Source organism: Panthera leo, chromosome D4 (genome assembly GCF_018350215.1).
Source record: "Panthera leo isolate Ple1 chromosome D4, P.leo_Ple1_pat1.1, whole genome shotgun sequence".
Lineage (NCBI taxonomy): Eukaryota > Metazoa > Chordata > Mammalia > Carnivora > Felidae > Panthera > Panthera leo.
This window is the reverse complement of record NC_056691.1, coordinates 57,736,415-57,880,179: the sequence shown is the minus strand read 5'-3', so window position 1 is coordinate 57,880,179 and position 143,765 is coordinate 57,736,415. Positions and strand designations below refer to the sequence as shown.

At 42.4% G+C, this 143,765-nt stretch overlaps 3 protein-coding genes and 1 long non-coding RNA gene across 21 annotated transcripts in view; 3 read left to right on the top strand and 1 right to left on the bottom strand.

Moving 5' to 3' along the window:
* RNF38 (ring finger protein 38) overlaps positions 1–19,679 on the top strand; it is a 50,374-nt gene extending 30,695 nt beyond the window's left edge. For 6 of the 7 annotated variants that reach the window (XM_042913279.1, XM_042913281.1, XM_042913278.1 and 3 more), the window contains 8 exons: positions 2,941–3,108; positions 4,367–4,537; positions 7,426–7,608; positions 7,872–7,978; positions 9,483–9,567; positions 13,082–13,203; positions 14,474–14,573; positions 16,216–19,679. In XM_042913279.1, the coding sequence (XP_042769213.1) occupies positions 2,941–3,108; positions 4,367–4,537; positions 7,426–7,608; positions 7,872–7,978; positions 9,483–9,567; positions 13,082–13,203; positions 14,474–14,573; positions 16,216–16,278 (999 nt within the window). In that variant the 3' untranslated portion in view covers positions 16,279–19,679. The remainder of the gene's footprint in view (positions 1–2,940; positions 3,109–4,366; positions 4,538–7,425; positions 7,609–7,871; positions 7,979–9,482; positions 9,568–13,081; positions 13,204–14,473; positions 14,574–16,215) is intronic. The other variant, XM_042913275.1, reaches the window with a different exon arrangement.
* A 19,952-nt stretch (positions 19,680–39,631) lies between these two features.
* GNE (glucosamine (UDP-N-acetyl)-2-epimerase/N-acetylmannosamine kinase) lies at positions 39,632–110,565 on the top strand. Of its 11 annotated transcripts, XM_042914284.1 has the most exons (13): positions 39,632–39,773; positions 40,944–41,265; positions 76,005–76,210; positions 82,353–82,804; positions 84,145–84,297; positions 86,411–86,623; positions 91,108–91,195; positions 91,936–92,146; positions 95,016–95,145; positions 96,190–96,411; positions 98,303–98,485; positions 107,015–107,131; positions 108,368–110,565. In XM_042914284.1, the coding sequence occupies exons 3-13, from the start codon at positions 76,047–76,049 to the stop codon at positions 108,601–108,603; spliced, it is 2,169 nt and encodes a 722-aa protein (XP_042770218.1). In that variant the 5' UTR covers positions 39,632–39,773; positions 40,944–41,265; positions 76,005–76,046; the 3' UTR covers positions 108,604–110,565. The 11 variants fall into 11 exon arrangements, with proteins under 11 accessions (XP_042770218.1, XP_042770222.1, XP_042770215.1 ...); XM_042914288.1 differs by lacking the exon at positions 76,005–76,210; XM_042914281.1 differs by lacking the exons at positions 39,632–39,773; positions 40,944–41,265 and adding an exon at positions 56,823–56,957 and having other exon boundaries at positions 96,190–96,405.
* A 4,977-nt stretch (positions 110,566–115,542) lies between these two features.
* LOC122204512 lies at positions 115,543–118,772 on the top strand. Its single transcript, XR_006195706.1, has 3 exons — positions 115,543–116,400; positions 116,701–116,811; positions 118,686–118,772. It is a non-coding gene; the product is annotated as an uncharacterized LOC122204512 (long non-coding RNA).
* Positions 117,589–139,419, bottom strand: CLTA (clathrin light chain A). 2 transcript variants are annotated; one of them, XM_042912050.1, is made up of 5 exons: positions 139,065–139,418; positions 131,452–131,489; positions 129,304–129,421; positions 124,549–124,660; positions 117,589–118,023 (listed from the first exon to the last, which is right to left on the bottom strand). In XM_042912050.1, the coding sequence occupies exons 1-5, from the start codon at positions 139,279–139,281 to the stop codon at positions 117,852–117,854; spliced, it is 657 nt and encodes a 218-aa protein (XP_042767984.1). In that variant the 5' UTR covers positions 139,282–139,418; the 3' UTR covers positions 117,589–117,851. The 2 variants fall into 2 exon arrangements, with proteins under 2 accessions (XP_042767984.1, XP_042767985.1); XM_042912051.1 differs by lacking the exons at positions 129,304–129,421; positions 131,452–131,489 and having other exon boundaries at positions 139,065–139,419.
* Between the last annotated feature and the right edge of the window lie 4,346 nt (positions 139,420–143,765).

The following is a 143,765-nucleotide window of genomic DNA, read 5'->3' as shown; positions in this document are numbered from 1 at the left end:
TCTGGCTCTTTCTGAAATAGTTGGCCTACTGACACTCTGGTCTAGTGATTCTCAAAGTATGTCCTAGATAATCTGGTGGGCAGAACATCACCTACACGTTTGTTAGAAATGCAAATTTTCAGACTACCTTAGACGTTGTGATTCAGAAACTCTTGGTGTGGACCCAGCAACCTGTTTTAGGTGATTCTAATGCCAGAACACTAAATAGGCTAATGAAGTAGAACATAAAGCCCAGAAATAAACCCACACATTTGTGAATACTTGAATGATAAATGACTTCAACAAATGAGTTGGAAGAAGACAGAATTTTTAATAAATGATCCTGGGACAATTGGGTATCCAAATGAAAATATGAAACCGGATCCTTTATCACCTGCCATTCACAAAAGCAGTTCTGGGTAGATAAAGATGTAAATGTTAATGGCAAAACTATAAGCTTTTGAGAAAGTAATGTAGCAATAGCTTCATGATCTTAAAGTAGGGAAGGCTTTCTTAAGACATAGGAAGAGTACTAATCATACATAGAACTGTTGATATATGGTCAGAAATAAACTTAAACATTTATTTGTCACAGGTGCTAAAGGAATTCAGGGAAGGAAAGGGAGGTCGGTCTTAGTAATGGTGTGGTAACAACTGGGTACAGTGCAGATCAATTTGAACCTTGACTCCTACTTAGTATCATACACAAAAATAAAGTTGGGTTCTAGATCTAAATGTGAAAGGTAAAAAATTAAGTAGTTAAAGGAGATTGCCTTCATAAGGTAGGCAAAGATTTCCTAAACAGGATATATAAATAGCCACTTAATAAAACCCCAACATGGTATATTTCATTAAAATAAAAAATTACTGCGTATCCAAAGATAGTATTTAAAAAGTGAAAAAGCAAGTCACTGCTTGGAAGAAAGTATTTGCAGTATTTTCATGGAAAAGGCTATGAACCAGAACATAAAAAGAGATTCAGTAAACATTTCCATGAAAATCAGATATGAATGCCTTTGAACATCATTTTTGACGGTTCTTTATCACTAAAGCAAAAAGACAAGTAAATAATTAGGTTGAATCTTTGATTGAACAGGTAGAATTGTATACATAGGAAAGTGATTTTTTAAATTCTGGAATTAAGTTGGATCAGATTATTAGTTTCAAAATACATAAAAATCTAACTTTTCTCATAGTGCTAACCAATTTATATGGAAATAGAAAAAAACCATTGACAATATAATTAAAACCTATAAACTTTAAAGGAGCTTTGAGGAATAAATTTTGTAAGAGTAATACATCTTTATGAAGGAAAGTAATTTCTTGAAGGACAGTACTATAGTATTGAATATGTGGCATAATATTCCAATGAAAAGCCTTAAAATAAAATTATGTGTCCTTTATAAAATAACATAACCTTTAACACAGATTAATAGAAATTACATAAGAATAAATGTGTGAAAATGGCCAATAAAAAAAGTATGGTAATAAGAATTTGTCTTCCTAGGTACTAACTTTTCTAGTAAGGTACTATAACAGAAGCAGCACAAATTTGGCACAAAATATAAGTGGGAAGTTACTGAATGGAAAAAGATGGTATTTCCCTTTATAGAGAAAAAGGACATCTTAATAAATGAAACAAGTATTTCAAGAAAAAATTAGCGCTTACCTCACACTATAAACAAAAACCGGTTTTAGTTGGAGTATAAATTAAATGTAAAAAATAAAGGTATCAGAAAATTTAGGAACTTATATGTATAACCTCATCAATAAAGGGAACTACAAAAGCTACACTTTGTGTCCAAGAAATATAAATTCATGGAAGATACACTTTAACCATTAAAAGGTTTATCAAAAGATAAAACATATGCTGGGAAAACAGTTTTATTAGACATGACAAGTAGTAGTTGTGTCTCTAAAAACAAACTATAAATGAATGTGACAGAAAACCTAATAGACAATGGGCAGCAAGTAAAGGATACAGTTTACAGAGCAAGTGCTGTTTTTGTTTTTTCATTCTTCAGGTAGGTAAGAACACTTGCAATGAAAGTACATCTACTTTGAGTGGAGGTGCTGGGAAATGGGCCTTATATAGACTGTTAGGACTGTGGCTTACTCAGCCTTTTGCAAAAAATTTAAAATTCACCCTTTACCCAGTAATCCCTCCAAAATAAATGAAACTACTAGTATGTAGGGATATGTTCAGTGATATTTTTTTTACAATTGTGTTTGTGTTGGCGAAAGAGTGAAAACAACTTGAATATCCCATTAGTATATTAATGATAGGACTGTATTGAGTGAGTGTACTTGAAATATCTGGCTAGTATCAAAAACAATGAATTGACTTTAACTCCCTTGAAGAGATCTCTACAATACTAAATGAAAAAAGTAAGTTGCAGAGCAATATCTCATTTTTGTTAAGGAAAAGAAAATAAACATGACATCGATTTGTGGATAATCGTGTATATATATATTTGTGTGCTTATGGAGCTTCAGGTAGGATAGGAATAAGACTGGCCAAGAGAGAAGGAAATTATTTAACTTCTTTTATACTACTTTACATTGTTTTACTAGTTGGGTTTACATAAAAAATTTTTTTCGTATTGGATGTGGCTAGATATTAGAAGGTAGGAGCTTTCATGTTTCAAGTTTCCTCTAGAAAAGTTTATTCTGTAAAGGAGGCAAGAAGACTTAATACATCAAGTCATTATTTTCTTGGCCTTTTCAAGTCTTTTTGAGGGTAGAGTTGAATCCCAGTTCTCTGGTTTTCATATACTATTCTTGAAACAGCTTTCCTATATAATGACAAAGAATATTCTGGTTGAAGCTTTTGGAGAAGTATATTGTGGAAATCTATGTAACTGAGAAGGGAATCAATAAAGGCCCAGATTTAAATTTTTAGTAGTTGATGTTTTACCCAAATAGCTGAAGTTCTAAGGTTCTGTTTTTCTTTCCTGATAGCTCCATCAGGGCACTGTCCCTGTTTCTTACACGGTAACAACAGTGGCACCGCATGGGATTCCACTCTGCACAGGCCAGCACATCCCTGCTTGCAGTACCCAACAGGTCCCAGGATGCTCTGTGGTTTTCAGTGGACAGCACCTCCCTGTCTGTAGTGTGCCTCCTCCGGTAAGTCCGCAGCCCCTCTTTAGAATGGCTAAGTGTGTCGTGTAAGCAAACAGAATTGAAGAGACTGCCTTTTGTAAAAAGCTTTTCACTTCCAAGTAAAGGGCAATTTTATTGCAACAGAAGTCTCAAAGTATACTTACAATGACAGTTTAATACAATTAGCTTTAAAACGATGTATTTTTACATTAACTAAATTTATACATATTTGAATATCCTGAAGATCAAAGCATGGTCCTTCATATATCAACATTGTTTATAATTAAACCTTGATAAAGGTTGAGTTGAGGGTACTAACATAGGATATTGAACTAGTTAGTTATAAAGTCTCACAGGCTTTACTGATCAACAGTAATAGTCTCAGCACTTACGGGATTCTAACAGGCACTTCGAGTGCTTGGTGTTACTTATTTAACACGAGAGGAAGCCCGCTGTAGTAAAAATGGTATCCCCATTTTCTAGGTGATGAAATTGAAAAATGTCCCAGAGACAATTAGTATGAGAGAACAGGGATTCACACCCACTTCTTTCTGCCTTTTAAGCTTATGCTTTATCCTTTATTCTACCAACCTCCAGTCCAACCTCCTTATTTCACCTCCTTATTTCACTGTAATCCAGAGGATTTAAATGACTGTCTAAGGTCTTCAAAGGAAAGCACTTTGCTGAATCTAAATATAATCCTAATATCCTTATTTCAATTTGAGATTAAAAGGAACACATAAACACCAACACTAGTTTAACTTATTTATCCCAAGCTAGGTTTGGTTTCTCAGTAAGAGATTATGGAGTCAGTGTACTAAATTAGCAGACTAAAATTATGAGAGACATAACATAAAGCACTTAACTGTGAATCGGGCTCTTAATAAATATAAAAATTCTAGAAATAAAAACATTTCTCTAAGATTGTAAAGGAGAACTTCTTGGAAAGGAAAGCAGTAATACCTGCTACTTCTTCAGTCAAGTAGAGAGGGCTTCCTCTTCTGTGCAACACTTTTCACCCCATTTCATAGGACATTAGGTGTTTTGACTAATTTGTGAGAACTGTATAAAATACAGAATTAAGTACTAATTACCAGTATTTTATTAACAGATGAAAAAATACACTTGTTTCATTGTTAATATAGGTTACTAAAACATTTTGGTATTTTGAGGGGGGTATGGCAATGATATTTCAATCTCAATGTATAGACTTTTAAAAAATTGTTACCACTGGTTATACATTCTGATACTTTTTAACAACAAATAACACTATCTTTTACAGATGCTTCAAGCATGTTCAGTTCAGCACTTACCAGTACCATATGCTGCGTTCCCACCCCTTATTTCTAGTGACCCATTTCTTTTACATCCTCCTCACCTTTCTCCCCATCATCCGCCTCATTTGCCGCCACCGGGCCAGTTTGTCCCTTTCCAGACACAGCAATCACGATCGGTAGGTATCTGCTCTTGTGTCTTTAATTTTCACAGAATGTGTAGAGACCCTAAGAGGCAGATTAATTTAGTAGATGTAATTTGTTACCATTTAAAAACTATAATTTAGATTCTTAAAAGAATCAGGGAATTCACAGACCTACAAAAAAATAACAAGCATATTTACCTACAATTAACTTGCTTTCTTAAATTTTCCTAGTTGTTTTTTTTTTTTTTTTTTTTTCCTTAAAGGGTGGGGCTTGAATTCACCCTGAGATCAAGACCTGAGCTGAGTCAGACGCTTAACTGACTGAGCCATCTAGGAGCCCTTCTAGTTCTTTTATATGTGTTTTGTATAATTTAAATTTCTTCTCTCATATCGGCAGTCCTGCAGGAAGTAAATCTGAAGAAAAATTCAGTTCTGTTTTTTCCTTTTATGTATTTCTGAAATAGAAAGTGAAAATATAAAATTGTTTATACTTGCCACAATAATTTTATTCATTTAGGCAAGTAAAGTAACTTTCTGACCCTCAATCTTTTTTTTTCTTAAGTCCTGTTTTTCTGTATTCTGATGAAAAGAAGATGAGATCGTCTGTTAACATAATTCTGTCTTGGGACTGGAATATAGCTAAGAGGCATATTTTGGAGGGTAGGGGGTTGGAGGAGGGATAAGCACTGTAGAAGAGGAAGGGAGGGCACAGGAAGAAGGTCCAGATATCTTTTGGACTGGCCATATTGAGCATCTGAACCATCAGGCATGGGTAAAGATTTCAGCCCTGTGAAAGGAACTTGACAGTGTATTCTACAGAACCTAACCATCCTTTACCAAGGATTTATGCACCAGACTGGGTCTCAGGTAGAGGTGAACTTAATGGCTGCTCTCCTGAAAACTGTAGAAGCCAATTTTGACAGAAGTTTGGCTAATCCAAAAAGTTAGAACTACTTCTACAAGAAAAGCTTTTATTAGAATCAGGGCAGGATTGATGCCAAGATGTTTCTTAGTTTCCATTACCTGGGAATTCAAGGTTAAAACAAAATTTAGCCATCACTTATTCCTGGGTTTGGAATCCTTTAAAAGGTCCGGTCACATAATCAATTCAGAACTTAGGTTGTGTTATCACAGTGTCAGCCGTTGTAATTTCTCTCAACCATGCATAAGCTCCCACATTAAAGTGTAACCACTTATGTTTGAATAATGTATTGATACTGCCTAACTGCAAGGAGAAGTCAGAGTAACATTTAAGCATAAATGTTCATAGCAGCATTATTCCTAATAGCCAAAAAGTGGAAAGAGTTCAAATGTCTCATCAGCTGATGCAGTGGATTATTTTTTTAACTATAAACAGGAATGAAGTACTGTTGTACTAAGTACAAGATGGATGAGCCTTGAAAACATTATGCTAAGTGACAGAAGCCAGATACAAAGGACACACATGATTTCACACATGTGAAATGTCCAGAACAGGCAAACTTTGGAAACAGAAGGTAGATTGGCAGTTGTCCAGGGCTTGGGGAGGACTGGAGAAATTGGGTAGTGGACTGCTTGATGGGCACAGGTCGGGGGTGGAGGGATGAAAATGCTATGGAATTAGGTAGTGGTGATGGTTACACAACTCTTGTGCATCTACCAAAATCTATTGAATTGTACTCCTTAGAGGGTCATTTCTATAGTATGTGAATTATACCTTAGTAAAGCTACTGTCAAGAAAAAAACATGCTCTGTGCTTTGATTTTGTACATTGTCTCAGTGTTCATAATACACTTTTGAAGTAGGCTATGAACATGTCAGTTCTGTAGATAATAAATAATGAGGTTCATGTTACATTATTTATATAAAAGTTACATGGCTGTTTAGTGACAACAACAAGGATCTGTCTGATGTATTAGAAATACAGCATCATGCCTGCTGAATTTTATCCCTTTTAGCCCTGGTTTTGCTTTATAAATATATACCCTATGTGGGACGCCTGGGTGGCTCAGTCAATTGAGCAGCTGACTCTTGATTTCAGCTCAGGTCATTATCTCACAGTTGGTGAGATCAAGCCCCGTGTTGGGCTCTGTGCTGACAGCGTGGAGCCTGCTTGGGATTCTGTCCCTCCCTCCCCCACTCATGTGTGCATGCTCTTTCTCTCTCTCTCAAACTTTAAAAATAGATAAATATATACTATGCTCAATTTCATCTCTTAAAGATTAAGTGCCTGAAAATTTTGTGAGTAGGTAAGTGTGTATGACTAAAAAATAATTTTAACTTTCATATGATTGACTTACCCTTTTTGTCTCTTTTTAAAGAGAAGTTTCAGATAATAAAAGAACTGTATGGGGGAGCCTGACTGGCTCAGTTGCTAGAGCACTTGACTCTTAATCTCAGGGTCATGAGTTCAAGCCCCACGTTGAGCGTGGAGCCTACTTCAAAAAAAAAAAAGAAAGATACCTTTGTTTGTTTGGTTTTTTTAAATTTTTTTTTAATGTTTATTTATTTCTGAGACAGAGGGAGACAGAGGATGAGTGGGGAGGGGCACAGAGAGAGGGGGACACAGAATCCGAAGCAGGCTCCAGGCTCCGAGCTGTCAGCACAGAGCCCAACACAGGGCTCGAACTCACAGACCGTGAGGTCATGACCTGAGCCGAAGTCGGACGCTCAACCAACTGAGCCACCCAGGCGCCCCAAAGAAAGATATCTTTGAATGGATAGTGGAAATGTTTAATGACGTGTTTCAGAAAGTGTCTTATTGAAATCCAATTAAAGACAGGAAGATACTACAGTCTGTTCACATGTATGAATTTAGATTGATATAAACATGAAGAAATAAATGGCCTTAAAAGTGTTTTGTGGGTAGTTAATTTTTATTATTATAAAACACTCTCTAAACACTAGGTATCTAATATACTGGAAGTATGTTAATATATTAGTTTGCGTTTTTCCTCCCTCAGCCTCTGCAAAGGATAGAAAATGAAGTGGAACTCTTAGGAGAACATCTTCCAGTAGGAGGTTTTACTTACCCTCCATCGGCCCATCCCCCAACATTACCTCCATCAGCTCCCTTGCAGTTCCTAACCCATGATCCTTTGCATCAGGAGGTGTCCTTTGGAGTAGTAAGTTTTCATTCATTGTTATTAATTTATTACTTGCTTGGATAACTTACGCCTAACTTTTATGTTTTAAACTAGTTGTGTCTGTGTTAACATTTAAGACATAGGAAATGTGACTTAAAGAACTTTGTAGATATTTTGGTTTCTTTGGGTTTTTTTTTTTTTTTTTAACTTTGTTGGTTTTTTAAGAAGAGAGACTGTTTGACAGATTAAATAGTTGCAAAGGTGGAATGATCTTAAATTGTTTTAACATTTTCCCCTTACAGCCTTATCCTCCGTTTATGCCTCGGAGGCTCACAGGACGTAGTAGATATCGATCCCAGCAGCCAATACCACCTCCCCCTTATCATCCCAGCTTACTACCATATGTGTTGTAAGTTCTGTTTTTCTCATTTTAATGAATTCTGAATTTTTACACCCTTGAGAGTTTATTTTATGAAATGAATATCTTCTCTGTGATTTATAATTTAGGCTGTGTTAGATATTAGGTTTTTTTTTTTTTAACGTTTATTCATGTTTTTAGAGATAGAGACAGAGCGTGAGCAGGGGAGGGGCAGAGAGAGAGGGAGACACAGAATCTGAAGCAGGCTCCAGGATCTAAGCTGTCAGTGCAGAGCCTGACACGGGGCTCGAACTCATGAACTGCGAGATCATGACCTGAGCTGAACTCGGACGCTTAACCAACTGAGCCACCCAGGCACCCCCAGATATTAGTTTTTATTTAATGTTGAGTGGTTGGGGTGGGGGACCATTTAAAGGTGAACTAAAGAGAAGAGCCAAGGACAAGGGAGAAGTGGGAGAGGAAGAAATTTGTGAGCCAGAAAATAGGTTTAACAAATCAAAAGGTAGAAAAATTGACAGTTTTTGCCTCTTACGCAGCTGTCATCACTTGTCACCTTTGATTATCCAGCTTTCGATGCTGCTGCTTTTCTCAAGGGAAGAGAGAAAAGTTATCTGTGCCTTAGAAATATTGTTAGGATTACATTTGTAACATACACCCGTGGGTTAAACGTGATAGCTCTTTTTTTCTCTCTCATGGAATGAAGTTCAGAAGTAGACAATTCAGGGATTGTTTGTTACCCCATAACTGAGGAATGGTTCTACCATCTTCAAAATTTTATGGCTTTCTCTATGTGATTAAAGATGGTTCCTCAAGTTCTAGCCATTACATCTATACTCCAGCTAGTAAAAATGAAAATGGATCTCTCTGCCCATCTCTCAAGGCTACTTCCTAGAAGTTGCATGTCTTGTACTCCTGCCTACATCCCATTGGCTAGAATTTAGTCTTGTGCCTATAATTAATTTCTAAGAAGGGTAGGAAATGTTTTGTACAGAGGGCCATGTGCCAATGTCACACTATTTTGATAATTATAGCTTTATTATAAGTCTTAAAATCAGACAGTATCAGAACTTGGTTCTTAAAATGATTTAAAGTCTTGAATGATCCATACAAAGTTTAAAATCAGCTAGGTTTCTACTAAAGCATAGCTTGCTGGGATTTTGGTGTAGGGACTGCATGAAATCTGTAAATCAGTTTTGGAAGAGAATTGACATCTTCTAGTCCACTCAACAGTATATTTCTTTATTTGTTCATTTAAAAAAAATTTTTCCCAGCAGTGTTTTTAGTTTTTAATTGTATAGGTCTTGTACATGTTTTATTAAACTAATCCATAATATTTCATATTTTTTATGCTATTCTGAATGGTATTTTTAAAATGTCAGTTTTTGTTTATTGCTAGCAAAGTCCATTTCATTAAAATTGCCACTGAGTAACACTGACCGTTCTTTATCCCTGTAGCATTAGCCTTGTTCTTCCCACCTGTTCATTGAAGTGATGTACCAGTGTATCAATGCTAGTTTTGATTATTTCACTGCAGATCAATGCTTCCAGTGCCACCTGCAGTGGGCCCAACTTTCAGCTTTGAATTGGATGTGGAAGATGGAGAAGTAGAAAATTATGAGGTTAGTAGGTGAACTGTGAGTTTGTTTGCATAGTATTATACACAAAAGAAGTATTTTTTTACTCATTCACTCATTCATCTAATTAAACATGTATTAGATAAATCGTTGTACATTTCACAATACAAATATATCAAAAAGTGGTTAGCATCCTTAAGGATATTTCTACATGTACCACACAGCTGTGATAATGAGATAGACTTTGGTCCTGTATTAGAATTATATATAATTCCTTTGAGAGAATGTACATGAGAAAGCAGTGAATTATGATTGGATATTCTGAAAAGATTTTGTGGAAGCACAGTTGTTTAACCTGGCTCCTGAAGGATGGGAAGGCTGCTTTATGCGTGAGATTGAGGTAGGAAAGTGCTGGATATTCTTGAGGAACAACATTGGTGACTAAAGTGAATATTGCGGGAGGAAGGTGCCTCCCAGGTGCCTCATATTATTGGAGGTTAGGAAGAGGAGGTGCAGTTTAGGGGTTGGAAGGCAACTTTGTATTGTTGAATGTGAGCGACAGTGTCACTTTGTTTTGATACTGCTAGTTCTCTTTCTCACTCCATCCTCACTCAGTCTCTATTTGGACACTGTGAATAGAAGCTAGAGACAGGGAAGAGACACATACATACACACACATACACAATCTTAAAACACCTTTAGTTTGGTTTTTTTTTTTTGGTTTTTGTTTTGTTTTTAACACATGTGAAAGAGATCAGGCCAGATGGTATAATATTCTGTAGTTTTCAAAATGGTATTGTGTCATTTTCTTTCTATATATATAGTCACACTGCCCTGACCTTTGGATTTCATTTCCATTTAATTTTTTTAGTATTTTATTTACTTTTGAGAGAGAGAGGGAGGGAGTAGGGGGTATAGAGAATCCCAAGCAGGCTCCGCGTTGACAGCAGAGAGCCTGATGCAGGGGTCAAACCCAGGAACTGTGGGATCATGACCTGAGCCAAAGTCAGATGCTTAATTGACTGAGCCACCCAGGTACCCCTCCATTTCCAGATTTCTAGAGAGATAAAGGGGCTGTAAAGATTTTCTGGTTTTGTTTCTACACTGATGACTTTAGTTTTCTGCAAAGGAGTTAGTTGTCCTTTGGGCATTCTGTACTAAAAGGAAGTCATAAGTCATGTCGCCAAAAAAGACAGCTCTTGATTAAATGATCATGTACCCATTAATGAAAAAAACCGTGATATACTATCCCAGTGTAAGAAAAATATTTTTATTTGGCATTACCTTTCTAAACTATATTTTAGGTTAAATATGTTTGATCTTCTGCAGTCATACTTTAATCCAGTCAAGAATTTTTTGCTTTTCTTGTTTTGACCTAAAATCCAGTTTAGAAAGGTATTCCAGTGCCAAATAAAAAAATACTTTTGCATTCTTGCCTAAGTGCCTTTACTCCCTTTGTCCTTCTGCCTAAGAACTTTCCTCCTCCTCCACATTTAAAACTTAGCCATCTTTTAAGACCCAGCTAGAAATACTACGTCTATGAAAGGCATTTCTAGTCCATTTCCAGATCCAAATGAGTTTCTCCCTCCTTTTTGTTCTTAAAGTTCTTACGAAACCATGCGTACTGGGGCGCCTGGGTGGCTCAGTCAGTTAAGTGTCCAACTTCAGCTCAGTTCATGATCTCACGGTTCAAGAGTTTGAGTCCCGCCTTGGGCTCTGCACTGACAGTGTGGAACCTCCTTGGGATTCTCCCTCTCTGCCCTTCCCCCACTTATGTGTACATGCTCTCCCTCTCTCCTTTCCTCCCTCCCTTTGTCTCTCCCTGTCCGTCTCCCTCTCTCCTAAAAAAGTAAGTAAACCTAAAAACAAAAAGAAAGCCATGCAGACTTGTCATGTTCTGCCTTCAGGTGTCTTGCTTGCTAGATCATATAAATTCATTGAAGACTTGATTATCATAGCCTCCACCCAGTAAGGGCTTAATGATCATACTTTATTGAATATAGTTGTCTTAAGTTGTTTTCATTGACCCAAGTGTCCTGTAGTATAAAACAGTTAATACCAGCTATATTCTAAATTTTATGTGCTAATTGTAATCAGCATCAATTAAATTTAACAATTTGCTATCTAACATTTTAAAAGGACTTAGGGGCATGCATGGTGAAGGAGGAGCAATTTATTTAGATGACCCAATTCTCCAAATAAAGCTGTATCGAAAACAGCATTGTGGCTTCAAATATCACAGCATTAATTATTGAGATTTTGGGAAGTTGATTCTATTCCTCTCATTGTCCATCATCATTTCATTGTTATACATTCTCTGTGTATACCCTGTGGTAGCCTAAGAAAGAGGGGAAAGCAGCATACGAAAGACTGGAAAATTGTAGAATAAAGCAAAATGAGTAATTAGAACCAATGAAAACTGGGAGAAAGGAGGTACTGTTGTAAAATCAGTAAGTGTAATAGCAGCCATATATTGAAACATAACAACTGTCTTAAAATCCATGAGTTCTTAGTGATGACTTCAAAAAATAAAAGAAAAAAACTCATTGGCCTACCCTTTTCTATTTAAATTATGCTACTGAGTACAGTTTCATATGGGGCAGTTGCTCAATATTAGTAATATTTCATCTAATTAAGAAAATGATAGAATATTACCATTTTGCCATCTTTAATGGATTAATGGTCCTAGGCATGATGAGCCTAATGGGAATAGTTGAAGCCACCAATTTATAGGAAGTACAGGGGACAGGAAAACACAAATCTTGGGTAGGTAGGTTCAGTCAGCAAAAATCAGACTGTGAATTTGTACAAGCCATTGACCCGGTTTGTTCAACAGAACAAACAGTATCTAAAAAAAGATACTAGAGACCTGTCAAACAGTGGTAAGGTACGGATTGATTTGGATCCTGATTTGAACAACTATTTTTAAAAGTGTTTTCGGAAATAATTGAAACAATCAGAGATGCTTAACATTTAAGGAATTGTTAATTTTTTAGGTGTGATGTTACTGTGATTATATTCTTTTAAAACTTCTTTTACTTTTGAAAATGGTGAGTCTCAACTTGAGGACAGTTTTACTCCACCCTGGCCCCCAGGGTATTTAGCAACATCTGGAGACAGTATTGGTGTGCTGTTACTAGCATCCAGCAGCTGGAGGCTGGGGGCTGCTACTAAATATCCCACAATACACAAGGACAGCCTCCCTCCCCCCCCCACCACCAATGAAATTTTGTCCAGCTCAAAATGTCAGAAGGGCTGAAGTTGACAGACTGTTTTAAAGATATACACAGAACTATTTTATCAATGAAATACAATATTTTACTTTTGTTTCAAAATAATCTGGGATTTAGGAGTGGACAGTACTAGGTGAAATTAGCCATGAATTGTTGAGTCTGGGTAATTGGCATGTGGAAGTTCATTATGCTGTTTTCTACTAGTGTATGTATTAAAAATTTTCCATATTAATGATAGGGTTGCGGTTTTTTGTTGTAGGGGTTTTCGATTATTGAAATAGAAAACTTAGAGATTAAAATTTTTACTCCTTTTGCCCCCTTTCTAGGCCCTCTTAAACCTGGCAGAGCGACTGGGAGAGGCTAAGCCTCGAGGACTGACTAAAGCAGATATCGAACAGCTTCCTTCTTATCGGTTCAATCCTAATAACCACCAGTCAGAGCAGACTTTGTAAGTACATTTTGCCGACGTCACTCTATGTGAAATTTCCTTTTTTACCTTTATAAAATAAAAACTTGAAAGTCAAAGATAACTTGATAAATAGTCTCTATTGCATACCCTAGGCCTGTTCCGTATGGTAGCCACTAGTCATGTGTGGCTGTTTAAAATTTTAAAGTTAAGTTTATTGCACTAGCTAGTGATACTGTGTTGGAAGATGTTCAACATTTCTGTCTCAGAAAGTTTTGTTGGACAGTGCTGTTCTGTATTTTGAGGTTGCCTAGAAATTGTTTTTGATTATTTTATTATTAAAAAAATTTTTTTTAATGTTTATTTTTTTTCTTGAGAGAGAGAGTGCAAACAGGGGATGGGCAGAGAGAGAGGAAGATGCACAGAATCCAAAGCAGGCTCCAGGCTCTGAGCTGTCAGCACAAAGCCCGATGTGGGGCTTGAACTCATGAACCCCGAGATCATGACCTGAGCCAAAGTCGGATGCTTAACCAACTGAGCCACCAGGCACTCCACTTTTATTTTTTTAATGTTTATTTTTGAGACAGAGAGAGAGAGAGTGGGGGAGGGAGAGAGAGGAGGAGACACAGAATCTGAGCTGTCAGCACAGAGCCTGACGTGGGGCTCAAACCCACAAATCATGAGATCACGACCTGAGCTGAAGTCAGACGCTTAACCAACTGAGCCACACAGGCACCCCTAGAATAGTTTATGTAAGATTGAAGAGTCTCATACATGTAAAGATTGAGGTTTTTACCTAAACACTCTGCTTATTATTATCTTTAATAACAACTTTATGGAGATATAATTCACATTTAAAGTGTACAGTTTGGGAGTGCCTGGGTAGCTCAGTCAGTTAAGCGCCCAACTCTTCATTTCAGCTTGGGTCATGATCTCACGGTTCATGGGTTCGAGTCTTGCATTGGACTCCGTGCTAACATCGCGGAGCTTGCTTAGGATTCCCTCTCTACCCTTCCCCTGCTCGCTCTCTTATTCCTCTCTCAAAATAAGTAAATATTAAAAATATTTGTTTAATTAAATAAAATAAACTTTAAAAATAAAATTTTCGTGATGATCTCTCAGTAGAGCAAAGCACTCTTACTAAATGTCTTAAGGTTATGATTATTTCAGGGTATTGATAGATTACTTTGTCTTAAAATTTAAATGACATTTTGAAAAGTGAGATGGTAAATGGTGTTGTAGGCTTCAGTAGTCATAACAAAATAGGAAACCACTTGGTTTTATGGTTAAATGATCTTTTTGCTTTTTTTAGGTGTGTAGTATGCATGTGTGATTTTGAGTCAAGGCAGCTACTTAGAGTTTTACCCTGTAACCACGAGTTCCATGCCAAGTGTGTCGACAAATGGCTTAAGGTAAAGAGATGGTATCTGTGAAGAGAGTAACATTGAATTCTTTTTTACTGACTGTAGTTTTAAATCCATTGCTTGTGGAGGGTGGGTAAGGGGACAAAATTTTCAATGATTTCTGTGAATGAAGAGAAAACATCAGTAAAAATTAACTACAGTCATTAATGTGGGAGTAACTTGAAAATGAGTTATCTGTCCTTGGTCATCAGTGTTTCCTTTCTCATGGTGTGTGGGGACAAGGCCTGAACTTGACGGGCCATTTTTCTCTTAAGAGTTTACAGGTGGACCTCACTGGAGCTCCTTTGTCAGAGATTTACTTGGGAAATAAACCTCTAGTGCTTCTTACTTAATTCTGATCATTTTTTCTTTTGTAGATCTGAAAAACCCAAAGGACACAAGTTCTATATTTTATAATAGTAGAATGAAAATATGATGCAGTAAAATAATTTAAAGATGATCAACTGTTTTTTTGTTTGTTTTGGTTTTGGTTTGTTTTTTTTTGAGCATTCTGATTAGGAGATAATACCACTGGGGTAGAGAAGTTTACAGTTTGGTGAGTAAGACAGAGAAGTTAAAATAGAATCAGTCTTTTCTCTGTGAGCACAGATTAAGGGTGCCCAGTTTAGCCCAAACCGAACCCTGAAGGCAAAGGGTCTTAACTTTTCAGAAGAAGAAAGTATTTTATGTACTCACAACCCTGTCATGTGGGAACAGAGACTGACCCAAAAATGACAGATTCCGTATGGCTGATAGCGAGAGTGGCAAGAGAAGAGCCGTTCAAAGCTATGGCCAGTGAGTGACCGGCTTATGAGTGTGAGGGAGTGTGGACTTGATCCCAGAAACAGTGTGGAAGGCTGTGCTTGAGATTGTGTTTTAGAAAGACAACTGGCCACTGTTCGGGGACCAGAAAGGGAGAGATCTTTCTGAGAAATGGGGAGATGGAATAATGGGTCCTGGGCTAGCCAGAGAACAAGTTCTGGCAATTGGATGAAAAGAGGAGGACTGATTCGAGAACTGTCAAAATGTAGAAATGGGAATATTTGATGAATGATGGATGTGGAACGTAGAGCAGGTAATGCTTAGGTTTCTGCCTTTGGCAACTCGAAAAATGGTGGTGCCATTTGTTGAGATGGAGTTTTTTTTTTTTTGTTTTTTGTTTTTTTTTTTTTACATTTATTTATTTTTGAGAAACAGAGTGAGACAAAGCGTGAGCAGGGGAGGGGCAGAGAGAGGACACACAGAATCTGAAGCAGGCTCCAGGCTCTGAGCAAGCGGTCAGCACAGAGCCCGATGCGGGGCTCGAACCCACAGACTGTGAGATCATGACCTGAGCCGAAGTCGGACGCTCAACCGACTGAGCCACCCAGGCGCCCCTGAGATGGAGTTTTAAGCTAGTTATTAAATCTGAACTGGTGATAGGTAATCTTGTTGGTGTGATAAAACAGACCTATTAGGAAAATCCTCAGCTACTAAGTCTGAGTTGATGGTGTATTTTTTTTTTAAGAAAGATTAAATGATTACTTTGTACCTTTTTAAAGGAATAAAGAATGTAAAAACTATATGGGAGGTAAAAATAGTTTATTGCTTTTGACGTATTTCATTGTGTGACTCACAATTCGGACAAGTTTTTTTCTCTTTTATGTTTTAGGCAAATCGTACTTGCCCAATTTGCCGAGCTGATGCTTCAGAAGTGCATCGGGATTCAGAATGACCAACCTAAGAGCACAAGTTTAGTTTGGGTGTTCCTCATCACATGTATATACGGACTATCCATTGAACTTAATCTGTGTGGCTTCCAGCCCTCCCTTTACCAAAAGGGTCAATGGACCTTTCTTTGCACTGTGTGACTTAATCAACTATAAAAGCTTACAATTAGTCTTCACAATTATGGGATTGTTATACTAACCGTGTGATTGGAACTCCAAAGACTTTTTCTTTAGCTTAATTTTGTGTGTGCACTAACATTCCCTGGTTTTTGTGTGATCATTCCGAGTGTTGCTGCAAGATTACAGTGGACGTGATCTTTTAGCATGTGCTTTTATAAAAAGTGGTAGCTCCAGATGATATAGCAATCTACCTTATATAGAGCCTTCAGAAACTGTGAGTGGAAATGAATGCAGCGTGTGACTGTTGGTGATAAATGTATCTGTGTGAGAGAGAGAGTGTGTGCGCAACTACTTGTGTGAGGGCATGGTCGCTAACGTGTGTCTGAGATCCTATGTACCAGCATGTACCAAGAATGTGTGTGTAGTTTTAATTATGCTGCAATGTATAATCTGGTGTGTTATTTAAACAGCACTAGTACTGTACACTGGTTTTTTCCCTTGTGTTTGCTGTTGCACACTGATTGCTAAGGGTGCATCAATGATAAGCATTGAATACTCCATCCCCTTCCCTCCCAGTGAATGGAATGAGAAAAGCCTTCTTCCTTTGCTTCAGGCAGCTGTCACCTTCTCTTCGTCGGTGGTCCCGAGTGGGTCACTTAAGAAAAAAAGTGTAACAGATTCTCACTCCATGAACCTGATTTTTTGATTCTGTTGTGGGAAAAAATTTTGTACTCTCCAACTTGCTGTTTCCAAAAAGAAGGTGCAATATCATACATCATCAGTTAGCAATATTAGCATTTCAATCAGTGATTTGAATGTTGATGGTTTGTTTTTTTCCTTTACATTTCCAGTAAGCTTCTTACAGGAAGCACCTGTGATTTTTTTTTTTTTAATGTTTAGATTTGTAGTCTATTCTGAAGATATTTGAGTAATATATTTCTAAGACTACCGCTCGTCCCACGAAGTCTCACCTCCTTTACTTCCACCAGAACAAAATTTGTTAACTAATTCAGCTTGACTTCTGATATGTTCTTTGTTAAGCTCTCATAGGCAACTAAAATATTTTAAGAAAACTCTATTTCTGTTCGTATTGATTCACCTGCCAACCTCCAATTCTGAAAGTTGTCTAGTAGTGCTTCTCCTGGAAACCCTCATTTCCAGGATGGGTCAAGTGCTGTGACAGCTTGAATTCTTAGACCTGATGTGCTTTGATGTTTTATTGCTTTTAAAAATTTTTTTTTGTTTGAGAAAAATTTAATATAACAGGTCCAGAATACTTGCAGTATAAATGAAGATTTGATTTTTGTATAAAAAATAATGCTGTAAAACAGGAATTGACCTTCATTTAGTCGATCTGAAATACATAGCTGTGTGGGTTTTGTTTTGTTTTTTGTTTTTTTTTTATAGGTTCATTGAGCATCATTTAGATTGTTTAAAGTCATTTTTCCAGCCATGTTTCAATTCCTCTCCTTCTGTTGTATTCAGCATTGTCTGCCTCTTCCTGCAGTTGGTGTCATTGCTTTGTTCGCAGTAGCACAAGCTGCATAATCCCAGTCAGGACTGTGAGGACTCTCCGCCAGCCTCACTCAGCTCTCAGCTGGCTCTGTGTCAGTTTTCTCCTCAGACAGTGTTAACGACTTGTTACTGCCATGCTACTTGCCTTCCCTTGAAGTCTCCATAGACTCATCCCAGCTTAGAGTTCAGTAAAGTCAATTCACACAGAAGCACAATTTTGCCCTTTTCCAGACACTGTTGCCTCTATCTAGTCATACAAATAGGATTTTGCACACTTTGTTTGCCCCTGTATTTGTCAGTGCATCAGAAATACATCTCAACAGTAGTAAAGTGCACGTTACTTTTAACTCATTGGGACACTCCCCACCTGTTCCTGATGAATAAAAAGTGTGTTAAAGACCAAAATTATTGGCATAATAATCAGCTACATTACAAATCACGTATAGTTTAATCTTTTTTTTAATTAAAAAATCATGTTGAAAATGGCAAAAGCCCATCTTATACATAGACTCTTTTATATAGCTGCAAAAAATTTATATCTGTACAGATCTAACATAACACTACTACACTCAGTATTCATTTTATTGAAGCATGCAAGTAAAGCACTTTTTCTAATTTATATAGATACCTAATTAACAAGGCACATTGTACTAATGACTAGGAAAAGTAGCCTTTTCTCCCCTCCCTCTGACGATGAATTCTTGTCATACAATCCCTTGTCCAGCAAATTTTTGAGAGGCATTTGGCAACTTAGGAGGCAGCAGGGTCTATTTTGGTAAAATCCTGGATTGTCGCCCTCTTGTGACTGATCTCTCTTTGGGAATGTCTTTCTGTGCATGGGGCCCTTAGAGATGTGTACAGACTTGCTTATTAGGTGGGTAGTGCGGATTAGGAGCATATGTGCATGTGCTCTGAACCAGCTCACGCCAGCCACGGTGAGCGCCTGTGTGGCGACCAGAAGAGAAGGAACAGTTGATTCATGCCCGGCTGTTGCCACCTTGAGCGATGCGCCAGGTAGCAGGCAGATGTTGGTTTGTTGCCTTCTTCCTCTTTTCTCCTAAAACGATATTGGCTTTACCATCTTAACTCTGCTGTGGGGTTTCGTTTTGTTTTGCATGAATAATCATCTTGAAATTTTTTTTAACTCTCTCCCCGCCGCCCCCACCCGCCCCAAAAGAACAAAACAAAAAACAAGTCAAGGCCTCCAGGTATCAAGATCTCATTAGGATTTTCTGTCCTGAATTTTTCTTTTTTTTTTTTTTTTTGAGCAAAATCTGGAAAATGTGAACACATATTTAGATTTTATACACTCTCTGAAACGTGATTTATTAAGATTCTTAAATTTGGGCCTCTTACAGTATTTTGAATGAGATCTACCAACTCACTTAAAGAGAATATTTTTCACAGATATCTTTAGGCCTTCATTAGAAAGCTATTTTCCCCCCTGTTGGTACATTTGGTTACCTCATTTTGCTGTTTGTTTCAGATTATGAAAGCTTACAGGGGTGTTTTTTGGAATCATTTGCTGAGTCATTTCCTGAAATCATATTCCATTGTATCAGTTAACATAGTTTTAAATGTACGTATTATAAATATCTGTAACCAAATCATTTGAAGGCTTGATAAATTTTTAACAAAGTTTGTACATTTTTTATGAAAGTTACTAGTAATGCTTTACTAAGTAGTGCAATGAATTTTTATTTTTAATCCCTGTGCCCAATTTTGGAGTTGAGAGGGTTGTTGGTAATAAATGTATGATGTACACTTAAAACATTTTTTTGTGGTTCATGTTTGTGTTGTGGAAGGGGTAGGGTTGTGTGTGCCTGGAGGGAGGGTGGTAGCAGGATTCCAGCAGGAAGATAGAGCTGCTGAGCTACTAGCAGCCAGATCTCATTTTTAGACTATAATTCAGATTTTGTTTCTGCATTTGTGTAGACGTCTTAGAAACTCAAAAACAACTAGCATTACAACACGTAGAACATAATTCTATCTTCTAAAAAGCCAAGAAGATAGCTGAACGTAGCCACACATGTGGCCTAAACTCACCGAACAGTAGGGCTACATAAGTAGGTAACTAGATTTCTTTCTTTATATGTTGACCATAAGATGCAGGAAAGAAGATTACAGTAGGTAACCAGGCAAAGTTGTCCACATTAGCTACAGCTTACATCCAACTTCTTGTCAGCATGATAGGGAAAGAGGAGCCTCTTTCATTTTCCGTACATGTTTGTGTAATTCCTTTCCTTTCACTAAAAAGGAAGAAAATAAGAGTAATCTACTTCCGTGTACATGCTGACTGTGTTACTTGAGAAGGAAAGTAGACACAAGATACAAAAAATTGAGGCGAAATAATCCCACTTCCTTCCGTTCCCTCTTTCAGGAAGCATTCGTTCTTTGGCTTAATTAAGGAAGGATGATGCCCTCTGCCCGCTCCAGTAGTTAACTGGTAGAGGCATTCAGTAAAGTGACCAAGTCCTGATTGTTTCTCTCTTGTATCCAGCATATTTGAAAGAATGTTTGTGTTGGACTTTGAATGCCTCAAGAAACCCAAAGCTGGTGCTGTCTTACGGCAGAGGCATTTTCTACTCAGTAAATACCGGTGCGCTCTCTCGTGACTCCTTACCTGCAGTGAAGGCAGGAAAGCCCATGCAGCTATTTGAGCCTTTGTAATTTGGAGAGTCCAAGTTGAGATGTGCTGTAAATTTATACACTGGATTTCAAAGACTTGGTGTGAGAAAACATAAAGTGTCTCATTAATTTTTATACAAATCTGAAGGCCTTATAAGCATAGGTCCTGTGGGAGCATTTAAAAGCCAGCTCTCTTTTCCTCTGCCATGGTGATGGCAGCTCTGAGTTCTGAGTCACTACATGGGAAAGAGCTCTCCTAGAAGAAGCCTCGGGACTCAGCAGATTTTCTGTGAGCAATAGAGGCCCTTAAACAAGGTGTGAAATGTGGACTCTTATCAGGACTTCATCTTTGCCGATTTATTTCCCCCTTTTACAAATCTTTTACATCTTAAATTCTTAACTATGCTTGACACTACTAAACCACTATTAAACTGGTGTTTAAATGTGTCAGTTAAACATCACTGGATACAATTACTTCTTAACAAATCACAAGACCTGATTTGTACCAAAGGAAAAAATTCTTGTGAGAGTCTGGTCAGATCACTGCAAGTGTTTGGGGTCTCTTGGATATTTCACATAGACTGCTGTCCAATACAGATGTAATGAGCCATATGTAATTAAAGGTTTTTTAGTGGCCGCATTAAAAAGTCAAAGGAAACAGTTGAAATATTTTTAATATATTCTGCCTAACCTACCCCAAATATCTCAGCATGTGATTAGTATAAAGATTAATGAGACATTTTACGTTTTCTCATACCAAGTCTTTGAAATCCAGTGTATAAATTTACAGTACATCTCAATTTGGACTCTCCACATTTCAAATGCTCAGATAGTTATCTGTGGATGGTAGCCATTATGTTAGGATCTAGATAGCTGGCCTACATAACCTTCAAGAGCAAAGTTTTTCTTGTCAATACATTCCCTCATCAGACGTTTGCTTAGCCCTTTCAGGATTCACAGCATCTTGAAAGATTATTTGCCAGTCAGAGTTGGGCAGTCTGAAGGATTGGGAGCAGGAAACTTCCAACCCACCCTGAGATGATGGGGTAGATTCCTATCGCGGTTGCCCCATAGTGCATATGCTCTTAACCTCTTTCATGTGGCGCTCTCTACCTCCCAAGATGGCAAGCAGGAAATGCAGGAATAAGAAAGAAAAATAAACCAATGACAGCCGGGGATACTGAATGTCACCTTACAGTCTGAAGTCTGAAAATGTGCTGTAGAGTCAGTATGAATGTTTTCCTACTATAGAGGAAGTGAATGGAAGTGAATTGTTCGGTAAAAAGGAACCCATGTTCCCTTCAAGCCTCTGATTCTTGGTCTACACATGGAAGCAGTACAGTGGCTGGCTAATAAGACCTACAGCTAATACCCAATATCTTCCAGAACCCATCACCATGTACGGTAAACTTATTCAGAAGCTGCTTTCGTAGCCTCCCTTTCAAGTGTTAGTTAGAATCCCTTCCCCACAGACCCTCTGTAAACTTAAGAGATTTGCAATGTGGTAGCCTCTTTCTTCCCATTACCGCAACCCTTTCGTGTTTGTATTATCCAACCTTATTGGTAGTTAATACTTCTAATAAAGAAGGGTTCTATAAATGTGGTAAGATAACGCTTCTGACAGTGTAAACTTTATCCTAGTAAAGATAGGCACTTCTGTTGACGGTGCAAGTATATGATATCCATGTGTTCTAGTTGGTTCTTTTCCTCCCCTTCTGCTTTTGGACATGTTAATACTGGACTTAAGCTAAGTCAGAGGAAAATGACCTTGACCCTTGTACCAAAATAAGGCCAGCCTTCTAAAGAAAAAATTTAAACTATTTGGTGATTCAGGCTCAGACTGCCCTGGTTTTGATACCAGTATGGAGGAAAATAGATGCATTTATTCTAATTCCAGAATTTCTAAAAGAAGGTTGGACCATTCTTGTAATCCAGACTGCTAGACTTTAGTTGGGGAAACAAGTCAGGAAGAAAAAGTGATGGGGCTCCTTCTGGCTCAGCTGGTAGAGCATGTGACTCTTGATCTCAGGGTCATGAGTTGAAGCCCCACGTTGGGTGTAGAGCTTTCTTTAAAAACAACAAAAACAATGGAAAAAGTGAGTTCAAAGTCAATTTCTTTTCCTTACAAAATGAGAGATTCGTCTTTCCTAAAGTGTGTTCACAGCCCCAAGGATGTGCTGTAAAGCTTCAATAGAGTACCAGTTTATGCCAGGCAGTGTCAGAATTGGGAGTTCATGTATTTAAAGTTTTTTTTTTTAATGTTTGTTCATTTTTCAGAGACAGTGTGAGCGGGAGAGGAGCAGAGAGAGAGGGAGACACAGAATCCAAAGCAGGCTTCAGGCTCTAAGCTGTCAGCACAGAGCTTGATGCAGGGCTCGAACTCACAGACCATGAGATTTATGACCTGAGCCAAAGTGGGACGCTTAACCGACTGAGCCATCCAGTTACCCCAGGAGTTTTCAGGTATTTAGGGTTAGTTTCCTAGGACTACCGAAACAAATTACCACAAATTTGGTGGCTTAAAACAAATTCTCCCACCATTATGGAGGCCGGAAGTCTAAAGTCAGGGTGTTGGCAAGGTTGGTTTTCTCTGGACGCTGTGAGGGGCAATCTGTGTCTCCGTGGAGTTGTTTGGCCTGTAGATACATAGCTCCACAATCTCTGTCTCTGCACGTGAGTCTTCACATTTCCTCCCTTGTGTCTGTCTCTCTGTGTTCTCAACTGAATGGAAGGCTCTATGCCTCCACTTGGTCAGCTGTATGGGTACCTTAAGAAAAGCCAGATTTGTCTCATCTCAGGAAATTATTTGAATCTGCTCCAACAAATGAACTCAGAACTCCAGAATTGATTATCGAACATGGCCAAAATAATTTCGACCTGGAAAATGTCAAAGGCAAACTATTCCTTAACCTTCAACACTCAAAGATAAACCACAGTGGGTGTCACAAATTGATTCAGAGTAGTGTGGCTTCCTAGTATATCCATGAAAATGTGTAAACTATGAAAGTTAACTATAAATATATCGTCAGGTAAGGGAGCAATTAGCACTGTCTTTTAAAGGGGAATGTTTACACTTTGACCGTGATGGTTTCTCTGCTGAATCAAAATCTGATGAATCATGAAAACATGGTAAGTGAAAGAAGTCAGACAAAAGGCCACATATTGTGTGATTCCACTTATGTGAAATGTCAAAGGCAAATCTGTAGCAATAGATTATTTGTTGACCAGGGCTGAGGGGATGAAAGGGTCGGGGGTGACAGCTAAGGAGGCGTGGGGTTTCTTTTTGGAGTAATGAAAATATTCTGAAATTGTGATGGATGTGCAATTGTGGGAATATATTGAAACAAATGCATGCACCAAAATGCATGTATGAGAATATTCATAGCAAACTATAATAGCCTCAAACTGGCAACAACCCAAATTTTTATCAATTATTGAAATGACAAACTATGGTTGAGCTTTACAGTGGTATTGTTATATAGCAAAAACAATGAACTACAACTACACAGAGCAACGCGGATGGATCTTGTCAAATACACTGAATAAGACACAAAAGGATACATACTGATTATTCCAGTCATATCATACTCCGGTTATAGTACGTTCAAAAACAAGCAAAATGGATCTATGCTATGAAAAATTACACGAGTGGTCATCCTTGGCCCTAGAGGTTGTAGTGAATAAATAAAGGAGCTGAGGGCATAAGCAGGGGTCCATCCAGGCTGTCTGTAATTTTGTTTGTTGATCTATGTGCTTGATTACCCAAGTGCTTCAGTTTGAGAAATTTGCTGTGCTTTATGATTTGTTTAATTCTCTGTATATATAATTTTGTAAACTTTATTTTTTAAAAAAAAGGGTAGGTCCCCCTCTGTGACCCATTTAGTAGAAGCACAGCTACACAAAACACATGGGCAAGTGAGTTTTTAACCAATTTAAAGGAGCCCTACTAGCTACATCGATATCCCTCCCCAGTGTTGCATGTTGCATCCCACAAAACCTAAATAAGCTAAAACCTAAATCAGTCACTCCCACCCCATGTGTAAGAGCAGGAATAATGTTTTGAGAGGATTGCCTTCTTGCTAATAAAAGATAAGTTTTTATGCATGACATCCACACCAGGGGGCACTGTTGTACACAACCAAGTTCCAAATAAAAGCCTTTAAAATACAGATCAGGATCGATGTGGTTATAAACATCCAAAATGTACCTTAATGTTGCTTTCACCTAGAAAGCATACATGGAAAATCTTTTCTCAGAATAGTACAGGATCACAAGAATTCAGAGACTCATTCCTTTCTGAGTAACACTGTTCCATACGAAGTGGGGTTTCTCACAGTGTAAATTTTTTTTTTAAGTTTTTTTTTAATGTTTATTTTTGAGAGAGAGAAAGACGGCAGGGGAAGTGCAAAGACAAGGAGACACAGAATCCTAAGCAGGCTCCAGGCTCTGAGCTGTCAGCACAGAGCCCGATGCGGGGCTTGAACTCACGGATGGCGAGATCATGACCTGAGCCCAAGTCAGAGGCTTAACTGACTGAGACACCCAGGTGCCCCTAAATTTTTTTTTAACGTTCAGTCTACCACTGGTTGGTTGGTTGGTTTGGGCTGTATTCTAAAATGTTTAAAATCAGGCTCCCTTTATATTGATCCAGATCAATTCATAGGTATGAACTCCACTCCCATACTCCTTCCACATGCACACAGGTGAGACAGAGGCTACTGTATCTGCTAAGACCAGTCCCAAGTTTACCAGCAGCTTCTTAAATGTCAAGTCCAGTGAACACTGTCCAGTCTTAGTCTTGCTGGACTTCTCTCTGGTGTATGACACCGCTCATTTCTTAGAGCTGTGTGCCTTTGGCTTTTGTGATGCTCTTCCCACTCCGAACTTCTTACTTCTCTTGGTATCTCTTCTCTCCCGGCTCTCTTAGTTTCTTTTCTTTGGCCCACCCCTTTCCTTTCCAGGCTCCCTAGGATGGTCTTCACCCTCTGGTTTCCCTACTCTGCACACTCTCCCTGCACACATTCCTCCTGTTGATTCAACGGTTGTCTCTCGGTTCTCGTGACTCACAGATTCACATCTCTTATCCCAGCTTCTCCCCCGCAGAGCTTCTGCCTGTGTTCCAGCTTCCTGCTGACCTCCCCTCCCTAATATCCCTCAGGCACTCAAACTCAGTGCCTCCAAATATAAACTCATCACATTTCCCCCCCCAGGCTTGTTTCTCCTTCTGTGTTCTCTGTTTCCATTGCTGGCCCCACCAACCACCCAAACACCCCAGCCAGAACCGAGAAGTCATTTTAACTCACTCATCTCCCATCTCCCCCAAATTTAATCAGTTGTTCCTTTGTCTCCCCTTCCTCCTCCCCCGTCTCCCCTGGTTCAGTTTCCATCATCTGCCTTCTCAAGATCTTGCTTCCAGCTTTGCATCCCTCCCACCCACCCTCTTATTCAAACCTCTCCACAGCTTCCAGTGTGAGCCATTCAAAATGCAAATCGGATTTCCTTCACCACCCACCTCCCCCACGAAGTCCCAAACCCTCAAATGGCTCTCCATTGCCTGCAGAACTAAGTCCAGTCTTACTCTCCAACAAAAGCCCTCCTAAGTCGGCTCCTAATCATGGTTCCAGTCTCAACGCTCAAGACGCCTCCTCTCCTCCACTCTCTTCTCTCCTGACTCAATGCAGGCATCACCTCTTCCAGGAAACCTTTCCTGATCCCTGTGCGCTGGGTTAGACACTCCACTCCTCCTCCTGAACAACCCGATGTGTCACACTCGTTCTTGTGGGTTCCCCACTGGCCTCTGAGCATCCAGAGCCTGTTCTGATGCCTGTCTTTACCTTTAGGGCCTGGCACAGAGTCTGGCACTGGGTAGTGGTTCAAGAAAGGTTTCTTGAGAGGAGGAATGGAGAATGACTCCTCAGCTTGAATGGTTAGGCAGCTGGAGGGAACAATCGCCCAAGGAATGAATCTTGCAGGAGGAGCAGGTTTTGACAAAAATGAGTACAGGAGAGGAGAGTGTGTGTAAAAGATGAGGACCTGGCCTTTAGACACCCTCTGAGGTGAACACACAGGGGCGGATGGATACCCAGTACCCAGGTCTGGAGCACCAGAGAGAAGCTCCGGCCACTGAGTGTTAGAAACATTTAATCGTGTCAGCTAAGAAAAGGCGGACTTCAGGAGGCCTCATCAGGAAGTCTCCTCAGGGCTGGCTGCGGAGCCAACTGCACCTTCTCCCAGATCTGGGCCAGGTTCCACGTGGCTCTGGATGGTAGAAAATAAACACACTCTTTTGCTGACACGTGCCAGAGAGAGGCCGCCATGACTGTACCAGTTGCGGTACAGTGAACTGCCCTTCCTGGATTTGGGTAATGAATGACTTCAGGTCACCATTATCCCAGGCAGGGCGAGAGCCACACCCCACACGCCCAATACAGGTGGAGACCGCAATCAGGAGGAAGACCTGGCCTGTGCGGGGAACCCAAATGCCATCGGCTCCTTGCCTACCCAGGGTCCAGCATTTGTCTAGAAAGGGCCTTGCTTGTGCCCACCCGGGCTGGCTTTCATGACTCTTCTAGGAATCCACTGCCCACACCCAACCTGGAACCAAAGTCCACGCTGGAGGGAATGCCCCAGAATCGCATTGCACAGCGATGTGGCGGGAAACTCAGGTTCCAAGCAACCATTTCAATGAGGGTTCTCAATCCACTCTGAATTGCACGATAAACTGCTGTAGGGGTTTGGACAACAGGCCTGCGGAGAAAATGAAGTCGGCAACCGGCAGAAGTGGGCTCAAAACTCGTTTCACAGCAACTCACCTGCTGCTGTAAGCCCCTGACTGAGCACACAGAGGTTTGCTACCTGTTGCTGGTCCACAAAGAAAATACCGCTCCTGGGTTATGCACTCCACTCATCATGACCTTAGCTAGGGGGGCAGAGGAGCAGCCATTTTGTATAATTTCATTTATCCCCTGTGCCCATGCGTGTGCCACCTCCAGGATTTAGGAATTGAAGGAGAAAGAAGAGGATGGTGACATTAGTGGCATAGATGTCCCTGGCACAATTTGGAAGGGGAGATCCTCAAGGGTGTGGATGCCGGGAGGCCAGGATCACTGGGGGCTGTCTTGGAGGCTGGCTACCAGAGCGGTGCATGGAAAGATGCCCCTGGGTACAGAGGAGGATGGCTGTGCATCTCCTGGAGGTCTGGCACCAAAGTCCTAAACAGCTCACTACAAAGGAGAACTGTTCTTGACATCTCCTGACTTATCTCTCTTGTATTAAGTACTGAATCATTATGTTACATCCCTTTTTCGCCAGAACTTTGAAATGAATGTGACGCTGTCGTGGCCCCATGGCATACATTGGGTGTGTCCAGTGGTAAGCTTCTCCCAACTTGAGAAGCAGGGCAGGGGGTTAGATGGTGTGGGGAGGCCAAAATGACAAATGTTTATAAGAATCAGCAGCTAATGGGGCACCTGGGTGGCTCAGTCGGTTAAGCGGCCGACTTTGGCTCAGGTCATGATCTCACGGTTTGTGAGTTCGAGCCCCATGTCGGGCTCTGTGCTGACAGCTCGGAGCCTGGAGCCTGCTTCTGATTCTGTGTCTCCCCCTCCCCTGCCCATGCTGCATCTCTCTCTATCTCTCAAAAATAAATAAATAAATGTGAAAGAAAGAAAGAAAGAAAAGAAAGAAAGCAAGCAAGCATCAGCAGCTAATTTAAAAACCTGCCTGAGGTAGCTTGTCAGCACACACACAAAACAACCCAATGTCCATCATGAAATAAATAAACGATGGCATCTGTGACTGGATATTAAGGCGGGATTCTTTGTGTCTAAGTTTCAGCTGAGACCCCAAAGGCCAAGACTACATACACAATGGATGCTTAGTTCCCCTACATCCCAAGGGAAGGACTGCACCACATATGTGGATCATGCTAAGACATCATGAAACACTCTTTGCTGGCATCAGTGCTCACTCCCAGCCAGCCTGTTGGAGTGCCAAGGCCTCCCCTCCCCTCTCCATCACCCAGTGGGGAGGAGAGATGCTTTCCCCTCCCCTGAAGCTGTGCCCCTGGACTTCGGGGGACAGAAGGGATGACATCTGATGCCTACCGGAGAAGTGGGGAGGCAGAGGGTATGGGAGACTGAACAGGGCTGCACTGGCAACAGTGACTTCTCACTGGTCAGGGCTGGATAGCAGGTGTTGGGGTAGCAAGCTACCTGCACTTGAGTATCTAGAAGGATCAGAACCAGAATATTAACAGTGACTGTCTGCAGAGGGGAGTGGAATTCAGGGTTGAAAGGAGTGGAAGGGAAGGAAGGCTCTGATGTTTTAATCCAAACACTTTTACACTGCTCAAATAAAATGTGCTTGTATGCTACAAGGACCAAAAAAAGAGAGAGAGAGAGAAAAGAAAAGGAAGATAAAGGAATAAAAAAGTGCATACAATAAATACAAGACAGTAAATTGTTTCTCCTGGGAGGCAGTTCTGGGAAAACACTTGCAGCGATTTTAGATTTTCATTGTGTTTGAAATTTTTACAATGAACACGTTTTATTCTTAGAAACAGAAACATATCCAAAGACAGAACTTAATAAATGAGTGAGTGAGTGAATGCATGCATGCATGCATGCATGCATGAATGAATGGAATAAAAGCCACCACACTGGCCAGTTGCGTCCCTCTTCTCTTCATTTCAACACACACTCAGACCTGCTGGGTGGGGCTGCCGCTCCCCTGTCGTGGAGGCTGTTGGCACCTGTAGAACGTTCTCTCCTTTTCTCGGACTGCCCACACCCAGGGTGGGGGAGTCCAGCCAGGACTGCGGGTGGGTTTGTGTTTAAGAGCAGCAGTGGTTAACTTTCCGATATGGGGAAACCGAGGCCCACTGGGAAAAGGAAGTCAAGCAGGAGGTTAGAGAGAGGCAGGGCCAGGGCTGGGACCCAGCTGTCCTAGTAGCTAGTATCATGTTCTTTCCATGAGTGGTGTTTGTGTGGGTGGTGGTGAGCATGGCGACTTTTTTCCTCCTTCGCCCTCTCCCAACCAGCAGCGCAACAACTCACCTATTTGCTCTTTGGCAAGTAAATGAGATTGGCTAGGTTTTTTGTTTGTCATTGGTTTTTGATCTGTACAGCACTGGATTCCTAGGAAAAACAGCACGCTTTGCTTACCGTGCCCCTGCAGAAAGCTCGGCATTGCCGGATAAGAAACCTGGAGGCTCTGCGGCGACCGCAATTACCTTCCCACACTCCCACCTCTCCTTACCTACACCTTAGCTGGGGCTAACCAGGGACATATTTCCAGGCAGTCACTCTAATAACCCTCCACAGCCTAGAGCTTTGCTATCCCCAGAGGCTGCTGCTTAAGCCACCCATACCAGTTCCCACAGAGCCAGAGAGTTCTCCTCCCTGGTCAGAACCCCTTCCTGTTGGCTCCTGGCCATGCCCCTCCATCCCCGGGGACTGACTTGGAGAAATGGGCTGTCCCCAGAGTTAATGTGTCCTTGACGCATGGCCAGACTCTAAAATAGCCTCCTTAATGAAACAGAAAAATTAAGTTCAAGTGAGTGTTTAGCACTGAACTTTGGCTCGTACACTCAGTGACCAAATGGCAGCAGAGTCACCAAACAAAAGACCATAAAGTCCATCTTGACCTTCTTGAGGCAAGATGTTTGGAGTCTGAGAGTTCTTCAATAGGCAGAGCAGCTGGCCGGCAGGTGTTAGGAGCCAGCTGGGAGTTTTAAGCAGACAGTTGCCGAGTCTGTAAGGAACCAGCTGATGCTGCAGAGTGAGAGACGCTTAAGGGGCCAGGGGCCCCAAGCCTCTGCTGATTTCCACTCTAACTTAGGTGCTTAGACTCCGTCATGGTGTTGGGGGATGGCGGTGGGGAATGTCAGCTGTGACTTTCCTTTCCTTCATGTCTCCGGGGGCCTCCGCCCATTTTCTCCCACGTCTCCATCCTGCTCTCTGTTGGCCCTTGATCAACTTTCCAGGGCATGAGCAACAAAGAGCTTTGTGTCTTCTGAAAAGGATGTTGAAACGGAACTAAACACTTCTGTATTTCCAGAACCTCCCCTTTGCTGGCTGCTGTTCTGAGTTCTTAACCTTTCTGTGTGCCATGAGCTCACGCCTTTGGCAGGCTGGCGAACTCTGGACTGCTTTTCAGAATGCTGTTTCTTAGAATTAATTAATTTTAATTTTAGAGAGAGCATGTAAGTGGGGGAGAGGGGATGAGCCAATCTCATTTACTTGCCGAAGAGCAAATAGGTGAGTTGTTGCGCTGCTGGTTGGGAGAGGGCGAAGGAGGAAAAAAGTCGCCATGCTCACCACCACCCACACAAACACCACTCTTTCCCCCTCTTTCCCCCTCTCTCAGAGAGAGAGAGAGAGAGAGAGACAGAGGACCGTAAGCAGGATCCATGATCAACGTGGAGGCCAATGCAGGGCTCAATCTCACAACCATGAGATTATGACCTGAACCAAAATCAAGAGTCAGAGGCTCAACTGACTGAGCCACCCAGGTGCCTCTCAGAATGCTGTTTCTAGCTAAAATAACTGTGACGGGAACTGACCATATTGAAATATAGTTACCAAAATATAAACAAACTTGTGATGTGGAAAATAAATGTTACTTTATTAACGCATTGAAGGACAAAATCTAGGGGCGCCTGGGTGGCTCAGTAGGTTAAGCGTCTGGCTCTTGATTTTGGCTCAGGTCACGATCTCATGCTTCATGAGATCCAGCCTCATGTCAGGCTCGATGCTGACAGTGCAGAGCCTGCTTGGGATTCTCTCTCTGCCCCTCCCCTGCTCGTGTGTGCTCTTCCTCTCTCTCTCAAAATAAATAAATAAACTTAAAAAAAAAGGACAAGATCTAGCAGTAGGTCTAATAACGATTATGCTTTTGAAGAAGTGATGAATGGGGGCACATGAGTGGCTCAGTTGGTTGGGCGTCCGACTTTGGCTCAGGTCATGATCTAATGGTTCAGGCCCCACATTGGGCTGTATGCTGACAGCCTGGAGCCTGCTTCAGATTCTGTATCTCCCTCTCTGCCCCTTCCCCACTTGCACTCTCTCTCTCTCTCTCTCTTTCTCGCTCTCTCTCAAAAATAAATAAGCATTAAAAAAAATTGAAGAGGTAATGAATGTAAGTGATATTTCAAGGTCTCTGCAGCAATCATGTGATAGTGAAAACATACGTAAGCCTAGCTGGGGCAAATGCCATCGTTTGTTGGCTACATTCTTAACTGAAGGCAAGTCTAAATTGTAGTTAGAGGTTAGTGAAAATCAGAGTGTAATTGCTTCCTTACTGATTGTACAGATGCTCTCAGTTCTATCTGTGGACATCTGGGAGCCCCCAAGTCAAGGCTTCTGCCTGTAACAGGCTCTTTGGTAGTGCTGGCCAGGGTCTTGCAGCCAGGCTCCCACCTTTATTCTCACCCTGTCCTTAGCCCCCCATCCCCTTCAGCCTCTCCTCAGCACTCTTTCCTCAGGGCTAGGAGTTAACATTTTCAGATTTAGATCCATTCGGCAAGAGGCAGGCATTGTATCCCCCAGTGAACCAGCTGGTAGGCAGGTAATGTCAGCCTCAAAATCCAGGTCTGCCAGTGCTCAAAATAATGTTTTTTCCCACTAGGTCTGTGGCTTTCCCAGTCATCCATGAGTGTTGCCCCCAGAAAAGCAATGACTGTCTCTGCTTCCCTTTAGCTCTGCAATGGTTCCCATAAATAAAGGGCAGCCAGTCAGACCTGCAATAAGAGAACTTTCAAATGCTCCCATGCACAGTGGGGCAGGAGAGCACTCATCTGGTTTTGCCTGCCTGGTCTTCAAGGGCTCCGGCCTGTGCACCCCAACATGATGGTGTTTCAAAATGTTTTGGTAAATGGGGCGCCTGGGTGGCCCAGTCGGTTAAGCATCCAACTTCGGCTCAGGTCATGATCCCGCAGTTTGTGGACTCAAGCCCTGTGTCGGGTTCTGTGCTGACAGCTCAGAGCCTGGAGCCTGCTTCAGATTCGGTGTCTCCCTCTCTCTCTCTGCCTCTCCCCTGCTCACACTCTGTCTCTGTCTCTCTCTCTCTCAAAAATAAACATTAAAAAAAATGTTTTAATGTTGTTTGGTAAAGATCTCCCTTTATAGTCTCTATTAAAACTGGGGAAAAGGGGGCGCCTGGGTGGCTCAGTCGGTTGAGCGTCCGACTTCGGCTCAGGTCACGATCTCGCGGTCCGTAAGTTCGAGCCCCGCGTCGGGCTCTGGGCTGATGGCTCAGAGCCTGGAGCCTGCTTCCGATTCTGTGTCTCCCTCTCTCTCTGCCCCTCCCCCGTTCATGCTTTGTCTCTCTCTGTCTCAAAAATAAACGTTAAAAAAAAAAATTTTTTTTTTTAAATAAAAAAGTAAAACTGGGGAAAAGGATCCAACCCCAAACCTCTCCCTGCCAAAGCCAGATACTTGTTTGTGTTTACTGCCTCTGTGTCCTACAGACGTGAATCAGAAAGCCTCTTTGACTGGACACAGGGGAAATGAAGGTCACACTACCCCCTGCACACATTGCTCTGAGGCTGAACAAAGGTTTGCCCACAAAAGGCAAGTGTCTGCTTCTACTTTCTTTGCAAAGGATTTAAAGAGCTGTCTACCAGTCAGACCTCTTTTTGAATGGCTCATCTGTCCCCCCCAACTCACACTCTGTCCCCCTCTTCCATTCCCTTGATGGAATCAAGACAGCCTTGCATATTTCATCCATTCATTTATTCACCCATTCACTAGTCATCACTTGATGAATATACAGATAGGTGCCTGAAGCCAGTCTCACCAAGCTCATGATCATTGGATTAAATTCCCTCTTAAAATGGATATAACACCGTGTTCTTACGTTGCTTTTTATTTTTTCTAGAAACACGTTCAAAAAGAGGATACTGGTATCCGAAAGCAATTTGTACATAAGCCTATGGATTATGGCTGGTTGTTAGAAATACAGAAGAGACAGAGCTTTAGTTCTGACCTGAAGGCCTAAAGGATGGACATCTGTCCTCCCTCCCCTGATAGCCAGAACCCTCTGGATGGCCATAGGGACGGTCCTAACCTATCTTCTCAGCACCATCCTTCGTAAACCCTTGGCTCTAGGAGCTCTGGTCAGGCTTAGATGCTTCCACAAAGCATCTCCCTGTCCCTGCTTTGGCCCTGAGACCCTCTGCCCTCCCTTCAGGCCCCGTGGGTACCACACGTCCTCTGCGAGGGGCCTTTCCTGTTCCCATTAAGTAAATGCCTCTCCTCCAAACAGACACGCTGCTGTCTGTGCTTCTTACCTGATGCTGGCCACGTGAGTTCTAGGACCTCGCGTGCATGTCATGTTTCTGTGTTACGATCGGCCGTGTGGCACCTTCCCCTCCAAGTTCTCGAGATGCTGCTTCATCGTGTTCCTTACATCTGAACCTTTTTGTCAGTTACCTCCAGCCCTTGTCACTTCATCCTGAATATAACCTTTTATTTAGCGTCAGGTGCCTACTTGAGGCCACGCCCTGTTCTTTTTTTCAGTTTTATTGAGGTGACAAATAAAATCGCAAGATATTTAAATGTACGTGATGAGTTGACATATTCATATTGTGAAAGGAGTCCCACCATCGAGTTAATTAACACACACATTATTACCTCACATTTACCTGTCTTCTCTCTTTCTTTCCCTTCCTCCCTCCCTCCCTCCTTTCCTTTTTTCCTTCATTTCTTTCTTGTGAGAACATTTAAGTTCTACTCTCACAAAGGGCAGAAGTCTGCTTCTGCTTTCTTCACAACTGATTTAATGTGGGGTCTGTCCTTTGGGTGGCAGCTGCGAAAGTTGGGGCCCTTGATGTGTGGACAAGCTCCTTCTAGGAAGATAACAGTGACTGGGGGTTACTGTTGGAACAGGCTGGAGGGAGAAGGCAGGAGGATTTGAAGGACAGCAGCCAGTCCCTAGCTTAGAAGCCAGGCCCTCAGACAGCATCTTGAGTAATGTCTGCAACCAAACCTTTGTCAGGGAGGGGCGTCTGGGTGGCTCAGTCCGTTAAGTGTCCGACTTCTGCTCAGGTCATGATCTCGTGGTTCGTGAGTTCGAGCCCCGCGTCGGGTTCTGTGCCGACAGCTTGGAGCCTGGAGCCTGCTTCGGATTCTGTGTCTCCCTCTCTCTCTGCCCCTCCCCCACTCATGCTCTGTCTCTCCCTCTCTCTGAAAAATAAATAAATGACATTTTAAAAAATTAAAAAAAAAAAACCCACCTTTGTCAGGGAAAGACAGGGAACTCTGGCCTTCTCTCCCTGTCCCGAGCCCTGGGGAGATGGCAGCAGTGCTGACCACCCATTGGTAACTGTTTCTTTGTTAGCTACAGTCCTGTGAGTCTTTTGAAGGCCAGTTTTTCACGTGGGAGTCTTTTGTTGTTTGTTTGTTTGTTTGTTTTTACATCCAAGTTAGTTAGCATCTAGTGCAATAATGATTTCAGGAGTAGAATCCAGTGATTCGTGCCGTATGTATAACACCCAGTGCTCATCCCAACAAGTGTCTTCCTCAGTGCCCCTTACCCATTTAGCCCATTCCCCCCACCCACAATCCTTCCAGCAACCCTCAGTTGTTCTCTGTGTTTAAGAGTCTCTCTTGTTTTGTCCCTCTCCCTGTTTTTATATTATTTTTGCTTCCCTTCCCGTATGTTCATCTGTTTTGCATCTTAAATTCCACATGAGTAAAGTCATATGATATTTTTCTCTGACTAATTTTGCTTAGCATAATACCCTCTAGTTCCATCCATGTTGTTGCAAATGGCAAGATTTCATTCATTTAAAAAAAATATATTTATTTATTTTTGAGAGACAGAGACAGAACATGAGCAGGGGAGGGGCAGAGAGAGGGAGACACAGAATCCGAACCAGGCTCCAGGCTCTGAGCTGTCAGCACAGAGCCCGATGCAGGGCTCGAACTCACAAACCGCGAGATCATGACCTGAGCTGAAGTTGGACACTTAACTGACTGAGCCACCCAGGCGCCCCTAGATTTCATTCTTTTTGATTGCTGAGTAATACTCCATTGTGTGTGTGTGTGTGTGTGTGTGTGTGTGTGTGTGTGTTTATTTTCTCTGAGTGAGAGATAGAGAGTGGGGGGAGGGGCAGAGAGAGAGGGAGAGAGAGAATCTCAAGCAGGCTCCACACTGTCAGCATAAAACCTGCCAAGGGGCTCAATCTCACGCTTCAGGAGATTATGATATGAGCCGAAATCAAGAGTTGACACTGGGCCAAATGAGCCACCCAGGTGCCCCTATTCTAACACTCTCTATCTCTTCAACCAATATTTATTTAACATCTAATTAAACGCCTGTTTAAACACCTAACTTAAGACCCATTAAATATATATTTAACATCTAATATTGGGTGGTGGTAGAGGGGAGTAAGTTTCAGCTATCAAAGAAGTACAACTTAATTGAAGACACAAGAAGTAACAATTTCTAAAACTGTAGACAAGTTAAATGATATGATACAAGATAGTACATGATAGTTCCAAGGTAATACATGATGAATTGTTTGCCAAACCACACAGTTTTGCAAAATTCAGGATGTATTGATTCTCTCTGGCTTGGCTTGAAGGCTTGCAAGGGCAAAGTAGGAGCGTGGCATGGGAAGCCTATTGGGGCAGCAAGTGGATGGAGGTCTTAAAGAATGGAGCTGCACATACAGCTAACCCCTGGGCTACCAGCTGGAGGAACAAAATGGTGGGTTTTGGAACTGGCTGTCCAGGCACACTGTCTCTAATCCCCATCATGCCCCAGAGAGAGCAGGATTCCTGTCGTCAGTGACTGGGAATAAGGAGCTGGATATGGCAAGGGCCTGCCTATCTCGATCTAAGCTGTTCTCAGCTGACTTTGTGGTCCCACAGTTCAGAGTGAGAAAATGGCAAAGACTCCCTCCCAGGCCACATCCTAAATTAGGTGTAGGTTTTGTTAGGAAAAACTGTCCAAGATGGAAATAGGCAAAAGTGATTACATACTAGGTTTCCTTTCATTAGAATGCTTAGGGGCGCCTGGGTGGCTCAGTGGGTTGAGTGTCCGACTTCCACTCAGGTCATGATCTCCCAGTTTGTGGGTTCAAGCTCCATGTCGGGCTCTGTGCTGACAGCTCAGACCCTGGAGTCCACTTTGGAATCTGCGTCTCCTTCTCTTTCTGCCCCTCCCATGCTCATGCTCTATCTCTCTCTCTCTCAAAAAATAAATAAACATTAAAAAAAAATTTTTTTAAAGAATGCTTATCACCACCTCTTGGAATCTCTGTCATTTTCTTTTTTTTTTAATTTTTTTAAAGGGTTATTTATTTTTGAGAGAGAGAGACAGAGCATGGGCCAGGGAGGGGCAGAGAGAGGGAGATGCAGAATCCAAAGCAGGCTCCAGGCTGTCAGCACCGGGCCTGATGCGGGGCTCGAACTCATGAACTGGGAGATCATGACCTGAACTGAAACTGGACGCTTAACCAAGTGAGCCACCCAGGCACCCCAGAATCTCTGTCATTTTCTGTTTCTATACATTTGTGCAGCTTGACTGATTTCTTGTTGGTTGAGCTATTTTCCAACTCTGTAGGAATTGAAGCAAACCTGTGAAAAATGGCTCAGTCAGTTTAGTGTCTGACTCTTGATTTTACCTTAGGTCATGATCCCAGGGTTGGGATCAAGTCCCAAGTTGGGCCCTAAGCTGAGCACTGAGCATGGTGCCTGCTTAGGATTCTCTCTCTCTCTCTCTCTCTCTGCCCCTCTCCCCCACTCCAGTACTCTCTGTCTCTCTCTTCCTAAAAAACAAAACAAAAAAACCCACAAAAAAACAACCTAAAAAAACAAAACAAAACAAAACAAAACAAAACCCAAATTGTTAGTAATGCAAGTAGTTCTTATCCATAGCAATACAAATGAATGTTGTCTGGTAAAGATACAAGCGATTTGTTCTCTGCAGAAAAGATAATCCCAAACATGACATTCTATTGCACTAGGATATTAATTAGTTTTGCATGTATTAGCAAAACCATTTTATCTTTCCTCATTGCCTCTCTGTTCCTCACATTCTCCTTGGAAACAGTCTTAACATCTTACTGGTACCCTTATGAACTGATGGGTTTGATTAAAATCTTTGACCCCTGTTCGTGTTATATTTGCCCGGGAGTCAGATTTTTACATTTTTGAAAACATCATACTTGAACACTGTTAATTCCTGCAGGTTAATCAGAAGAAAAGATCTGCCACAATTTCCATTAATGAACCAGAAGTAGTTTCCAGAAATTCTAACTGTGGAGCTTATTGGCAACACTTTGAGAATTCTAAGCAGAGTTTTAAACAGATGCTTTATGAGCAATTAGAAAAGAAGGGGAAAAAACATTTACTGTGTATATTGCCAATTGCCACGCTAGGTGATTTACATATATTATCTCACTTAATCCCCAGCAAATCTCTGAAAGAGGTATTATTGTCCTAATTTTGCAGGTGAATGAGCAGGAAATATTTGAGTAAGTATGGTAACACCCATCTGCAGATCATGTTACGTAAGTGGAAAATTACAGTAATGGTTCATGAACCCCAGTGGTTAAAAGGGAACACCATAGGGACGCCTGGGTGGCTCCATCGGTTAAGCATTCAACTCTTGATTTTGGCTCAAGTCATGATCTCACAGTTTGTGGGTTTGAGCCCTCTGTTGGGCTCTAGATGGACAGTGTAGAGCCTGCTTGGGATTCTCTCTCTCTCCCTCTCTCTGCCCCTGCTCTTTCTCTCCAAAAATAAACTTTTTTAAAAAAGGGTATACCGTAAATAAGGGTGCAAATGCAATAAATATGTGAGTGAGCGGATAACCAGCAAGATTAAAGTCATGAATGAGTAAAACCGGTGCCAGTGCTCAGCTCTTAGTGACACGGCAGAGATATTTACACATCCTGTTTCTTTACACCTCAGTTAACAACGGATCTTCCCACATATCCACCTTCTGCTGTCTGCTTCCCCTTCTGAGCAGGAAAGAGCGAATTTAGGGTCTACTTCAGTGCCTGCCTTCGAGTACCAAGGGACGTGTGCTCCTCTGCCAGAAGACATCTCCCCCCCACAAGAAGCTGAAGGAAATGGAGTCGCCCCTTAGAAACAGGAAGGGCGGACCCCTCTGTGATATTATCTGTGATATTAATCTCATTACAAGACTTACTGCAAAATGGCATAATGCTAACATTGAAAAGCTAGGCAGTTACATTTTTCTCTTTTCCAGCCTCTGTATTTCATTAAAAAAAAAAAGTTTATTGTTAAGAGGGAAAAACATCTGGCGGGAAAAGGTTTAAATTATTCATTTCGATTCTGGCCCACCCTCTAACAGCAGAGAGATGAGGGGGCCGAGGGAAGGCGGGGATGACGCCTGGTGTTCTCAACACCGCTGGGGCCCCTGTTCTACCCCTGCTGCTCCCAGGCCATGGACTCTTCCTGTCCGTGTCCGACCTCCCTGGTCCATAGTCCTCTCTGTCTTACACGTGATAGATGCCTCTTCCTCTGGGACACCATCTCTTGGAAAACGCAGGCCAGCGCCGGGAGATCCCACACTTATGAGATCTGCTGGCGGAGGCCGTGAGCGTCTGTGGGTCTCATGCCTCCCCTGGCTCCGCTCTACTGGCTTCAGTTCTCACCCAGCCCCGCCCTCTGAATCTTCTGCTCCTCCTCTCTGTATCTGTGTCTTTTATTTTATACTCTCATCAATATATCCCCCATCCAGCACACACACACACACACACACACACACACACACACACACACACACTGGCCCAGACCAGTTTGTTACAGGTGCTGCAACTTCACAACAAACACCTGTTGATAATAAATTAGAGCCTGGGGGGTGGGTTCCTGCCTAGTTTTGCCTGAAGCCGACCCGTCCTCTCTGGCTCTGGGAACCACTGCTGTAATGGGGTGGACGGGGTGGCCCGCCTGCTTCTTCTTTTTTTTTTTTTTAATTTTTTTTAATGTTTATTTTATTTTTGACAGAGAGAGACAGAGTATGAGCAGGGGAGGGTCAGAGAGAGAGGGAGACACAGAATCTGAAGCAGGCTCCGGGCTCCGAGCTGTCAGCACAGAGCCCGACGCGGGGCTCGAACTCACGGACCGCGAGATCATGACCTGAGCCGAAGTCGGACACTCAACGGACTGAGCCACCCAGGCGCCCCAACCCCCTCATTACACTCTGGCAGCTCTGCCCAAGTCATTGGGAGGACCTGGGGCTCACATTCCAGCAACACGTGAGTACAGCTCTAGGAAAACACCTGTCACCCCTCCCCAGGACACCTGTTTCCCCGCTGGCAGAGAAGCCGCTGATGTCTTTGAAAGAGGTTTCTGCCACCGTCTGATAAAAAGGAGTGCGTGTAAGGGCCTCCAGGTCTCGGCAGAGAGCACTAGGTGGGCTACGGGGTGCTGAAGGAGCCTGGAATAGCAGCAGGGGAGCGGGCTGCCCACGGGCTGTCACAGGAACACTCCTCAGGCCTTTGTTTTCCTGACCTTACCTGAGTCTCGGGTCACTCTGACATGGTCACGGTGCCTCAGGGGCTTTTCCTTCTCCCTAAGTCCCACCCACAAGTCTTTACGGTAAACGGTCTTACTTCACTCTCACCTGACCCCCGGGTCTCCCTCCTGACAGTGAGTCTATCCTGACCGGCTCAGACTGACACCGATGTGGAACCAGAGGCCCCTGTCTACACAGTGCCCCAGGCAGCTGACTAGTTTGCTTCCTGTCAACAGAAAACAAGGCGGCTGGTCTGCTATATCTCATTCGTTATGAATCTTCTTGTTCTTCTGAACCACCTGACTCCCCGTGGATCATGCTTCCTTTCTGAAACCCCGGGTTTTTCCTAATGACCTTCTCAGAGGCCTTGTCACGTGGCTTTCAACATTTCTATTTTTAGTTCTGGGCTCTGAGGGGGCATGAGAATGGAACATGAGAGAGAAAATGTCTCATGAAGGCTGAAGGTACACTGTGTGGAAGGGCAGCTTGGCCAGAGCTGCTCTGAGGGAGTTGATGAGTGCAGGGAGACAGGGAAAGGGACCAGAAAACAGCCCCCTGGCTGCCCTCATCCGGGGTGGGGGGCAGAAGATGAGTCAGGAAAAGCCTTGAAAAGGAGCCACACAAGGCCCCCCCGGTGCCACAGCCAAAGGAGGGTCAATGCGCCATCACGGGCTGCCGAGGTGGACAAGGGTGCTGACTTTTCAGATGGCGTTTCAGGAGAGCGGTGGGGCCTGAAGGCAGACTGGACAAGTTAAGGAAGAGCGGGTGGCTGGCGAGTGGAAACCCTAAGTGTAACCTGTTCTCACAATATTATGTCACGAGAGGAAGGAAGGAGATGCCCCCTCCCCCATGCAAAGTGGCTACAGTATCGAGAACTGGTTTGGGTTGATTGTGTTTGTTTTTGTCCTAGAGAGACACGTTGGTACACAGACAGGAAGGCCTGTCAGGAGAGGAGGGGACTGAAAAGGCAAAAGACGAGGGGGATGATTGAGCAAGCCCCAGTCCCAGTGAAGGAGGAGCCTTGGAAAATCAGACTGAGGTGAGAGTCTGTTGTGTTGAAGCAGCACGCACATCTGACAGTCAGACAAAGCCGGGTGGAGCTCTTGGCCTCGCATAGAGCTGGCATCTCCCAAACCACCCCCATATCCGAACCTTGGCATCTCAGCGCATGGACCTGGAGCCCCAAGCAATGTTTTGAGAAGGATGTAGGACCCTGAGGAAAAGATAAGAGGGTAAGTGTGGCTTGCTTACCCAGTCGCCGTGGCCCTGAGCCAATTTACTCTGCAACGGCCCCGAAAGAGGAACTGAAGGCAAAGAGAGAGAGAGGAACACACACACCCAGAAGATGGCCAAACCCACACAGCAGGCTTGAGTCGATTGTCCTTACCTATAAGGAAGACTTAGATGAGAAAGTAAGAACAAGATGCTCAGGCCTTCAAATAGACCTTCCAGCCCCCAGCCCTTTCAACTTCCCTCCGTTCCACTGCATCGCGGCAGTGGAAGGGCGAAAGAAAGCCTCCCGGGGGGCGCATGGCTGGCTCTGTCAGTAGAGCGTGCAACTCTTGATCTCAGGGTTGTGAGTTGGAGCCCCACATGGGGTGTCGTGATTCCTTTAAAAAATAATAATAATAAATAAACTTGAATGCAAGAAAGCCTCCCACCCAAGGCCTGGGATCGAGTGCACTCTGTCTGGGCTTCTTGGTAAACACATAACAGACCCTCCTAACCAGTGTGGCAAGTCACGGATCTTAGTCCCAGGAACAAGGGGGGTCTGGGGCCGACTGCCTCAGCATGGGTGCTTGAGAGCCTAGATTTGTGCCAGGCTGTTCTAACTCTACTATCTGCTAAATGAATGGCTACATGTATTCATTATCATTTGTATTGGAAAAAAAATCTATTAACTGGCATGGTAATCCTATGGAAAGCATAAAAGTCACTCCATATCTTTTAAAGATCTGTGCGTTGGAAAAATATATAATTAGTCAGTTAAACCCGTGATGTCACAAATATTATTCGCTAGTACAAGGTTAAGTAAAGAAAAAAAAAGAGTTGATTTAAAGTTGATTTCAGGAAAAATAAAAGTAAAACAATATTACAAGCAGATAGGGCAGTCATCAGACTGAGACACACGGTCTCTCCCATTGCCCTCCGCCCACGAGCGCCTGTGTCCCATTCTGCCCGGGGCCTGGGGAGAGGAAGGAGCTCACTGAGTGACACTCAGTGTCACTGAGTGTCAGGTGCTGGGTGTGCATTTTGCATAGAGGTCCCCTTCGACCTGGCAACAGTCTTCTGAATATTCTCCCTTCGGAAGTATCATCAACCTTAGAAAAGCCCAAGATCAAGCAACTACAAATGGCAGAGGCAGAATTCAAACACAGCTCTGGCTGACCCCTCCGCCTGGCTCCTTTTACTCTCTGCCAGGCACAGAGAAGAGGGTGAGTCAGTGTTTAGAAAACATTCAGCTTAGGGGAGGAAGCATGAGGGAGTTTCCTTGGGAGGTTCTCTGTCTCCACAAAGTCGTTGGTGAGGCCACTGTAGGGGATGTGATAAGAAATCACGCTGACTGAAACTTTCATCTTTAAATTTTTTTTTTAACGTTTTTATTTATTTTTGAGACAGAGCGAGACAGAGCATGAACAGGGGAGGGTCAGAGAGAGGGAGACACAGAATCTGAAACAGGCTCCAGGCTCCTAGCTGTCAGCACAGAGCCCGACGCGGGGCTCGAACTCACGGACCGCGAGATCGTGACCTGAGCCGAAGTCGGCCGCTTAACCGACTGAGCCACCCAGGCGCCCCTGAAACTTTCATCTTGATATGATAGAAAATTAAAAGAAATACAAGCACTGGAAAAGGAAAGCCTTCAGTAGGTTTGCAACCACCCATGGCTCCTCATGCTGGGAACTACTTAGGGATTTACCTGTGGCAAGATACTTTTACACTCATCCCCATATTTGAAGGGCCTCAAAGTTTCATAGTCCCCCCTTCACAGGGATCTCTAGCTCCTTACTGCTTACAGTGCGGTCCGTTGGACCAGTATTAGGGTCGTCAACCAACTCGGTTGGCTTGGGGCTGAGGGACAAGGGGACAAGGACATTTCAGCGCTAAAACTGGGATAGTCCTGGGACACATTGGTCACCCTGACCAGTAGCACCCGGAAGCTTGTTAGAAATGGGGAATCCTGGGCCTCATTCCACATCTACTGAATCAGAATCTGCACTTGAGCAAAATCACGTGCCTATTCGGGTCTGAGAAGCAGTGTCACAGAAGGGATATTGGTGTAGTACATCTAGTGGTAGTCCCCTGGATTAGTCAGGGTTCTCCAGAGAAACAGAGCCGATACACAATATACGGATAGATACATATCTAAAGACGTTTATTTTCATGAATTGGATCACATGATCGTGGAGGCTTGGCAAGTCCAAAACCTCCCCAATGGGAGGGGCTGAGAGGCTGGAGACTCAGTAAAGAGTTGTTGTTTGAGTCCAAAGGCAGTTAGGCTGGAGGCCCAGGAAGAGCCAATATTGTAGATGAAGTCTAAAGGCCATCTGCTGGCAGAATTCCCTCCTGCTTGGTGGAAGTCAGCCTTTTGTTCCATTCAGACCTTCAACTGATCGGATGAGGCCCACCCACATCGTGGAAGACAGTCTGCTTTACTCAAAGTCCACTGATTTAAATGTAAATCTCATGCAAAAACACCCTCACAGAAATATCCAGAATAATTTTTGGCCACATATCTGGGCACCATGGCCCAGCCAGGCTGACACATGAAATTAACCATCACACCCCCTCAAAAGATATGTCCACGTCAAACCCTGGGAACCAGTGAGTAAGTGTTACCTTACTGATAAAAAAGAACCTTTGCAGGTGTAATTATGTATCTTGGGATGAGAACATCCTGGGTCCTCCGACATAAACCCTGAATCCAATGACAAGCATCCTTACGAAAGACGGAAGAAGAAAAGGTCATGTGAAGATGCACAAGAGGTGAGCGTGACGTGGCCACAGCCAAAGAAACCAAGGCACATCTACAGCCCCCAGAAGCTGGAAGAGGCAAAGGAATCTCCCCTCGAACCTCCGGAGGGGGCGTGGCCCTGCCGGCACCTCCATTTTGGACTCCTGACCTCCAGAACCATGAGGGAATACTTGTCGTCGTTTTAAGCCCCCAGTTTGTGGTAACTTGTTGGCTGCCATAGGAAACGAATGCCACCGGGAAATAGCCAGAGGCTCCCTCTCGCCCACCTCTCTGCTGTGGTCCATCACGTGCACACTTGCCCACCTGTGAGAAAAGGCTAGAAGCAGTCCTTCCCTCCTACTCCCGGCTTCTGCTACTTGGGTGGTTTGAGTCCAGGCCCCCATCCTACGTCAGGACCCTTCGCCTCTAGTGCCCTCGAACCTCCTGTCCACCCAGCCCTGCAAGCCTGCCCGCCTCAGGCCTCACAGACTGCCCGTCTCCTGGGACATAGTGCGGATGGTGTCTTTCAGGCTCTCTGCTCGGCCTTGGGCCCCCACGCTGTCACCGTCTCAAGTCAGCAAGCGTGTGTTGTGTGTCTGCTCCTGATGCCCCCAGAAGTCCTACCCTCCATAGGTTTACTGTCAGCTCAGTCATTTCCCACCCTCTCACCTCTCCGGAAACGCGGCCCGCGGCCACCAAGGCCCAGGAATCCGCGAGGTGCCTGCTCCTCGGTCTCCATGGGTAAGAGCACACCCCACACCCCCGTGTGGGGCAGCGGGACCGATGGAACTGTAGAGCCTCTTTGGAATGTGCACTTCACCTGTTGGCCTTTGCTGAGGAAGAAGCCAGGTACCAAACGAAAGTAAGGCATGGGCTGACTTCCACCCATGGAGTCAGAGATTGTTCTTTCATGAAAACCTCAGACCCGATGCTCAGGCATGTTTGTATAAGAAAAGATAGGGAACAATGAGGGTATGTTTTCCAAACTAGAATAGTTAAAATTTACATAACCGTTACCACAGCCGCTGGAAAAATATAAAGGCAGGCCTCATTTCAAATCCTGCATCATGAAAAAAACTTCACACTGTAAAATCCACTCACTTCAATAATCAAGATATTTCATCAGTAGAGATTTGTATTTATCAATTTATTATACTCTTTGAGGATGGGAGAACATACTCTCTCCACATCTGATTTTCTTTAAAAAAAAAAATTCTCTTTTATATCTTTGATATAGTTGTCACTTTAAATAATCCAAAATGTGTTTAATTACTTAAAATTTTTGTTTAATGTTTTATTTATTTTTGAGAGACAAAGAGAGACAGAGCGTGAGCAGGGGAGGGGCAGAGAGAGAGGGAAACACAGAATCCGAAGCAGGCTCCAGGCTCTGAGCTGTCAGCACAGAGCCGGACGCGGGGCTCAAACCAGGAACCGTGAGATCATGACCTGAGCTGAAGTTGGACGCTCAACCGATTGAGCCACCCAGGCACCCCATGTTTATTTACTTTGGATCAATCAAATAATCTACGCTAGACATAAAATCATGAAGATTAAGACTGAACTGACCTTCAGCACCAAAGAGACCATTCTTGTCTTTCTCAGCATTTTTTTTTTTTTTTTTAGCACTCTTACCCCCATTTATATCAGAAATCATGGGGGTAATTATAGCAGAAATTATCTCACTTTCATTGAACTCACTATTTACCTACTTGCTGAGTGTCTACTATGTGCCTGGCATTATACAAGATTTTGGAAGCACAAAGATGAAGAAAACGGCTGTGGCCAACCCTAAGAGAGTTTACAGTCTACCGGAAGTGCCATAGTATACCCCGAGCGGTGGTTCTCAAAGTATGGTCTGGGGACCCTGGGGAAGGGAGAGGGGCCCTGAGACACTTGCCAGGGCTGTGTGTGAAGCCCAAACTATACCCCTATATTCATAATAATGTAGCCTGTTCTCGTTACTTGCAGTAGTCATGTTCTATGAGGTGGCTGTGGATACTGAATCAGTGAATACTATTGCTCCCAAGGGAAATGTAAGGTTATGTTCCTGCACGTCTCTGGTTACAACGTTTTTGTCAATGGATCAATATAAAACCTTGTTTTATGTGTGTTTATGTTTAAAGGCACCTTAACATGAGGGGATGGGAGGCTTATGGGCCATCTCTCCCCTCCCCAACTTCTCTGGGAGGATATCTTGACATGATTTCTTTTTTTTTTTTTTAAGCTTTATTTATTTATTTTGAGAGAGACAGAGACAGGGTGAGTGGAGGAGGGGCAGAGAGAGAGAGGGAGAGGATCCCAAGCAGTTTCCACACTGCCAGCACAGAGCCCGACGCCGGGCTCAAGCCCACGATACTCTGAGATCATGACCTGAGCCAAAACCGAGAGTGGGACACTTAACCGACTGAGCCACTCAGGCGCCCCTGGTGACATGATTTCTTAAGACCTTCTAGGTTCTGATGCGGTGAGGGGCCTTCTGTCTCAGTCCCCTCAAAATAGACCTTCAGAGCATTAAACTGCTCAGCTGCAGCCCAGAATGGGGTCTTCAAAAGCGGGTGTCCTACCTCTCTACAGAAGCAGCCAGCTGGCTTCTGTATTGTCCTTTCTGGTGTGTGGGACGAAGACCAGGGGAGCTGGCCCCCCAAAAGTGGCTTGTTGTATCTTTACCCAGTCGGGCTCATCCTCAGCCTTGTGTGTACTTGATAATCAGAGAGACCAAAGGGCAGATGTAGGAGAGTTACTCTGTTCACAGCTGAGCCATCTGACTCGCAGACCCCAGCCTGCAAGCCAGCGACGAGAACATTCTTTCAGTTTTAGCCCTCACGGCTGAGCCTTCGTGACAGAGACTGGAAAAGGAGGGAGGGGAGAGGAGGACTTTTTTTCCCCGAGAGGTTTTAGGTAAGTGAAGAGGAACAGACTGGATGTGAGGAAATAGTTGGGAATGAAGTGTGGAGATTTAATGGAAGAGTGTTGCTGAGGGTTTTGTATACCCTTAGTCATTTTTGGCAAATGTAAGAAAAAAAAATTGAGTTATTTAAAAATCCTCTTTGGTGGCCTAGCTGGTTTCTCTGATTGCAATACTGCTCTTAAATTCAAACCATGGCTTGCTTCATAATCTGTCAACATATAATGGTTAACTAGGAATTTCTGTGCCTGGGGGGGAGACTCGTGAGGCATGACACCCTTGAATGTCCCGATGAAATGGCAGAAGACAATTCTGTTATTTTCTATATAAGTACAAATTCCTTAAGCTTTCTACATGTGGTGAAAACAGAGTGGGCGTAATACTTCAGCAGAATTTCCCAGTGGGAATGGTCCTGCCTTTTGGGACAGGAAAATTTCTTGTTGGGCAAGAGAGTTTCTGGCATTGACAAAAGTTCTCACCCAGTGAAAACCAAAAGCACCCACTCCCCCTTGTGACAGTGGAAAATAACACCCCTCCTCCACACACATTGTTTTAAGTTTATTTATTTATTTTGAGAGAGACAGAGAGAGGGAGAGAGTGTGTGCAAGCATGCACAGCGGAGGGGCAGAGACAGGGAGAGAGAGAATCCCAAGCAGGCTCCACACGGTCAGCGCGGAGCCCGACACGAGCCTCAATCCCATGAACCGTAAGATCATGACCTGAGCCCAAACCAAGAGTCAGATGCTTAACTGAATGAGCCACCCAGGCCCTCCCCGCTCCATTAAAAAATATACCCCCTTGGGGATGGAACTGCATCCCTTGAGAACGACCGTGAGTCAAGAGTAGAGAAAGATGAAAACTTCAGGCACTGGGTTAGGTGCTAGGAGCGCAGTGAGAACAAGACAGACATGGCCTCTTTTATCAAAGAGCTTGAGAAATTTCATCAAAGAAATCTTTGATGAATTCTTTGATGAATTTCTGAGAAATTCAGCTCCAGCCTTCTTCTGCCTAACTGTGCCATATCATTTATTTCACTCCTGTAGCCTCCCCATGTTGATGGGGCAGGGGAGAAGGGGGCCCATCTTATGAGGTATTCTTAGAGACCAAATGTTTGTGTCTCCCCCAAAACTCATATGTTGAAACCGCACCCCCCCAAACGTGATGGTAGGAGATGGGACCTTCGGGAGGTAGTTCGGATTAGATGAGATCGTGAGGGTGGGGCCCTCAGGGATTAGAATTAGGACAGTGCTGGCTTTCACCAGAACATAGCTATGTTGGTACCCTGAGCTCAGACTTTCAGTCCCAGAATTGTGAGAAGTACATTTCTCTTGTTTATAAACCAGTAAATTATTTAACTATAGACTAAAACTTCTTCCTGTAATTAACTATACAGTGAAGATAAAAAAATTTAAACTCCCGCAAAACATTTTATGTTGAGTAATTATGCTATTATAGGTCATTCATTCATTCATTCATTCATCCATCCAAGCATTCTACAAATATTTATTGAGTACTTACTGTACTTCAGGCACTGGGTTCGGTGCTAGGAGCACAGTGAGAACAAGACAGACATGGCCTCTTTTCATCAAAGAGCTTTCAGTATACAGGGACAGAAAAAACTTAAAAATTAATTAAACCAATAAAAATCCCAGTTGGGTTTCTCATGAAACTTCACAAGTTGATCCTAAAATTTATATGGAAAAGCAAAAAAGAGAGGAAAAAGAATAGTCGAGTGTATCATAATACTAAAATAATTAAATAGTAAAGACTATATATCTGAATTTTATAAATCTATAATAGGTTTAAGTGAAGACTGGAAATCCTATTTGAATTGTGCTTTTTTGAATGTTACATTGCTTTGGAAATAAAATGTGATTTCGTGACTACAATAGTTATTGACATATGTATACATAACTATCAAGTGTATAGAATATAGTTTAGATTTCTTTTTTACATACATGGGATCATACTATTCATATAGTTTTGATGTTCCTTTTTCTTTTCTTTTCTTTTCAAGTAGGCTGCATGCCTGGTATAAAGCCTAATTTGGGGCTTGAACTCATGCCCCTGAGATAAAGACCTGAGCTGAGATCGAAAGTCTAATGCTTATCCGACTGAGCTACCCAGGCATCCCTGATACTCCTTTTTCATTTAACAGTGTGTCCTAGAAGTGTTCCACGTGTGTTCCTTTTTTTTTTTTCAGATTAATTAATTAATTTTTTAATTTACATCCAAGTTAGCATGTAGTGCAACAATGATTTCAGGAGTAGATTCCCTAATGCCCCTTACCCATTTAGTCCATCCCCCCTCCCACACCCCTCCAGTAACCCTCTGTTTGTTCTCCATATTTAAGAGTCTCTTATGTTTTGTTCCCCTCTCTGTTTTTATATTATTTTTGCTTCCCTTCCCTTATGTTCATCTGTTTTGTCTCTTAAAGTCCTCATATGAGTGAAGTCATATGATATTTGTCTTTCTCTGACTGACTAATTTCGTTTAGCATGATACCCTCTAGTTCCATCCACGTAGTCGCAAACGGCAAAATCATTCTTTTTGATTGCTGAGTATTACTCTATTGTATATGTATACCACATCTTCTTTATCCATTCATCCATCGATGGACATTTGGGCTCTTTCCATACTTTGGCTATTGTTGATAGCGCTGCTATAAACATGGGGGTGCATGTATCCCTTCGAAATAGCACACCTGTATCCCTTGGATAAATACCTAGTAGTGCAATTGTTGGGTCGTAGGGAAGTTCTATTTTTAATTTTTTGAGGAACCTCCATATTGTTTTCCAGAGTGGCTGCATTCCCATCAGCAGTGCAAAAGAGATCCTCTTTCTCCTCACCCTTGCCAACATCTATTGTTGCCTGAGTTGTTAATGTTAGCCATTCTGACAGGTGTGAGGTGGTATCTCAATGTGGTTTTGATTTGTATTTCCCTGATGATGAGTGATGTTGAGCATTTTTTCATGTGTTGGTCGGCCATCTGGATGTCTTCTTTGGAGAAGTGTCTATTCATGTCTTTACCCATTTCTTCACTGGATTATTCATTTTTTAAAAATGTTTATTTATTTTTGAGACAGAGAGAGACAGAGCATGAACGGGGGAGGGTCAGAGAGAGAGGGAGACACAGAGGCAGAAGCAGGATCCAGGCTCTGAGCCGTCAGCACAGAGTCCGATGCAGGGCTCGAACTCACGGACCGCGAGATCATGACCTGAGCCGAAGTTGGACATTCAACCGACTGAGCCACCCAGGCGCCCCTGGATTATTCATTTTTTGGGTGTTGAGTTTGATAAGTTCTTTATAGATTTTGGATACTAACCCTTTATCTGATATGTCATTTGCAAATATCTTCTCCCATTCTGTCAGTTGCCTTTTAGTTTTGCTGATTGTTTCCTTCACTGTGCAGACATACGTGTTCCTTTTAACAATTACATGGTATTTTATAGTATGGATATTCTACATTTATTTACCTAGTCTCTTATTAGAGTTATTTAGGGTATCTCCAGTTTATTTAAAAGGTACATGGGGCGCCTGGGTGGCGCAGTCGGTTGAGCGTCCGACTTCAGCCAGGTCACGATCTCGCGGTCCGTGAGTTCGAGCCCCGCGTCAGGCTCTGGGCTGACGGCTCGGAGCCTGGAGCCTGTTTCCGATTCTGTGTCTCCCTCTCTCTCTGCCCCTCCCCCGTTCATGCTCTGTCTCTCTCTGTCCCAAAAATAAATAAAAAACGTTGAAAAAAAAAATTAAAAAAAAAAAAAATAAAAAATAAAAGGTACAATGATCATGATTGTACAAGTATCTTTGTATGCATTTGCAGGTACATAGGTGTAATAGATGAGTAGAAGTGGCAGTGATTAATCAAATAGTATATATATTAAAATTAAAAATACCACTAGATGATGAGGTGCTTAGGTAGCTCAGCTGGCTAATTGATGGACTTTTGGTTTCAGCTCAGGTCAAGATCTCATGGTTGGTGAGTTCGATCCCCTCGTCGTGCTCCGCGATGACAGCAAGGAGCCTGCTCGGAATTCTCTCTCTCCTCTCTCTGCCCCTCCCCTGCTCAAGCATGCACGCGTGCGCTCTCTCTCTCTCTCTCTCTCAAAATAAATAAATGAACTTTAAAAAAAATGGATAGATATTGCCAAATTGTTCCCCAGGAAGGATGCAACCATTTATACTCTTAGCAGGGAATGAAAGTTCTTGTTCTGCCAACATCATTGCCATCATTATATATTATCGAATCATTTTATTTCATTTTATTTTTTATTTTAGAGAGACCACACGAGTAGAGAAGAGGGGCAGAAGGAGAGAGAAAGAATCTTATGCAGGCTCCATGCTCAGCCCAGAGCCTGATGGGGTGCTCAATCCCAAGCCCTTGGAACCATGACTTGAGCTAAAATCAAGAGTTGAATGATCCACTAACTAAGCCACGTAGGTGTCCCCAAATCAATTTAGCTTTGGAAGATTTGATAGGCAAAAGATAATTACTCTGTCTTTTTTTTCATTTATGTTTCCCTGAGAACTAGTGAGGTTGAAGATCTTTTCAAGTATTTACTTGAATATTTGTGGGTTTTGTTAGTTTTTTTTTTAAGTTTTTTCAATTATTTTTATTCTTTTAATTTTCTTTCGGAGAGAGAGAGAGTACAAGCATGGGAGAGGGGCAGAGGGAGAGAGAAGGAATCTTAAGTAGGGTCAACATGAAGCCTGACTTGGGGTCGGATCCCATGACCCTGGGATCACAACCTCAGACAAAATCAAGAGTTGGAAGCTTAACCGACTAAACCACTTAGGTACCCCATCAAATATTTACTGGAATATTTGTGTTTCTTCTTCTAAGAATTATCTGTGTTTCTACTCTTTTTTGTCTATTAGCCTTATTTTTAATCCTGTATTTATAGAAATTCTATATATTACAGTTAAGCATTGTCTATGGTATATGTTGCAGATGTGTTTTCTAGTCATTTACTATGAGGAGTTTTGAATTTCTATTTAATAAAATCTGTTTTTGCTTATGAATACTGATTCTTTTTCATCCCATGGTTACAAAGATACTGCCCTGTGTTTTCTTTTAGTGCTTCCATAATGTAGGTCTTGAATCAGTCTGGATTTATTTCTGAGTATGGTATGGGGTAGGAATTCACTTCATTTTTTGTTCTTGTGGCTCTTTTATTGTGCCAGTACTATTTCTTTCTTTCTTTTTTTAATGTTTATTTTTGAGAGAGACAGGCAGTGTGAGCAGGGGAGGGGCAGAGAGAGAGGAAGATGCACAGAATCCGAAGCAGGCTCCAGGCTCTGAGCTGTCAGCACAAAGCCTGATGTGGGGCTCGAACTCATGAACCCCGAGATCATGACCTGAGCCAAAGTTGGATGATTAACCAACTGAGCCACCCAGGTGCTCCTCTTTCTGAATACTCTTTCATTTTCCCACTATTTAGAAATTCTGGGGCGCCTGGGTGGCGCAGTCGGTTAAGCGACCGACTTCAGCCAGGTCACGATCTCACGATCTCGCGGTCTGTGAGTTCGAGCCCCGCGTCAGGCTCTGGGCTGATGGCTCGGAGCCTGGAGCCTGTTTCCGATTCTGTGTCTCCCTCTCTCTCTGCCCCTCCCCCGTTCATGCTCTGTCTCTCTCTGTCCCAAAAATAAATAAAAACCGTTAAAAAAAAAAAAAAATATGGTGCTGGTTATTTAAAAAAAAAAAAAAAAAAAAAAGAAATTCTGCCTTTACCATATGCTAAAATCCCATGAGTACACAGATAAATTTTTGGACTCTATCCTCTTTCATTAATTTATTAGATAAATAAATTCCCACTCCAGTACTGCATTGTTATAATTACTGTAGTTTTATAGATTGTTTTCATATCTGTAAGTTCTTCACCTCATTTTTTTCTGCAAACTTTTTTTCATTATTTTTGTTGGCTGCACCGGCTTGCATTCCCACCAACAGTGCACAAGAGTTCGTTTATCTCCACATCCTCGCCAACACTTGCTATTTCTTGTGTTTTTGATTTTAGCCATTCTGACAGATGTGAGATATTGGATTGTGGTTTTGACTTGCATTTCCCTGATGATGAGTGATGTTGAGCATCTTTTCATGTGTCTATTGGCCATCGTATGTCTTTGGAAAAATGTCTACTGTTAGTGTCTCCTGCCCATTTTTAACTGGATTATTTGGATTCTTTTTTTTTTTTTTTTTGGTGCTGTGTAAGTTCTTTCTATTTTTTGAATATTAACCCCTTATTGGATATAGCATTTGTAAACATTTTCTCCCATTCAGTAGGTTGCCTTTTTGTTTTATTGATAGTTTCCTTCACTGCACAAAAGCTTTCTACTTTGGTATAGTCCCAACAGTTTAATTTTGCTTTTGTTTCCCTTGCCAAAGGAGACATATCTAGAAAAATGTTTCTATTGCCAATGTCGAAGAGATTACTCCCTATGTTTTCTTCTAGAAATTTTATGGTTTCAAGTTTCATATTTAGGTCCTTAATCCATTTTGAGTTTATTTTTGTGTGTGGTATAAGAAAGTGGTAGTTTCATTCTTTTGCTTGTAGCTGTCCAGTTTTCTAGCACTATTTGTTGAAGGACTACCTTTTCCCCATTGTTTATTCTTGCCTCCTTTGTCATAGATTAATTGACCATATAATCACGGGTTTATTTTTGGACTCTCTATTCTGTTCCATTGATTTATGTGTCTATTTTTCTGCCAATACATACTGTTGTGCTTACTACAGCTTTGTAGTGTATCTTGAAATCTGGGATTGTGTTGCTTACAGTTCTGTTCTTTTACATGATTGCTTTAGCTATTTGGGGTCTTTTGTGGTTCCATACAAATTTTAAGATTATTTGTTCTAGTTTTGTGAACAGTGGGTATTTTGATAGGCATTGCATTAAACGTGTAGATTGCCTCGGATAATATTGACATTGCAACAATATTTGTTCTTCCAACTCATGAGCATGGAAGGTCTTTCCATTTCTTTGCATTGTCTTGCATTTCTTTCATCAGTGTTACTATAGTTTTCAGAGTATAGGTCTTTCACCTCTTTTGTTAAGTTTATTCCTAGATATTTTTATTGTTTTTGGTTCAATTGTAAATGGGACTGTTTTCTTAATTTCACTTTCTGCTGCTTCATCATTAGTGTGTAGGAATGCAACACATTTCTTTTTTTTTAATTTTTAAAAAAATGTTTATTTATGTTTGAGAGAGAGAGAGAGTGGGGGGGAGGGGCAGAACAAGAGGGAGACACAGAATCTGAGGCAGGCTCCAGGCTCTGAGCTGTCAGCACAGAGCCCGACACGGGGCTCAAACTCACGACCCGTGAGATCGTGACCTGAGCCGAAGTCTGACGCTCAACCTACTGAGCCACCCAGGCACCCCGAATGCAACACATTTCTTACGGTGATTTTGTATCCTGCAACTTCACTGAATTCATTTACCAGTTCTAGTGGTTTTTGGTGGCATCTTCAGGATTTTCCATATATGGTATCATGTCATCTGCAAATAGTGAGAGCTTTACTTCTTCCTCACCAATTTGGATGCCTTTTATTTCTTTTTGTTGTCTGATTACTCTGACTAGGATTTTCAGTACTATGCTGAATAAAAGTGGTAAGAGTGGATATCCTTGTCTTGTTCCTGATCTTAGGGGGAAAGTTCTCTTGTTACCCACTGAGAATGATGTTAGCTGTGGGTCTTTCATATATGGCCTTTATTATGTTGAGCTATGTTCTCTCTAATCCTACTTTGTTGTGAGTTTTTCTTATGGTAGATATTGTACTTTGTCAAAGGCTTTTTCTGCATCTACTGAAATGGTTATATGGTTTTTATTCTTCCTCTTGTTAATGTGGTGTATCACATTGGTTGATTTGTGAATATTGAACCAGTCTTGCATCCTGGGAATAAATCCCACTCGATCATGGTGAATGATTTTTTTAATGTATCATTGGATTCAGTTTGCTAATATTTTGATGAGGACTTTTGCATCTGTGTTCATCTATAGTTTTCTTTTTTTGTAGCGTCTTCGTCTGGTTTTGCTATTAAGGTAATGCCAGCCTTGTAGAATGAATTTGGGACCTTTCCTTTCTCTCTATCTTTTGGAATCGTTTGGGAAGAAAAGGTATTAACTCTTCTTTAAATGTTTGGTAGAATTCATGTCTGAAGCCATCTGGTCATGGACTTTAGTTTGTTGATAGTTTTTTGATTACTAATTCTATTTCATTGCTAATTGATCTGTTTGAATTTTTGGTGTCTTCCTGATTCAGTTTTGGGAGGTTATATGTTTCCAGGGATTTCTGTATTTCTTCTAGATTTTCCAATTTGTTGGTGTATAATTTTTCGTAATAGTCTCTCTAAAAAAGTTTTTTTTTTTTAATAGTCTCTTATAATCTTTTGTAGTTCTGTGGTATTGGTTGTTATTTCTTCTCTTTCATTTCTGATCTTATTTGTTTGATTGGGAGTCTTTAAACCGATTTCTTTTTTTTTAATTTTTTTTTTTTACATTTATTTAATTTTGAGAGACAGAGAGAGACAGAACACAAGTGGGGGAGGGGCAGAGAGAGAAGGAGACGCAGAATCCGAAGCAGGCTCCAGGCTCCGAGCTGACAGTACTGAGCCCGATGCGGGGCTCGAACTCATAAACCGTGAGATCATGACCTGAGCCGAAGTAGGAGGCTTAACCGACTGAGCCACCCAGGCGCCCTAAAACCAATTTCATTTTTGATTTGTGCTAGCTTGCACTGGTTCAGTAAATGTGCTAGCCTATGCTAGTGTATATGCTTCCCACTGTTCATTGTTTTTTAAAAAAATTTTTTTAAATGTTTATTTTTAAAATTTTTTAAATGTTTATTATCTTTGGGAGAGACAGAGACAGAGACAGAGAGCAAGCAGGGGAGGGCCAGAGAGAGAGGGAGACACAGAATTGGAAGCAGGCTCCAGGCTCTGTGCTGATGGCAGGGCTCGAACTCACAGACTGCGAGATCATGACCTGAGCTGAAGTCAGCCGCTTAACCGACTGAACCAACTAAAAATAAATGCTTATTTATTTTTGAGAGAGACAGAGTATGAGCAGGGGAAGGACAGAGAGAGAGGAAGACACAGAGTCTGAAGCAGGCTCCAGGCTCTGAGTTGTCAGCACAGAGTCTGACACGAGGCTCGAACTCACAAACCATGAGATCATGGCCTGAGCTGAAGTTGGAAGCCCAATTGGCTGAGCCACCCCGGCACCCCTGTTCATTGGTTTTAAAAACAGCGATATAAAGTATTCCAAAGTAGAATGTAAAGTTGTGTAGTAGATAAGGCTAGGCTGGTGATGTGTTCAAATGAACACACACCAATGAAATGGAAATAAGCAGATGATCAGCCTATACCCTTTGCCACCAATCTGGCTGCAAGGGTCCCTGAGCACCAAAAGTGCAAGGTACATCCTTGATAAAATGTTGCAATAATTTTCTATTCTAACTAGCTTAAATAAAATGTAACAGTACTGATTTTTCCTTCAATCTCATGAAACTAAGGATTCTAAATCTGTTGAGGTCTGTGACTATTAAAAACCTTGAAACCCTCCTTGAATTTTAGTTTAATGTTTCAATTAAATTTTTAAATTATTTTAGTTTTAATTTAACTTTAGTTTAAGTTCTTTGCTTTATTCCTTTGCTCAAGAAGTACATCAGTTGGGATTCTGATAGATTTTTGTTTCTACCTTCAATAAACTCAGAAGAAAATACTTTTTCTAGTGGAACCTAGAATCAAATGGTAGAGACAGAGAAGTAACAGACACTGACTGTTCTCATACTTTCAAGCTACTGTCCAGGAATACAGGAAGAATTTAGAATCTTTTTTTTTTTTTTTTTTTTTTTGGGTCTTCCTTTACAGAGAGGCGGGGCTCAAGATTTAGTCTGTAGTTCAGATGCCTATTAATGACTGTTCTGTGGCAGCTAAGCCAAGAGAACAAACAGCTGCCCTGTTCATTAATTTGAACAACACCAGGTCCAGAGCTTGTGCTACAAAGCTTTTTGCTCCGGGATGGAAATCAATGTGTATCCTCACTGGAAGTTATGTTTTCAAGGACCTCATGTAAGTAATTTGGCAATTCGATAGAGCTTCATCATGAAAATTGCAGTCAGAAAAAATGAGGACATTACAAGGAAGAAGAGGAGAGCTTTGGTTTTAAGTCTGTCCCAGCCATCTTTTTTTTTTTTTTTTTTCTAATGTCTTCTTTTTACTGCTAACTCAGGTTAGTCATTCTGTGGTTCCTATTTATTTCTCAGTTACTGTGCTGAAATCCCCAGTCTCCTTAGCATTTCTAAACTGAGCTGAAAATGAACTCTTTCCCTCAGATTCCTAATGTCTTCATCAGATAAAGTGGGTTTGCTTTTACTTTATGAAACTCTGCTTCATAAATGCAGTTTATTTCCCAAAGTGTGATGTTTGTTGCAACTATTTTTACTTTCTCCTTTGTTTTTGGTACATGATGCATAGAGGGGCCCAGCTGATACTCCTTTCTCCCCCAATTATTTAACTTTTGACTAACCACATGGGGGAGAAGAGTGTGTTTACTCTGAGTTAATTAGTATCCAATGATAATGGAAATTACCATGTTTATCAAAATATATCTATGTCATATACTGTAGTATATTATAATGTAACTTATTTAACTTCAATTTTTTATTGAGGTGTATGGAAATCCAGATGTTTTAGGAATTATCATCACATTTCAATTTGGTGATTAAACAACAACAACAACAACAACAACAACAAAAAAATATATATATATATATATGTTAGTTTGTTTTTAAGATCACATAGGGGCACCTGGATGATTGAGTCTGTAAAGCATGCGATTCTTGGTCTCAGGGCTGGGAATTCAAGCTCTACATTGGGTATAGAGATTACTTAAAAAATAAAATATTAAAAAAAATAAAGATCATCTACAGTTAAGGAATGGTTTATGAGCAGTTTTCAATCAAATAACATCATTCTTGCAATTATTGTCAACACAATCGACTTCTAGCTATGTATCATTAATGCCTAATTTCAATTTGCCTTCCTCACTGAGAATTTATTATCTTTATTTTTTTGTAGCAGTTGCACTTATGTTTAGGCTCAAGGTCAGATTTTCTGAGTTCTGAGTTGGAACTTCTTAGGTTTTTTTTTTTTTCTTCCCTGTCATGTCTTCAATGAAATCTAAGAAATGGTTGTCTTTAGTTACAAAGGTAATGGTTGTTCTGACTCCCATTTTTCATGGAACTGATTTTTTTTTTTTTTGATGCACCTTGAAATTACCATTTCACCCATCTGCCTAATGTCTGGTGGTTCTACAACCACATCAACTCTGAAATACTGTATGTAGTTTCTAAGCTCCCTTTCAAGATACTCTTCCCCTTAATACTACACCCATATTTTCCAGTATTCCTCAACAAAACTTTTCTCCTGTCACGCTAGTCTCCTTTACATATTATTGTCCCCCCCTTATTATGTTCAACCACACCATGCTTTCTTCTCGAAAGATGCCCGTCTAAAATGTAAAATTAATAGGATTTCATGACAGAGTGAATTTGAGAGCTAATGGGGCAGGAGTCGAAGAAGCCTCCCAGAAGTTACTGGGTGGAGGATGATACCCTTCACGGAGAATTAGAGTAGAGAAAGCCCAAGTTTATGGAGGAGAAGAGACTTTCTTTTGGGCAAGTGGATTTGAAGTGCCGGTGGAACACAGCCAAACGCAGATGTCCTGAAAGGAGTTGGTTATTTGGGTTTGGACTGAGAAGACCGGGCTGGAGGTTCACATTTAGCAAAAACTTAAAATGCTAGTTTGTGAGGCCATGTAGGTGGATGAGGTCACCTTAGGTGTATAGGGAAGTGAGATGAATGTAAGCTAAGAAGGGAATTCCATAGGGCTTTGGGGGTTAGCGGTTTGAGGAAGGATAGCAGCCAGAGAGGTTGCGGGTGGGCAGGAAATCAGGTGTCATGGAAGCCTGGGAAGCACAAAGTTGGAAGAATGAGGCAGTGACCACAAGTGTAAAGAAGGGGTTAAGAGAAGGGCCGCCGAAGGGCAGAAAAGACTAAGGGCCCGGGCAATCGGAAAAAATGAGTGGGGAAAGAGGGAACTGGCCAGGAAAACACCACTGAATGTTTGACATAGCACACAACACACTGAAGTCTCTGGGTCTCCACAGAGTTTTATACCCTGATAATGTCTAAGAGTCTAATCCTCTAGGACTTAGAAAACTGTTATATGTAGAATATTAGAAAAAGCGAGCTGAACCGGCCAGGAGTAAAAGTATAACAAACTGGGCTGGGCATCAGGGGCATTAAAAACGTCTGGTGAAACAGGTAGAACAAGAAATGTAGTTGGGTGCCTTGGGCTGAGAGTGTGCCGGGCGGTGTATTTCAAAATAGATTCGAATTTTGTTGGATGAATTATGCGTATCACAATAGGTATCTCTGACCCATATCATTCTCCAGGTCCCCAATCAAAGGAAAATGCCCTTTAGGCACTGTAAATTCAACATATCCAAATCAGAGATCCTATCTTATCACCGCCTCCAGCCCATCCCAGAACCTGTTCCTTCTCTGTTTCGGACGGCTCTGCTGGCCACCCAGCTGCTTGAAATAGAAACCTCAGTCGTTCTCTTACATCATCAGGCCTCCCATCTCATCTCTGCCATCAAGTTCGGTCTGTGCTTTCTCCACATTCTTTTGATTCCATCCTCTTAATTCCCACACCACCACCTTAATTCGGGTCCTGAAATAGGATTCCTGACTGGTCTGCCTTCTTCTAGTCCTTCCCCCTCTTCCTGACCCATCTTCCACAATTGTAATTAAGCAAATCTGTTCACATCACTCCCCTGATTTACAAAACCTGCCCGTTCTAGCGAGGAGAAAGAAAGGCTGACCTCCTCAGCAAGACATCCTACAAGGCCCTCGCTGACCTGGCTTTACCCCATATCTTAGCTGCATCTCGTTGCTTTCTGCCTCCACATCCAGCGTATAACACCATTAAGTTTCCCCTGCTCTTCAACTCACCATGCTTTTTTACACTGAATCCCCTGTAAAGTCCGAGCATCGGTGCTGTACTAGTAAGATCATAAGCTTGGGTGCCGGAGGAGGGGAGATGGGGAAGTTGAATCCAAGTGACATGGACTAGCCATAGAGAAAGGAACAGGGATGGCAACGACTTTTTTTTTTTTTTTTTTAAGATTTTATTTCTTTCAAGTAATCTTTACACCCAACATAGGGCTCAAACTTACAACTCTAAGATCAAGAGTCACATGCTGTACCGACTGAGTCAATGACTCTTTGATAGGAGATAGGATCCCCCCATTTCACTCAATGCTTATTAGATTGTATTTCTTTTTTAAAATGTTTATTTCTTTATTTTGTGAGAGGGAGAAAGAGTGCGTGTATGGGTGCACCCACGAGTGGAGGAGGGGCAGAGAGAGAGGGAGAGAGAATCCCAAGAAGGCTTCATGTCATCACCGCACAGCCTGATGACTGTGAGATCATGACCTGAGCCTAAATCAAGAGATGGACACCTAACTGACTGAGCCACCCAGGCGCCCCAGATTGTATTTCTTTTAAAAGGTTTTTTTTGGGGCGCCTGGGTGGCGCAGTCGGTTAAGCGTCCGACTTCAGCCAGGTCACGATCTCGCGGTCCCTGAGTTCGAGCCCCGCGTCAGGCTCTGGGCTGATGGCTCGGAGCCTGGAGCCTGTTTCCGATTCTGTGTCTCCCTCTCTCTCTGCCCCTCCCCCGTTCATGCTCTGTCTCTCTCTGTCCCAAAAATAAATAAAAAACGTTGAAAAAAAAAAAAAAAAAAAGGTTTTTTTTTTTTAACGTTTATGTATTTTTGAGAGAGAGAGAGAGAAATAGCGCAAGGTGGGGAGGGGCAGAGAGAGGGAGACTCAGAATCTGAAGCAGGCTCCAGGCTCCGAGCTATAAGCACAGAGCCCGATGCGGGGCTTGAACTCACGAACCATGAGATCATGACCTGAGCTGAAGTCGGAAGCTCACCCGGGCACCCCCCAGATTGCATTTCTTACATAAGTCATGGTTCAAGGAACTATCAGGGAGACAAACATACCCAACAGAACAAACTTCAAGGAATTTCTGATCTGATGAGAAAAATAGGACATAGAGAGTGAGTAACTAAAGTGACCGATTTTCTTAGGTTCCTTATAAAAGATCAGATCCATTATTTTACAGTCATAAATATATACAATCAAAGATACCAGGTAATTAAGTGTGAAATGAGTAATCAAGACAAATGCTACAGGCATTTAGAAGAAGAAGAGATTATTTTGGGATAGGGTGTTCCGATTAGGTTTTATTTTATTTTATTTATTTTATTTTTTTTAAATTTGTTTTTTTTTTAAAGTTTATTTATTTTTGACAGAGACAGAGTGTGAGCATGAGCAGGGGAGGGGCAGAGAGAGAGGGAGACACAGAATCCGAAACAGGCTCCAGGCTCCAAGCTGTCCGCACAGAGCCCGACGCGGGGCTCGAACTCACGAACTGCGAGATCATGACCTGGGCCGAAGTCGGATGCCTAACCAACTGAGCCACCCAGGCGCCCCGCGATTAGGTTTTAAAACAGAGATAGGACCTGAAGCATGAGTAGGCATGTAAGTAGCAGGAGAGATGATGGCCTTCTCATTGTGGGCAATGACACAAAGTGAGGCAGAGAAGGATCTGTTCAGGACAAAAGGATTTGGGTAGGACAAAATGTGGGTGACAGGAAGAGGTCAGGGTGTCATTCTGGGGGACCTTCAAAGCCAAAGTTGATGTCCTAGGCATACCTTGCCTAGCAGGGAATGAGGAGCCACTGAAGTTTTTCTTAAGCAAAGAAATGACTTCATGAAAGCAGTCCTTTAAGGGGGGATTGACCAGGCGGTAATGTGCAGGACAGATTACAAAAGCAAGGGAACACAGGCTGGGTGAGCAGGTAGAGGCACAGTAATTTAGGTCTAAGATGCCATGTTTTCCTAATTCCAAGACACTATTGACATAACAGAGTTTGTAATAAAAATAATTCTACATGAAATGCACACATTGATTATAAGATAAATCTTGATTTTAGGTATGAAACATCATAAAAATGTAGGCAATTTGGAATTAAGGAAATAAGGGCACCTAGGTGGCTCAGTCAGTTAAGCATCAGACTCTTAATTTCTGCTCAGGTCGTGATCTCACAGATCATGGGATCGGGCCCCATGTTGGGCTCTGTGCTGGGCGTGAAGCCTGCTTGGGATTCTCTCTCTCCCTCTCTCTCTTGGCCCTTCCCCTGCTCTCTCTCTCTCAAAAAAGAAAAAAGAATTAAGGAAATAACAGGATGAACTAAGATAGTGATAGTAGGAATAGGAAGGAAAGAGTAGCTGCAAAAAAAAAAAGGGGGGTGCCTGGGTGTCTCAGTTGGTTAAGCATCTGACTCTTGATCTTGGTTCAGGTCATGATCTCACAGTTTGTAAGAATGAGCCCCATGTGGGCTCTACGCAGACAGCATGGAACCTGTTTGAGATTCTCTCTCTCTCTCTCTCTCTCTCTCTCTCTTCCTCTGCCTTCCCCCCCACCCCGCACACACAAACACCCATGCTTGCTGTCTCTCTCTCTCTCTCTCTCTCTCAAGATAAATAAATAAACTTTAAAAAACAAATCCAAAACCATTTTGAAGAAGTTGAGACACTGGATGCTAAAAGTCAGAGAGAAGATTACAATGACACTGTGCTTTTGAGTCTGAATGCAAGTGGCAAGTTGGTACCATTAAAAGACATGGGGAAGTCAAGAGGAAAAATAATGAACCAAATTTTATATATTGAGTTTGAGGTAAGGAAATATCTAGCAGGCAATTGGGACGTGGGCCTAGAACTAGGAAGAAAGGTCAGGCTAGAGTGTGCATCCACGGAATTATCTACACAGAAGTCAAAATGAAGACTTGAAAGTGAATAAAACTGAAGGATGGAGTATGTAGAGGACAGGGGGCAGAGGTGTAACCCTTAGGAAATACCCACGTTTGGAGACAGGAAGCAGGGCAGGGAAGAAACACAGAATGATATTAAAGGTTGGATTGGATTCCTTCCAGGATAGGGGCATGAAAGTCATGAGAAGGGAAAGGTTGAGGCTTTATGTTCATGCTTAGGATTTATAGACTTTAATGATGTGTACTTGGATGTGTCTCAAGCATTCACAAAAGTATGAAGAAGCCCACTTCAGTCCAACGGAATGTCCATGTGGGACCCACCTTCATCCTTAGCTGTAGGCTCACTACCAGGTGGGGGCTATTCCTCAGCTCCAGGGGGTTTGGACCAGTATCTTGGCTGGTTCCTCAGCCTATGCTGAGAAATCATGAAGTTTCCCCAAAGGCTTGTTGCTGGTATTGAGTGCTGTTGATTTTAGCCAGCTCCTTTTAGGTCCAAAAGAATATCCTTCTCTCAGAACTCTTTAATAAGCAGGTATTTTAGAACATAATTTTGTTGACCTAACTTTTTATAACAGAGCCAAAGTTAAAGACAAACTAGTTTTTAACACTTTTCCAGTTCTTCTGGAATAGCTGTGCAAATTAAACTTTGTGAACTCCGATTGGTCAGGGATGGCTGAGCTGTTGCTGGCTTACCACATTCGCTGAGCAGACAAATAAGAAAATTATTTGCTGGTTTGAAATATGATCCTTTCATCGCTCATAAAGAAAGATACATTTAGGGCACCTGAGTGGCTCAGTCGGTTGAGCATCCGACTTTGGCTCAGGTCATGATCTCACAGTTTGTGAGTTTGAGCCCCAAACCAGGCTCTCTGCTATCAGCGCAGAACCCCGCTTCGGATCCTCTATCCCCTCTCTCTCTGCCCCTCCCCTCCTCGTGCACTCTGTCTCTACTCTCCCTCTCTCAAAAATAAGTATTAAAAAAAATAAAGATAGACTTAAAGATCCCCAAAAAGGGCAACAGTTCACAAAAGCAAACACATGGTCATTGCATTTATTTGTACTTTTCTTCTATAATTGGGAAAACTGGCCCAGGGATGGCTCACAACCACAGGTGCTCTAAAAAGCTGATTGGCTGACATAATACACTGATTAGCCATTGGGGATATGAATAGTGATTAAATGGTCCTGAAATATGAATTTCAAAAGGCCTCTCTTCTTGTTATGAATACCTTCATCAGTACCTTTGTAAGCATATCTTTCCAGCTCATGCTCTTGCAAACCTGAAGTTGGCATACAGTTTAGGACGTTACTGAATTATTTTCAGTCAATGTAACCTTAATCCTTATGTGCTTTTCCTAAAGGGAAAAGAATTGTTTTTCCCCCTATGTAGTGTAGCCTCATCAGAGCAGTAAGAGAAATCCTCTCTGTTCTGTGAAGGTGCCTATATGACTTGGTTAGGCTATAAACAATCTTACGCAGTGATATCTGGTTTGTCAGATGTGTTTTATCTTTTTTATATCCTCAAGAGATTCTGGCAATTAAAAGTGTTGTGCCTGAGATACAGAGTAGGGTGAGGGGAACAGTTAACGAAAGGATATTTATTAAAGGGGAAATATCCAGCATAATACGGTGATTAGTTGCTCAATTTTTTCCATGTCTTGATTTCTTCATGACACTGGCTAAGGGCAGGAATGGCAAGTACGTGGCACCGTCCCTGCCTTCCTCCCACCCTACCCCAAAACAGCATAACAGATACCAGAAGACTCTTTTCCATTGAACACAGTCTTTCCCATTTTCCACGCAGTTTTCTCAGCAGCCACTACCAAATGGTCAGAGTTGGGAATTGAAATGATGGGGTTGGGGATTCTTCCCGGTTTACGTTTTTGATGTGAGTATCTTCTGATTGCAAGGAAACAGGGCACCTTAAGAAAAAGAGGATTTATTTTAAGGACACACATGGATTGAAGTTGTTCAGGATCCAAGGCAAGTCAGGGACTGGATTCTCTCCCTATGGCCCACCTGTCCTACCTTTTATAACATATCTGCTGTGACTATGATTTGTGCCTCATTTCCCAATCCACTACCAACTGGCCAATCCTCCCAGTATTCCACAGTCTAAATGCTTCCAAGAGCTAGTATAGCATGCTTAATCAGTACCCTAGTGTCTATTAGTAAGCATAGCCTTGGTGCTAGGTCTTTTCATAGGCCATGGACAGGCAGTCCTTGGGTACACAGCCCATAGACACTGGCAATGTTTTATTTCTTTATTTTAGTGGTAGTTATCCAGGTATACTCACTTTATGAAAATTCAGAATTCAACACATACTTATTATGTGCAAGTTTCCTTGTTATATTTCAATAACAAGTTGATTTTTTTTTAAAAAAGGGCCAAACCAATCTCATCTTCTTTTTTGAAGGCTTTATAAAACTTGAATGGCAGAAGACTGTCATAGACATTGTATATCTTGATTTTAAAGGAGATATCTTTAAAAGTCTCTTAAGACATTTATGTATGCAATTCAGAGAGATGTGGCTGGATAATAGAAGAGTTATGTGAATTCTTTTTTTTTTTAAGTTTATTTATTTAAGAGAGGGAGAGAAAGGGAGAACATGGGAGGGGCAGAAAGAGAGGGACTGATAGAGAATACCAAGCAGGTTCCACACTGTCAGTGCAGAGCCCTATGCAGGGCTCAAACTCACGAACCGTGAGATCATGACCTGAACTGAAATCAAGAGTCAGATGCTTCACCGACTGAGCCACCCAGGCACCCCAAGAGTTATGTAATTCTTAACTAGCAGAACAGGATACCCAAAGATTGATGAGCAAGTTCAACCTGGAGATAGGTTTCTATCATAAGAAGGACTGTGTTTAGTATAAAGAGAAAATATAGGGTAGTGGCTAAACATGTGGGATCAAGGCCTGGGTTCTTCTGTGTAACAACTGTGTGACCATAGGCAACTTTCCCTTTTGTGGTTTCCCCCTATCTATAAAATGGGGGCGATGAAATCTACATTTTTGTTGTTAGGGGTACTGAGGGAATGTAAATAAAGTCTTTAGAATAGTAGAGTACTAATACATGGGCAGAATTTATAGAGAAGCAGAGTACTTTTTTAATTAAACCACCAAATAAAAGAGGAAAATAAGTCCCTATTAGAAGAAATGTTCCCAAAGTCTGTCGGGGGTGATTTTGAGAGGTTTCCTCCTTCAGTGTAAAGGGTGGGTTAGATAATCTTTTAATATTAAGGATACTCGTGGTGCCTGGGTGGCTCAGTTGGTTAAACATCTCTGACTCTTGACTTGGGCTCGGGTCATGATCCCAGGGTTGTGGGATCCAGCCCCACTATCAGGATCCATGCTGGGTGTGGAGCCTGCTTAAGATTCTCTCTCTCCCTCTCTCTCTCTCTCTCTCTCTCTCCCTCCCTCTGTCCCTACCCCGCTCGAGGTCACTCACTCTCTTTATCTCAAAGGAAAAAAGATTTAGGATTCTCTGATAACCTAATTATGCCATAAATGCTTGAAGTTATTCTGTTTATGGAGTAATCGATAGAAAAATATGATTTTATTATATTATAAAGCCATAAAAGTGCTTTTTTATAGCTTGTAGAGCCCTCAGATTAAAGCCAAAGGAAGCCAAACCAAGCATACAGAATGTAATGACTTGGGAAGATTTTTGATATGTTAATTCACTCTGTTAAATAGCAAAGTAACAGAGATCCAGAATTATAATATTACCTATAGAAATGTGATCTCAAAAAGCCAGAGGGAAATGCTCCTACAGCTCCTTGCTACAACTACATCTTAAGAGAATATAGGGGAAAATTCTAAAAAGAGGGCCATTTCATTCATTTCATTTTCATTTCAAGGTGAAATGATTCCATGAACACAGAACTACTAGACTGTATATGGAAATATACAGTTCTCAATATTGGTCAAACAAACATAAAATTTACAAGTGGCTTAATAAGGCACAAATTCTCAAAATTGTATTCTCTTTACAAAATGTATTTATATTTCTAGTTACATTTTTTCCTAGCTATCATCTTTTTTTTAATGTTTATTTATTTTTGAGATACACACACACACACACACACATACAGATTTCGAGGGGTAGGGGCAGAGAGAGAGGGAGACACAGACTCTGAAGCAGGCTCCAGGCTCTTGACTGTAAGTGCAGAGCCTGAGGTGGGGCTTGAACTCATGAACCACGAGATCATGACCTGAGCCGAAGTCGGACACTTAACCAACTGAGCCACCCAGGTGCCCCTGCATTAAGTATTTTAAAAAAAACATTGTACTTGGGGGTACCTCGTAGCTCAGTCAGTTAAGCATTGACTCTTGATTTCAGCTCAGGTCAAGATCTCACGGTTTGTGCATTCAAGGTTTGTGCATTCAAGCCCCGCATGGGGCTCTGTGCTGACAGTGCGGAGCCTGCTTGGAATTCTCCGCCTCCTTCTCTCTCTGCCCCTCCCCTGCTCTCTCTCTCTCAAAATAAATAAACATTTAAAAATTATATTGTATTTATACATAGAAAAAAGTGCAGATATCTTAAGTGTACAGTTTGAGTTTTAATAAACTAAACACACCCATGTAATAAGCACCCAGATTTTTAAAAACTGAACATTTACATTGTTTTTTAAAAATAATTTTTTGTAACTTTCAAAAGAAAAAAATTAGTGTTCTTTTCTGGATATTTGCTGCTATGGCATGTAACTTCATTTATTTATTTTTAAATGTTTTATTTTTAAGTAATCTTTACAACCAACATGGGGTGAACTCACAAACCCGAGATCAAGAGTCACATGCTCCACCAGCTGAGCCAGCCAGGTGCCCCTGGCATGTAACTTTAAAAGCAATATGCCCATCTTGAACATCTCCTGGGAGTTTCAATAGCACTTGTGGTAGGCAACATAGTAGTTTCCCAAAGACAGCCATGATCATCTAGCCATGATCCCTAGAATTTGTGAATGTTTCCCAATACAGCAAAAGAGATTTTGCAGATGTGATTAAGGATTTTGAGATGGGAAGATTATCCTGGACTATTTAAGTGGGAACAATGTAATCACAAGAGTCTTTTTAAGTGAAAGAGGAGGAGAATCCAAGGAGATGTGACAAGGAAAGCAGAGGTCAGAGGGCCACAAATCAAGGAATTCAGCCTGTAGAAGCTGGAAAAGGCCAGGAAACGTTGTTACTTGCTCCCTAGGGAAGGTAGACCCACTGAAAGTTTTTGTTTTTTCCTAATTATTTTATTTTTGAGAGAGACAGAGACAGCATGAGCTGGGGGCTAGAGTGGGGGCGCAGACACACAGAGAGAAAATCCCAAGCAGGTTCTGTGCCGTCAGCACAGAGCCTGATGTGGGGCTCAAACTCACAAAACTATGAGATCATGACCTGAGCCAAAACCAAGAGTCAGCTGCTTAACTGACTGAGCCACCAGGTACCCCCCACTGATACCTTTAAAAAAAATTGACATATATATTATACTTTATATATATATTACATTAGTTTCAAGGGTACACCATAAACATTTGGTATATGTATATACTGTGAAGTGATCACCACAATGTCTAGCTAACATCCATCCCCAAACATAGTTATAATTTTTTTCCTATGATGATACCAACATTGCTACTTTGATTTTAGCTGGGTGAAACCCATTTCAGACTCCTAACTTCCAGAACTGTCAAGATAATATATTTGTTTTTAGTCATTAAGTTTGATGTGATTTGTTATAGCAGCAATAGGAAACTAAGACACCCTCTGGTGAATCCGTGTCCAGAATCATGTATCTTACTGCTCACTTAGTAGCTTCATCTGGCTACTTCATAGGCATCTCAAACATATACCAAATTAAAGCTTCCCTTTTAACTCCCCAAACCTGGTTCCTGCCTCAGCTTTTCTCTCATCTTGGTAAATGGCACCCATCAACCAATTACTAATGCCAGATACCTGGAAGTCACCCTTGTTTCTTTTCCTTCCTTTTCTGTCATTCCCTCATAGCCAATCCCGAATTTTCAACGTTTTTTTTTTTGTTTTTTTTTTTTTTTGTTTGTTTTATTTTATTTTTGGGACAGAGAGAGACAGAGCATGAACGGGGGAGGGGCAGAGAGAGAGGGAGACACAGAATCGGAAACAGGCTCCAGGCTCCGAGCCATCAGCCCAGAGCCTGACGCGGGGCTCGAACTCACGGACCGCGAGATCGTGACCTGGCTGAAGTCGGACGCTTAACCGACTGCGCCACCCAGGCGCCCCCCGAATTTTCAGTTCTACTTCCAAACTCAACCTCATAGCCATCCGCTTCGGTTGAGTTTCACTGCCACCATTATTTTTTTTTTTTTTACAATTAATTGTATTCTCTTTAATATGAAATATGTACATATATTGCAAAATACAAAAGATATTATAAATAGGTATTCACTGGAAAAGTCCATCCCCTTGCAGCCTGTCGGTGTTACCAGTTTTTTACGCATCTTTTCAGTAATTTTTTTTTTTTACACTGCCACTATCCTTTAAATGCTAATCCATTCTCCCCATAGTAGCCCAAGTGATATTTTAAAAAGAAATCTGATGGCACTTCCTTACACAAATCCCCTTAAGATCTCTCCTTTTGTGTCTGATATGACCTTCCAGTAGCTCCAAGCTAGTTGCAGGGTAACTGATAGTACATTGAGTACTCTGCAAATTAGAGCTTCATTATTAATGTTTATTTATTTTTGAGAGAGAGAGAGAGAGAGAGAGAGAGAGCACAAGCAGGGGAGGGGCAGACAGAGAGGGAGACATAGAATCCAAAGCAAGCTCCAGGCTCTGAGCTGTCAGCACAGAGCCCCAATGTGGGGCCCTATCTCCCAAACTGTCACATCATGACCTGAGCTGAAATTGGACGCTTAACCAACTGAGCCACCCAGGCACCCCTAGAACTTCATCATGAATTGAAATACACGATGTGCAAAAGTTTGGATTTGAAAAAAATTTTTAAGTGTTTATTTATATTTGAAGAGATAGTGAATGAGCAGGGGAGGGGCAGAGAAAGATTGAGACAGAATCTGAAGCAGGCTCCAGGCTCTAAGCTGTCAGCACAGAGCCCTAGCTGGGGCTTGAGCTCAGGAGCTGTGAAATCATGACCTGAGGTCCAACACTTAGCCAGCTGAGCCACTCAGGTGCCCCTGAAATTTGCTTTATAGCAACAACTCTGGATGGGTTGTTAGATTATTTAAATAGTTTTACCTGTGGTAAATTACTTAAGGATTGTAAAAAAAATGTTTTACTGTTTTGTAACACCAACTCATTCAACGTTTGTCACTGGTGCCTTAGCAATTTGAAAAGATCACTAAAAAGTCTTTATTAGGAGCTGTGGGAGCCTTTTCCCTGACACCTTTTCTGCTGCTGCCAAGTTCCCCGCCGGACGTCCCTGGGGCAGGGCTGGTGGGAAGTTTCCTAAAGAGGAGGCCTAGGCTGAGCGTCTTATAAGGATCAGCCGGTGTGTGGCTTGTTTGGGTCATCATCAACCCTCCATCAGAGCCTTCTAGGAGACACGGTCCTGGAGCGACAAGGGTTTAACTCAAGAGATGGCTCTGTGGCTGACCAGCTGCACGGCAGAATTGTTTTGGTGATAGCCTATAAAATGCCGGAGGGAATACAAGGCCTAATTCCCCCTGGGTGCAAGGCCAAAACCACTACCCTGGGTGAGGACCCGGGCTCCCGAGCGTGCGTGGCGGCACAAGAGAAGGCGTCGGGGCGGGAACAGAGCGAGACCAGCAAGACCCCGACCGCCACGACAACGGAAGGCACTCGGCGCCCCCGCACCGGCCCCCTCCAAAGACCGTTTGGCCAGGGGGTGGGGCACGGGCGGGCGCAGCCAATCACAGGGTCGCTCTCAGGTTACGTAAGGGCGCGTTCGCCGATTCGGCGCTCGGGGTGGGCGTGCAGGGGCGTGCGTGGCTGGGATCTAGACCCGAGTCGTCCGCGCGCTCGGCCGACGTGAGGAAGGCGCGGGGGCGGTCTTGGGCCGGCCCGCTTGCTGGTGCTGCGTTCGGCTCTGCCCGCGAGGCGGGGCGGCGGCGGCGTGCGAGGGAGCAGCGCGCCAGCGTGTGGTGAGAGCCCCGCGTCGGCCGGGACTCGGGAGACGGGCCGGGGAGAGCATCCTTCGGACCCCCACGGCCTCTTCCTCCGGCCCCCGCCTCTTGGCCCCCGCAGTCCGGCGGCCGCCCGTTACCTCTCCGCGTCCACAGGCCCGCACAGACCCCGGCCTCGCCCGGTCTTCGCAGGCCTACGTGCCAGGGCCCCTCCGTATTCCTGTTACGGGCTCCGTCTTGTGGCCCGCGGAGCAGACCGCTTCATTGCGGGCCCCGGGCGGGTAGCCGGAGGCCGGGCATGATTCCATCCCCCGGGCAGCGCTGCCCTGTAAGGAAAGGGGCTTTCCTGGGAGATAGTGAGGGTTCTGTTACGGGGGTGTGCAAAAGAGGGTGGAGAGCTCCCTGACAGACAAGTTGCCCTGGGGTGTAAAGGGTTGGATTAAAAGATGATTTTGAAGGTCTGCCCCCAACCCTGCCATTCTGAGTCTGGGCTTCCTTAGTAGTTTGACGCGCGTTTATTTTCCTCTCCAATCTTGAGCACACCTGTAAAATTGTTAGAGCACGAACAAGTATTCTGGGCTCCTCGGAAAGAGAGGAGTGCCGTGTAACAGTCTAGATAATTGGCTAACCCAGCTAGAGAAGCTCTGGAAGAGGCCAAACCAAACTACAGCTCGGGAATAGGCTTCAGAAATTTCAGGCCGCTTTTACATAGCTCCTTCCGTCTTAATTGTAAGTCGCATCCCCGCTGCACCGAGGGAAGAGTGGTATGTCATGTTCTCTTAATTGCTATGGAGCCTGGCAAGACCTGCCACGAAGAAGGCCCGTGGATGTGAAGGAACAGACACTAGGCAAACACTGGATGTGTAATATCCTGAGTGCTGGGTCTGATTTTTAGTTCTGGCAACAAACTGTACTTTGGGGCAGGTAAATTATTTTGTCTGTACCTCGGTGTCCCCGTCTGTAAAATGGGATTGGTGAGAGGGCTCTCAGGATGAGATGGTTAATGTAAAGCTCTAAATATAGTTAGTGCTTAGCACCTCAGAAGTACTTAGCAGATGCTTACTGTTACTGTTTCCTCTGCTCAGTGACTACTTGAGCCAAGTGCTGGTGAGTCTTTTTCCAACATTTCAGTTGAGGTCCAGAGGAATATTTTTCTGGGAAGTGTTGATCATGTTGATCACCTTTTGTTAGTATGTAAAATGGTCACTCTTGAAAGAATGCAGGAAGTGGGCTTTAAGAATTGGGTTTCTCAGAGACTGCCAGTGAATTCGAGATGAAAGCATACTTCTCTGGAATTTAGCTATATTTTAGTTACAATTCTGGAATTAATAGGTGAAATGGGTGTAAATATCCAGCCCCTCCTGACTTTCTGAGCTTTAGGCTTGAGGGAAATGTGGACAACATAACTACTTCACAGTGTCTATTTAAAAGATTCTTAAAAAAAAGATTTCTTGTTTTGATAGTGACAATTTCAAGTATGCTGAAAAGGACAGAAGACAATATGACACCCTCTACCAGTCACCAAGATTTAACACATATTAATATGTTACCGTGTTTGTTTCACATCTCTGCCTATGGTATGATTTAAAAAAATAAATGTTACCTAAGCCTTTTAAGCCCCATTTTTCTTTCCCTTCTCTCCCTCTCCAGAGATAGTAACTACTTTCCTGAGTTGGTGTGTAACTTTACTGTAGAGAAATAAACAACATATGATGTTTTATACTTTTAAACAGTACATTATACATTAAGACATTTACAAAAAAATGGTACCTTATTGTATCTAAGATTTTAGAATTTGTTGTTTTCCTCTAATGTTCTGTTGCTGAGATTCATAAGTGTGGACAAATATAGACATAGTCCATTCTTTTTAATTGCTGTCTGGCATTCCAGAGTGTAAAGAAATGAGTTTTATCTTGTTTCCTTTACATTGCACTTCATGCAACTTAAATCATGCTGGTATAGTTTAAGTCCATTTTGCCACATTTACTCATTCTATATTGGTTACGGGGACTCTGGTCACAGTTCTCAGTATAAAAATGTATCTTTGGGTATGACCTCTTATGCAGAATAAATGATAATGTATACTGGGCTGAAAAAAAATTCATTTTGTTTCTGGTGCTCCTATTTGGGAAAGTGAACTAGTTAAGATCTATTATGTGGCCTGGTGTCAGGTATTAGATTTAAGTTTCTAAAAATCAGAGACTAGGTCTTTCTCAGCTCTGTGTCTGCCTCAGCTCTCTTCATAGTTCTCTGCACATAAATGTTTGTGACATTGATTATTTTTACTTTTGGGGTTCTCATACCCTTCATATATTTGAAGAGTTGATGGTGCAATTTTCAAAACTTTGCACCTTTAGGTTTAATATTTCCAGTGCCTTTTAAGTTTTCCAATTTCCCCCATTCAATTCAGAAACAAAATTAAAAGCATTTTATTTTTTTAAATTAAAAAAAATGTTTTTATTTATTTTTGAGACAGAGAGAAACAGAGCATGAGCAGGGGAGGGGCAGAGAGAGAGGGAGACTAATCTGAAACAGGCTCCAGGCTCTGAGCTGTCAGCACAGAGCCTGATGTGGGGCTCAAACTCACGGACCATGAGATCATGACCTGAGCTGAAGTCGGATGCTCAACCGACTGAGCCACCCAGATGCCCCCAAATTAAAAGCATTTTAAAAAGCAAGGTATGAATATCAGTTTGTAGAATGTTACCAGTTGCATAATATGTGCTGTATGTATTTGTAAGCAAATACATCTGTATTTATATATGCATATAGTTTACTTATAGAAGTATAGATAAGAATATAGTAACTCATAGCATCCAGTGAGAAGAACTACATGGCTGGGGAACACAGATGAGAAGAATTTTTGCTATGTAGCCTCTTGTGATTTCTCAGTTTTAAACCATGCAAATGTATTACCTAATCAAAAAATAAGTTAAAATTATATATATACATATATATGTATATATATAAAACTTCTCCCCTTAAGCCATTTTACCATATTTTTAAGATTTAACTTCCTTTCCTTAAAGCTTTGGCCTTAATAACATTTTTGCCTTTTTCATTGTTGGTTTATTTAGCTAGCTTACTCTCAGTTTTGTTAGAATAACCTTTGACTTGGTAAATACTAAGTATTTTAGTATTGCAAGATAGAGTTTACTGTTCTTCTAAAATGAAAACAAATTAACCAACCATGAAAGATTTGCTTTGCCTCACCCAGCAAGTTGAATATCACCAACAAGTTATTCAACTCAAATTTAATCATCAGTGAAAGAGGGATAATGCACAAGAACATTTAAAATAACCATTTTTGGAAAAATATTTTTGCCTTTAACGATATTGGTAGTGCTTAGAGCTTATGAATACAACTGTCTTGACAGATGCTTATTTCATTATTTTATAAATGATTTCTGTTGGGTGCCATTAGCTTTTACCAGAGATTGTGAAGTTCAGAATGGGCCTAATGATGGGGCAGTTCGTGTGCTCACAGAAGTTCTAGCCCAATACAGAGGTGAGATGGCCACTGATGAGATTTCCAGCGGGTTTTAGAGTATCCTGGTCTAAAAGGCAGCTCCCCTTTTACTGGCGTCTTTACTCAAGCTTCTCTGTATTACTGATTGCAAGTTCTAAGTATTGACACACTTCCTGAAGCAAAAGCATTGCATCCATGAGGTGGAATTTTACATTGATATAGAGAAGTTTAAAATGCTCCATAAAACATCTCTTATCCCTTGCCACCAATTTTTACTTTTGAATGAAAGGTGTAGATGGCAGGAGGGCAGAGGAGTTGAACAAAAGTATATATGTGTATGGTAAGGCCATACTGCTCAGAGGAAGATAGCAACTAAAAGGGGTGAGGTGGAGAGGGACCAAAGTTTATGTCAGGGTTTTCAGTAAGAGGCAACCCTGAGACTGGGTTTTGAAGAATGGGGAGGAGGCCAGGCAAGGGGAAAAGGAAGTTTTAGGTAGAGGTACTTCTATCTAGAAAGGCACAGAGATTTGAAGACTCACTGGTTGAACCGCAGGCACTTTGGTATGGCTTTGGCACCGAGTACAGGTAATTGTAGGTCGAGGAGAAGTGGTTGGAAAGATGGGCTAGGCCCAGATCAGCAATTCGTACTTCATCCATAGGTTATGTATTCTGTCGATCATGGTAATCAGATTTACAAACTTTGGACCGATCACTCTGAAAGCCTGTGCGAGGCAGGCAAAGACTGGCAACAGGCAAATTCCTGTGGCAGCTCTTAACAGTAGTTCAAACCTAAAATGAGAGGTTGGGCTGGGAGATGTCCTGGTGGGGAGGAAGAGGAGGAGCTAGATTTGAAAGCTGTTTGGGAGGCGGAATTGACAGGGCTTGGGAGGTACAAAGTAAGGAACAGAGAAGACAAGGATGTCAGAGCATTTGGATGAATGGAAGTTCATAACTGACTTACATAACAAGGAAGGAGGAACAGAAATGAGGGGGGAAAAAAGTAAGTTTGGGTTGGGCTACTGACTTTAAGGTGTTTGTGTATAAGACAAGAGATCTCTCGTAGGCATTTGGAGTTGTCCAGTTTGTAGGCACTGGCTGTAGGTGCTAATGAGGCTTTGAAGGTAGGGGTTTTTATTTTACTGTTCTCTTCCTCAGCACTAATCACAGTGCTTTGTATATAGTGGGTATTTAGTGTGAGGGTGAATAGATCTTATCCCTTTTAAAATGTGATCTTGAACCTTGAGTTAATTTCCTCTTTCAAGACCTGTGTTTCCCTTTTTGTAAAAGAGAGAGTTGAACTAGATCAGTTATTCTCACAGTTTTGTAGTAGACCGGTATGTTGGGATCAGTTGTGAGACATTGAAAGTAGTTTCTAACTAATTAAGAGCTGATGGTTGCTTGCCCTTTAAAGAGGAGTTGATTTATATCACTGTTTCTTAATTGCATTCTGGTGTGTTTTCTTAAGTGTCACAGAAAGAGGTGGAATTAGTCAGCTGGAATTTCTTAGCTCTGGGTGTACCAGTGGGTGTGTCACACAGGAGTGGGGGTGGAAAAAAGGTTAAGAAGCACTGTGTTAAATGTTGGTTAAAGGCTTATTAGAACTTCAGAATTCTGTGTTTATATCTAGGACCTATCATTCTGGTTATAAATAATTTGTTTTTGCAACTTTAGGAACTCTATTTTAAGAATCTCTCAAAGCAAAAGAAACAAGTCATGGAGAAGAATGGGAATAACCGAAAGCTTCGGGTTTGTGTTGCGACTTGCAACCGTGCTGATTATTCGAAACTTGCCCCGATCATGTTTGGCATTAAAATGGAACCTGAGTTCTTTGAACTTGATGTGGTGGTACTTGGCTCTCACCTGATAGATGATTATGGGTAAGATGAAAGCATTTTCTTATGATATTCTTAATTGCAACAAGGTGTGCGGAGAGCTTGGCTCTTGGCCTCATGTGGACCTAGCTTCAAATATCAGTTGTGCCATTTAGTTTTTATATGGCTTGGAGAAGTTGCATCTTCAGGTTCCTCAGTTATACAATGGAATGAAACCCTACGTTGCATGTTACTGTGGAGAACGGAGATTGTGCTGTAAAGCGTCCATCACAGTGTTGCTGCTTAATAGGCGCTTGATAACTGAAAGCCATAAATATTTTTATTATTACTTGTTACATTCAGGAGAAATGCTACTTATAAATCTATATTGTGTGACTACAATAATGTAACTACCTGTAATGTATTTTGTGACTTCTAATGGTACTTTGTTAAAACTCATGTATAGATTGACAGCATCCCAAGTAGTAGATATGGAATAAGATTTTAAAAATCTAATTGATCTACAACATAAGGTAGAATGTTACATTACCATTGGTATTTATTTTGGTGATATTAGGTTTATTATTGATCACAGTCTAAATTTGAAAAAATGACAGTTGGGAAATCTTGGAATAGAATGTCTAAACCAGAGATAAACATTCATTGTGTTCTGTGTAATAAAGTGGCATTTAGTGCACTCTTGTGGCATAAAAATATTAATGCAGTTTCCAAAGATATCAATAATACACTATTACATGTGAGAGAACCTTGTGTTAAAGTACAGTTGCCTTTTTCAGACTATTCTTTAAAAGCAAGACAACAACAACAGCAAAAGCAAACAAAAACCTGTCTCTAAAAACCAGTCCGCTCTAGGTAAATACATAAATACATAAAGTAGAGAAGAAACTTATGGCTAGCTCAAAAATTCATAGGTTTTAAACATGTCAAATGAATTCTGGCTATCTAAGAAAATCCACTGGGTTTTCGTATGTACATAGAGCAAAGTAGAAGAGAAATTTTAGCCAGAGCCTGAGATGAAAGTCTAAGTGGTTCTTTTACTTCTGTGAGAAGAATTTGACAGGAAGACTAGTGGAAGAGAGGCTGTGAAGGAACTTGTGCTAGGTTTCTTATCTGCCAGCCACTATAAGGTTAGAAAGGCAGTATTTGTTTGGTGAGACTGATAGATAGGAAACTTGAGTGGTACTTAATGGAAATGTTGTATGAAGTACACTGACATAAGTTTCTGGGAGAGGAACTGGATGACTGGGAAACAAAAGTGAGAAGGTAGCCTTTTCCCTGTAGAACCTTTTGTATCTTAAATTTTAAACCATTCGAATGTATTATTATATTAAAAGACATTAAAACAACAGAAAAATAAGCTACCTTCTATTTCAACTACCTGGGTACTTTTTTTAAAAACAGCATTTTTAGGGGTGTCTGGGTGGCTCAGTTGGTTAAGTATTTGACTCTTGATTTCGGCTCAGTTCATGATCTCGTGGTTCACGGGTTTGAGCCCTGCATGGGGCTCTTCGCTGACAGCATGGAGCCTGCTTGGGATTCTCTCTCTCTACCTACCCCCTCGCCCGCCCCCCCCCATCTCTCTGCCCCTCTTGCTTGTACCCACGTGTGTGTTCTCTCTCTGTCAAATAAATAAACATTTTTTAAAAACATAGTATTTTTATACTCCTAAGAATTGGGTGAAAAAGAAAATCAAATAAGTAACAACAGACTACTTAGAAATTCATTTGTTCATTCATTTCCTATAAGTTGGTAATAAATTTTTTTTTTAAATTTTAGAGCAGTTTGGGGTCTACAGCAAAATTGAGCAGAGGGTTCTGCCTTCACACATGCATAGCCTTTCTCATTTTCAACATCAGCCCTCCATCCCTAGTGGTACGTTTGTTACAGTTGAACTTAAATTGGTACTTCATTATTATCGAAAGTCCATAGTTTACATTAGGGTTCACTGTGGTGGTTTAAATCCTATATGTTTGGGCAAATGTATAATGACACGTATCTACCATCATAGTATCAGAGTCGTTTCCTTTCACTGCCCTAAAAATCTGTTCTTTAACCACTGTTCCTTTTACCATCTCCATAGATTTGCCTGTTCCACAATGTCATAGTTGGAATCATAAAGTACACAGTCATTTCAGATTGGTTTCTTTCACTTAGTAATATGCATTTAAGTCTCCATGTATGTTCATGGTTTGATATTCCTTTCTTTTTAGCACTGAATAATATTCCATTTTCTGGATATACCATAGTTTATTGATTGATTCACCTACTGAAGGGCATCTTAGTTACTTCCAAGTTGAGGCATTTATGAATAAAGCTGCTGTAAATATCCGTTTTGCAGATTTTTGTGTGGACATAAGTTTTCAGCTCCTTTGGGAAATACCAAGGAGCATGATTGCTGGATTGTGTGGTAAGAATATTTTAGTTTTGTAGGAAACTACTGAGCTGTCTTCCAAAGTGGCTGTATCATTTTGTTTTCCCACCATCAGTGGGTGAGTGTACCTGTTGTTCCACTTCCTTGTCAGCATTTGGTGTTGTCAGTGTTCTGATTTTGGCCATTCTAATAGGTTTGTAGCAGTATCTCATTGTTTTAATTTGCATTTCTGTGTTCTATGATGGGGAGCAGCTTTTCATATGCTTATTTGCCAGTTTTGTATCATCTGTGATGAGGTGTCTGTTAAGGTCTTTAGCTCATTTTTAAATCAGGTTGTTTTGGGGCACCAGAGTGGCTCAGTTGGTTGAGCATCCAACTCCTGATTTTGGTTTGGGCCATGATCCCCGGGTCGTGGGATTGAGCCCTGTGTCAGGCTCTGGCTGAGTGTGGAGCCTGCTTAGGATTCTCTCTCTCCCTCTGCCTTTCTCCACTGCTCATGCACACCATCTCTCAAATTAAAAAAATTAGGTTGTTTTCTCTTACTGCTGAGTTCTTCTTTTTTTTAAAATTTTTTATTAATGTTTATTCATTTTTGAGAGAGAGCGAGCGAGAGAACATGACAGCAAGTGAGGGAGGGGCAGAAAGGGAGACAGAGGATCCGAAGTGGGTTCCAAGCTGAGGGCAGAGAGCCTGATGCAAGGCCAAACTCACGAACTGTGAGATCATGACCTGAGCCAAAGTCAGATGCTTAACCAGCTGAACCACGCAGGCACCCCGTTCTTACTGTTGAGTTCTAAGCCTGTGGACCAAGTAAGTTTTAAGGGAAATTGGAAAATCTTCTGAACTGAATAATATTACAGTATATCAAAATTTGTGGGTATAGATGAAGGAGTGCTTGGAGGAAATTTATAGCTTTAAATACTTAGATAACAAAGGAGAAGTTTCGAGTTAATGGTCTATTTTCACTTTCTTAAATGAGAAAAAGATGAGAAGACACCTAAGTAAGTAGAAGGGAGAAAAGAATGAAGAGTGGAATTCAATGAAACAGAAGTAGGTTAAGCAATAAAAGAATTATATTTAAAAATATTAAGTTGACAAATTCCTAGCAGAGCATAAGAAAAAGAGAACACAGATCTTACCAATTTAAGATGAGAAAGAGGATATCACAACTGATCTTCTAGCCATTAAAAGAATAAAAAAATATTAGGCCAGTAAAGTTGGCAATCAGTGTATATAAAATGGACAAAGTCGGGGCGCCTGGGTGGCTTGGTCGGTTAAGCGTCCAACAGCTCAGGTCACGATCTCACGGTCCTTGAGTTCGAGCCCCGCGTCGGGCTCTGGGCTGATGGCCCAGAGCCTGGAGCCTGCTTCCGATTCTGTGTCTCCCTCTCTCTCTGCTCCTCCCCCGTTCATGCTCTCTCTCTGTCTCAAAAATAAATAAAAATGTTAAAAAAAAAAAAATTAAAAAAAAAATGGACAAAGTCTTTGAAAAAAAACACTGCTTACCAAACTGACACAGAAGAAATAGAAAAATCACAATAGTCCTGTATCAAAGAAATTGAGTTCATTATTAAACACTTCCTATGAAAATAATTTCCTACAGAGATGGGGTCACTTATGAAATCTATCAAACATTTAAGCAAGAAATAATGCCAGTCTTTTTTTTTTTTTTTTTTTTTAGTTTTTAATTTTAATTCCAGTATAGTTAACATACAGTGTTATATTAGTTTCAGGTATATAATATCATGATTGTGTACATTACCCAGTACTCATCATGATAAGTATACTCTTTAATCACCATCATCTATTTCATGTATTCCTGCCCTCCCACCGCCGTAACCATCAGTTTGTCCTCTACAGTTAAGAGTCTGTTTCTTGGTTTGTCTTTTTCTCTTTTTCCCCCTTTGTTTGGAAATAACACCAAAATTCTTCTATATTAAAAAAATTTTTTTAAGTTTATTTTTCAGAGAGAGAGCATGCACAAGTGAGGGAGGGGGCAGAGAGAGGGAGAAGAATCTTAGGCAGACGATATGCTGTCAGTGCAGAGCCCGATATAGGGTTCAGACTCACAAACCGTGAGATCATGACTTGAGCCAAAATCAAGAGTCAGACACTTAACTGAGTTACCCAGGCGCCCTGGGAATAACACCAATCGTACATAAACTCTTTTAGAAAATAGATGAGAGGGGAACTTTCCCAGATTGTTTTATAAAATCTGCATAATCTTGATAATAAAACCTGACAGAGACATTGTAGGAAAAAAAAATTACACCAGTATCCCTTATGAATATATATATATATATATATATTTTTTTTTTTTTTTTTTTTTTTAATTTTAGAGAGCATGTGGGTGGGGGTCGGGGAGAGAAAGAGAGAGAAGACCTTAAATGCTCAGCACGGAGCCCAATGCAGGGCTCGATCCTGTCACCCTGTGATTCATGACCTCAGCCAAAGTCAAGAGTCAGATGCTCAACCGACTGAGCCACCCAGGTGCCCCCATAGACATGAAATTTTTTAACAAGATATTAACAAATCACATTCAGCAATATAAAAAACAGCTAATACATCATAACCAAGTAGGTTTATCTCAGGAAATCAAGACTGATAGAACATTTGAAGATCAGTGTTATTCACATATTAACAGAATAAAGGGGAAATAAATACCAGATCATCTCAAGAGAGGTCAAAAAAGCATTTGACAAAATTAAATCAGTTATGATAAAAGCTCTTAACAGACTTTGAATAGAAGGGAAATTACTCAATCTGGTAAAGACCGTTGTTAGAGACAACATGATGGTTTGTGTAGGAAAATCCCAAGGAATCTGTAAAATGACTATTAGCACATCCACATGATGTAAAATGATGTATGTAAAGAATCATGATCAGAGAAAATATTGTATGAAATGGATTAAATAGATTATAAAATTGTGTGTGTTCTCCCCATGTTAAGGTATCATGCATAAAATGGCAAGAAAAAAGAAATAAAAATGATTACACTGATATTGCTGAGTGGTAGGTTTAGGGAGGATAATTTTCTATATTTTCCAATTTAAAAATACAGATTTTGAAAAATTATACAGAATTACATTATTATATGTTTATTAAAAACCATATCTTTTTAAATCAGTCATAACAGACAGGAAACTTTGAGGCACTGAGAATTGCTATTGTTACTAAAGCATGAAACAGACATGAAATTACATTTTATAGCCAATTTAATGCTGTAAAACCTACATTTACACCCCATTCAGAATTATGCTGCACTAATGGTACAGTACAAATTCAGAAGAGAATTTCCATCATTCAGAAATTTATAGTGTAGTGACATGTCAGGGATCCTGATTGCCTATTTTTTAATAAAAAATGAGCTTTTCTTTTATAAGTAACATTTTTTAAAAATTAGGTAGCGTATTGTTTTAAAAAAAAACTTATAAAAAGAGAAAGAGAAAAGTCAACCACCAAAAACTTTGGTTTCTATTTTAATAAATTCTCCCCCAATACCCTGAGTGCTCAGGTATTGGCCAGGACACTAGTGAGACACTAGTGAGATACTAGTGAGGGTGCTGGATATGTTATATCTTGATCTGGGTAGTAGCTATAGGGGTGTTTATGTAAGATAATCAAGGGATCTGTACATTAATGATCTATGCTTTTTAATTTTTGTGTGTAAGTTACACCTCAGTTTGTCTATTTTAACAAGTACATTTTATAAAATATTTCTCCCTTCAGGGTTGCTCTTAGATTGGTTTTTCATATGTTTTTATGGTCCTGTGTTGAAGAACATGCTCTCATATCTTTATTTCTTTCCCGCTTTAGGAACACATATCGCATGATTGAACAAGATGACTTTGACATTAACACCAGGCTACACACGATTGTTAGGGGGGAAGATGAGGCAGCCATGGTGGAGTCAGTAGGCCTGGCCCTAGTGAAGCTACCAGATGTCCTTAATCGTTTGAAGCCTGATATCATGATTGTTCATGGAGACAGATTTGATGCCCTGGCTCTGGCTACTTCTGCTGCCTTGATGAATATCCGAATCCTTCATATTGAAGGGGGAGAAGTCAGTGGGACCATTGACGATTCTATCAGACATGCCATAACAAAACTGGCTCATTATCATGTGTGTTGCACCCGAAGTGCAGAGCAGCACCTGATATCCATGTGTGAGGACCATGATCGCATCCTTCTGGCAGGCTGCCCTTCCTATGACAAACTTCTCTCTGCCAAGAACAAAGACTACATGAGCATCATTCGGATGTGGTTAGGTACGTATCAAACTGTATTCACTCTGATGGTTGTTTTTGTTGGTGTTGGGTATGTTTCAGTTCTTTCAGAAACCGTTGTAGGTAGAATATTCCATTAGAAATCGGAAGGCTAAAGTTTTAGTTCATAGATTTCACCTTATGGCATGACTTCACCTCTCTGAGACTTTTCAAGTTTTTATTTTTACTTATTTTGAGAGAGAGTGCACACCCACGTGTGAGCAGGGAAGGGGCAGAGAGAGAGGGAGAGAGAGAATCCCAAGCAGGCTCCGTTCTGTCAGCACAGAGCCTGATGTGGGGCTCGAACTCATGAACCCTGAGATCATGTTTACACCTTAAAGTAATCTTGAGTTTCATCGATTCATTAATACTGCTGGTAATTTGCTAGAAACGGAGATTTACATTTTTCTAATGCTTTGAAATATTTTGGATTTTATTTAATTTATTTTTATTATGATTTTTTAATGTTTACTTAGAGCAGAAGCAGGGGAGGGGCAGAGAGAGAGGGAGAGAAAAAATCCCATGCAGGCTCCATGCTGTTAGTGCAGAGCCCAATGTGGGGCTTGATCCCACAGACTGAGATCATGACCTGAACTGAAACTAAGAGTTGGATGCCCAACTGACTGAGCCACTCAGGTGCCCCTACTTATTTACTTTAAAGTTTATTTTGAGAGAGAGGGAGAGTGCAAGAGTGTGCATGTGAGCAGGAGAGGGGCAGAGAGAGGCGGGGAGAGAGAGAATCCCAAGCAAGCTCCATGCTGTTAGTGCAGAGCCTGACTTGGGGCTTGATCTCATGACCTGAGTCGAAATCAAGAGTCAGATGCTTAACCAACTGAGCCACTCAGGTGCCCCTGAACTATTTTGGGTTTTAAAACAATGGGTTCTAGTGACAGCTACTTAAAGTTAGAGGTTTTGTTTATGGTAGCAAGCACCTTTATAAAATTTGCTGGATTCTTGGACTTGGTGCTCTAAATTCTTACTTTTTTATTTTTTTTTATTTTTATTTTTTTGAGAGAGAGTGCACAGGGAGGGGCAGAGAGGGAGAGAGAATCTTAAGGTCCACATCCAGTGCCAAGCCCAACTCGGAACTTGATCTCAGGACTGTGAGATCATGACTTGAGCCAAAATCAAGAGTAGGATGCTTAACCGACTGAGCCACCCAGGCGCTCCAAGTTCTTAGTGTTTGATCCTATGTCCAGATACTCTACCTGGAATGTGACAAACTGTTTTTTCCTTAGAACTTTTGAAAACACAGACTTTGGGGTCTTACGCTTTAGAATTTGCTTCTTCCTCTTTAAGGTTCTTAACTAATGAAGCAACGTGGTTTGATTTTCTTTAAACAGGTGATGATGTAAAATCTAAAGATTACATTGTTGCGCTACAGCACCCTGTGACCACTGACATTAAGCATTCCATAAAAATGTTTGAATTAACATTGGATGCGCTTATCTCATTTAACAAGCGGACCCTAGTTCTGTTTCCAAACATTGATGCAGGTAATTGGAAATGAAATTATGCCACCTCCTTTTCTGATTTTATGTTTCTATTATGTCCCCTTTTGACTGCCCCTCCTATCTTATCTTATCATTGAAGGCCACTGTATTCTGAAATGCATTCCAGTTTTTAGGGGGTCACCAATTTTGTAGTAGATTGAAGTTTGTGATGTTTTTGCCAAGTCTGATAGAAACTGGGTAGGAAAGAAAGAAATACTTAAAACAAGTTTTCTCTAATCTCCACTGTAGTTCCAAGTTTAGTCTCTGTCCCCCAGTTTCCACCAATGAGAAAATGCAGTAGCTAAAAGACAAACCTTAGAAAGTGAAAGGGTATCTCTAGGAAAGTAATGATCCGAGTGAGTGCAATAAAATAGCCCTTACTGTTATTTCTTGTTCCCTTATTTATATTAGCTATACCTTAATCTTGAGCACAGGCAGTTTAGATCCGGAGTCCCCAACCAGTTTGTCCTTAAGCCTGACCTGGTTGATCACCTACTGGTGGATGGTACTGTAGCCTTTGGTGCTAGTGAGACCTTAGGCAGGTTAATGGGAATGTGAGCTGTAAGTGAGAAATGCAGAGCAGGGCCTGGTGCTACAGAATTTTCAAGTACTGGTTTAGCTGACACCACTCGTTGCTGAGCTTTTAGGCATTTTTTGGTAAAGGAGGCAGGACCCTTCTCTGCAGTACCAAGATGTCAGCATCTTACTCTGAAAGTATCCTTCTTAGTGTCTCTTGAATAATCTTTTCTATTAGGGGAAACAAAGTAGGATGTTAGTTGGAAAAAAGAAGAACTCCCAACCCAGGTTTCATCCAGGTAACATTAGTATTTCAAAAATGTTAATATTGATTCTTCTAACCCTTTAAATTTTCTATAAATATTTGGTAATGTAATTATATATCTTTGATTCAATATTCATTGTCCACGATACTCTGTTTATAATATACTTTCCTGATTGTACACACTTTAGAATTAGAGATATTTTTCCCCAGTGAAAATAAAGGGTCCCAGGAATGCCCAAATCATGTCTGCTACATGCCCGTCTCCTCCTCACAGGGCTTTTGACAAAATTAACACAAGGAACTTTAGGGAAGTAAGAATCACGGCATCCATTTATCATTATGAGGCTTAGTGCCCAATTCCCCAATGGAGGAGAATAGAAGTAGTGTCTGTGGTTTAGGCTTAAGGCCAGAGAAAGCCGTCAGTGAGCCTAAATCTGAATCTCAGAATAGTACTACCTTCTGGCATACTAAATACTACAATAATTATAGTTGATGACTGATGTGCTCTGGCAGAACTGGATATAGAGAGAGGTGGCCAGGCCTGCAGTAGGGAGTTAGACCCTGAGTCTGTCACCTACCTTGCCACATAGAGGAAGTTAAAAAGAGAGAAAGCACATGTGTGCCCAACTTCTGTTACGTCAGTGGCTCTGCCCACCATTAAATATGGTGTGCTAACACAGTTTGGTGCTCACGGTCTTGTCTAAGTAATAAGATTAGCAACCTTATCTCCCTTGTTAGATGCTGGTTAGGAAAGGGTGAGTAAAGAGGCAAGCAGAGAGGCATTAATTATTGCCTCCCCCTTCATACACCTGTACCATTTTAAATAATCCTGCATTTAATATAAAATACCAGCCACAATATCAGGATCTACATGCATTTTGTTGGAGTTTAGTCCATGTAATCAGGGATGCTATCCAGTTGAGCAGTTGTTAGGGTAAATATGAGCATAGCTAAGGCAGAGGCTCTCTAATCAGCTTGGTGTGTGGAGCCCGAGACCTTTCAATTTAGGAACTCCCAGCTTAAGAGAGAGAGAGACTGTTGGCCAGTCTTGCTTCTTAGTTGTTGTTTAATGTAAAGGCTTTTATTGGGGGATTAGTAAGAGGTGTTTACTTTGATGAATGCTGTTTAATGTTCCTAGATGAGTTGAAGCAGAGAGCTGACCAGACATTTTAAATATTCATCATTCCTGGAAAGATCAGTAATTAAAATTATTATCTCCCTAATAACCATTGTGCATTTGCATAGAACAATTTCTTTAAGTGGGGCTATACTTGCCAGTGAAAATGGTTTTTTAAATCTCATAAACCATTTAACAGTTGATTTTCATTATCACAGGGAGCAAAGAGATGGTTCGAGTGATGCGGAAGAAGGGCATTGAGCATCATCCCAACTTCCGTGCAGTTAAACACGTCCCATTTGACCAGTTTATACAGCTGGTTGCCCATGCTGGTTGTATGATTGGGAACAGCAGCTGTGGAGTACGAGAGGTTGGAGCTTTTGGGACACCTGTGATTAATCTTGGAACACGTCAGATTGGAAGAGAAACAGGTATTTACTTTTGTCCATGTCTCAGCTATCTAGAGATATATAGGAAAGCAGTGGCTCTGGCAAGCACAGTGTGGTCATTGCCCTGCTGTCTAACCAGTCAGATTAGTAACTTGGCCTCCCATGGTAGGCAGTAGCTAGGAGAAGGTGAGAGAAGAGGCATTAAGTATTGGCTCCCCCTCATACATCTGTAACATCTTTAAAATTCTGTATATGAATTATTACAAGGCAGTGCTGGCATATATTTTTATGAATCAGTGAGTGAATGAGGTTAATGACCAGTTGTAGCCTAAAATCTATAAATAGCACAAAGTGATTACCAGATTTTTTTAGGGCTCTACATTTATTTTTATTGTTTTTGTAATATCAGAGCTAAGAGTTTCTTAGCTGATTATGGTCTTTGATGGCTGTGGGTAAGTTAGAATCGTTGAATATATTATAAGTATATGAATGCTAGTCTCATTTTTGGGTACAGTAGAGTACTTTTAGTGAGTAGTTTAGAGCATGAAAACTCTAAGATGCCCCCTTAATAGCTGAAGGATAAAGAAATTTTATTATTAATTTGCTAATTGAGTTAGATCTTGTTTTTAATAGTAGTCCAAATTCTAATACTATACATAGAAATATATTTCTGTAGCTAATGGAAAAATGTATGGACTTTGTGAAAAAAGAACAAGACTAGAATCAAGGAGGTTAGTTTCAGCTCTGCTTTTTCTCTATTCGTAATTGCTACCCTAATTTTCTGTTGTCTTTAGGTCTTCTTTCCCTTACGTTATTATTATTTGTTTTTAATTTACATCCAAGTTAGCATATAGTGCAACAATGATTTCAGGGGCAGGTTCCTTTATGCCCCTTACCCATTTAGCCCATCCCCCCCTCCCACAACCCCTCCAGTAACTCTCTGTTCTCTATATTTAAGAGTCCCTTATATTTTGTCCCTCTCCCTGTTTTTATATTATTTTTGCTTCCCTTGTGTTCATCTGTTCTGTGTCTTAAAGTCCTCATATGGGTCATATGGTATTTGTCTTTCTCCGACTAATTTCGCTTAGCATAATACCTTCTAGTTCTTTCTCTGACTAATTTCGCTTAGCATAATACCTTCTAGTTCCATCCATGTAGTTGCAAATGGCAAGATTTCATTCTTCTTGATTGCTGAGTAATACTCCATTGTGTATATACACCACATCTTCTTTATCCATTCATCCATCGATGGACATTTGGGCTCTTTCCATACTTTGGCTACTGTTGATAGTGCTGCTATAAACGTTGGGGTGCATGTGTCCCCTTGAAACAGCACACCTGTATCCCTTGGATAAATACCTAGTAGTGCAATTGTTGGGTCGTTGGGTATTTCTGTTTTTAATTTTCTGAGGAACCTCCATACTGTTTTCCAGAGTGGCTGCACCAGTTTGCATTCCCACCAGCAGTGCAAAAGAGATCCTCTTTCTCCACATCCTTGCCAACATCTGTTGTTGCCTGAGTTGTTAATGTTAGCCCTTCTGACAGGTGTGATGAGGTGGTATCTCAGTGTGGCTTTGATTTGTATTTCCCTGATGATGAGTGATGTGGAGCATTTTTTCATGTGTCGGTTGGCCATCTGGATGTCTTCTTTGGAGAAGTGTCTATTCATGTCTTTTGCCCATTTCTTCACTGGATTATTTGTTTTTTGGGTATTGAGTTTGATATCCCCTTTCATTCTTAACATATTACCTTGCTCCCCACTTCACAGAGAAAATACAAACCACTGAATGGAAATTCTTTTGACTCCATTCATTAAGAAAATATTTAATAAACACCTAGTATGTGTAGGCACTGGGATTTGTCAGTAAACCAGACTAACAAGGGCTCAGCTCTCGTGGAATTTCATTTTAGTGGGAGGGGAGATAGATGATAGACAAAAAAGAAAAAAAAAAAAAGACTGTCAGAATTTATGTGTGGTGTGCAGGGTATAACCTGCAGGTGATGTGCCGGGCTACATTAGACTGCATCAGGGAAGGCCTCGTTGAGGAGATGACACTTCAGCTGAGATCTGAGTAACAGTGAATCCTCTGTGTGAGGATCAGAGAGAAGGCAGAGGGAACAGCCAGTGAGAAGACCCTAAGACAGGAACAAGCTTGATGTATTTGAGCAGCAAAAGGCCAGTGTAGCAGGAGGGTACTGGGCAGGAGGAAGAGCGATACAAGATGATGTCAGAGAAGGAGGCAGACTTTGTAAGCCAGGGTAAAAAATCTGGGGTTTTTCCCAAGTATCATGGAAAGCCATTTATGGGAGGATGACACGATGTGACTTGCATTTTGGAAAAACCACTCTGCTGCTCTATGAGAGTGGAATGTGGTGGGACAGGAGTGGAAGCAGGGAGACTACTTGAGAGGTTATTTCAGTTGATATGAGAGTTGATAGTGGCTTAGAGTACATGATAATAACAGAAAGGGACAAAAGTTAGATTTGGGGATTGTTATAGGACTTGCTGCTGCTTGGATGTGAGCGGTGAAAGGAAGAAACTTGCAGATTTTTGGATTGAGCAGTGGGGGCACTCTTTGCTGATATAGGGGACACCGTGGGAGGAACACATTTGGGGGGGGGTGCAATTAAGAGTTTTCTAATAGCTGTGTTAAGTTCGAGATGCCTATTAGATATCAAAATGGACATGGCAGACAAGCAGCTAGATAGTTCCAGGGAGAGTCAGAGTTGGAGATAGAAGTTTTAGAGTGATTGGCACGTGGATGTTGTTTAGTTAGGATATTAGTTCATCTGCTGTAACAGAGAGAACCAAGATAATAGTGCCTAAGTGGGATTTTCTTTGTTTCTCATTGGTATAACTCCATGGTTATCAGAAATTTAGCCTCCATCTGTCTGCTTGAGGGATGCTAATCTTGCTATCAAGTCCACGTTTTAGTCATTGGGAAGGAAGAGGAGGGAAGATGTCCTTCTTTTAAAAGCACAACCTGTAAATTTCAAATATTTCTTCATGTATCCTGTCAGAACATAGTCACAGGGTCACAGCTAGCAGTAGGGGAAGGTGAAGAATATAGTCTTGAGCTGGATTATCAGATGCCTGGCTAAAAATTCTGATGCTAGTACAGACAAAGGATATGGAGATAATGGTGCACCCTGCCAGAGATGTCATTTAAAATGAAGGGATTGGGGCGCCTGAGTGGCTCAGTCGGTTAAGCGGCCGACTTCAGCTCAGGTCATGATCTCGCGGTCCGTGAGGGCTGTGAGTTCGAGCCCCGCGTCGGGCTCTGTGCTCACAGCTGAGAGCCTGGAGCCTGTTTCAGATTCTGTGTCTCCCTCTCTCTGACCCTCCCCCGTTCATGCTCTGTCTCTCTCTGTCTCTCTCTGTCTCCCTCTGTCTCAAAAATAAATAAATGTTAAAAAAAAAATTTTTTTTTTAAATAAAATGAAGGGATTATAGGAGATTAACCAGGGTAACACGTAAATAGGGAAGAGAATGGAATCCACAACCAACTGCCGGAGCTAGTCAGCATTTAGAGTTCTGGTGAGGAGGAGGGGGCCAGTGGGAAGACTGAAAAGGAGTTGCCAGTGAGTCCAGAGGAAACCCAGGAGTGTGATAGCATTAAAGCCCAGAAAAGAAAGTGTTTCCAGGAGATGGTGTTGAACGCTGCTCAGAGTTCAAGGACAATGTGAAAGAAGAATTGAACACTGGATCTGGCATCGGGTCTTTAGTCAAAGGCAGTCTTGTACTTTGTCATTTGTCACCACACTTCTATAAACACATGTCCATCCATCCTTTCCTTCATACCTCTTTACATTGGAAAGGTTGGCATCTCTTTCCTGCCCATTGCTCAGCCTTCTACCCGTGTTCTAGATCCATACCCTTCCTGCCTTCTCAGGGACCTCAGGGGTATCCTTTCTCTACCATGATTCTTTAGCCTCCTCATCATTTAAACATGCCTTCGCCTCTCACATCTGAAAACCAACCCCTTCCTCAACCCCATGCCTCTTTCCAGCTCTTCTCTTCTTAGCTAGGTCTGTTGAAAAATATGGCCATTTTCACTGTATTTACTCCATTGCACTGGCCAGAAAATATATGGAGAAAAAGTGACTGAACAGCTGACTGGCTGATAGACTAATGGAACGACCTGGCCTGACTGCTGATGAACACCTGGCCGAGTAGATGGAAGCAGGGTGGATTGAAAGAAGGGACGCACTGAACGATTAGATGAGGGGTGGGGGGTAAGTGGGTACTAGATTAATGTACATCATTTGTTTCAGTAAATCAACAAAAACTTGATTTATTCTTTTTGGGAATAAATGACCCTAGTGTCCTTAAGTATTTGGTACATGGAAATCTTGTTGAAAGTGCTTTAAAGGTATAAAGGAGAAAAGTCGATGTTTCTCTGATAGACTCATTTGAAGTCCTCTGGGTTTCAAGGTTAATAATGAGCACAACACATTGCTAATTTCTTTATTCTTTGGATATTTCCACTTCCAAATCATTGTAATGTGTCACTGGGTTCATCTAGGGGAGAATGTCCTTCATGTCCGGGATGCTGATACCCAAGACAAAATACTACAGGCACTGCATCTTCAGTTTGGCAAACAGTACCCTTGGTGAGTATATACCCTTTCTAAAGAAGTGATTTAAAAGGGGGAGCTGTGGGCACTGTTTTTAAGCTGTGATCATTCTTCAGTCATTTTAACAGAGCTTTTGTTATATATCCCTAGGGGTCCCTAGCTGTCAGGGAGACAGGGCTTGGTAATAGAACCCCTATTACTCTACCAGGGGTTCAAATGGAGGATAGCTGTTTTTTATTTGTCTCAGTTAATTAATATAGCACTTCTGCCAGGAAATACTTCCTTAACCTACTTTGACTTTTTATAAATATTAGAAAATAACTGATTTTCTTTAAAAATAGTCTAGTTCAGCATTTTAATTTAGACTGCTCACCTTTCTGTTTCAAATTAATGAGATTTTCCTTTATTTGGATGTTTGAAATGTTTGAATTCTGAAAATAACTTTTTTTCCTCACGAATGTAAAGGTTTAAAAAGCAATAAATAAATAGATTCATTGTCCCAAATTATGTTATATTCTGAAATTGGCTTAACAAAGGTAATTTGTCTTTGATGATAGAGACATTTGTTAATGGTATCCCAGTCTGGAATAGTTGTATTTCAACCAACAGTGGAGTTAGACATTCCGATGATAATATGCTAAAGATATCGGATGTTATTTCAAAATGAAGAAGCACAACTTTATTACCTGAAGTCTTGGTTTCTATTAGTACCGTGTCCTCCATACCATTTCACATGTATGAGAGAAGCATTTAATTTGACTTTTTTGATACTGCAGTTCAAAGATATATGGGGATGGAAATGCTGTTCCAAGGATTTTGAAGTTTCTCAAATCTATTGATCTTCAAGAGCCACTGCAAAAGAAATTCTGCTTTCCTCCTGTGAAGGAGAATATCTCTCAAGATATTGACCATATTCTTGAAACTCTAAGTGCCTTGGCTGTTGATCTCGGTGGGACAAACCTCCGAGTTGCAATAGTCAGCATGAAGGTAAAATAATTCCTAAGTCTTAACTTCATACCTCATATAAATAATTGGTCTTTTCTTTAAAGTATGGTTGGAAGGTAGGACTAGAAACATACATTAGAGTTTATAATCATTTGCCCACAGGATTGACTTTTAGATCCATTACAATGTTTGTCTTGCAATATTTTACAAATTATTGACATTTCAGAGAAATAAAATTCTCCGGGAATCCAAGTTAGTGAGACTTGAATTAACCATGGGAGACACCTTAGGCACCAGAGAGGGCTCTTGCCACCCAGGAGACCTGGAATTCTATATTTGGTAACAGCATGTAGCATGTTGATTATGGTCATTATCCAGAGGAAGACATCGGCAAATGGGGAAGGGAATTGCATCTCCTCTAGAACATGATTTTTAGTTGAGTACAGCATACTTCAGTCCCTTAACCAAAAAATCAGCAGTGTTGACAGAGACTGAGAGAGCATCATAAAAACACTAAATTGTTCATGTTAAAAGATCTCTGATGACTTAAGAATAAACCTACCAGAGGGGCACCTGGGTGGCTCAGTTGGTTGAGCATCTGACTTCGCCTCAGGTCATGATCTGAAGGCTGGTGAATTCTAGCTCTGCGTTGGGTTCTATGCTGCTGACAACTCAGAGCCTGGAGCCTGCTTCAGATTCTGTGTCTCCCTCTCTATCTGTTCCTCCCCTGCTTGTGCTCTGTCTCTCAAAAATGAGTAAAGATTAAAAAAAAAAAAAAAAAAGCCTACCAGAGAAGGTTCTGAAATCTTGTGGATATATAAAGTTTTAGGAGTCCATGAAAAATAGTAAGGTCTTAAAAAATAAAGTTGTTTAGGGGCGCCTGGGTGGCTCAGTCGGTTGAGCGTCTGACTTCGACTCAGGTCATGATCTCGTGGTCCGTGAGTTCGAGCCCCGCGTCGGGCTCTGTGCTGACCGCTCAGAGCCTGGAGCCTGTTTCAGATTCTGTGTCTCCCTCTCTCTCTGACCCTCCCCCGTTCATGCTCTCTCTCTGTCTCAAAAATAAATAAACGTTAAAAAAAATTAAAAAAAGTTGTTTGGATCAAATAGAGCAAAACAAAACCTAATTTTCTCAAAAGAAGTGGTGGTCTCCTTTGTAAATACTCTTTAAAAAGTATTAATAGAATGGGCACCTGGGTGGCTCAGTTGGATAAGTGTCCAACTTCGGCTCAGGTCATGATCTCACATTTGTGAGTTTGAGCCCCCCACTGGGCTGTCTGTGTCAGTGTGGAGCCCACTTCAGATCCTCTGTCCCCCTCTCTCTCTGTCTCTCCCCCGCTTGCATTCACGCATTCTTTTCTCTCTCTGTCTCTCAAAAATAAACATTCAAAAAATATATTAATAGAAGATTTTCTTAACCTGAAGATGATCTATTCTGTATCAGTGGTCAGCACCCTTTGTAGTGGTGAAATTCTAGGGACATCCCTATTAAAATCAAGAAGAAAAGAAATGTTTTCTGCAACATTATTTCACATAATTCTGGGGGAGTCACAAAGGGATAAAGCAAAGAACAAACAGCACAATCTCTCCTTCTCTCCCCCTCCCCTGCTTGTGCTGTCTCTCTCAAGATACATAAATAAAATTTAAAAAGATCAGTAACTTTCTACTTACATGAAATTTTAGGCAGATTATTGAGTTTTCCTCTTGGTGAGTGTTTGTTAGCCTGACTGTCCATTAGCATTACCTGGAAGCTTAAAAAAAAATACAGATGCCCAGGCTATTTGAATCTCTGCAGGTGGGGTCCAGGGCATCACTATTTGTTCACTATTTGTTGAAGGTTGAGAAACACAACTTTAGGTTTACTTTTTAAAAAAATATTTATTTACTTTTGCACATGTGTGTGCACAAGTGGAGGAGGGGCAGAGTAAGAGGGAGACAGTGAATCCCAAGCAGGCTCCTCGCTGTCAGCGCAGAGTCTGACGATGTGGATCTCAAATCAAGTCAGATGCTTAATCAGCTGAGCCACTCAGGCGCCCCACTTTCGGTGTCCTTTTAATGACAATCATTAGTGATTGCTTTAACCCTTGTAAATGAATAAAATCCATTAATAACAAAAGATTGGGAAAGAGCCTATTCAGAACAACAACCAAAATTGTAAGAATCATCTAAACTAACAACTTACGCAATCTATCTATATGAAGAAAAGTATAAAACTTCAACAAATAATGTAAAGGCTTGAAAAGTGTCCTAGATGGGAATGCTGAGTATTTTTAAAATGTCAGCACTTTTCCAAATTGAATTACAAGTTTAATACAATTCTAGTCAACATTTCAGTGGGATTTTTTTAAAGTTTGGCAACATTATTCTGAAATTTACTCAAAATGATGCACAAGTGAGAACAGCAAAGAAAAAACTTAAAAACCATAATTTGGAGACACTCTCCTTGACTGGCTTTAAAACAGATCACAAAGCACAGTAATTTAAACATTTTGGAACCATGCCATTATTGGCTTCACTTATGGGAGGTGATCAGCGCTTACCTCCCTAGGATATATATTTAGGTGCCTCAGTTTTTAAGCAAGGAAGTTTTTTCAGCCTGAAAGAGTAAACTACGACCTTTTTGTGAAGATTGTGATTAGCCAGCACTGACTTTATGTGTAAGAGGGGTACCGTGATTTGCTGTGAGCTGTTGTTGCTTCAGTAGCCATGTGCCAGGATCGTTTCTCAGGAAACTACTTGGACATACCCCACGGCCAGCCCACATCAGAGCAGCTCCCTTCCTGAGCAGTCCTCTGAATCTACAGTACTCTCTATCCTATAGTGAAGTCTGATGTATCGTGAAAAAGGTCAGAAGATTCACAGGCTGCTTCTTAGCTTAGATCAATGAGACAGGGCTTGTTTTTTTCTCTTTTAGGGTGAAATTGTCAAGAAGTATACTCAGTTCAATCCTAAAACCTATGAAGAGAGGATTAATTTAATCCTACAGATGTGTGTTGAAGCTGCAGCAGAAGCTGTAAAACTGAACTGCAGAATTTTGGGAGTAGGTGAGATTGTGAATTACATATTCAAGAAATGTTCGTTTTTTTTTAATATGAAATTTATTGGCAAATTGATTTCCATACAACACTCAGTGCTTATCCCCACAGGTGCCCTCCTCAATGCCCATCGCCCACCCTCCCCTCCCTCCTACCCCCCATCAACCCTGTTTATTCTCAGTTTTTAAGAGTCTCTTACGGTTTGCCTCCTTCCCTCTCTGTAACTTTTTCCCCCCTTCCCCTCCCCCATGGTCTTCTGTTAAGTTTCTCAGGATCCGCATAAGAGTGAAAACATATGGTATCTGTCTTTCTCTGTATGGCTTATTTCACTTAGCATAACACTCTCCAGTTGCATCCACGTTGCTACAAAAGGCCATATTTCATTCTTCCTCATTGCCAAGTAGTATTCCACTATGTATATAAACCACAATTTCTTTATCCGTTCATCAGTTGATGGACATGTAGGCTCTTTCCATGATTTGGCTATTGTTGAAAGTGCTGCTATAAACATTGGGGTACACGTGCCCCTATGCATCAGCACTCCTGTATCCCTTGGGTAAATTCCTAGCAGTGCTACTCCTGGGTCATAGGGTAGGTCTATTTTTAATTTTTTGAGGAACCTCCACACTGTTTTCCAGAGCGGCTGCACCAGTTTGCATTCCCACCAACAGTGCAAGAGGGTTCCCATTTCTCCACATCCTCTCCAGCGTCTATAGTCTCCTGATTTGTTAAGAAATGTTCATTTTGACATATAGAGTTTTCCAAGTTCTGATGCATGACTGACCATCAAGTCACTGCTCTGTGTACAGATGGCTCCAGGGCCTATCTGTGGGCCCCAAGCAGACTTCCTAGAACCCCAGTAATTGTCATGCGTACATTGGTGGGGAGCTACAGATTTTGCTCAGAATTGCCTGACATTTCCTTGAAATCTTTGGTAATGCTTGTCTTAGGAGATCTTGGGTGAATTAATTTGTGTTTGAAACCCAGTAAGTTGGCATACTTTCTAAGGTTGCTTATGAGAATTATTTTCCTTGTGTGTGTGGTGGAGCTCAGGTATTTCCACGGGTGGCCGGGTAAATCCTCGGGAAGGAATTGTGCTGCATTCAACTAAACTGATTCAAGAATGGAACTCTGTGGACCTCAGGACCCCCCTGTCTGACACTTTGCATCTCCCTGTGTGGGTGGACAATGATGGCAATTGTGCTGCCCTGGCGGAAAGGAAATTTGGCCAAGGAAAGGGCCTGGAAAACTTTGTGACACTTATCACAGGTACAGGTAAGAGGAGTAAGAGGTTGTTTGAGGAGCTAGAATGGGTGTTGGGGCATGCCTTCAGCACCAGCAGGCAGCTTGTGAGTCTGCTTTAGTGTTCACTTTCTGCCTGAGTAGAGCCAGGAGGTGAGCCCCACATGAGAGCTTAGGGCCTTCTCAGTCTTTCCTGGGCATATGCCCTGCCCTGGGCATGTGTGTGGACCTCAGATTGCTAGGAACTTGTCAGAGCTGTTCAAAGCTCTTACTCCCCAAAGCTTCTCATTCCCAGCTTTGCCTCCCAGTCTTCTTGGTTAGTATATTATTTGCCTCATCTGTCAGCTGTCGCCCTAGGCAGCAGAGACGAATAAATATATTTTGACTTTAAATGTTTTTGACAAAGGCCACCTGAGTGCCTCCCCAGCTCTAGGGGAGTTCTGAGGTCAGTGACACAAAGGTGAGCTGAGCTGAGCTCTTCGAGTTGGTCCTCCACTAGCCGCCAAGTAGGTCAGAACAAGCAACCACAGGTTTTCGAGAATGAAGTTGGTCCTGCTTCTTCCAGTACTGCCGTCTCTGTGCAGGATGTGGGCTGGTTCAAGGCCACCAAACTGGGGAGTGGGTGGTGGGACCAGAAAATGCCAGAAGGAGCTCTTAAGAATCAGTTGTTTTTTTTTTTTTCTTGAGTAAGCATTCCCTGGTTGTTACAAAACCTGTGGTTAGTTTCCAGAGTTCCAAAAAAAATTGGTTCTGAGAGTTTTTGCCAGTTTATTCATTGCTTTAGTGGAGGGATGGACTTTTGGAGTCGCCTACTTTGCCATTTTTGCTGATGTCCTACTTTTGGAATGAAAAACAGACTGAGCTAGTAAGTGGTTGAGCCACCATTTTTCCCAGATATATGTAACTTCAAAACTTGTGTGCTCTTAAACTCTGAATTATGCTACCTCCTCTTGAAGCTCAGGCCCTTCTTCTCTTAGTTGCAGATACAGTTTTAGCAAGCTTGGATATCATTTCTTAGTTCAGAGCAGGTAATTTGCAAATTAGAAGGGTGGAGTTGAAGAGTAGGTGCCACAGGAAGTAACTGATGGCAAGAGAGCTCTAAAAATAGTCTTCTCAGGCTTTCCTCCTTAATAACTCCTAAACTTGGTAACAAGAGTCATTGACATTCATAATCATTGAATCATAGATTTTTGGACATGGTGGCATTAAGAGGCAAAATCTTAATATTCTCTGTTTAAGGAAGAAAGTGGTGTGTGAAAGGTGGTGTGCGATACATTTGGGAAAGATGGTCTTATCTTGGGTTTCTCCCACAGCAGAGCCCAAGACGAGGACTTAGGTGTGAGAATTTTATGTTGGAGGTGATCCTGAGAAACAGGAGTAAAGGAGTGAGAAGAGTAGAACAGAGTAGATGGAAAACCGTTATCCAAGTTGCCTTGAGGGCATTGGGGGCTGAAATCTACCAGAACCTCCCAAGAAACCTGTGGAATATCATCCAGAATTGTCCATTGAAATCTGTTGGCTCTTACCTTGCTTGGTTGAGGATGCCCTGTGCTCACGTGGACAGTTAGGCTCTAACGTTAGTGTTGGAGATGGCCTTGGTGAGAACAGGCATTGTGAGCTTGAGGTGGTATACTGTCATCACACGGTGAGTCTGAGCCTGCATGGATCTGTTCCCCACAGCTGTGCTTGAAATCACAGTGAGCCACGTAGGTGCGACACAGAGCATCAGAGGATCTGCTAGATAGATTTTCCTCCAAAATGCTTCCAGGTGAAGTGTTAATAGTAAGTTTCCGCTATTTAGGAAAAGGGGCATCATAAAGAATCTCACATTCCAGAGCTTTGCTAAACACATGAGGCATTGCCATATTTCAGCTTTCTGTTTCAGGGGAAGAGCCACCTCACTGATTATTGTCTCTCACTGTAGGAATTGGCGGGGGTATCATCCATCAGCACGAATTGATCCATGGAAGCTCCTTCTGTGCTGCAGAACTTGGCCACCTTGTTGTGTCTCTGGATGGGCCTGATTGTTCCTGTGGAAGTCATGGGTGTATTGAAGCATATGCCTCTGGAATGGCCTTGCAGAGGGAAGCAAAAAAGCTACATGATGGTTGGTTTCTTTCTCCTGAGGGATTAAATAGCTAAACTGTAGACAAGCATTTCAAAGTACATATTCCAAAAAGAGCTGAACACTGAAGCCAGAACTTCTACCCTTCTCACTTCCTGGAGGAAAGGTGGGGTTCCTCATACTAAAACTCCCAGGTACCCTTAGTCTTGACCCATATTAACACTTTCCTCTCCAATGCTGGGGGTGGACAAGGGTCTTGAGTTCCAGGAGAGCAGGGAGGATTTTTTTAATTTTTGTTTCCTCGGCCTCTAGCACAGGGTGGGTGCTTAATACACATTTTTAAAACTTTCTTTTTTTAATGTTTGTTTATTTTTGGGACAGAAACAGAGTGTGAGCAGGGAAGGGGCAAAGAGAGAGACACAGGATCTGAAGCAGACTCCAGGGTCTGAGCTTTCAGCACAGAGCCTGATGTGGGGCTCAAACTTGTGAACCATGAGATCGTGACCTGAGCCAAAGTTGGACGTTTGACCGACTGAGCCGCCCAGGTGCCCCCTTAATACACATTAAAAAAAATTTTTTTTAACATGTATTTATTTTTGAGAGAGGCAGAGCATGAGCCGGGGTGGGGGGGGGGGGGGGGAGAGGGAGAGAGAGAAACAGAGACAGAGAGAGATACAGGATCTGAAGAAGGCTCCAGGCTCTGAGCTGTTTGTTAGCACAGAGCCTAGCACGGGGCTCGAACCCACAAACTCCAAGACCATGACCTGAGCCGAAGTCAGGTGCTCAACCAACTGAGCCACCCAGGCGCCCCCCATCCCCCAACTTAATACACATTTTAATGAAGAAGTAAATGGATTAACATACTACAGTTGTGAAGTCTGAGAAGTCTATTTGAGTTAAAGCTATTTCTGGACATGTTAATAAAAGGATGGTTTCTAGCCTAAGAAAAAGGAGTCATTTAATATCATTATAATATAGTGTCAAGTGCACTGCGAATGATGGCCAAGGAATGTAGACGTATAGAAGGACACCAGCGTTCTCTCCCTGCCCTCTTCATATGGGGAAGGGAGTGTTAGGGTGCTGCCTGGAGGTTGAGAGAGGGTAAGTAGAATTAGCAGGGCAAGTTGGGATGAGCCAGGGATGCTTCCAAGCCTGGGAAACAGAAACAGTGGTGTGGGTACATAAAGGGCAAGGTAGGGTAGAGTGTAGCAAGAGGGAGGCCAGGACCAGCAGCTAATGAAGCCATTGAGAACTTTTAGGGGAAAAGCATGGTCAGATCTGAATTTTAGACTCTTCACTACACTGTAACTTTCTGTTTTCTGTGAGAAAAATAGTAGTTGAATGGAGTGGCTTTATTTTTCAAAATTTTATTTAAATTCTAGTTAACATACAGTATAATATTGGTTTTAGGAGTAGAATTTAGTGTCTTTTTTCCATTGGATATTCTTTTCTGCTTTGTTGAAGATTAGTTGACCCTATAGTTGTGGGTCCATTTCTGGGTTTTCTATTCTGTTTTCATGCCAGTACCATACTGTCTGGATGACTACAGCTTTGTAATATAGCTTGAAATCCAGAATCGTGATGCCTCCAGTTTTGTTTTTTTCAGGATTGATTTGGCTATTAGGGATGATTCCGTAGAAATTTTAGGATTATTTGTTCTAGCTCTGTGAAAAATCCTGGTGGTATTTTAATGGAGATTGTGTTAAATGTGTAGATTGCTTTGGGTAATATAGACATTTTAACAATGTTTTTTCTTCCAATCCATGAGCAAGGAATGCTTTTCCATTTCTTTGTGTCCTCTTCAATTTCTTTCATAAGTGTTCTGTAGTTTTCAAGAGTACAGATCTTTTACCTCTTTGGTTAGGTTTATTCCTAGGTATCTTATGGGTTTTGGTGCAATTGCAAATGGGATCGATTCTTTGATTTCTTTTTCTGCTGCTTCATTTTTGGTGTATAGAAATACAACCAATTTCTGTATGTTGATTTTATATCCTGCAACTTTGCTCAGTTCATGTGTTAGTTCTAGCAATTTTTTGCTGGAGTCTTTTGGGTTTTCTACATAGAGTATCATGTCGTCTGCAGATAGTGAAAGGTAGACTTCTTCCTTGCTGATTTGGATGCGTTTTATTCCTTTTTGTTGTCTGATTGCTGAGGTTAAGACTTCCGGTACTATGTTAAATAGTAATGGTGAGAGTGGACATCCTTGTCTTGTTCCTCAAGGAGAAAGGCTCTCAGTTTTTCCCCATTGAGAATGGTTAATTAGCTGTGGGTCTTTCATATGTAGCTTTTATGATGTTGAGGTATGTTCCATCAATGCCTACTTTGTTGAGGGTTTTTATCAAGAGTGAATGCTGTATTTTGTCATCTATTGAGAGGATCATATGGTTCTTATCCTTTCTTTTATCAATGTGGTGTATCACGTTGATTGATTTGCACATATTGAACCAGCTCTGCAGCCCAGGAATAAAAAATCCCATTTAATTGTGGTAAATAATTCTTTTAATGTAGTGTTGGATTCAATTTGCTAGTATTTTGTTGAGAATTTTTGCATCCATGTTCATTAGGGATATTGGCCTGTAATTCTTTTTATTGGGGTCATTGTCTGGTTTTGGAATCAAGGTAATGCTGGCCTTGTAGAATTAGTTTGGAAGTTTTCCTTCCATTTCTGATTTTTGGAATAGTTTGAGAAGAATAGGTATTACTACTTTTTTTTTTTTTTAAGTTTGTTTATTTATTTCTGAGACAACGTGCATGCACAAGCTGGGGAGGAGCAGAGAGAGGGGGAGAGAGAATCCCAATCCATGATGATAGCATGGAGCCTGACAGAGGGCTCAATCCCACAAACCGTGAGATCATGACCTGAGCCAAAATCAAGAGTCAGACGCTTAACCTACTGAGCCACCCAGGCACCCTGGTATTAACTCTTCTTTCAAGGTACGGTAGAATTCCCCTGGGAAGCCATCTGGCCCTGGACTTTTGTTTGTTGGGAGTTTTTTGATTACAGTTTCAATTTCTTTGCTAATTATGAGTCTGTTTAAATTTTCTATTTCTTCCTGTTTCAGTTTTGGTAGTTTGCGTGTTTCTAGGAATTTGTCCATCTTTATGATTGCCCAGTTTGTTGGCATATAATTTTTCATAATATTCTCTTATAATTGTATTTCTGAGGTGTTGGTAGTGATCTCTCCCCTTTCATTTGTGATTTTATTTATTTGGGTCCTTTCTTTTTTCTTTTTGACAAGTCTGGTTAGGAGGTTATCAATTTTATTCTTTCAAAGAACCAGCTCTTAGTTTTGTTGCTCTTTTCTTTTTTGTTGTCGTTGTTTGTTTCTATATCATTTATTTCTGCTCTGTCTTTATTATTTACCTTGTTCTGCTGGCTTTAGGCTTTCTTTATTTTCCCATTTCTAGCTCCCTTATGTGTAACGTTAGGTTGTGTATTTGAGACCTTTCTTGATTCTTGAGGTAGGCCTGTATTGCAAGATACTTCCCTCTTAAGACTGCCTTTGCTGCATCTCAAAGGTTTTGGACTGCCGTGTATTCATTTTCATTTGCTTCCATGTACTTTTTTATTTCTTCTTTAATTTCCTCATTAACCCATTCATTCTTTAGTGTGATGTTATTTAACCTCCATGTATTTGTGGTCTTTTCAAATTTTTTCTTGTGGTTGACTTCAAGTTTCATAGCGTTGTGGTCTCAAAATATGCATGGTTGATCTCAGTCTTTTAAGGGCTGATTTGTGACCCAGTATATGATCTATTCTGGAGAATATTCCGTGTGTACTCTAAAAGAATGTGTATTCTGCTGCTTTAGGATCAAATGTTCTGAATATATGTGTTAAGTCCATCTGGTTCAGTGTGTCATTCAAAGCCATTGTTTCCTTGTTGATTTTCTGCTTAATCTGTAAATTGGTATAAGTGGGGTGTTAAAACTCCCTACTAGTATTGTATTTCATCAGTGAGTTTCTTTATGTCTGTTAGTAATTGATTTGGGTGTCCCAGGTTGGCATAAATATTTACAATTAGAACTTGATGGGTAGACTCCTTAATTATGATATAATGCCCTTCATTTCTTTTTACGGTCTTTGGTTTAAAATCTAGTTTGTCTGATAGAAGTATGGCTATTCCAGCTTTCTTTTAGTATCCATTATCATGATAGATGGTCTCCATCACCTCACTTTGAATCTGCTGATGTCTTTAGGTCTAAAATGAGTCTCCTATAGACAGGTTATAGATGGATCTTGTTTTTGTTTTTTGTATCCATTCTGATACCCTGTATCTTTTGATTGGAGCATTTAGTCCATTTACAGTCAGGGTGATTATTGAAAGAAAGATAGGAGTTTACTGCCATTATGTTACCTGTAAAGTTGGTGTTTCTGATGATGTTCTCTGTTCCTTTCCAGTCTTCATTGCTTTTGGTCTTTTTTTTTTTTTTTTCCCCCAGAGTCCCTCTTAATATTTCTTGAAGGAATGGCTTAGTGGTCACAAATTCATTCAGTTTTGGGGAAACTCTTTATCTCTCCTTCTATTCTGAATGACAGCTTTGATGGATAAGGTATTCTTGGCTACATATTTTTCCCATTCAGCATGTTGAATATATCCTGCTATTGCCTTCTGGCTTGGCAAGTTTCTCTGGGCAGATTTGCTGCGAACCTGATCTGTCTTCCTTTGTAGGTTAAGGACTTTTTCCCCTTGCTGCTTTCAGGACTCTTTCCTTGTCTGTGTATTTGGTGAATTTGACTATGATATGCCTTGGTGATGACCAGCTTTTGTTGAATGTAATGAGACTTCTCTGTGCTTCTTGGATTTTGATGTCTGCATGCTTCCCCAGATTAGGGAAGTTTTCAGCTATAATTTGCTCACCTAAACATTCTGCTCCTTTCTCTCTCTTCATTTTCTGGGACTCCTATGATAAGAATGTTATTCCGTTTTAATAAGTTGCTGAGTTTCCTAAGTCTACCTTCATGATCCATTATCTTTGCTTCCCTCTTCTTTTCAGCTTCATTATTTTCGATAATTTTAACTTCTGTATCACTGATTCGTTTCTCAGATTCATCCTTTCTCACTGTTGTGACATCCATTCAGGTTTGCAGTTTGGTTATAGCATTTTTAATTTAAGCCTGACTGGGTTTTAGCTTTTATCTCTGCAGTAAGGGATTCTCTACAGTCTTCTAAGCATTTGTCAAGCCCAGCTAGAATCCTTATAATTGTTGTTTTAAATTCTAGTTCAGACATATTACTTATATCTGTATTGATTAATTCCCTGGCTGTCATTTCTTCCTGTTCTTTCTTTTGGGGTGAATTCATCCATCTTGTCATTTTGGAGGGGAAAAAATAATAATAAAATGGAATTTAAAAAATAATAAAGGAAGCTAGATCCTTGATGTATAGCTTTAAGCTTTGTAGAAGAAAAAAGATGAAAAGGTAAAAAAAAAAAAATTTTTTTTTAATTAAAAAAAATAAAATACAATAAAAAATAAAAAATTTGCTTTCTGTATCCCAGGAAAAAAAACAAACACAAAAACAAATATAGAAACGAAGCAAAGAAACAAAACCCAAGGGAAGCTAGATCCTGTTTCCCCTAGAGCTGAAGCTTTGCAGCATTCTATGATCTGTAGACCTAGTGCATGGAAGCGGTTTGTGTTGGTCTTCTGGTGGAGGGGCCTACTACTTTGATTCTCAGGCTAACTTGCTCTACCAGAGATGTGCCTGGAGGGTGCAAGGGGGCGGGCTTGGTGTATTGGCTCTGTTCTCCACTTGGTGGCTCCATTCTCTACTTGGTGGTGCTGTTTAGCTCACTGAGGTTGATCAGTGCTGATGGGCTAGGGGTGAAATGGCTTCACCCCACTCTGTAGTCTCCCGAGAGGGAAGTTTGTGCCCCACAGATGTGCAGTCAGTCATCCTCCTGTGTCCCCAGATTCTGTCAGCTCCCCACCTTCATTCACCCTGTGTCTGCGCTGTCCACCTGCCATATGGTGCCACCCTCCTGGGTTTTATCTCAGACACAGCTGTGTTTCAAAACCCCACACTTCAGAGACCCCTGTGTCTTGGGACCTGCATTGAATCCTGTGGGACAGCATTTTGCTGCACTGTGGCTGGTGCCAGCTTGTCCTAAGCAACAGTTGCGCGACTGTGCAGCAGCAGTGGCTTAGAGTTTATGGTAAATTGCAACACGCAGCCAGCATCTTTGTTTCTGTACTGGTGAATGGGGCAGCTCAGTGGTACCCACCAGGGCTTTTGCCTGCTTGAGAGGCCATGTCGCCTCTACCAAATGCACTCCAGGGGATCCTCAGACCACACTGCCCGCTCCGGGGCTCTGCCCTGCTTCCTCGAGGGAACTGACCTCCAAAACTTCAGACTCTGCACTCCACCTTCTCCTTTTTCCCCATCATTGGTTTTGGGGAACAGTTTTTTTTTGTGTAGTCCCCTGCATGTATTTTCACTCTTTTATTTTTTTTCTTCATTCTTATCTCCCCTCCCCCTGATCAGGGATCCCTCCCCTTCACAGTGTCAGCCATTCTTTTCTTCCAACGACTCAACCTTCCACAGTTCCTACCTTGCATGGGTTGTTTTTTCTGTTCGTAGACAGGCAGTTTTGTCTTCTAAGACTTCCGGTCAATTTCTTAGGTGTTCAGAATGATTTGATATTTATCTAGCAGTTTGGGGGAGGAGGCAAGCTTGGAGTCACCTTACTCCTCTGCCATCTTGCCTTAATCCCTCCAAATGGAGTGGCTTTAAATAGTACAATTCTAGAGTGACTTCCCGTTTTCTAGTCGGACAGCTGGGGGTTGAGAATATGAAAGGAGGAGCAAGTTGTGGCAGAAGATGATGGTTGGGTGCTTATGGGACATAGGGTGGAGATGTGTAGGCAGAGCCTGGCTACAGGAGTCTGGTGCTCGGGAGAGAGGACTAGAGGTGGGGATTTGGGAATCATCAGTGCTGAGGTGGCAGTTAAACCTTTGAATTGAATGAGATTGGAGTGAGGCAAGAGTTAGAGGTGGAACCTTGCAAAAACAGTGTTTAATGGGCAGAAAGGAAAATCAGGAATGGGTAAAGTCACAGAAGCCAAAAGGGAGAGTGCTTCAGGGAGGGAATAGTTGGGAATGTCAAGTGCTGCTTTTGAGAGAGAAAATCAGAAAAAGGTATTGATTTTGGCCATGAGGACGCTATTTGAAGCCCTGAAAACTATTTTTCAACCTCATTTTTTACATTCAGCCCCCCTTAGGAGCCTGTTCAGACTTTTCTTAGTCCTCCCCCCCCCCATGATACTTTAATACCATATATCTGTTGATCTGTTTGTATTTATGTACTATTTGTATAAGAAGAATAAGCTTATAAACTCCCCCCCCCCCCCCCCCCCAAGAACCAGTTTTGGTCCCCATCAGGGCAAATGCCTGTCTTAGGAAAGAGCACATTCAAATCACAGGAGCAGAAACTTGACTACGCTGAGAGGGAAGAAGTGCTTTGAGGACATGGAAATTGTGAGCACCTGCCAGTGGAAAGCAGACAGTAGGAATGGAAGCAAGGGTTGAGAATGTGGGAGGGAAAGGGCAGTTGAGTCCCTACTATAAAGCTCCTGGCAAGGGGTAGGAGATGAGCTGCAAGGCCTCGACAGAGGGCCCAAGAGAGGGGAAGGATGAGTGAAGTTGTGCAAACACAGTCGTGTTTATAGGTGGGGGCAGAAAAGTGAGGGGACTGCTGCCTGTTGGTGTCCTTTAGCAGAGAGGCCAGCAGGACGGAAATCCTATGGTAGGAGGTGGGGTATAAGGTGTGAGGTGGTGGAAACTGAAAAGAGCCACGGGGGGGGGAACGGGAGAGCGCTGGCAGGGGCAGCTGTGAGAAGATCCTTGGATGGGGTCTAGGCGGCAGCCTGCATGGCTGGGATTTTCTCTCATCAGCACACAAGTATGACAGCAGACGAGGAGGCAGATTGACCTGGGTTGATGACGGGCAGGGTGAGGGGCAGAAAAGACCAGGACTATAGATAATAGACATGTTTAGTGAGCATTGACTCTGGCCAGCACTTAACTAAGTACTTGATATCTGTTACCTCATTCAGTTCCTCACATAATCCTGCCAGGGTACATGGTGTTACCCGTTTTATAGAGAAAAGAAGGGTCTGCAGGTGGCGTGACGTGGACAGGGTTGTGCAGCTGGTAGTGGCCGAGCGCCAGCAACTGAGAACCCCTGTCAGCGTCAGTTCTTCAGGCCCTGCCGTGGAACGTGGGGCACTCGGAGTAATGTGACCTGCATCTGGGGTGGATAAAGGAAGGAGATAAATACAGAGGAGTCTGATAATTTGGGGGAAAAAAACACGTTAAGGATTCAGTTTCACGTGGAGGTGAGAAGTAAAGAAACTAGAGAGCCGGATAGGAGGCTGTGGTTGGAGTTGAGGATTTTCCAGGTGGGGAAGTTCTGGATGATCGCTAACCAAGACGGCAAGAGGACAGCGGCCTCTGGAAAATGTATGTGGACATTTGTGCGTGATAAAAAGCTTTGCAAATGTGAAAAGAAACCTGCTGCAGGACTGCCACAGCCCAGTGATGACTGCTGCCTCTTGCCTCTTCTCTAACAGAAGACCTGCTCTTGGTGGAAGGGATGTCAGTGCCAAAAGACGAGGCCGTGAGTGCAGTCCATCTCATCCAAGCCGCAAAACTTGGCAACGTGAAGGCCCAGAGCATCTTGAGAACAGGTGAGCATGTGGCTCTGGGCAGCTGTGCCCTAGAGGGCCCCTCAGACCGCCCAGGGCTCCGACACGTACCCAGCCCCCCTCGGGACCAATGCTCTGGAATGTGTGTTCAGGGCCGTTTTTCCCTGCTTTCTGAGAGTGAAAAAAAGGAAATGGCATTCAAGGTATTTGGCAGCATTGCTTTATTAAACAGGTTTTTTGTTTTGTTTTAAAACCATGAATAAACTACTTGTTCATTTTATAGGAGATCTAGAGAAATACAGGAGAGTAGGAAAAAGTATCCCTTTGGGGAGCCTGGGTGGCTCAGTTGGTCGAGCGTCCGACTTCAGCTCAGGTCACGATCTCACTGTTTGTGAGTTCAAGCCCCACGTCCGGCTCTGTGCTGACAGCTCAGAGCCTGGAGCCTGTGTCAGATTCTGTGTCTCCCTCTCTCTCTGCCCCACCCCCACTCTCTCACATGCGCTCTTTCTCTCTCATTCAAAAATAAACATTAAAAAAAATTGAAAAAGTATCCCTTCAAGTTTTACTCTTCAGAGATAGTCAACTATTAGCATTCCCTTCCAATCTTTTCCAGTTTTTTTTTTTTTTAAACATAGTTGAGAGCATATGGTGTAGTATTACCATATCTAGCTTTTTTTAAATTTCGAAGCATAACGACATTTTCTCATATTAAGAATAAATCATGAGGGCGCCTGGGTGGCTCAGTTGGTTAAGCATCCGACTCTTGATTTGGCTCAGGTCATGATCTCACAGTTTGTGAGTTTGAGCCTGCATTGGCAGTGAGGAGTCTGCTTTGGATATTCTCTCTCTCTCTCTCTCTCTCTCTCTCTCTCTCTCTCTCTCTCTCTCTCTGCCCCTCCTCCACTCAAGCGTACGCTTCCCCTCTCAAAATCAATAGGAGCGGGTGGCTCAGTCAGTTAAATGGCCAACTTCACCTTAAGTCATGATCTCATGGTTCATGAGTTTGAGCCCCACATCAGGCTCTCTGCTGTCAGCACAAGCCTGCTTTGGATTCTTTGTACCCCTCTCTCTCTGCCTCCCATCTCAAAAATAAACATTAAAAAATAATTAATAAACCTAAAAAAAAGAATAAGTCACAAACAGCTTTAAAAGTACCACTTTCTCTTACGTAGTATGAATGTAGTGAGTATTCTGGGCTGCTGACTCTTTCCACTGTCCTCTGGTGTTTTTGATTTGGCTCTCTCCTTGAGACTTATTTTCATTTTTGTTTTCTTGTAGCTGGAACGGCTTTGGGTCTTGGGGTTGTGAACATCCTCCACACCATAAATCCTTCCCTTGTGATCCTCTCTGGAGTCCTAGCCAGTCATTACATCCACATCGTCAAAGATGTCATCCGCCAGCAAGCCTTGTCCTCGGTTCAGGATGTGGACGTGGTAGTTTCGGATTTGGTGGATCCCGCCCTGCTCGGTGCCGCCAGCATGGTTTTGGACTACACAACTCGCAGGATCTGCTAGGCCTCCCGGGAGGGGACATGGACCAAGACTCAGAACTTCTTCGTGGAATCAGGTTGTCTTTTAGATGAGCGTTTCTTACAAAGCAAATTTGGTATTTAGCAGGTGACTTCAGCAGTTAAGTTTTTGCTTTTAGTCTCCTCTTCCAAAGTCACTTTTCCCAACCCGTTTTGGTAGATGCTGCTCTTTCTGGGGTCATTTTAGCTCAAACCCTGTAAGTACCAGTCACAATTTTCTGTGCCAAAGGAGCTGTGATAGTAGACAAGGAAGCCTTAGGACTCTGCTCACCAGACGTACCACTTAGACCTGCAGGCCTTGCTTGAGATGGAACCTTGATAACTGGAGTTTGGATTATTAATCCTTCCTACTCTGACCTTAAACTCAAATTGCAGAAAGGGATCCAGTCAGGAAACAGAAGGAAATCTCACCGTGAATGGCTAAAGTAAACTTTTTTAAAAACAGCTTTACTGAGATATTTTTAAAAGTGTACAATTCGGTAAGCTTTGACATATGTATATACCTGTGAAACCATCACCACAATCAAGACATTGGACATACCTGTCACCTCCAAATGTCATTTGCTTAAAGATGTTATTTGCTACTACTCTTGGAGAGTCTTGAGCAACTTTAGGGATCTGAATTACAGTGGCTTTAAGTGACCTTGTCCTTATCTTCTTAAGGACAGCTGAGAAGCCACTAGGACTTAACAGCCTCTGAAAGGAGATTAACCATCCCCAAAAGATCTTCGCTATGGACAAACACCTCTCCCTTCAATAACTTTTCATGCTAATGTTGAGTATGACCCTGGAGTATCTCCTAAGGCAGCGTTTGTGGAGCCCGTATCTGTGAATCTGGATTCTGGCGAAATATGATTTTGTGCTTTCATTGGTGTCTAGATACAAAGGCTAGGGTTCTTGCTATCAATTTCAACCTGGAAGAAATACGAATACCCACCATTTATTAAGTGCCTACTGTGTGCCAGGTTCTGAACTAGGTGCTCCATATACGTTATTCTAAATTCTCACAACCTGGGAGGTAGGTGTTTTAATTTCCATTTTATACAACCGCAAATTAAGTCTTGGCGCGTTTAAGTGATGGCACCTAAAGCTGTGTGGCTAGTGACTCTCAGAAACAGGATTTGCTCCCAGGTCCATCTGTGCTTTTCTGCTAAGCCACACAACCCCTCAAATAAAAACCTTGCAGAAGGTACCTATATCCTAATTTAGTTCAGACTAACAACAGCTTTAATAAGACTGTCTCATTAGCAGATGACTCAATTTGTCTTTGATGCTGTCCCTCAGTGATAAATTTAATCAAATATTCTTCTCTGCTGTGGACATTTTGCCAATACAGTATTTTGTCTAGTGACAGGTTTTTATGGGTACTTTCAGATGATCTAAGAAAGCATATGCATGTTTTTCAGATTCTTATTTTAGGACAACCAGAAAGTTTCTATTGTTTCAGTGTTAGCATACAAAATAAAGTGTGAAAGAATCAATATTGCATTTGAACTACTTCCTTCCTGGTGGGTTAATGTGAATAGATAGGTTGGCTGATTCCAGGAACTCCACCGGCCCTGAAATAATCTCCAGGTCCTGGTTATTGTTGAAAAATTCCACCGTGATTCCTAGGAAGGAAGCTAGTTCTGCTTGGCGTCAGCGTCTGGGGTGAGGTGGTGTCCTGTGAAGGGACACCAGTTGTTCCTGGGCGACATCTGTAACTGCTCTGGACACCAGACGGTTGCATTGCTACCAGGCTTCATACCAAATATTTGGAAGGATGGTTCTAAATCTAAAACCAAATCTTAGTTTTTATTGAATTCACAGAAAGGATAATTAATATATTCCAACATAATTATTACTGACAGTTAAATCACATATTTATTTTAGTGTAAATATTTGTATGTTACTGTTCTGAGCCAAATTCTAAAAAAAAAATAAATATATTTCTTTGTGGAAATCCTAACATTTTTGCATTTTGTTTTCTTAATTAACTGTCTAGCTAAAATCCCTTCCCAGAAGAAATTTAGGTTGTTGCACTGCTTACTTTTTGAAGGTCATGTAACTTCTTAAGGCATCTAATACAGATTTCTTAACCAAATAATAAATCTTTGATACTACGGAGTACTGCTATATAATATTTTTATATATTGCAGATGATCACCACAGTAAGTCTAGTTAACAGCCATCACCATACCTACAGGACTTTTTTTTCTTGTAATGAGAACTTTTAAGATCGACTCTCGTAGCAACTTTCAAATATATGGTATTTGAGGTACAGGCGTACCTCATTTTACTGCGCTTCACAGATAATGTGGTTTTTCTTTTTTGTTTTTTTTGTTGTTTTTTGTTTTTGTTTTTGTTTTTTTTTTTTTTACAAATTGAAGGTTTGTGGCAACCCTGTGTCACACAAATCTGTTGGCACCAGTTTCCCAACAGCATCTGCTCACTTTGTGTCTCTGTCACTAGTTGGTAATGATCGCAGTATTTCAAACTTTTTCATTATTATATTTGTTGTGGTGATCTGTGATGTTACTGTTGTGTTTGGGGGCACCATAAGCTGCACCCATATGAGATGGTGAACTTAAACCAAGAAATATGTGTGTTCTTTTTTTAATTTTTTTTTTTTTTTTGTGTGTTAACGTTTATTTATTTTTGAGACAGAGAGAGACAGAGCATGAACGGGGGAGGGTCAGAGAGAGGGAGACACAGAATCCGAAACAGGCTCCAGGTTCTGAGCTGTCAGCACAGAGCCCGACGCGGGGCTTGAACTCACGGACCGTGAGATCATGACCTGAGCTGAAGTCGGCGGCTTAACCGACTGAGCCACCCAGGTGCCCCGAAATATGTGTGTTCTGACTGCTCCACGGACTCGCCGTTCCTCCATCTGTCTCCCTCCTCACACCTCCCTATTCCCCGAGACACAATATTGAAATTAGGCCAGTTAATAACCCTACAATGCCTTCTGTGTATTCAAACAAAAGGAAACGTTACACATCTCTCACTTTAACTCAAAGGCTAGAAATGAGTGAGAAGGGCAGGCCAAAAGCCGAGACAGGCCGCAGCTATGCTTCTCACGCCAGATAGCCAAGTTGTAAATGCAAAGGAAAAGTTCCTGAAGGAAATGAAAAGTTCACTTGCTACTCCAATGAGCACACATATGATAACAAGGCGAAACAGCCTTATAATTGGTATGGAGAAAGCTTCAGTGGTCTGGATAGAAGATCAAGCCAGCCACATTTCCTTAAGCCAAAGCCTAATCCACAGCAAGGTCCTAACTCTCTTTAATTCTGTGAAGGCTGAGAGAGGTGAGGAAACTACAGTAGAAAAGTTGGAAGCTAGCAGAGGTTGCTTCATGAGGTTCAAGGAAAGAGGCCATCTCCATGACATAAAGTTGCAAGGTGAAGCAGCAAGTGCTGATGTAGAGGCTGCAGCAAGTTATCCAGAAGAGCCAGCTGAGATCATTAACGGAGGCGGCTACATGAGACAACAGATTTTCAATGTAGACAAAACAGCCATATATTGGAAGAAGATGTCTTCTAGGACTTTCATAGCTAGAGAGGAGAAGTCAGTTCCTGACTTCAAACGATAGGTTGACTCTCATTAGGGGCTAAGGCAGCTGGTGACTTTAAGTTGGAACCAGTCAGTGTTCATTCATATAGCATTCCAAAAATCCTAGGGCATTTAAGAATTATGCTAAATCTACTCTGTGCTCTGTAAATGGAACAAAGCCTGGATGACGGCACATCTGTTTACAACATGGTTTGCTGAGTATTTTAAGCCCACTGTTGAGGCCTACTGCTCAGAAAAAAAAGATTCCTTTCAAAATACCACTGCTCGTTGACAAGGCACCTGGTCACCAAAGAGTTCTGATAGAGAGGTACAATGACATTAATGTTATTTTCAAGCCTGCTAACAAAACATCCACTCTGCAGCCCATGGGTCGAGAAGTCATTTCAACTTTCAAGTCTTACTGTTTAAGAAATACCTTTCATCAGGCTCTAGTGCCATATATAGTGATTCCTTTGATGGATCTGGGCAAAGTTAATTGAAAATCTTCTGGAAAGGATTCACCACGTCTGGTGCCATTAAGAACACTCATGATTTATGGGAAGAGTCAAAATATCAACATTAACAGGAGTTTGGAAGAAGCTGATTTCAACCCTAATGGATGACTTTGAGGGGTTCAAGACTACAGTGGAGGAAGTGAGTGCAGATGTGGTGGAAATAGCAAGGGAACTAGAATTAGAAGTGGAGCCTGAAGATGTGACTGAATTGCTATTACTGTCATGATAAGATTTTAATGGATGAGGAGTTGCTCCTTATGGATGAGCAAAGAAAGTGGTTTCTTGAGATGGAATCTACTCCTGGTGGAGATGCTGTGAAGACTTGAAATGACAGCGAAGGATTTAGAAATTACATAAACTTAGTTGATAAAGCAGTGTGGGGTTTGAGAATTGACTCCAATTTCAAAAGAAGTTCTGTGGGCGAATATCAAATGGCATTTAAATGCTACAGAGAAATTGTGAAAAGAAGAGTCAATCAATGTGGCAAATTCATCGTCTTATTTTAAGAACTTGCCACAGCCACATCAACCTTCACCCACCACCCTGATCAGTCAGGAGCCACCAACATTGAGGCAGGACCCTCCACCAGGAAAAAGATTACAACTCACTGAAAGCTAAGATGATGGTTAGCATTTTTTAGCAATAAAGCATTTTTTAATTAAGATATGTATGTTTTTAGACATAATGCTGCTGCACACTTAACAGACTACAGTATTATAATGTAAACATTTATTTGCACTGGGGAACCAGAAGATTCACTTGACTCACTTTATTGCAGTATTCCCTTTATTGCAGTGGTGTGGAATTGAACCTACAATATCTACAAGGTAGGCCTGTATTATTTATTTTATTTATTTTTTATGTTTATTTTTGAGAGAGAGGAGACAGAGCATTAGTAGGGGAGGGACCGAGAGACAGGGAGACACAGAATCTGAAGCAGGCTCCAGGCTCTGAGATGTCAGCACGGAGCCCAACACAGAGCTCAAACTCACCGCGACATCATGACCTGAGCTGAAGTCAGACACCCAATCGACCGAGCTACCCAGGAGTCCCGGTAGGCCTGTATTATTAACTATAGTTGCCACACTGTGCATTACTTCCCCATGACTCACTTAATAAGTGGAAATTTGTACCTTTTGACTCCCTTCAGCCATTTCACCAACCCCTTCCCCATCCTGCACCTCTGACAACCACCAGTGTGTTACCTGTTCTCTATGAGCATGGTTTTTGGAGTTGTGTTTTTTTTTTTTTTTTAAGATTCTACTTAGAAGTGGAAATTTCATATGGTATTTGTCTTTCTAACTTTGCCCTCAAGGCCTATCCATGTCACAAATGGCAGTATTTCGTTTTTTATGGTTGAATAATTGTGTGTGTGTGTGTACATGTATGTGTACGTAGATACCACATTTTCTTTATCCATTTATCCACTGATGTACACTTAGGTTGTTTCCAGATCTTGGCTATTGTAAATAATGCTCTAGTGAAGACAGGGGTGCATTTATCTTTTCAAGTTAGTCTTTTCATTTTCTTTGTTAAAATACCCAGAAGTGCAATTGAACTATACATTGGTTCTATTTTTAAATCTTTGAGGAAACTTCATACCATTTTCCACTGTGGCTGCACCAATTTGCTTCCTACCAACATAGTACAAGGAGTCCCTTTTCTCCACATTCTCCCCAACCGTTTTTTGTTTTTTTTTTTTAATGTTTTTATTTATTTTTAAGACAGAGACAGCATGAGCAGGGGAGGGGCAGAGAGAGAGGGAGACACAGAATCCAAAGTAGGCTCCAGGCTCTGAGCTGTCAGCACAGAGCCTAACGCAGGGCTTGAACTCACGGATTGTGATATCATGACCTGAGCTGAAATCAGATGCTTAACCGACTGAGCCACCCCGGTGCCCCGTCTTTTTGACAATAGCCATTCTCACTGTGGTTTTGATTTTCATTTCCCTGATGATCAGGGATATTGAGCATCGATGCATCTAGCTGTTGGCTATCTGTATGTCTTTGGAAAAATGTCTGTTCAAATCCTTTGCCCATTTTTAAATCGGGTTTGGTTTTTCTGCTGGTATAGGAATTTTTACATATTTTGGATTGACCCCTTATCAGATATGATTTGCAAATACTTTCTTCCACTCATTAGGTTGCCTTTTCATTTTGTTGGCTTCCTTTGTGCACAAGCTTTTTATTTTAATGTAGTCCCACTTTTCATTTTTGCATTTGGTGTCAGATTCAGAAAATCACCAAGACTGATGTCAAGGAGTTTATTGCCTACTGGTTTCATGTCTTATATTCAACTCTTTAATCCATTTTGAGCTAACTTTTGTGTATGGTGTAAGATAAGTGACCTAATTTTCCCAACAGCAGTTATGGAATACACTGTCTTTTCTTGATTATGTATTCTTGTCTCCTTTGTCGTAAATTAACTGACCATACATTCATTGGTTTATTTCTAGGCTATTCTGTGCCATTAATCTAGGTCTGTATTTATGCCAATACTCGATTACTATAGCTTTGTAATAATATAGTTTGAAATTAAGGAGCATGAGGCCTCCAGCTTTGTTCTTTCTCAAGATTGTGTTGGCTGTTTGGAGTCTTTCGGGGTCCCATACAAATTTTAGGGTTGTTTTTTAAAAATGCCATTGGAATTTTGAGAGATTGCATTGAATCTGTAGGTTGCTTTGGGTAGTGTGAACATTTTAACAACATTTGTCCAATCCCTAAGCATGGAGTATCTTTCCATTTATTTGTCTGCAGTTTCATTTATGTCAGTTTTCAGTGTACAGGTCTTTCATGTTTTTGTTTAAAAATCCCTGGGTATTTTGTTTTTGATGCTGTTTTATAAATGGGATTATTTTAATTTCTCTCTGGTAGTTTGTTATTAGTGTACAGAAATGCAAGATTCCTGTGTATTGATTTTGTGTTCTGCAACTTTACTGAATTTATTAGTTCCAACAGTTTTTGGTCTTTGGGGTTTTCGATATGTCATTTTATCTGCAAAAACTGACAATTTGGGTGCCTTTTGCTTGCCTAATTGCTCTGGCTAGGACTTCCAATACTATGTTAACATTTAAAATTTGACATAAAAAGCAAAGTGGTCCAAAGAAAGAAGTTTGAAACTAAATGTTGAACACTCTACTGAGTCCATGGACCAAACTCCCTCCTTTTTATGAAACCCCATGTGGGTGATGCAGGTTATCAGGAACAATTCTAAGTTACTACTGCTTTGTCACAAACCACCCTAAAAACTTAAGAGGTTCAAACAGTAATCATTTCTCTCTCGGATTCTGTGGACTAGGAATTTAGGAAAGGCTCTACTTGGCAGTTCCGACTCCAGGTATCAGATGTATTTGCATTTACAGCGGCTAGAGCTGGGCTAGTGGGAAGTTAGAACACGAGGGACTGGCCAGACGTTTCTCTTTGCTTGTAGTTTCAGGATCTCTCTGTGTGGGCTGGTCTGGGCTTCCTCACAGAATTGGCTTCAGGGTGACTCAAGGACTACCAGCCTGTGTAGCTTTGCGTGTTCCAACAGACCAGCTATAAGCTGTGTTGCCTTTGATCTAGCTTTGGAAGTCACAGAGCAGTCCTTTTGTCGTATCAACCAGTCACCTCTTGATCTGGGGAATGTCAGACTTTATGGATCTTTTACAACCACCACATCTCCCCTCAGGAAGCCCATCTGGTGTGAGAGAGGCAAGACCAGCCTAGATACTGCCACCAGGAGAATACCAAAAGGTAAGCTGCCCCACATAGAAGGCCATGGGAGCTCACAGAGGGGAGTAAGGGAAGGCATTTTGGAGGTGACCTTTGAGCTGGTTCTTAAGATGGATTTTGACATTTTGAATGGCATTAGCAAGGTCCAGAAGTAATAAATGGTTGAACAGCGAGTGATTGACTGCAATCAAAAGTGGCTGAAGGAGAAGGAGTGAGCAGAGGCCAGAAATGTGAGCCAGATCAAGGAATGGCCAACCTAAGCAGCTTCGAGAGAGGTGGGGACTTGGGCAGAAAAGTAATGAAGGTTCCTCTCCCCTCCAGATACAATTACCATGGGAGAGATGGTGAACTTTCCTTCGTGGCAATATCTACTACCCCTCCTGGCTGGTATTACAGGAGTTTATAGCAGTCTCCAACTGGAAATAGTATCAGGTAACTATAAGCATGTATTTCTGATTTGGCTTTATTAGTTGCTTGAACTATCACCTAAAATGTGACAGGCTGAAAGGCATATAACACGTGTTGAAGCCTGAATGGAGTACACAGTCTCTTAGTGCTACCTGTCGTGTAGATCAGTATGGTCCAGAACTTTCTGTGAGGATGGCTGGGATGCTGCCTAACCACAGGCAGCCATTAAGCATATGAAATCTAGGGCTGGAAATGTATTTTAATTTAAGCACACGGGCCTAGTGTGTTGGTTAGCCAGGCCTACATGAAGGGTTTGGCAAGTGCAAGAGTGGAGTCCTAGGGCTGGCACAGACCCCAATGTGTGCTGTGGAAATTCAGAGTAACAGGGCTAGCCACAAAGTAATGCCATCCTGATTCAGGTTTACTGGGTCAATCCGATGGAATAATATATACCCCAGAGAGACCCCTGGTGAAAAATACTACCCAAGCCCCTAGGGTAGGGGACAGTGACAAGAGCCGGCTGGGAAAAATATCTGGGTTGGTAAGGGGAATCACAGCTCTCTGGGGAGCAATGGGAGGTTAATTTTCAGCCACGGGACTCCCTTTTTTCAAATAGAAACTTCTACAGCATCCTACTACATACAGATGGCAGTAACTTGGAGCTCTTTCAGTTCAGAGCAGGGGTGGACACTCCGTGGCTGTGCCTCCTCAGTGCTAGAAATGATAAAAGGAAATCCATCATCCTTTCCAATCTTACTCCAACGTGCAGTGTATCTTGAGGTCAATAATGAGACTTCATGGTTATTGTTTCTGAAACAAATTTATTCTCAGAATAATGCACAAAAGTAGAGGTTGAGGCTACCTTTGGGAGGCTTCCTCCTCCTCCTCTCTGAATGCCAGGGAGAACACAGTTGAGGGAAACATGCAATCACAAACAATGATCAACTCTAAAGACAAAAACGTTTGGTCCAAAAGAACTCAACATAATTAATCCAATTACTGTGAACAGCTTCACTGAGTAGGATTAAGATATTGCAGATGTAGTGTTTCCACAGGGTGGCTCTTCAGTGCACCAGGGGGGCCTGCTTGAGGGAGATGAGGACAGAGCGCATGCGGGAGACGTCTTTGGCCTGCTTGCTGGACTTGGGGTTAAAGTCACACAGCCGGGCCACCCGTTCCCACTCAGTGCCTGGGGACGACTCGTCTATGTCGTTTACAAAGGCTTCTTCTGCTGCCCTGGAAGCAACAATGAAATATGTTGGTTTAATGTAGAACCCCTTGTGAGCTACCTGGTGGCTGCCTCTTCATGCCTGACTGAATGGCATCTGCTTTTCAAAAGAGTAACAGCCCCTGCCTGGCTCAGGTCAGATTCAGGAGCAGACCTGTGGCCAATTCTCCCAGGCACAGGGGCCCGGACTGCTGTGTAAAATGTTGGAATACAGGTGTTTGGTGCAGGGCTCACTCTCTGTCTCTGTTGACACAGAGCATTAAAAAAGCAAGTCCTTGGCCAGCTATGCACTGCCTTCATTAACAGGAGCAAAGCAGCAGGCTGGTCAAGAATGTGAACAGTGGTTTTATGTTGGGCTCTACTGAGTTTCAAGTAAATTCAGAGACTTCTAAAAAGCCCACCGGTCATTGCATGATAGCCTCTGGATTTATCCCTAAGACGGGAGAGAAACAGGGCAGATCAAAAGGAATTCAAGACAAAGCTCCCATGCGAGCAGGCACTAGAGACTTAAAGCCATTCTGGAAGGGGGTTTGTTAGGACATTGTCCAGTTCAGCTCAAAGTTGGCCATTTTCCCTCCAGCCGGGTGCCTTGGGCCACTCAGGGCACTCTCTGGAAGGGGTGGGCATCTGATGGCTGAACAGCCAATCAATGTCAGTTGCTTTTTGCTAGGATGCTGCTCCAAGGATCTTTCACGTCAAGGTCAGCCCACCCCCCAGTTGGGAACTGGTGGGAGCTACAGCCTGAAAGGACAGCGGAAGGAGGAGGGAAGACACACTATATTCATCTACTCCGACAAGCATCACGGGCAAAGCAAAAGCAATGGAGATGACTGGTCTGTGGGGACGGGGGGTGGCACTCTCACAGGGATGGCCGTGGCAGACACTGCTGAAGCCCAGAGCCACTACAACACTGCGACTTCATGGCACACACAGTTAGGGGCAGTGAGAAAGGTTTACTTAACTGTTCTAGGCTGTAGCAAGGATGGTTTATGTTTGTGCTTAAAGGTGAAGAGAAGAAAAGAAACAAGGAGAGAAACTTTAGGTCAGATATAGAAAATGAGAATGAGCTCAATGCAGATGGTCAGTAAGCTAGACATGCCCTTGCCACTCTAGCTACACTTGGGAACGTGCAGCTGGCTTTGCTGGGCCACCCTGCTGCCCAGCAAACCCAGACTCGACCTTTCCAGTCTCCATTTCTACTCCAGAGAGAATGTGCAAAAAATCAATCCAACACCACCTGTAAGTCCAGCATTTCACAAATCTCATTGCAAATGCATCTGGGGACCCAGGGAACCCCGCTCTGTATTCTAAAGAGATGAACGTGTAAAGGTCACAGGCCCTAAGAGGCTCTACAGCCATGAGCCTATTGTCCACCCTTCTACCCTCATCTCCCTTATATCAAGCTAGTCCTAATTCTTAAGGAAACAGCAATACTGCTCTGAAAACAAGAATCCTTAAGTACTTTTCCAGAGAAGATGTAGTTTTCTTTGGAGGAAGAAACCACAGTGGCCCACACCAGACAGCTTTGGCTATCTGGACCTTAAAAAGCTTGGGGCCTCTTTGTGCCACACTAGGGGGACAGGGCATCAGAAGGTGGCCACTAAACAATTTCCAACATATAAAACCATAGAGAAACAATTACAGAGCTCCCCCCTTACCCAATGAGACAATCTCCTCTGGACTCTGCTGCCCCAAGGGAGAAGCAACCAACCCCACATGTCGTTCTATAGAATTAAACGTAGGAAATCCTGCCTCCCCCCCCCCCCCCCCACCCCCGAATAGCTCCCAACCACAGAGCTTCCACCTGTTCCAGGTGGGGACACGTCCCGTCCCCACCTAGGGCAGGTAGGTAGCAAGAAGTTAGAGCCCACCCCCGTCCCACAGCCTTCCCAGACAAGGTCACAAATGACCCACATTTTAAAAGGGAATCTGCTTCCTTCTCTCCAAAACCCTGGATGTGCAAAAGGGCTATCGGAGTTAAAGGGAGTCACGATTCTGCAACACAAATCGATGGGTCATACCCCCAACCTTATAACTCTTAGGCAATCCCCAGAGTGCCAATCTGAAATAATTCAGAAAGCAAAGCAACTTGTGACATAACAGGAACATTAACTCTAAACAAAAAGTAGAATCAAAACAAGAAAAGGAATTAGTTTTGCAACATACACATAACCAATCACGTCAGCGAAGGGTTGTTTGTAGAAAGCTTCATCTGCCACCCTAGACAGCAAGAGGTCCAAAAGGCAGGCAAGCAGGCAGGAAAAAAGAGAGAACATTGAGAAGCAGAAACATCTCAAATCCACAGTAGAGGCATGACTGTGCTCCAGGGCGCTGCTCCCAAGGCTCCGTCCTCACCCAGCAAGGCTTCAAGTGCTGGAGACCAGCAGGCAAGGTTCTCCACTGGCCTTCCCCAGGGGCGGGTTCTCCCAAGGGAGCCCTGCCAACTCCTTCCCCACCTTCTCCTGACAACGGCAAGCCTTTCTCAGCACCCGCTTCCAGGTAAGCCCTTTTAGAGACTCCGAATCCATCCGATCCAATCCTCAACCCCAACGACCTAGGAGAACACTAGGACGTGGTCTCACCAACACTTTACAGATCAGGTAACAGGAGGCCTAGAGATGAAGCAACCTGCTCAAGCCCAGGCGGCAGAACTTGGAAGCAGGCCAGCCTGTCTCTCTGCACTGTGCAGTAAGGCTTCTTCCCCGCTGGCGGATGACCGGGAAGCCACCCCGCCTTCCCGTCAGCCTCAGGGAGTCTTGCTAGGCACGAATGCTGCCAGCTGCCCGACACCAAACACGCTAGGCCCCAAAGCCACTATCCAACTATCCAACTACTGCTTCTGAACCACCCTGGCTGAATGGGATCAGTTTTCAGTATTCTGGGAACAGATGAGGAAAAAGTTGCCGGACACAAGTGGTCTGGCAGAAAGGACTGCAGCCCAGGGTCCTGGCTCTGGCACCATCTTCCTGTGTGTCCCCGAATAAGCTGGTTCGTCCGTTCAGTCCATGCCAGACTGGACTGCCACCACAAGGTGCAGTCCAGAAACCCCAACTTCACTTCCCCTCTCTCTCACACCAGGAATGGATCAAAGTGGCAGGGCTCTATGGGACAGAAAGGGAAGGGGGGCACGCTGGGTGGAGGAGTTTACACCCCCACAGACAGGCTGGCTTATTTAGACTTTGTTGCCCCAGGCTGAATCCCTGGGCCCAGCCAGCCCACCCCATCTATTGTGGGTGGGCAGGGAACCTCCCTGCGGAAATCTTACCCTGTCCTTTGCCAGGCTGGTTTTGGGGCACAGGAGCGGAAGGGGCATTTTGAAGGAAAATCATGCCTGTTTATTAACCTAGGGTCACTTATTTATTTAAAGGGAAATTCTAGTAATTTTATTTCAGTTTATTTTTAGACTCACCCACAGCCTGCCTTCTTTCCCATCTTGGTTTATACATGGGAGGTGTTTTGTGGAAATTTGATTGTAACTCTCAGTGAGTCAGCAGGAAAACAGAGTTGTTTGTGGGCAGAATGAGTGGGCGGGAAAGGAAAGGCCAGACAGCTTGTAAGCCCATAATCCTTTTAGTTTACACAAAGGGCTAAACCTAATCAATTTCAGTTTGTGCTTGCTCCTACTGGAAGAAAATAAAGGTTTAGTGACTCCAGGGGAGGCATCACTAAGACAACAAAAGCCTGAATGCCAGGCTTCAGTTCCTTTGCAGTTAGCCCCAAGACTAAAGAGCTTGTTAGTGACAGCAGAGCCCCATCCGGGTCGGGTTACAGACAAGCAGGACAAATGGAAAATCATCATCTAAGTGGCCTGTTTGTTCTTCACCCACCAGACAGAAGGGCCTGAACGCAGCAATCCTCATGGAAGCCTGTGGGAAAGGCTGCTTTCCCAGAGGGTGCTCAAGAGGTGACCCACATCAATAGCCCCAACGGGGCATGGGAAAAATGTCTGCCAACTTTTAGAAGTCTTGAAAGAGGGGAAAAGCTAGCACCAGAGACCCCTGTAAAAGGGGAAATGTTTCTGTCAGTTTGGAAGGGAACATGCTCTGCGGCCGGTCTGGAGTACACACTGTCCTGACTGGCTCCCGTGGAGGAGGAATTTGTTTCCACAGGCTGTCACTAATAATTGATGGCTCTTGTGCAGTGGCATCTGCATCCTGAGTTGGGATAAAAGCAGAGAGATGCAATCTGAGGACTGATACCAGTCTACAGATGCAGTGAAGGCAAGATCTGCTGTCATCTGCCCAGCACCGTGCCTGGGCACCGAGAAGGTTTTAGTTTGGGGCACCTAGAAGTCAGGAGGCCTGACGATACAAATATAGGCCCTTGCTACCCACTGCATCTCTTCTTTCAAACTACTCTACCTATCTTTGTGTTCCCCCTTAAAAATCCAGCTGCTGCAAAAGTCATCCAGAGAGAAGGGCTTGAAACGAACACTTCATTTTCTCAAAATACTCACTCTTTACCTATGAACAGAGTTCCTTTACATATATAAATGGGACTTAGTCCCACAGGATGCTGTTTAGAGAATCAAACACGGAGGGGGAGTGGTCAACAATGTCACAATCTCGAGGAGGGGGTGTGTGCCATTGGAAGAAGTTCCCCACGGTGGCTCTAAACGGCTCCCATGCTAGTCCATGAAAACTAACTGGAGTAAAATGTAAAAACCACCCCTTCTATCCTGGAACCCTGGTGACAATGGCTCATGTGCCTCTAGTTTTACACACTCAGAGTCTGCCCTGTGCTTCGTGACCTGGTTTTGAAACAGCTACACATTCTCCATGAGTGGCAAGTTTAAGTCTTTTCCCCTCCCTGGAACTTGGGAAGTTCACCTACGACATCATCCAACCAGACATTGTACAATTCTAAGAAAGGTACCAAAGCCCTAAACCGATGCCTGGAGGGACTAAACCTTAGAGACTGAGCTCCTGAAAACAGGAGTGCTTACTCCAAGGATAACTGATACTGTATACAGACAATCCCTTTCTTTCCAGAAGGGCTACAGTTTAGCAAAACTGGCCTGAAATTTCTGCAATTAGAAGCCTATTCCCACCATAATAATTTTTTAAGTCTGAGAATCTGTATGTCAACTTGTTTACACATCAGGGACCCTGAACAGGGAGGGTCAGCCTGGTTTTACCAAGTACTTTCGGGCAGACGGCCTCCTGGGCAACTTGCTAGAATAAATGGGGCCTCACACGGTACTTGCACAAAGAACTCGCTCATCTCCCTTTAGAGATGTGAACTTGTATCTGTGGTAAATCATCTGGAATGAGCACAGAATAAAGCAGCCTGGACCTGTCAGCACTTCAAAATGACCACAAGCTCAGGAGAAGCCCTGGTAGTTAATGCCACCCTGAGCAACTCAATGTGAAGACCAGAGGGCAGTCCCCACCGTATTAGAACTTCACTGGAACCTGAGAAGCATTCCTAGAAAACACCTCCCCACAGGAAGGGGGCCAGGACTAGGCTCCCATTTGGCATTTAAGACGCAGCCAACAGAACCAACTATGGCCAACAAGAGAAAGGTAGCCGAAGCCTACCGCACACAATGGTCCATCTGTTCTGCTGTAGGTGCCCCACGATGGCACAGGCTGGCTGGCAAAGCGGTCTGCTCCCTCTTTTCTGGCAGATTTCCAGCAAGAAGCTGCCAGAGACCAGAGCACTTAAACCAACTTCTGCCTCTGAGGCAGGAACCTAAGAAGGCGCTTTACCCTGAAAATTACAACTATCCCCAGGCTCAGTCTAGCCTAACTTTCCACTGAGGTAGTGAAGCGACCGTGTGAGAGCTGGGCTCGGGATGCAGCAGGAAGGCAAGCCACTGGCCTACATCAAGGCCAGCAGTGCTGCCTCCACCTCTCTGAGCTACTTCCAAGCAGACTGAGCATGAGACCACAGCTCCTGCTCGGCGGGGAGAGGAGGAGGCGCTTAGTTTCTCCCTCAACTTTAGGGAGTACATCCTGAAGAGCACTTTCAAAAGGTCAATCTTAGGTCAGTTTTCTCAGACAGATGTACGCGGAGGATCCTTCATTCTCAAGTCACCGTGTTAGAACATCCCTGGCTACTGAATTACAAAGCACATTTCCCTGCTAACGGGCCCCTCTGCCTAGCAGCTTTCAGAAAGCAAGGCTGTATTTAGGGGCTGCAACATGACCAAGTCTATAATCCCCAAAGTACTGAGATCCTGGTATATTCATGAACGCAGCCCTTCATTTCAGGGTTACGTTTTTGCATGTGGACTTAATCCATGACATAACTTTCCCTTTTGCTGCTTCATACCAATACAAGCAACACATATTAACCAAACTCTTAGCTGAAGAGCTAAATCCACTGCAACTGGGATGGCTAAAGGACAGGCTGGATTAAGCTCATAAGACCCGAGAGACCTGCAACCTTTATGTTTCAAGTACTTTTTCCAAAACCTGCAAATACATTTCACACTAAAAGAGGCAGCACGTGAGAACTACATTGGCCACTGGATATGAATTTGATTCCATCCTGGAAAGCAAGCAGTGCTGGCAGCACCGGGGACTGACCTGTTATTTGCTTTTGTTTTCTGTAGCTGCTCGTCCTGCCTCGCATACCACTCTTCTAGCTCCTTTATTGCTTTTTCTTTCCACTCTGCTTCTTGCTTCCGAGAATTGGCATCTTTGAAGGGAAGGAAAAGAAATAAAATGAGGCAAAACACAAATTGAAGTCTGTTCCATAAATTTTTTAGTCTTATGAAAATTGCTGTGTGCTGGCAGGAGACTAGGCAGGAAGGAAGACAAAATTCTGTTTTCCCTGTTTGTGCATCCAGTCTCTGATCTCAGGGATTCTATTCAAGGGGTTTCATATTTTATCTCAATCCACTGACACTAGTGGATTCACTAATTTTGGGATTTCTTTTGGGGGTGGGGTAGGGGAGGAATACTTTCTTTTTTATTTTATTTTTTTAACGTTTATTTTTGAGACAGAGAGAGAGCATGAACGGGGGAGGGTCAGAGAGAGGGAGACACAGAATCTGAAGCAGGCTCCAGGCTCTGAGCTGTCAGCACAGAGCCCGACGTGGGGCTTGAACTCACGGACCGCGAGATCATGACCTGAGCTGAAGTCGGCCGCTTAACCGACTGAGCCATCCAGGTGCCCCAGGAATACTTTCTTAATAGAAAAAAGCCTTTGGGGACACCAACCAGGGAAAAAACAACTAAGGACCATTCTTTAATAATGCTGTCAATATCAGTTCAGGGTGGACAATTAATATTACATCATCTAACAACATCTTCTCCCAAACTATATTTTTTTGTAAAACATAAGTTGGCACTCTCTTTTAACTAAAAATGGTAGAAGCACCTCTATGAAGCAGGGAGCTGTTGTTAAAATTACCAGAGGTAGAGAAGATTCAGGAATATAGGCGGTAGAATATAGATGGTAAATGTTGAGGGGGACCACAAAATAGCTACTCCTGCTTGGACTGCAGAGTGAGTCTGTGGCAGAGCTAAGACACAACTAAAGAAACTAATGGAGGACTGCTGGGGGTTGAGGTGGGGTAGCGGATCACTAACAGTTATCCAAAAGGTTCTAGAAATTAGAAGACGCAAACTTAGCAGGTTTGCCATACTGGATTCTCAAACATTTAGTTTCTCAGAACTAAGTATTCACTAAGACATTTAGCTAAAAAGACCAAGTCAGTAGAGAGCGGGAGACAGAAATGCAGGTCACATGCAGCTGACATCTGAAGTTACTCTGAGAGTTCACTTTTAAACATGTTCTTAAGGAAACACTCTCTGGCAGGTGTTTTTATTTAAAAAAAAAAATTTTTTTTTAAGTTTATCTTTGAGAGAGAAGACAGCAAGTGCGCACACACGAGTGGGGGAAGGGGCAAAAAGAGAGAGAGAGAGAGGGAGGGGAAGGGGGGAGGGGGAGAGGGAGAGAGGGGGAGGGGGGAGAGGGGGAGAGAATCCCAAGCAGGCTCTGCACCATCAGCAAAGAGCCCAATGTGGGGCTTGAACTCATGAACTGTGATCATGACCTGAGCCGAAGTTGGATGCTTAAGCGACTGAGCCACCCAGGTGCCTGTCGCAGGTGTTTTATAATAGACCCCTCATTGAATCTTTATAACAATCCCAAGAAGGTAAACTCTAGACCCATGCTCAGCACTGAGACAAACTATAGCTCAGAAAGTTTGAGTAACTTTTCCTAAAGGTTAAAGTCAGTGGCAGAGCTAAGATTCAAACCCAGATCTGCCTCTAAAGCTTACACGATCTTACTTCATTAAGCTGCCTCCAAAGGGAAGGATGGGAAGGAAAGCAAGCCTAGAAAAAAAAAAAAAATCACAAGATGTGACTGGAAGGTGCTCACCAGTGCTCCAGAAAAGAGTCTGGACAGCACAGAGCCAGAGCCCGACCCGTAAGTAGCATCCTGGAGGAGGTTACAAAGCAGCGGTGGTGGCCAGTAACCCCCTGAAGGAAAGAAACTGAGCATTTGGGAGCATTTTTTGGGCCTTTGCAAGCACATTTTATAGTAACAACCTACAGAAAAGGCTGTGTCTGTAAGTACTAGAAATAGCCTACTGGCACCTAGAAACTCTCCAAAAGTTTCAGGTTCTAAAGCAGCTGTTAGCCTGTAGCCTGTTGTGTACGTGAAATGGAGAACGCCACAATGCGACGGGAAATGCTGTGAGCTGGCAGTGCGTGTGGACAAGAAACCTAAGAGTACCAAGGTTAAAATTGAAGGTCACCTTTTCAAGAGTGGTGAAATCACTTCTAAAACATTACTTTTTGACTGCAGAGTATTTGCCTTTGTGTGTAGTCTAATGATGATTTTTTTAAAGTTATTTCTCTGAAAAATTAAATAAAAATTGTGATCTGCAGATTGTAGTCGCTGCAGAAAACCACCTCTTTAAATCATCTACTTGCTTTTACAGATTTATGAAGGGACACTAGCAATAAGAATTTAGAATTCTTAAATGCTTAGTACAACAGGGCAGAGATCTAAGCTGCAATACAATCTCTGCATCTGGGCAGGAGAAAAGGGAGGGAAGGATGAAGAGTCCCCTTAGAGAGCAGGGCACACGGACGGCTGTCTTCTCTGGCAATCCCTATTACTGCTCATGGAAAGGAAAATTATTTGAGGACACAGCCAACAGCTAAGCTGAAAACGACTGATGTGGATTCTCTATTTTTAGCATCTGTGCTTTCTCACAGTTCTTGCAAGGAAAAAAAAAAACAAAACAAAACTGAAAAAACACCTAAGGTTCACAGACCAATTTAATTCATTTGCAAAGCCACATGTTTGACTTCCTTCATAAAAACATCCTAAGGGGCCACCTGGGTGGCTCAGTCGGTTGAGCATCCGACTTCGGCTCAGGTCACGATCTCACAGTTCGTGGGTTCGAGCCGCACGTCGGGCTTTATGCTGACAGCTTGGGGCCTGGAGCCTGCTTCAGATTCTGTGTCTCCCTCTCTCTCTGCTCCTCCCTTGCTCACCCTGTCTCTCTCTCAACAATAAATAAAGATTAAAAAAAAATTTTTTTTTTAAAAAGCATCTTAAGAAAACTACAATTCACTGAACATTCCCAAGGTGCCCAATCTGGTAACTGAAAAAACGCAATTCTTCCAGACACCAAAAGTGTACTCCCTCCATGGAAGACAACTTCACTAAACTTTGGGGAAAGGGAAAAGATAAAGTTGGGTTCTGAAACGTGAAAAACACTAATACCAGCTAAGTCTTGCCTCTCAGCTTACTCAGAAGCAGCAGCCAGGACCAAGGCTGCCGGCACCACGAGGGCAATTTTCATCTTATCCGATGCAGGAGCTACTAGCTACACGTGGCTGTTAAAATTTAAAATTCAGTTGCTCAGTCACATGAGTCACATTTCCCGTGCTTAACAGCCACATGTCGCTAGTGGCTACCATTACTGGAGAGCAGAGATAACGTAGTATTTCCATCATCAAAGACATTACTACTGGATAGTGCCATAAAGGTTCAAATAGAAGTGTGTCCTTTGATCTCAAAGTCACATAAATTGGACTGGAGAAATAACAGACTCGGTCCTACTTCCATGTGTCAACTACCCCAACTGAAGAACAGGACTCACGTGTTTACTAATTCAGTGGTTCCCAAGAAAGAATAACGCTGACATTGTGGGCACACAGAAGAACATCGTTATTTCTAGATACACAATAAAATATTTAGGCATAAAATACGTGATGTATCTGAAAGTGGACTAGAAATGTGTGTGTATAAGACATACACACACACACGCATTACATTTATATAAAGATAACCCAATATGACAAAATGTTAATTACTGAATCTAGGGGGTACACACAAGTTCATTTTACTCTTCTTTCAACTATTCTGTTTAATGAATAACATTAACATTTCATTCTTTTTAATGAAAAGTTGAGAAGACTGCCCCATGGCTTTATGTCCACACTGTGCCATACCTCTGCAACTCTCAAGTACAGATACCAAGCCTCCCAATCCTGACCGAAAGCGACACTCCATACACAGATCTTCACCGAAGGCCAGGCCGGCTGGCACTGATCTTGGGCTGGGCCTGCCTGGTGGGACAGTGTTCACTAAATGCCATGTGACTAAGGGACAGATGGGTCTGGACTATGAAACAGGGCAGACTCGAGCTGAATTGTGACTCCACCACTTCTTAGCTAAGTGACTCAAAAACTTATCCTGGGATTCTCCCATTCCTCACCTACCTACAGAGGTAAAAATGTACCTTACAGAGCTATCAGAACAGGAAAACAAAATTGTACATGTTTCCTACAATTTACATTTTCCTCTTAAAGCATTACCTTAAATTCAGCCTTCAAATGATAAATGGACTCTGGAGTCTCTCACATGGACAGGATACCTACAAGTTTATACAACACCCTTATAAATACCACCCCGGACTACCCTTGGGGTTGGTAACACTGATCTTATTCCACAGAGGAAGTAACAGACACTGGAAGGTTTGAGCAACCAAGTGCCCAGAGCTGGTAAGAGTTAAGCCTGGGCCTTGAACCTAGTCTTCTACTCCAAGCTCAGGACTCTTTCCACAGCACCGCTCTGCTCTTCCTGAGAGGATGCACTCAGTGGTGACTCTCTGAGCTGCCCTAATCCTCACACAAGGCCTGTGATCAAGTGACTCCATGCGGGTGGCCTCGGGGCCTTTATTTAGGTTGAGAAAGAGATCTTCCCAAATACGAGACAAGGACATTATGGCTAATTCTAGTTAAAAAGGGTAAGAGTCAAGGTCAACTATCACACTGAAAACAGACACCCAAAGACATAAAGGGATTCCTTACCAAGGGCTTCCAAGCGTTCCGTTTGCTCTTCTCTCCACTTACGGATACTTTCAGGCTCTGACTGCAAGCGATCCACTTGTGAAATAGCTGCATAACTGTCTGTTGGACCATTACTCTCCTTAACACAAAACACAATTGTGTTCTATCAGTACCAGACGTTCCTTCCTGAAACACACTTCATCCGTGGCAGAACCCCTGGTTATGTACAGCACGGAGGCTGTTGTAAAATGTTAAAGGATTACCTTAAAAGCAACAACACAACCTCACGTGCCAATAGGGAGCTTTCAACATTACTGCACATAATCCTTACAATCTACAAGGGAGGTAGTTTTTATCCTACCTGTTAATAAATGGGACGTGAGTGGGAGAGAGGAAAATTGGGGAGGCGGGTAATAATGGACTTCCTAGGAAACAGTGTTAACGGTTTTTGTTTCCCCACTTGACACACAACTTCTGTGGAATCTTCAAAGTAACAAAGGTAAATACACAGCCCAGAAAGGCCTAGAACCTAAGGCTTCTAAATGCCATTATACAATGTAGGAAAAAGATCACTTAATGCCACCTAACCAAAATGTGAGAACTCTGGGTAAAAGAGTCCAAAAGAAAACGTGCAGTCCCTACAGTCACACCAAAGAAAAGAATAAAAAGGCAAGCAAATATGAGTCACAAGTGGGGGGGGGGGGGGGGGGGCGGGCAGATTCTCTTTTATAGTGGCTAAGGTCTGACAGCTGATACACTGATAAAGACTCAAACAGAATTTAATCTTTAAGAGATTTATCTTTTAGATTTTTCACCTGTTGAACTAGGAAGTAAATTCCAAATTAACCTAACCAGACCATAAAAGATGGAAGGGGAGTTACTTAAAATATTAGTAACTAAAAAACAAACAAACAAAACTTAGTAACACTTTCCATGTGTCAGGCACATAAAAGCTTTATCCCCCAAGCAAAGTTTTTCTTCCCATTTCACAGCTGGAGAACTGAGACACAGAACTGACACATCCACTTCACAGCTAGTTAGGGACAGAGCCAGAATCTGAACGCTGTTGTGTCTCACTCTAAGGATTAAGCTTTAAACCAGGGATTGGAAACTAGAGTCCGTGCCAGCTGCCTGTTTTTGTAATTACATTTTACTGGAACACAGCCGTGCCCATTCACTTATGTTCTGTCTATGGACGCTTTCACAGCACAGCAAGAGTAGTCTGACAGAGACCTTCGTGACAAAGCTTAAAATGTTTACGACCTGGTACTTAACGAAAAAATTAGTCCATCCTTGGTTTAAACCAATTAGACTAACATCCTTCTTTAATTGGTTGAGGGACGGGCAGAAGAAACCCAGGCATAAGCAAAGCATCATGCTATTCCCCCAAGGCTATAGTGACTACTTCCACTTGGTCCAGGAGGAAACACAGAACTCTTGTTGGGTGCTTGGGAGAAGGGAGAAACCTCCACTTGTTCTAGATAAAAGGACATGCACACGTGAAGCCCAATGTGCCCTGTGACCATCATTCGACCACCATGAAAAAAGCTAGAGCACAAAAATGCATGCTTGGCAGCCAGAGTCCGAGAACACTTCAATTACATAAACTACTAAAACTTCTGTGTTTAAGGTAATCCAAGTTGGGCTAGCAACTGAAAGCTTAGTGAGGAAGAGGTAAAATAATGGTAGTAACCAAAAATTCCAGCCACCCCCACCCCCAATATCGTCTCAAAAGTTCAAATGCTGGCCCCACCACATACCAGCTTTGTTACTTTTAGACTACTCTCTCTCTGTGCCTCAGTTTATTCATCTGTAAAATGGGAAGAACAATAGTACAGGTTCCCCGGGTTGTTGAGAAAATTAGAGATTACGTAGAAACACTCGACACAGTACATGGCACATAGTGTTTAGTCACTGCTACCATCACCATCACGAAGGTTCATTTCTGGAGAATAAAACTGGTAACACTAGGGCCAGGTCAGTAACATTTTAGAAGAAGGCTCTATCAACGTCACTTCTCTTCAAATCCTTCCATTCTAGCAGGTAACATACTCAATAGTAATACATCTAGGAAAGTCAAGAGTGGAGTCCTTTCTAGATCAGTGAATTCAAATCACAGGAAAGGAAGCCTTGACCACTATCATTCAACATAATCAGAGTACTCTGTACCTGGTAGTATTCGCCATTCATCACTCCATCAACAGCATCTGCAAGACATAAAATTCAGTCTATCAATCAGGGCTGGTCAAACGCTAGGCCAAAGCACTCTAGCATATAATACCATACTATATGCTGCAAGTACTGTAAGTTATACTAACACTATCCCTTGTTAGGCACCAGACAGAACAAATGACTTCCTGTTTAATGAAATCAAGATGTACTTATACACAAATTACTTCACCAAAATGTGGATAAATCTGCACCAAGCCCCTAGTTCAAAACCTTTTGATCTTCTGGCCTAGAAAGAGAACACACGGACGCCTGGCAGAAGAATCTCAGAGAGCAACAGTGTCTATGAAAGTTCTGGAGAAGGCAAAGCAAAAGTGGGCCCTAGAATCATCCAGTCAGCGGTGACATGCAGCTTCATATTCAAACCAAGGTGCTTTCTTGGAGGTAAGAACTCTCCATCCTGTGCCTATAGAGACCCAGGGGTCTACACTTGACTTCTTGCTAATTCCTCCAGACTACCTGGAATTAGCCTGGGCTAGTAAGATTTGGGCATACCAAATTAAATCAGTGTTTTCAAGGACACAAGTTACAAAAAACTCAAAGTATGGTGTACAATCCAGTCTTGCACAATTAATTATTCATGAGCTAAATGAGAAGGTCCATCTGAGAAATGTAAAAAATGCCTTTTCAAGTAAGACCTAGAGACTACCAATCCATATGGTACACAATGGTGGTCCAAGGGTGCCTAGTGGCTCAGTCGGTTAAGCATCAGACTCTTGACCTCAGCTCAGTCAGGTTCGTGAGGTGGAGCCCCATGTCAGAGTCTGCGCTGACTGCTCTCTGAATAAATAAGCAAGCAAGCAAGGAGACATTAAAAAAATTAAAAGCAAACAAAACAGTGGTCCACAAGCTAACCATATTTAAAACACAAGTACTAAGTAAGAAAATTTCCCAAACCGGGATGTCCAGGTTTGGGGATGAAGGCAGGCAGACGGACAATCTGGCAATACTGGGCCTCTATGAAAGGATGGCCTTTACATACAGCGTGCTCTGGTCTATCTGCCGGGATCCCCGTCCCACTTTTTTTTTAAACTCCATTCTGTATCTCACTAATTCAGTTACCTGATCAGCCTGCATCCTAACCCCTGCCCTGACCCAAAAGCAGTCACTAAGAGGCAATCTACAGACTGAATGCCATTCCCGTGGAGTGGCTGCTCTGCCTTCCTTCAAAATCCCTGATCCAGGCAACATAAAAATGTAGCTTCCACCTACACATTCTGCACTCTGTAGCTGCTGGCCGACCTACATCTACTACCTACTATGAAGGACTTCTATCATGTATCCAATTTTTTCAAACTACAACGACCATCTTGTTGCCTGGGGCGGGAGACGGAAGATAAGAGATGAACCTAAAAGACACAAGGACCCACAGTGAAAGAACGCCAAGCAAGCAGTTAGTGTGGGCCACCATCAACAAGGCCCTCAGAAGGCACTCTATGGAAACATCAGGGCTTTCCTCGAGGCCTGGGGCAGGATGCTCTCATCCTTCCCTCGAACAGGCAAAGATTTCATTAAACCACTCCTCTGCTCTTGATTCCTAACTAATTAAACCCAACTCGAACTATTTTCCAAACCAACCCTAACATTTTATCCATTCTTTTGGTTCTCTTGCTTCTCCCAGTTATTCTCCTCTTGGCTTTGAGTATTGAAAACTTTTATAGATTATTTCCCCAGCACATCTCCCTAAGACATTTTTTTAAAAAAAAGGAAAAGAGAGAAAGAAGAAAGAAATATGTAATTTCAACGCTCAGCCCATCGGCTTCTACCCTTTAGCACACACATGGCAACTGCTTTCAGTGAAACCAGACTCCTACAACATATGCTTTCTTGGAATTCGTTCATCTATGTCCTTAACTTCTCATTTTTTTTAGTATGAAAGAACCTACTATTGTTTCCAAGGTGCCAGGCACCATGTCCAACATTTTATACACGTTAAGTTTTAATCCTTACAATAAACCTAGATGTATCAGCCCTTCACAAATGACCTGAAAATAGGTGTAGGGTTCCCTGAAAGATAAGGTGTTCTTGAAGGGGCAAATAATTAATGACAGTATTTTCTCTCTTGATTTTTTAAGATATGTAAGAAAAAATAATAAATGCATGTTTTATGAGATAATCAGCTTTTCAAAAGTGGTGCAATACCTCAGCAGGCCAGGAAGTCGGAGGAAAGATCATCTGATACATGAATACAAACAGCCAGGATCTAAGCATTTACCTACCTTCATGGATTTTGATCTATGTTTCAACGGCTGGTTATGGTTCTTGCTTATTTCAACATAGTTCTCATATTTTTTAATAAAGCTTGATTTTTTTTCCCTGTTTTCTTTTAGAGGGAGTGTGCAAGTGGGGGAGAGGGGCGGGGGAGGAGAGAAAGAGAGAGAGAGAATATCTTTATTTTTTTTTCTTAACGTTTATTCATTTTTGAGAGACAGAGAGAGAGCATGAGCAGGGAAGGGGCTGAGAGAGGGAGACACAGAATCCGAAGCAGGCTCCAGGCTCCAAGCTATCAGCACACAGAGCCTGACGTGGGGCTCAAACTCACAGACTGTGAGATCATGACCTGAGCCAAAGTCAGACACTCAACCGACTGAGCCACCCAGGCGCCCCGAGAATATCTTAAGTAGGCCTCACACTCAGCACAGAGACTGACACAGGACTTGATCCCATGACTCTTTGAGATCATGACCTGAGCCTAAATCAAGAGTCAGAAGCTCAAGCCTGCTTAAGATTCTCTCTCAAAATAAATAAATAAACTTATATATATATATATATATATATATATAGAGAGAGAGAGAGAGAGAGAGAGAGAGAGAGAGAGAGAGAGAGAGAGAGAGAGAGAGAATTGCTGGTCACAGGATGTACATTTTATTTTTTTAATGTTTGAGAATGAAAGAGACAACATGAGTGGGGGAGGGGCAGAGTGGGGGAGGGGCAGAGAGAGAATCCCAAGCAGGCTCCACACTGTCAGTGCAGAGCCTGATGTGGGGCTTGAACTCACAAAACTGTGAGATCATGACCTGAGCCGAGATAGAGTCAGATGCTCAATGGACTAAGCCACCCAGGTGCCCCAGGATATACATTTTAACTAAACATTGACCACCTGACCCCTTTTAGTCTATTTCTATTACTACCATCAGCACATGACTGCCCCATTTCTCAGACTTTTCTTTTTTTTCTTTTAATGTTTGAGAGAGCACTAGCACAAGCAGGCTGGTGGGCAAGTAAGCACGAGTGGGGGAGGTGGGGAGAGAGAGAGGGGGGAGGGTGGGGAAGGGGAGGGGGGAGGGGGGGAGAGGGGGAGAGGGGGAGAGGGAGGGAGACAGAGGGGGGGGAGAGAGGGGGAGAGGGAGGGAGGGAGGGAGGGAGGGAGGGAGGGAGGGAGAGAGAGAGAGAGAGAATATGAATATCCCAAGCAAACTCTGTGCTAAGTGCAGAGCCCTTCATCTCACAATTGTTGAGATCATGACCTGAGCCAAAATCAAGAGTCAGATAGATGCTTAACCTACTGAGCAACCAGGTGCCCCCATTTCTCAGACTCTTAATGACACTAAAGACTGAGTTTTGGTTTTTTAAATTTTGGCTAATTTGATAGCAGGGAAAAAACTTAAGGTGGCTTTGTTGTGTCAATCTTATTTCTTGTGAGGTAGTCATGTATCTGACGTTTGATTTTCTTCCTTACTGAATTGTGAGAATTTTGCCCATTTTTGTATCTTCTGATCTCTAAATATTCGCTTTGTATTATTTGTCCTCTTATTACAAATATTTTTCCCATTGTCATTTTGTATGATTTATAATATTTAACAACTAAAGCTACTTAACTTGTATGCGGACACTATCAATTTTTCCTTTAGGATTTCTGTATCTGCTTTTATGCTGAAGGACTTTTATACTGAGATAGTCGCTTTTCTTCTGATACTAAAATAACAAAAATGCCTCTCTTTAATCCACCTGGAATTTAGTTTTTGTAAGACAGGAAGAGTGAGATGATCTTGACTCCTAGAGCTTATAATAGCTAGTATGGTCAGGCCTAAGCCTAAATTCTGGTTAATTTATTACATTTAACACACCAACTGTCCTTAATATATTTCAACCCAGGGCCATTCCCAACAGGAAGAGACTTTGATCGCTACTCCATATACAAAACTAGGAGCAACTGTCATCCCATACCTCCTCCTAAGTCACATGCTGCCTGTCCTTTAGGTCTGAAGTCTCATTCAAAACCCACTGGCAAGTGATCTGAACTCTTGTTAGTTACTGTACAGACATTCAGCTGGCCCAAGTCCAAGAATTTCCTATTGCTACAAAAACATGCATAGAGGACATTTAGGGCCTTGATTTATTAGGGTAACTAAGCTAAGTAACCTGATGCTCCAGAAGGAAACTTCCTAGGGCATCTCAGGAACTCCAGAGAGAAACAAAGGCCAGAATTAGTTTCCAGAGAAGGAAGATACTTTGTCCCAAACCCACTTCGACTCCCACATTCCCCATCCACTGGGGGTCAGGCACACATCGGTTTGAATTCCAGTGGAGACATGTATTAGCTTGCTACCTTAGGAAAACTGCTCAGCTTCCCCGATGATCAGCTCTTACCTGTAATAGGAAGCCACTACTTAGCCTGCGCTTACTGCATGGATGTGAAACTACAAAGAAGCTGGCATACATTAAGTAGGCAGTACTACTAATTATCATGCATGAGACTTCCCTGAATTCTCTCCTCCACTGCTACCAAGAAAATAACTCTCCTCCTCCAGAAAACTTTAATTCATGTGCCTCCCTCCCTCCTTCTCCAAGGATAGACTTGTCAGAAACAACAAATATTGCCTCACTGCCATAATCTCTCAGTAGCTCCTTACCCGCGGTCTCCCCTCCCTCCTTAGCCGTCACGATCGAGGCTTTTCCACAGGTCTAGACTTATGTTGCCACTTTCCTGACTACTTGCTCTTCAGTATGCGAGCCACTTCACTCAGCTGGTCACCCCCACCCCCCCCTCGAAACTAACCTCTCTTCTCCAGACCTCCTAACAACCGAGGGAGTCATCCAAGGCTCAGGCCCTCCGGTTTTTGCCTGTTCCCATCCTTCATGGGAGTTTCCCCCAAGGCTGGGGAAAGTTTAAGTATGTTCCTCTTTCCTGAATCTGTTAGAGCATCCTGCCCATATATTTCTGTACGGTAACACATCCGATACAGGGCTTCCTCCTAAAATCTGTTTCCTCAGCACACCCCAAGGCCCATAAGCCTCGTAATGCCTCTCTCTCCCCGCTACTCCCAAGGAATAAGAGTACAGCCAGGTAACTGTGGTATTACTACCAAGTAATACCAAGTACAGTGTGTTAACGCTTTACAGGTACTAATGTAATCCTATCAACTCTGTAGATCTGTACAAGGCAGCGGTGGTTACGGAAGCTGCCTGAAACCACAAAGTTAAACTTGGGCTCAAGCAGTCTAGGACAGCACAGAATCTTAACCACTAGAGTGCCTCTTTGAAAGGAAAGAAAGCAGAGCCCAACTAGTTCTCTAATTCCCAAAGGAAGTTGCTGACCACTACACTATTACCGATCTCAACTGCACCGTCAGGGGACTGGCTTCAAGTCCATGAACGCTTAGGTCACTAACAAAATCCTTCCTAGAAACTAAGTCAGCAACCATCCCTTCCTTCCCTTTGCTGAAAGCTTAATGCACAGGGGACCTATCCCCTCCCTTTTACCTCTCCAAACTGCCCATCACCAACATTTGTCTTTCTATGCAGGACTCTCAGACCTAATATTTTTGTTCATTCCTTTGAGTATCTATTACGTGCTAGACACCCTGCTAGGCATTGGGGACACAACCGTGAGCAAGAGTAACACTGTCCTTGAATCAGGACAGTTTTCTAACTATGGGTCCTGATTCTCTGAACTCTGTCCTACCCAAGGCAGGCACAACTGCCTACTTCTGTAACTTTCAGAAATGACCATCTCTTATCCCACGAAACCCCTGCTGACACAACTGCAACACAACATGGTACAAAGGGCAGGGGGACTTGGGGCACAGAAATAAACTTGCCCTTTTTTCCTAAGCAACTCATTGCTCTGTAGGACTCAAGTTTTCTTTTATTAAATGAGGGAAGTAAACTAAGGATCTAAAAAGTAAATTTATGATTCTCCGGCAAATGTTAACACCACCCAACCACAAAAACCTATTCACTTAAGGCCAACTTCATCTCCTGCCACAGCCCAGTTCACAGTTCAGTCCCACCTGCTTGCTGTAATTTGCATTTTCAAGTGTATCATACATTCTCATGTAAGTTTTTATTGGGGGACTGATTTGCTTAGGAGGTACCATGGTGCAGCATAAAAACTCAAGAGTCTGTAAACATGCAGTCTCCCCACTCCTACTCACAAAGATGGTTCCGCTTGGCTGGCACAGTAATTTGAGAGTTCTGAGTCCGAATCCTTCCATGAAGAGCACAACTACAGTGCAACAAAATCTCGGTCTCCAATACTCCTTAGCGTCTCATTCCCAGCAGGTTTCTCTCATTTATGTTATCTGCCTGGCCCTTTAAGGCTGTAGTACAAGCACTCCTATCTGCCCTACTGTGCCCTATTCTCCTTTAATTCTTTTTTTTTTTTTTAAGTAAATGAAAACCCAGGTCTTACTTCTTCCAGCTAATTTCCTACTTCCCCATATGACTAGAAAGGTCTCTTCCACTCATCTCTTCCTTCCACCATAATTCCAAACATCACCCACAGCTAAGGCATTCAAAGGTCGGGCTGGCATCCTAAGGCTCGTTTTTTGGTTTTGTTTTTGCCAGACTCCTGCTGGGAAAAGGCCACACAGTATTCTCTCTTCACCTTTTGGAAGGCTAGTCCAGGCTAATCTTAAATTCTGCTTAGGCAACACTGCTTACCAAAGCTGTTCCTAGAGGAAGTAGAGCTCCAGAAATCCTGGCTGTAATCCGTCCAATAAATGGTAAAACTCTTATCCTTCTTTGGCTGGAGTTTCTTCCTCCAGGGCTAGGCCACCTTCCTCGAGTTCCCTACTCACGCCTCCTTTCGTCCCCATAATCCAACTCTACACCCCTGAAGTCCTTAAATGCTGAACTGTATTGCCACCTCTGTTGGTGTATATCCCCAAAACGACAGCACTATGCTCATTTTTTCTGCCTTCCTTTCCCAGTAACTGGTTCTGTGCTGGGTTCAGACTTGCCTTTAAGTCTAGCCAAACTGCGCCAATGCGGCTATGTTTCAGAGGCCAGGCTCAAAGCACAGCAAGTGCTCAATGAAAAGTTCCTGAGCTGAACCGGCTTCTTCAGGCTCGTCAGCCTGACAAGTACTTTATTTTCTTTGCTTTCTCGCTCTATCCCGTCCAGGAGCACTTAAACACACTCATACGACAGAGTAGGCTCACCGAACCTAGGTTTCTGCAATGACTGGGCCAGGGTCTCGTTTCCTCCTTGCACTCTTCCTTACCCTCCTCCCCGTTCAGGAAAAAAACAAGTTACACAGAGCCCTTAGACCCACCCTGGGCCAAGTTTCTACACAAGTCCTCCCGCCCCAAACGCGCCCGCACTCTCACCCGGACCCCCCGGCGGCTCGCCGTGCGGCTGGGGCCCGGGGGCACCGCCGTCCAGGATGGCGAAGGCCTCGTCGTTCTCGATGCCCGCAATCTCGCTCTCCTGCTGCGCCAAGAAGGCCGCGGCCGGGTCTTCTTCGCCGGCACCGGCCACCCCGTTCCCCAGCGCGGGGCCGCCCGGGGCGCCGGCGGGGGCGCCGAACGGATCTAGTTCAGCCATGGCGGGCAGTTCAACGGCACGGACACCAACGTTGAAAGACAAACCAACCGCCCCACCGACACCGCGCCCCGCAGCGGCAGCTGTGGCGGCGACCGCGATCCGACGACAAGCGGGAGGGAGAAGGCGGAAGCGGAAACCCTGCCCCTATATCCGGTTGGTCTAGGCCGTGTTGGGGTGGGAGCCGAAGGGATAACAACCAATCAGAGGACAGAAATAGTTCAAGAACCACCCAATCAGCAGGAGGAGGGGAGGGCCTCCGAGGAAAACTCGTGACTCGGGCAGCGCGGGCTGTGAGGGTAGTGAGCCCAGTCAGGCCTGAGGAAGGCGGAAGTGGCTTGACTTGAAGCAGCCTTACCCACCTGGTCTTTGGGGCTGCTCTGACCCTGGACTACCATCTCGGAGGGACTCTAGTGCTGAAGGCGGAGGTGAGGTGAAGTGAGGGCGACAACGATCGGTGGATTACGGAAGAGGCAAGCTGCTTACGCTTTCTGAACCCAGGTTTCCTCGTTTGGAAAATGGGATGGAGAATCTGGCACTGCCTCCCTCCCAGGCTCCTTGGGAAGACTGAATCCTTTCAGAGCTGTTTACTGGCTTTATTAAAAATTTTGTATTTGTTCATTCATTCACCCAGCCTGGATTATTTTCACCTGTGGAGAAGCCTGACTGAAACGTAATTCATTCAGGGCCGCCTGGCTGGCTCAGTCCGTGGAGCATGTGACTCTTGGTCTCAGGGTGGTGAGTTCGAGCCCCACCGTGGGTGTAGAGATTACTTAAATAAATAAACTTAATTCATTCCGATTTTTCTACCCCACAGTATTTTTATAAAAAGGCGAAGATACCTCCTTTTATAAAGGCTTTTTGCAGCGAGTATGTCTTACCAGGGCTACACATACATTTCTAGAACTGAAAAACTCCTTAGGGATCACCTAGGAATTTCATAGGGAAACAGGCCCCTGTGTGGGAAGGGATTAATCACCCAGGGAGTGCTCAAGAGGAAACCCAGGTCTTCTGGGCACCTCAGAATTGGTACCACCTCTTGTATGTACATACCTCTGTCAGCGAAGGACAGCAGTTTTCTTTAAAATTCCTTCAGTATAGGGGCGCCTGGGTGGCTCAGTCAGCTAAGCGTGCGACCTCAGCCCTGGTCTTGATCTCCCCGTTTGTGAGCTGGAGCCCCAAGTCGGGCTCTGTGCAGACAGCTCGGAGCCTGGAGGCTGCCTCGGATTCTGTCTCCCTCTCTCTCTGTCCCTCCCCTGCTCACGCTCTGTCTCTCAATAATAAATAAACGTTAAAAAAAATTTTTTTTAAATTCTTTTAGTATTTAACATCAGGGGATTTTGTCTACACCATAAAAATGATAATGGGTGATTACATTTAACCCCCCACCATCCCCCCCCCAAAAAAGAAAAAAGCAAAACCCAACCAACCAGAGGTCAAAAATGTCTCCTGAGATGGTCAGCAAAGGACAGGAAAGTGGTTTCTTGAAAACTATATGTATCTTTAATGACTTGGGGTGCCCGGTGGCTCAGTTGGTTGAGCGTCCGACTTTGGCTCAGGTCATGATCTCACAGTTCTTAAGTTCAAGCCCCGCATCCGGCTCTGTGCTGACAGCTCAGAGCCTGGAGCCTGCTTCGGATTCTGTGTCTCCCTCTCTCTCTGCCCCCACCCCCCCCCCCCCCCGCCCCACTTGTGCTCTGTCATTCTTTCTCTCAAAAATAAATAAACATTAAAAAAAATTTTTTAATGACAAAAGGAGGTAATTATTTGCTTAAAGCATGTATTTTTAACGTTATTTTTAGTAGGAAATGTAAGCAAGTTTTGAAGAAAAGCATTTAAGAAACTTAAAATCTTAGGCCTGCAATTCATTCAGTTTTCTCCTCCCTCTTTTTGTTTAATGCTCATCCCTAGCATAAACTATCAACAACATAAGGAGTTTCACATTCGTCTTTTCCTTGAAACCATCTCTGCTGCCCCTGGGTGGAGGATAATGGGAAAGGATAGCCATGAGGGGGGCCAAGGAAGACAACTGTTGGATGCTCACAACAGTAGTAGCTGAGGGAGACAGCCTTCACTCTTGAAAGTAGATGGATACGGCTGAAGACAAGTGTATTAGAGTCAAATCAGGGAGGGCTTGAGTGCCCAGGTGAGGATTATTCCTGAATTGCAGGGGCTGAGAGGAGACTTTGAAGGACTTTAAGCAGGCAACAACTTAGAACCCTGTTCTGAAATCTGGCATCTCAGGCAATATAAACATAGAGGGTTCTGAGAGCAGAGACGACAGTTAGGAAAGGTGCTGCACTGAACCTACAGTGGTTCAGGAGGGAGACGAGGGGGACCGAGGATGATATTCCAGGGAACTGAGCAGCGGGCTCTGATGGAAGAAAAATAATGGAGGTAATGTACACATAACTTGGTAACTGATCACATTTAGGAGGCAGGGAGGAGATCCACAGACAATATTTATAGCTTAGAAAACCATGAACAGAAATAGCCACGACAGGAAAAGCCAGTTGAGTGCCATGAGGCAGGAGATGAGACAAATGAAGAGTTCAGTGTGGATTCTTACTGAGCACAGGGCACCTGTAACGTATTCAGGAGGCATTCAACAGGATATTGGAAATCAGTCTAACATTCAGGAGAGGAGGCTTTAATTCTAGCAATGGTGGGCAGAGTTGCTTAGGGCCAACTCTTCTGCTGAGAATAACCAGAAAAGCTGGGGAAGCAGTTTTTTCAAAATCTCTCTGAAGGCATCAGAGGACTGACTGCCAAAGCAGTGAGGAGTTGCGGACCCAAGTCCTAGGAGAAGGGGGTAAGCCAAGAAAAGTGAGTCTAACATTTGGAGCCACTTTTCCTCTCAAGGAGATTGTTAGTTCTAAAAGCAGAAGCTGAGAAGCCAAGTAGAGCTCTCAGTAAACAAGGCTGGGAGGAGAAAATAGTTGAGGGCTTACCAAAAAGGAAGAACCCTGAAAACTGTACCAGGTTTTTATGTGGGGTCCAGGAGGGCTATGACTGTACAGTAGGAATCAAGGTGAAGCTCTTCTAAAGCCCAGCTTTGAATCTTACAAATCCTTGACTGGGCTTTCTAGTGCCTTTAGCCTAGAGCTGCCTGCCAAAAGCAAAAGTAAATTCTAATAGAAAAACATTCATCCAAAAATAGCTAAGCATGAAAAGACAAAACATGCTCAGAGACGTTTTCAGAGACAGACCTAGAATAGAAATCCCAGAGGATTCAGATAATGGAGTTATCAGACCTACGTTTTAAAATAGCGATGATTAAGGACTTAGGGGAATTAAAATAAAATAGAGAATTTCAGCAGTTTAAACATTTGAGAACCAAAATTTATAGTATCTGTTACTAACAAGTCAATGGATAAATTTAATAATGGATTAGACATGACTGAAAAGAGAATTAGTGAGCCAGAAGATAGAGCAGAAAAGTATCCAGGCTGAAATGGAGTCAAAAGGATGAAGAACACAGAAAAGAACATAAAAAACATATGGGATATGAGGAATAGGTTTTATAGACATAATTGTAGCTAGAAGGACAGGAGAGAGATTGGAGCAGTGTTAGAAGATAAAATGGCTGAGAATTTCCCAAACTCAAATTTCCCAAATCAAGCTACAGTTTCAAGAAGCACCACGAACTCCAAGCATGTCCAAACAAAACAAAACAGAACAAAACCTCCCTTAAACAATTAAAAAAATAAATCTACAGGCCTTGGGGTGCCTAGATGGCTCAGTTGGTTAAGTGACCAACTTGACTTCTGCTCAGGTTGTGATCTCGTGGTTCGTGAGATGGAGCCCCGAGTCAGGTGCCATGCTGAGTGTGGATGCTTGGGATTCTCTCACCCTCTCTCTCTGCCTCTTCCCTGCTCATGCTCTCTCTCTCTCTCTCTCTCTCTCTCTCTCAAAATAAACAATAAAAATCTACAGGCCTCTTGTGCATTTTTAAATTGACATCTAAATTTTTTCATAATTAGTGGCAAGGATTTAATTTCTTTTTTTTTTAATTTTTTTTTTTTAATGTTTATTTATTTTTGAGACAGAGAGAGACAGAGCATGAACGGGGGAGGGGCATAGAGAGAGGGAGACAGAATCGGAAGCAGGCTCCAGGCTCTGAGCCGTCAGCCCAGAGCCCGACGCGGGGCTCGAACTTGTGGACCGCGAGATCGTGACCTGAGCTGAAGTCGGACGCTTAACCGACTGAGCCACCCAGGCGCCCCAGGATGTAACTTCTAATACAAATATTGATCCTTTCCAACGAAATTGCTGTATTTCTCTTTTAAATGTATCCAGTGGTATCTATCATGATTTGATGCTACCATCCATTAAAAAAATACATCGCAAAACTTTTCATTAACACTAAGAAATTTCAGATTCTTACTTTTGCTCCCTGAACACATACTACCATTCCAACACTTGCCCCTAAATTCTACCCCGTTAGAATGTTTTTGTGCTTGAAAGACTTATCGATCAATTTATCA

Excerpts from the sequence above, each read along its gene's own strand:
- GNE (XM_042914278.1), top strand. The coding sequence starts at position 56,907 with ATGGAAATCAATGTGTATCCTCACTGGAAGTTATGTTTTCAAGGACCT. Across the intron at positions 86,624-91,107 it reads TCAGATTGGAAGAGAAACAG|GGGAGAATGTCCTTCATGTC; the intron begins GTATTTACTTTT and ends GGGTTCATCTAG. Across the intron at positions 107,132-108,367 it reads CCAGAGCATCTTGAGAACAG|CTGGAACGGCTTTGGGTCTT; the intron begins GTGAGCATGTGG and ends GTTTTCTTGTAG.
- CLTA (XM_042912050.1), bottom strand. The coding sequence starts at position 139,281 with ATGGCTGAACTAGATCCGTTCGGCGCCCCCGCCGGCGCCCCGGGCGGC. Across the intron at positions 131,490-139,064 it reads CGAGCCGCCGGGGGGTCCGG|ATGCTGTTGATGGAGTGATG; the intron begins GTGAGAGTGCGG and ends TATGTCTTGCAG. Across the intron at positions 118,024-124,548 it reads AAAACAAAAGCAAATAACAG|GGCAGCAGAAGAAGCCTTTG; the intron begins GTCAGTCCCCGG and ends TGTTGCTTCCAG.